At 40.4% G+C, this 144179-nt stretch overlaps 1 protein-coding gene across 2 annotated transcripts; it reads right to left on the bottom strand.

The window, feature by feature from the left end:
- Window positions 1-34760: 34760 nt before the first annotated feature.
- znf385a (zinc finger protein 385A) lies at window positions 34761-142635 on the bottom strand. Of its 2 annotated transcripts, XM_047381800.1 has the most exons (8): window positions 141999-142635; window positions 85883-86031; window positions 72200-72310; window positions 62744-62918; window positions 50437-50790; window positions 37833-38017; window positions 37355-37447; window positions 34761-36190 (listed from the first exon to the last, which is right to left on the bottom strand). In XM_047381800.1, exons 1-8 carry the CDS (start codon window positions 142006-142008, stop codon window positions 35939-35941), a joined length of 1329 nt encoding a protein of 442 aa, XP_047237756.1. In that variant the 5' UTR covers window positions 142009-142635; the 3' UTR covers window positions 34761-35938. The 2 variants fall into 2 exon arrangements, with proteins under 2 accessions (XP_047237756.1, XP_047237844.1); XM_047381888.1 differs by lacking the exons at window positions 85883-86031; window positions 141999-142635 and adding an exon at window positions 76224-76672.
- Between the last annotated feature and the right edge of the window lie 1544 nt (window positions 142636-144179).

Raw genomic sequence — 144179 nt, 5'->3', positions numbered from 1 at the left:
ACAGTGTAACTATTATATTTTACAAAAAAACTGCTTTCTGATAACTGATAGTTTTAATTGTGACACAAAACTATGCATGTTAGTGGGCAATCCATGACGTTTCTTGGTCTAACATTGATTTTATGTGCTTTCAGTTTAGATTTATAGTGCTTTGTAAATCCATACAAACACCTCTAACTTTTGAATTTTTTTTTCATGCTAGACAAGATTTTACAGTATTTAATGGTATTTTATGTGGTAGATAATCAAAACTGGCATTGTGAGGTGAAAGGAAAGCATTGTTTTTAATTTTAGTTCTAAATTTGTGGCCTGCATTTGTACTCAGCCCCTTTTACTTTGATATTCTTAAGTAAAATTCTGTGTAACCAGTTACAGGTCCTTGCAAACACAACCATGAAAACAGACATTCAAGGTTTTGTGTCACTCTTCATTTGATGTTTAAGAGCAGCAGACAAAGCCTGCAGTACCACCACATTGTGGTTCCTCTCCTGTCTTTTAGATTAAGCTGCTAGTCATCCATTTGTGCAGACTTTTAATGGCATAAGAGTAAAAAGATAAAGTAACTTTCACTCTGGACTTCCAAGAGAAGAATGATGCAAAAGCCCCTATATGGGAAGGATGTTAAGAAGAGACTGAGCAAACCAACAGAGCAAGAAGCATGTGTGAATGTGAGAAGACACAGTAAAGATGTGAAAAATCACAGAGTCCAGATTTAGCTATATTCATATACAATATGGTGCTCAGTACAAAGTGCAGAATCTCTGGCCAATAACTCCAAAGGATATCTTGAAAGTGTGAACGCCGTCACAGAAAAACAGTTTGTCACACTCTTCCAAGTCATCCTGCTTTTTTTAGCCTTCATGTTGCTCGTGGCGACATGAGAATAAAAAAAAAAAGGTCTCCATTCAAAGCCTCTCCATGGTAGATCATAAGAAACACCTGACATTAATTGACTTAATAGGCACTAATCAAGTGGGGGAGGTTTATATGAGAGACCACTTTTTACCCCTCCTAGGGGGCATGCAAAATGACTTTGAAGGATGCAGTTTTCTATGCACCATCTCCTCTGGGATCTTTGACTTGTAAGGTCCTGAAGTGTCACTTCCATCTAAATGTTAATTTGAAGGCTGCTTTTTTAAAGCTGCCATGGAGGTTGATATTTCTTGAAAGCCGTTTTACATGAGACAATATTTTGCATAAAAACCTATGATTGATTTTTTTCAGTTTTTTAGGTTCATAATGGGAACAAAATCTTTTGTTCTAGTCCAACAATAGCTGACAACAATAGAAAATAGTATGTTTTTAAACCTTTTGAGACCTTTGAATCTCTATTTAGATAAATGACCTTTTTTGGTCTGTCTCAAAACTGTATTGCCAATTTTTCAGCTGTTGAGCACACTCTAGAAGACACATTAGCCTCTTGGTTATCACAGACACAATCAGCGTGTCTGATACTGTCTCCCCAGCTGCTGTTTGCACTTCAGTAAGTAAAATGGTCGCAATCAGGATGATTCATATAAGAAATTGTTTTCAAGCTAGAAAGTGTCATTTTTATCTAGAGAAAGCACAATTCCAACAAACCTTGGGCATCATGGGTTTGGCTGTAAACCAGTAGTGCTTTTCCCCACAAATAACACACCAGAAATCCCACCGACAGCCTTTTACATGTGAGGGGACATTGGGTACCTCTGCATCATCATAACATTCATCAGTGAGCTGAAAACAGAATTTTAAAGTATTTGTTTAAAATTGCTTTCTGCGTCATTGAACTAAACTAAACAAACCAACTGGATCAGTGGTAAAAGCCATAGAATGGCCAGTTGTGAGATTGGCTTTTCTGTGGCTTTTCAGTGTCTTCTGGTTTAAGGCAAGGCAAGGTAACTTTATTTATAACAGCAAGACAATTCAAAGTGATTTACATGCTGAGAAAAAGTACATTGCATTGACAGAAAACATTAAAATGGTACTTTGCAGTAGCATGATAAAGGAAAGTAAAGACAAGTAAAGAAAAGTTGGACTATAGACTGAAATTGATGAATGCACTTAATGCTTTTAGGCCCACATTTTCATAACATATAATTTCAAACGTTTCTCCCTGGTGAGGAGGCAACTCCTTAGAACTGTTCTGACCCATTATGAGTTTTGATAATGGGGGAATATTCCTTTAAAAACTGGTCTATGTCTGGACCAATTGTCAGAGAGTTCCTGGTGCTCTGTACCTTCCTCCTAGCCTTCTTTTAGGAGAGCCTGGCTCAACCAGGATCTTTCGGGAAGGGGTATTTTACAGTGAACTGCTTCTCACTGTGGACATTGAGGTTCTGGTGGAAAATCCTGATTAACCTTTATCCCCAGTAGAAACATTTACCAATATATTTTAATTAATAGTTTGAAGAGAAAAATCTAATTCAACTCTAAACAAATTGGGTTTTAACCCTGATTTATAAGAACACAAGGATTTTGCATTTCTGCAGTTTTCCAGAAATTTGTTCCAGATTAGTGGAGTTTGCGAACTGAATGCTGCTTCTCCATGTTTGGTTCTGATTCTGGGGATGCAGAGTAGACTTGAACCAAAAGACCTGAGTGGTCTGAAAGGTTAATACAATGGCAACAAATTTTTACAGTATTTTTGTACTAAGCAATTCAGTGATTTAAAAACTAACAGAAGTCCTTTGTCTGAGATACTGAAAGCCAGTGTAGAAACTTTAAAACTGGGATGATGTGCTCTACTTTCTTAGTTTTAGTGAAACATGAGCAGCAGTGTTCTGGTTCAGCTGCAGCTGTCTGATGGACCTTTTAGGCAGATCTGTGAAGACACTGTTGCAGTAATCAATTTGACTAAAGATAAAAACATAGATGACTTTTTTGAGATCCTGTTGGGACATTAGTCCTTTAATCCTGGAAACGTTCTTCAGGAGATAGAAGGATGACTTAGTGATTGTCTTTATATGTCTCTGAAGGTTCAGGTCTGAGTCCATCTCTACACCCAAATGTTGGGCCTAATCTGTGCTTTCTAGCTGATAATAAGTGAAGCTGTGTGCTGACTCTTGCTCCTCCTTTGGTCCAAAATTAATTAATTCAGTTTTGTTTCTATTTAACTGAAGAAAATTCTGGCACATGCACACATTGATTTGTTCTATGCATCTATCTAACACTTGAATAGGTTAATAGTCACCTGGTGACATTGTAATGTAGAGCTGTGTGTCATCTGCATAGTTATGGAACCCCTGCATGTGATATTTGTCAACTCTGATGTAAAGTTGCCTATTGACACAAAAAGTCCCTGTCCTTCAATTAAGATTCAAACCAGCCAAGTACTGTACCAGAAAGCCTGACCCAGTTCTCCAGTTGCCCCAGTAATATACCGTGATCAGCAGTGTTGAATGCGGTGCTGAGGTCCAATAATACCAGCACTGTTGTTCTTCCACAATCTGCATTTATATGGATGTCTCTGAACACCTTGAAAAGGGCAGTCTCTGTGTTGTGGTCAGTACAGAAACCTGACTGGAACACTCAAAGCAGCTGGTAATTGTTAGGAAGGTATTTAACTGTTGAAACACAGCTTTTTTAATAACCTCACTGATAATTGAGACATTTGAGATGGGCCTATAATTCTGCAATAGCAACTTGTCCAGATTATTCTTTTTTAACAGTGGTTTGATAATAGGTGTTTTTAAGGACTGTGGGAAAACACCTGACAAAACAGATACATTTATTATTTGAATCAAATCAGACACTATGACAGGCAAAACTTTCATAAAGAAAGCTGTTGGTAAAACGTGGAGACAGCAGGAAGAGGAATTTAATTGATGTATAATTTCTTCAGTTGATTTTGTAGAATTGTGTCATTTTGTCAAAATTTGTTTTGGTTGGACACAGCATTGGTGCTGGCCTTGATATTGATGTACCGACTGCTTCTCTAATCTTCTGAATTTCCTCAGTCAAGATGTTAGAAAATTAATTGCAGGCCCTGGTAGAGTGGAGTTCAGGTGCTACAGACACAGGAGGGTTTGTCAACTTGTCGACCATAGCAAGCAAGGCACGAGCATTAGTAATGTTTTTGTAAAGATTTCAGAAAAGAAACATCCCTTTGTATTTTTCAGTTGTGAGTTATATCTGTTGAGTCTCTCTTTATAAACGTCACAGTGAACCTGGAGTCCGGTGTTTTACCACCTCTGTTCGACTTTTCGACACTCCCTTTTTTCACTTGTTACTGGTAGAGCAGTTCTCTGTGGGGATTTCTTCTCACCATAGACAACCTTCACTTGAATGGGAGCAATGAAGTCAATGATGTGTGAAGTTTTAAAATGGAAGTTATCTACCAGCTCATTTCCTGACAAAGTGGAAACGGAAGAGTAAACTTGGTTAAAGGTTTCAGTTGCACTGTCTTTAGAAAATGTTTTTTTTGTAATATATCTTTGGCTAATTGAGTCAAAGCAGACAAACAGATCCAGTCCAAGATGAAAGAAAAGTTGTCAGATAGGGCAACATCAGTTACAAAAAGAAACATTCAGACCCTTACCCTTATTGAGTGTATCACATAGATCTTTTGCCCCTTTGTCTTGAGGGTTGTTATTATGGATGTTGAAGTCTCCCACAATGATTTAAACAGTCGTAATCAACACATATTACAGACAGAAGGTCATTGAAATCATTGAAAAAGTTTGCTTGGAGTTTGGGGGCTGGGAACCATTAATAAATATAGCCTGAACTGGGTCCTTTGCCTGGACAGCCAGATATTCAAAAAAGTCAAATTTGCCCAGGAACATCTCTTTACACTTTAGTGAATCATGAAACAAAGTGGCCACCCCTCCACCTCTCCTATACTCCTTGGATTCAATTAGAAAATTGTAATTGGGAGGCACTGACTCTATCAGTGTAGGTGTCTCACTGTTTTCATCTAACCATGCTTCTGTTAAAAACATAACATCAAGATTATGCTCATTAATGAGGTCATTGATTGAAAATTATTTTCCTGACAAGGATCTAGTGTTTAATAGAGACAGTTTAAGTCACTGGCAAGTAATATTTCTGTTGCAAGTTGCGAATGACAAGGAATAGATTTTAAGTTTAATTTCTGTATGTTTCTTATCTTAGTAGCTTTCTTTTTCCTGTTACACATTAGCACAGAGGCAGAAATCCATCCTTCTCATCCCATCTACCATCACTTATGAAAGAGACACTGAGATATTTAATCTGCTCCACTCGAGTCAGATGCTCTCACCTCCCTTAAAAAAGCTCATCACCTTTTATCAGCTTCAGACTTAAACTTTTATCCCAGCCACTTTACATGTGGCTATGAACCGTTCAAAGGTTGCTGAAGGTCATCACTTGAAGACACCAAACTAAATAATCTGCAAAGATCCAGCCCCTGAAGGTCCCAAATCACATACCCTCCTCCCCACATTACACTTTGAGATCCTGCCAATTAACACCAAAAACAGGAAACAGATAAAAAAAAAACTGAAAAGTGAATAAAAAATATGAAATATATGTAATGTGACCATGACGACTCGTTTAGAAGGATTTCTTCAGTGGGGACACATGATTTTTTTGTAGATGTTTTACCTGGCAAGAATAACTTTGTAGCTCCTCCTAGATGGAAGATGAATGAAGCAGTGAAGGGAATTTGAATGGTCTGCTATGATCTGGGTAGCTTTCCTGACCACACAGACATGGTGAAACACAAACAGTGAGCTTTGCTGGCCTCATTGATAATGGAGTAACCTTTTGATCTTTGTTTAACTGTAATGAAACTTTACTGGGAGATGTTATATATGAGGAAGGATTTAATTAGTGAGCTATACACTAGTTTCAAAACAGTCTTATGGACTTAAAACAGATTTAGTTTCCTTAGCAGGTTAAGACGTTAATGTAGTTTACATGTTGTGAAAAAGGGCAGTTACACTCACTAACGGAGCCTTTGAGGGTGTTGTCACTTATGAAATTCCTCCTAAAATTGTAGCATGTGAGTTGCTTTGGTCATCTGTTCATAGTTGTATTGTTGTAAAGCTACAATGATCCAAACAATGGACACAATGGAGGGTTAGTAGAAACTTCGGCTCCTAGTAGGATCTCCCATGAAGAAAATGGCCTCAAGACCACAAAAAAAAAAAATAGCTTTTGGGATTTCAAATAAATCAATGAGAAGTTTTACTTTTGTGGCACTGAACTTTGCACTGTCATAGTTATCTGTTTGGTTTATGTGTGGACTCACAGAAAAAGGATTGTAGGGAATGGTAAAACTCATAACCCTGAGTATAAAGATTTCAAAACAATAGTGTTTTTTTTTTTTCATCATGCTGTGACATTATCAAAGTACTTGTTACTGAACCTGACCTCTTTCTGCTTCGTATTTCATTTGCCCTGTCTGCTCATAAAACTGTGTCAAAGGCAATTATGTAGTCATAATGAGCGACCGAGACAGAAACTATGACGAGGTCAAGGTTACATAACTCACCCTTTAATTCAAACTGAACATTTTATTATTTGGATTAGATGATGTGCGGTTGGGGAGTGGTGGCCTAGTGGTTAGAACAGGAGGTTTGCGTTCCAGAGGGAACGTTAGGTTTGTATCCCACAGATTGCCACTCTGGGTCCCTGAGCAAGACCCTTAGCCCCACAATGCTCCCCGGGCACCGCACAATGGCAGCCCACTGCTCCCTATAAGGGATGGCTTAAATGCAGAGGACAGATTTCGTTGTTATGTACATGTGCAATGACCAATAAAGATGATTATTATGTGCCCGACATTTTATTTAAATGCAGTTTGACTAGCAGCAACAAGTCTGTATGGAAAATATCTAGACACTTCTAACCTTACTACTGTAATCTACCCTGTTTTTTTATAGCAGGTAGAAGAGGTCCTACATAAATGGTCTGAAATAGGTTGTTTTTGTTTTTGGATATAAAACAGTTTAATTGGTATAATATTAGAAGTGACCCCTTTGTGTTGCACTTTGTCTTATTTTCACAGGACACCAAGTCAAGTGAATGAAACATATTATTCATGGAGAATTCACCTAGAAACAGCTGTTATTGCTTTCATAATGAATGAAGGGTCAGCAATTGATCAATACTGACATTTTAACACTTCAGCACTTACCCTAAAAGCAAAGCTGCAACAGTTGTTGAGGAGCCCTGATCAGATTAGTCAATAGTACTGATTTGACAAACTCATTTTTCACTTATGAACAGGCTACACACAAAGTTATGAATGGCTGTAAATTATGTACGGTCAATATTTCTGTATTAAGCATGGATCAAATGACTAATGTGTCTCATTAGAGACAAACTCATAAAACAATAACCAGCAACAAAAATATATTACCTGTTTTGGTACTGTTATTTTTACTACTTGAGTCCATAATAATCTAAAAGGTAGATAGATGACTGAAAGACTATCGAAACCAAAATTAAAAAGGCAAAACAGCTTAATATGTCTTGAAAAGAGATAAGGTGTGCTATATTTAAGCCAAGTATATTTTGATTTGATTACAGCTTCTCAGTATAGCACAATGCAAACTGAAATGAGCATTGAAAAGAAATCTCTCTATTTTACTGGATGAAAACAAGTTGTGTATGTGCGGATTTAAAACTTTTATGAATTATCATGTAATGCGCTCTGGTTTAATTTATCTCTACATCTTAATTAACTCTATCACAGATGAGGTAAACACACAGTAGGCATAAAAAATGTGACACGCAACTGTAAAAAGTCTTACAGTGAACCACTTTCCAAGCAACATTTTAGACGTTATATTGCAGGCTTTAAAACCAAAAACTGTTTCAGTGCTGAAATCAAACCAAACAAACTGAAGTAAAAAATAAACATAGGAGGAAAACAAAATGGAAGGCTAAAGTAAATGGTGAAGAAAACTTTAGGCCTTTAGTAAAGAGTTGATGTGCATATATAACTAAGAGTGTGTCAAGAGTTTATTTCTAAAGGTTTATGTTAACCTTGTCTTACCAAAAAAACTAGCAAACAGCACTTTGTTTCACATCACAATATTTTGCTCCTTTGCAACAAAAGGCTGACAAACTGTTCTACGGCTATTTATTATAGTACAAATTACTCTACTGAGATCCAGCTTGTTGTGCCATGTTATAATGAGCCATTATATGTTTTTATAAATACCATAATGATGTTTTTGCTCATTAAGCAATAATGAAGCTCATACGGACTATCTAAAAACACTCTATTTTTTTCTGGTTATTTACCCAATGCTTACCTTGGAAGAATCTGATATAGAATTGCAGGATAGAAACTGGAAAACAAAAGTGACTGAGCTTACTTTACTTCATGATCTGTTTTTCAAATGAATTTAAGGCAATCTAGGCTATTTTATTGGGTGTGGCGTTTCTTCTTTTCACTGTTCCTTTGCCCAAATGATCATTTGCAATCTTTCAGGTTGAGCAGAATACACATAGCATATAACACTGAACCTTGGTCAGGTAAAATATATCGGTTTATTGAGTTGACAAGAACTAGAAAAAAACTGACATTAACATGACGTAAAAAAGACAGAACCTGTCTCCTTTCTGAATGGTATGATCACTGGACCTTTATGCTTGCGTTTAAACTGCTTCCAGAAAAAGGCTGCAGAGCAAAGTTTAAATCACGATTAGTTTCTCAAGCAATATTCCAAGCTTTGAACATCTTACACAATGCTTTTTAATCAAAAATAGAAAGAGTATACATCTGCAGACCAGGCAATACAGCAGAACATGGCCTACGAAGGAACCAAACTGGAAAATTTTGGCATGCATGCAAAATACTCTCAGTGGCCCGAAAACCAACATTTCTGGTCAGCTTGAATACACCATCCCCTGGTGAAATATGACAGAGGCAGCATCACAATTTAATAGGTAGGCTTTTTTTCAACAGGGAAAAGGAAGTTGTTCAAATTTAAGGATTTATGATTATTGATTATAAATATTTATCAAAATTAGAATTAAAATAATAGTTTAGAAGTAAATACCTTCTAACCAAAAATCATTTCTTACAAACAATGATCAGAGATACACTCTGGTAGTTTGATTATTGGGCTCAAAGCACTTAATAGTTACAATTAGTTAATTATCATTAATAATTGATAATTATTAAACAAAACCACACTAAATGTCACTGTTATCAACCGTTTACCGAATGGTGTGAAACACTAATCTTATTTTGACAGATAATCACTCTTACACAAAAACCCCCACAAATACTGTCTCTTTATCTATGTGAAAATTTATTAAACCAATAGTTCCTGTTACAGCCATGTTATTCATGTTCAACAACTTTTCACCTGATTAAGCATGCACTATTCTACGAAAGGGGTATATTGATAACCAAAAATAAGGAGGCATACTGAGGGTAGATGAAGATCAAACCAGCAGTTTATGGACAGAAATGGGAACAACAACACTTTGGATTAACCTGGAAAATAGGAAAAACTTAATAAATGGTAAAGCCTTCTTTGGTCCGTTGATGTGTCTCGATAGCGGCTGATGTGGTAAACCACCTAGCAGCCGGCCCCTTAGACACTAACAGCTGATAACGAACTGGTCTCGAAACAAAGGGCCATAAAACTCTGAGGAGGGGGGACCCAGTTGAAAAACACAAAGGCCATAAATGGTGAAACAATGAAAATTGTGGCCTCAGTCTTCTTTAAAGTTTACTTTTTAACGTTGCTTCAGAGTTCAGCAATATTCAAAGAGTAATCAAACATCTTGGCATAAACAATTCAATTAATATAGATGTTGTAACACTCTATGCTGATGACAAACAACCTGTATCACCCCATACAGCCACTGAGATGTGTGTTAATAACATCAATGAGTGGATGGGTCAGAAGTTCCCTGAGCATAACTTAAAAAAACACATAAATTATTAGTTTTGTTCTAAACTATTGCAAAAATTATGGGTAATACTTTAAGAAGAGCAAGACACAGAAATGTGTATTTTCAGTAGGTAGTAGATCTTTTTGACGGTGACTATACAGGCCTCTGTAAAAAAATCAATTAGGCAGCTGCAGTTCATCCAAATGCTGCAGCGAGAGACCTGATCAGAAGCAGGAAAAAGGATTATATAATACCAGTCTTTAAATTAGTAAATTAGTTAATAGTTTGATAGTTATCAATTGTCCGTAAATCTGAACAAACCAAAAAATATTGTTATTTGAAAACAGCAGACCAAACAAGGACCTCAAAATGTTGAAATGGCACCTGAAAACACATTTCTTGGTTTAGTTATTTATAAAAAACAAAACTGGAAACCTCATATCAAATATGATCAAAAAGCATCTCTGTATTGCACAAAACCAAACTTGTTTTAGATTATAAAGCACTTCCCATTCTTCACTGTTCCTTAGTTTACACTATTTCAGTAACTGCAGAGATTTTCAGAAACAATTAAAAAACTGACATAGAGTAATTAATCACACTTCAAAAAAGAGCAATAACAATAATTAACAATGTTGAGTATGTAGAACACACTAATCCACTATTTATACAATCAAAATTATTTTAAATTCAATGATATAGTTGAACTACAAACAGCACTAACTATGCTCAAAGCCCAAAATAACCAGCTACCAGAAATCAGTCAAAAACGTTTGAAAAGGAGGAAGCTAATGAGTTAAGAGGTTTAAATCAATATCAAACACCCATCAGAACAACAAAGAAAAGTTTCTGCATTCCTGTGTTTGGGGTGAGGCTTTGGAACAATCTGAATGTGGAGCTCAAGAAATATCCAAACATTAAACAGTTAAATCACAGTTTTAAAAAAGGATTATACATGGATATCATACTTAAAACATTATTATTATAATTAGTTGTTGTATTGTTGCTTATATATAAATAAAATGTATCATATATTAACTGTAAATATGTAAATAATATTGAAAGGAAATACTTAAGTTGCAGCACATTATTAAGTTTTCTTCCTGTAGCTGGGAACAGATCAGTGTGAAAGTGTGTCTGGTAAAACGGAAGGTCACTATAAGTTCATACTTCTCCCCACCCATTGAATATGTACACTAGTTTTGTATAACAGCTCACCATTTTTCTTTTCTTGTTCTTTTTTTCTTGTCTTCATCTTTTTTAAACATTCTGTAAATGCTATTATACTTTTAAATAAAAATCAGTGCACTGGGATATCATTTAAAATCATGTTAATAATCTGTAAGGCAGTAAATGGTCTTTGCTTAACTTCATTACAGAGTTACTGGTCAGTTATGAACCAAGTATATAACACAGGACAGAGATCCTGGTGTGAGATGTGCTTATTCTGATTTTTATTTATAAAAACGTTTTGTATTTTAAAAATTACCTTCACAAATATGCAATACTATATTGTTGATATATCACATAAAATCCCAATAAAGTACATTTATTTTCTTGTGGTAGTAGTGCGACAGAATGTGGAAAAGTTAATGGAATATAATTCATTTTGCAATTTACTCTAGAAGTCATGAGGCGATGCTGCTGTATGTAAAAAGGCAGACATTGTATGATAATATTCTTGCTTTGTGAAGTGATTTGACTTGTTTATTCATTTCCAAGTAAAACAAGTGACATTAAAAATTATGAATTAAATTATTTAATTTGGCCTAAAATCATTTTTCCGCAGACAGTCATATCTAATCACAATCTTTTTTGTCTTACTTTTTTGTCAGTTAATTCCAAAATTCGTACGATTTTTCTTTTGCAGCTTTTATCCCTCACTCTGTTTCGATGAAGGCACACACAGATAGAAGATTTACGAACCCCACCCCTATAACACCTAAACGCACACATCCACATACACACATGCAAACATGCACACACTCACTCATGAGTGATGGCCTTGGGTCCTCCTCTGTATATGACAAGTGCCATCCATAACAGGCAGGCAGGGCTTGGTAAAGAGATTAAGTTCATAATACAAGATGTCCTGGTAAATACAACTGGCACCACGTCTGTAAACACGAAGGCAAATTGCTCTATCCATATCGGATTGTTGATTATGTTTTAGGTTTCTGTTGAGAGGGGGGGTGTCCTTCACACGCCAGATGGGCTTCACCTTTATTCCACCTCACTTACTGGAGAAACCGAGTGTCTAAGCATAAGGATGTAAGAGAGGGCTAACTGTGATAAAAACTGATAAGATGCCAGGAGGAGGAGACTTACAGTCTATTGTGAGCATTGGAAGGACATAATAAACTCATTATACATGACTATCTGATAATCACATGCATTATAATTCATTATGAATCTGGCACAACTGGATAATGATGGTTTTATCTGTCAGGGCCATCTCTTGATTATAACAATCATACTGTGATTTGCTTATGATAATAAAGCATCCAGAAATAGACACACAACTGTACAGAGCAGCGCCGTTTTCAGCTGCTCAATCATTTTACCTTATTAGAAGTTATGTCGCTGTTGATAGGAAGACAACATCACTTCAAGCAAAGTACTGATCAGCACATCTTTAAAAGCATCTCTGATAAACCAGTGAGCGATGGCTGACTAAGGCGGTCTGTTCAAAAGATGAAAAGCAAAAGGCAAGTTCAAAACCTTTTCATATCTAACTTGAACAGAATTTACAGTGTTTGGTGTCTTACTGTTAAAGGTTCTTCTTCAAACATTTCACACCTTGTGCAAAACCCTTTGACAAGCTTTCAAACTGTGATCTGTTGACTTGCTGTCACTGTAGATTATAATTCCTTCACCAAGGTGAGAGGCGTGGTGGAGGTTGGCAGTGGGTGCTGTTTATTCCTCTGCCTGTGTGTCCGTTTCTTTGTTTGCCAGAAAGATCAGAAAAATAAAATGTTATTTTTGTCAAAAACTTGATGGATAGATTAAGCGAAGGTGGCGGACAAAATCAAGAACATGCTCGTTACTTTAACATAACCATCCCCACGACGTAGATGTGTTTAGAATCGAAGACTAAAAATATTGTGTTTTGTTTAATATTTGCAGTTCCTTCTCTATTGTAATTGTTGTCTGTACAGGGCCTTGCAAATGTCCACACTGAATATCCTTTAATTTACATTTTGTCACATTATAATCACACACATAAATGTATTTTATTGGAATTTTACATAAGAGACCAATATAAATGTAGTTTAGAAAGTGGAAGGATAAACATTTATTCTAACAGCTGAATATGGTCAGATCTAAACCATCACACTGTGGCTCTTGCTGTATGTTTGGGTCATTATCTTGCTCAAAGGTAAATGTCCTGTCCAGTCTCAATTCGTTTCTTGCCTCCAACAGATTTCTTTCCATTTTTTTTCCTGTAGTTAGCTTCATCCACTGTATTTTCACATCAAATCTAAACAGCTTGCCTGTCCCTGATAAAGTAAACGGTGGGGGTCTCATGTTCTTGACTATTAGCAGTCCTGCCACCTAAGCTGTGAATCTCTGTAGCTCATCCAGAGTTCCCATGGGCCTCTTGGCTGCTTATCTAATTAGAGTTGCCAAGGTCCAATCTATTTAAAAATTAGGTGACTATAAAGGCAGTTAGTTGTACAAGATTTTGCTTAAGGGTATCAGAGGGCTCTGTGCGCATGCCATTTAGAGGTTTATTTGATTTTAGGTGGTCTATCAGGTAAAATCTCTATAAAAACATGGTAACAATGTAAAATCTGAGAAGGTTAAGGGGTGTGAATATCTTTGCAAGGCATAATTACTCAGAGTTTGTGTTATTATGAGTTGATGGTAAATTTCATATTATATTGCTCTCATTTAAGTTAAAGAAAGACAACTGTGGCATAGGAATGACAAATACTGAGTGTCTGTCAGATCAGGATACTGCTGAATGACAACATTATTTGTTTCCTTCAGTCAGCAAGCCATCTTCTAATTAACTGTGGCACCATATCTTTCACTTCATATCCAGTGTCTGACCGTCAAGCCTCGGTGTCACTATTTCTCCCATCTCCCACTCGCCCCATGATCATTTTCATCACCCTCATTTCCTAAGATGCTGGAAGGGTTTACACTCAAGTATTATGAGAGATTTAAATAGATCAGTCATGGGAGGACATCTGTGACTCGCTGGGACTTTTGGGCAATCACAACATTAAGGAATTACAATATGGCCGGTAGATATGCTGTGGAGCTTGACAATAAAAAGACTACAGTGAAAGTGGTAATTTAGTCTTTTGCTAAATGTAAATTTTAAAACTAAAGCTAGAGACTTAGATGGATGTTTAAAGTTGCATCTTTTGGCTCAGTTTACTCTTTAATCAGTGTTCTTTGAACCTTCTCATATTCCATGCTGATGCTCATCAGAAACATCACCAAAACATCTGCACTGTCATGCATTTTTCATTTTTGCATAAGTATGAACAGCATTAAACAGTCTTGCCCAGGAGAGTCATCATGGCTGCTTCGCTGCTGCAGACCTCAGGTCTCCTCCTGACAGGCATTTTTACAAGGTGACATTTTGATGTTTTGATTTTTAAACTTCCATTAAGCTTCATTTTGTTTTGGCTCCATGCACCTGCATTAGAGACTAAACCCCAGCTTTTCAGCAAGATTACTTTGGTCTTGTTCTTAATTGGGTTCTGAATTCCAAAGAGAGGAACCATCAAGAGGTTCAGACTGTACCACAGAACCAACAGCCTCCCAGTCACAGAATGACCTCCCCTGGCAGGCAGAGTAGCAGGTGATCATGGGGATTGATCGAGTTGCTTCTCATTTGTTCTCTCAGACATTGTTCCCTCATATCACAAGCTCTGATTCCTCCTGCTTATCAGCATTCTCTCATCTTCATCCTACCGTAAATACCATCCTTCCTTTCTCTCTGTCCTCTCCCGTCAGGTCCCTGGACCTTTCATATTTCTAAACTTTAGTGCTCTGGGTTTTACTAGATCAAATTGTTTGCTTCTGACTAACCACCGCTAATTCCTTCCGCATTTGGGTTTAACTAGCTCGCTACACATCAACATGTATCCCAGTATCAGTGAGTTCAGTCTCATCACTAACAAATAGTAGGCACCATCTTGCCTTGTTCTATGATTAAGTCTGTTTTCTGGTGTTGGAACCTGCCGGACCTCTGTTTGAATTCTCTTCATTTCCGCTGTCAAACCTTTCCTCAGGTTCAACCAAGGTATTTAAAATGTCAACAAATGCTCAAAACCTGATATTTACATTTTAGTGAAAAAAAGACAGAGAAAAGTATTTTTTTTCTTTATTTAGGCGTTTACTTAGCAAAGCACTCTTTAGACGTATTTGTCAAACATTTTTCAATATCAACATAAGAAAGTAGAAGACAAGAATCTATAATTACATTATTACATCCCCGGAGCATTGAAAAGTTCTAAAATGATGAAGGGTCCATTTTCATCCAGCAGTTGATTATTGGACTGTTTACCTTTAGTGACAGTCTTCCAATATCCATCTCAACGAGAAATCATCAGTCTTCAAATATCTACTGCAGTTCATTGTCAACGGTGAGGTCACCCGTATGTCAGTTCAGCAAGCATGGAGCAGACCTTTAGGAGCACACACAGCTTCCATTTGGATACTGATGTCCTCAGGATCATGGTAGAGTTTTCTTCTTTAGTGCATCAAAGTCTGGTCTTCTGCCACATCTTGTACTTATAGAGGACTCATCTGTTTACTCAGCAAGAGACAGCTTTAAGCACATGATAGTAATCTCTCATCTTATGTTTATCCTCTTTCAGAGGTTTTTTTTAAAGAAGGTCTGATTCTAAAGCCTCACCGAAGGATTTTGCAAAGCATAAGACCTCCAAATGTTGAGAATGTACTCCTTCTGTTTTATTGTTGTAGTTAATCAATAACTTTGATTATATTTTTAAATATAGAACACAATACAAACGTCCTCCTCTATGGATTTATTATTTTTCTATAACCTGCAGTATTTTGTCCACAGATGCAACTTTAGTTCCTATTGTTTTGAGCAAATTAAGCAAATTATTTTTTTAAACTTTAATAAATCTTGCATTAGCTTAAAGAAAAAGATATTTGTGTTTACACACGTTGAATACTTTTTATTTAGAGCACATTTTATTCAAGGGTCCTCATTTATTTTATGAAAACCATGAATTCAAATGTTTCCTACCATGGCCTGAGCTAAAGGCCAGTCTGACCTGACCGCCTACGGTAATGAAGCAGTGCACACTATTCTTCAACAACGAAGCTTTTGTCTCGAGATGATGCAATACCACAGCAGCTGACAGCTCAGCCTTAAACTTTGGTTTATTTGACAGAGTCCTCATTCAGAGTTGTTGCTGACAGCAAGTGATTCAATGCCTTTTTGCAGTTTTGGCTGTACATTAGTCAAAGACATACATTTCTGGAGGCTCTTTACGCCATTTATCTCTGTCACCCGAAAATCTGCCATCAGACAGGTCAACAAGCTCCCGTTCTTCTCACCTTAAAATGTTGCAAAAGGTGATCACCATAATTTTTGCAAAATCATGTTCATTTTTTAAAATTATTTTACCATGTATGTATGCTCTTACTGAGGGCTTCTTTTTGTGTCATTTTGTGTACCTTTTCAACATTTTTAATTCTTAAATACTAATAAGGAATATCATACAAAGTTCAGGACACTTTACTCTTCTTTAAAAATACACCCACAAATCAACTTCCCTTTTTGAAACTAAATGTTAATTTCTTAATCAGTAGACCTTCTCAAAAGTTCCACCAAGGCAACATTTACTATGTGAACTTCATATAGAAAGTATTATATACCTATAAAATATGAAGATATTAATTTCAATGCTGAGATAACTCCATTATAAGTGACTTTAACAGTGGCATGGTTGTTGGTGATGGTTGTTGGTGCGCAGTATTTCCGAAACTGTTGAGCTTATGATCTTCTGAGAAAGAGACAATATCCATTAAGCAGCAGTTGTTCAAAATAAAGTGCCTTGTTGATGTCACAGGTCGGAGAAGAATGGCAGAGTGGCTTAGGCTGACAGAAAAGCAAAAGTAGCTCAAATAACCACAACCAAGGTATAAGGAATACCATCGCTGAAGGCACAACATGTTGGACCTTGAAGTAGATGGGCTACAGCAGCAGAAGGCAACATCGGGTGCCATTCCTGTTAGCTAGTGGGGCTGCAGTTCACATAGGCTCATCAAAATTGAAAAATAACATACTGGAAGTTGCAATATTTTGATGGTAGGGTTACAATTTGACATAAACAACATGAAATTATGGATCCCTCCCACCTTGTATCATCGGTTCTGCATGGTGGTGGTGTATTGATGCTGAGGATATTTCCTTGGTAGACTTTTGGACCTTTAGAAATAACTGAATATGATGTAAATACAACTGCCTATCTGAAGATATTTGATGACCATCTCCATCTTTTGCCCATTGCCTGATGGCTAGCTCCAGCAGGAAAATGCATCAATTCACAAAGCTAAATCTATCTCCTACTGGTTTCTTGAACATGACAATGCCTGCAGCAACTGTGTGATGTTATCATTTACCTATGAATTCAAATCTCTAAGGATTGTTTCAGACATGTTCTTACCTAGTATGATCAAGGTTTATCTAAGTCCACAGTGAGTGTATATCTGTCACAGAAGGCAGATTCCTTGGGTCTCCTCACACCAGGCGCACAGAGATGGAGTGTTAGTATCTCCACATGCTATTTTATGTCAGGGTTTGGAACCTTCCTGATCTCTCCACACTCTGTTTTGCTACACTATTTTTGAGTTAGCTGTTGTTCTATAGTTTATACTTTAGTCCAATGGGTGCTGTCATTATGCTGGATTGTCAACTGCTTGCTAAAAATGTTAGATGAAGGTAAGTAGTTTGAGAAACTCAACAGGTATTTCATGTAAAGCTTGTTTCTTTTAGTATATGGGAAATAAACTATAGTGGGTAGCAGCAATAAACAATAAAGTATTGCTGCATATTGCTTCTTTACAAAATTGGAGCTTGGATAAGAAAATAATGTTACAGCCAACTCATCTGCCTTCCAGATTGGGGTGGGATTTACAACTTTTTGAGCTCTGTACACTGACAAATGACACATCCCATTTACCTCAGGTATTACGAACTTAGATATGGAAATGAGGTCACATCAAACTTAACCATGTTCCATCAGAACTATTTAATCAGATTTAATTCCCTTATGTATCTAGCACCAATTCACAACCAATTTAATCTCAAGACACTTTTAACACATATCAGTTCCAGTTTATGTACAGTAATACACTACCGGTCAAATATTTTGGGTACACTATCTCACTTAATGGGTCTATTTATGTTCATTACTATTTAAATTGTAGATTCTCACCAAATCAACTCAGAATTTCCATCTTGTTTCATTTAATTTCAGGATTTATACATTTTTGGAAGCACTTCTTCTCAGTTCTCAATTATTTCTCAGTTATGTGTTTGGCACAACCTTTTATTTGGGAGTTTGATTGTTGATGGACCGTTTCTGTCAAGCACAGATGGCAACATTCTTGTAATGGAGAGGTCACGGTCGACCGCGGGGTGAAGCAGCCAGATTTGGGCTTTACTCTCTGAAGCCCACAGAGATTCTCCACTTTTTGTCTGGGATGAGTGATGGAAAAAAAACAGATCATGCTTCTGAAATGGTATGATGTAATGTAAATTGTTTTAGAGAACGTGAGTTTCTATTGTTGTTGCATAGCTATATATCATTTGCTCAATAAAAAAAAAAAAAAATCAGCAGAATTTGTGCCTTTTTTTACTTGAAAGTTAAATTTATCAGTGTCATCAGCTGCAGGAAATGCCAGGCTGTGGCAAATAAAATAATCATTTGCTTGACAACTGCCAATCAAATGTATAAATGACAAAGGTGACCTTTATATCTTTCTTTCTTTCTTTCTTTCTTTCTTTCTTGTCTATGATCCTATAACAATTTGATTATTTTGTGTAGTCTGCTGTTTAGAATCGACTAAATTTCCCTAAAGAGAGCATGATATTAGTCGGTGGATTCATCCCCCTATCTTTATGTCTGCAGTGCGTCTGGAGGTTTCCGCAGTGACAAATGTGGCAGGATATTGCCTGAAGTGGTACCAAACAACAGAAGACATGAATGAAACTCACATAGCTGTTATTCACTATAAAACAGAAAAGTGAAGCTTTAAATGCTGATGAGAAGCACCTGTTTTCCTCTGAGCTGACATATCATTGTTTTTTTTTTTTTACTTTAGAGAAGCACACAGGTATAAAAAAAAACAAGCAGTGGCACAAACATTTATCAGACTAAACATTACAAACAGACAACAAGCTTAGCTGAATAAACTGAGAGCTGCATTCGGTTTCAAAACAATTTTATGCACTTAAGGAAAAGAAATAACAGGCACATTTGCTCCACTGTGTTTTCTCTATCTTTCCCAGACTAATTATCTCCTCTGTGATGCACCTGAACCTACCATCTCCTGTTTGTGGAGTCACAGAGAACAGCACACAGTTAGATTAGCCTCCGCCTTGACGCTCAGACATCTGCTTTCATGCAAAGGGGATGGTGCTGTGCTGACTCTATCTAATGTGTTCTCATCTGCTTTTGACAATCTGCATTTTTATCACATGATTAGGCTTGCTCACTGTGTTTGAAACATATGATCTCCTGTACCTGCTAATACATCTCCCTCAAAACTTATTTGCACCCCTGGCAAAAATGTTTAAAAAGCCACAAAACAAGTTGATTTTTCATTCAGTAGTATAATCTCTGAATGAAAAATATTAGCAAGGCCAATTTTGATTTGGCTACATCCATACAATAAGAGTGAAAAAAAAGAAGAAATATTTGCTGGTTCAACACTTATTGACACCCTGACAATTCTCTATAAATGAAAGAAGAAAGAATCAAACAGTTTTTTTATTTATACTTTACTTTTTACCCCTCCTTGAACCGCCACCTTAACGTGGTGGAGGGGTTTGAGTGCTTAAATGATCCTAGAGGCTATGTTTTCTGGGGCTTAAATGCCCCTGGTAGGGACTCCCATGGCAAACAGGCTCTGTGTGACGGGTGAGACAATGAGCGGTTCAAGACACCTTCATGTGGATCACACAATCGAGGCACGTGACGTTGCCTGGTACGGCGGAGCCAGGGTCCCACCCTGGAGCCAGGCCTTGCGGCCAGGTTGCTCCTTGCGGGACCCAGCATGAGGGACCAGTGCAAAGAGGATCGGGCAGCAGATGAAGGTGGAGATCTCGGCAGCCCGATCTCCAGATACCTAGGCTGGCTCTAGGGATGTAGAATGTCACCTCGCTGTACGGGAAGGAGCCTGAGCTATTGCAGGAGGTCGAGAGATATCGACTAGAAATAGTTGTGCTCAGGAGATAACACTCCGGAGAACAAACAGAAAGTTTAAAAGTTTTATTTGCACGGGTATGATATTGGTCTAGGATCCTGGACCGGTAACTGCCAACTGCACAAAGATGGAAGATAAGATGAGACCAGAGGAATAAGCAGTATTATCTAACCAGCTGAATGTTATGGTTACTGGGGAAGGAAGTTGAACCGCCAGAAGGATGAGACATGCGGGGTCTGAGAACGCAACACAGGATCTGTTCCGAGGAGGTAGGTCTTTTTCCGGGGATAGTCACTTGAAGGTAGATCCGTAGGAGCTCTGATCCAGGGTTGTGTGATGAGTGTGGAATGATGGTGTGGAGCACAGGTTGAAGCTACTTGCGTGACAGCTTGTTGGAGGGTGGACAGGGTTTACTTATGACTTGATCCGGAAGGTCGAAGAGCCAGGAAGCTGCCAGGATGAGCTTGGTCCGGAGGAGAAAACTGGAGACTTGGATCCTTATCCAGAAGCCAGAGAACACTCTTTAAGAAGAGTGTGGAAACACACTTGAACCAGCCAGGTCTGGAATTCACCACTGGTGGTTAATACTCAGGCGTCAAAGTGCTGGCAGCTTCCATCCTAAACACACCTCCAGGCAATTAGTTAAATGAAAACACCTATCCCATCTGCACCTGTGAGCTCCCACACCATGTAGTGACCAAGCAGAGTAAATAGCAGGCAAACACAAACAGCAAAACTCACACACCCCGACAGTGTTAGGGTCTTACCCCAGTGGATGAGAAGGTCGCATCCCTGCACCTTTGGGTTGGGGACAGGTCTCTGACTGTCGTTTAGGCCTACGGACCAAGAGGTTGTACACAGGCTTCTTGGCATCCCTGTCGGGGTCGCTGCATAGTGCCCCTCCATTATTCCATTATTCCATTACTCCATTATTCTGCTAGGGGACTTCAGCGCTCACGTTGGAAATGACAGTGACACCTGGAGAGGCGTGATTGGGAGGAATGGCCCCCGCGATCTGAATTCGAGTTGTGTTTCATTATTGGACTTCAGTGCTAGTCACGGATTGTCCATTATGAACACCATGTTCAAGCATAAGGGTGTTCATCAGTGCACTTGGCACCAGGACATCCTAGGCAGGAGGTTGATGATCAACTTTGTTGTCGTGTCTTCAGACCTTCAGCTGCATGTTTTGGACACTCGGCTGAAGAGAAGGGCTGAGCTGTCCACTGATCATGACCTGGTGGTGATTTGGATCCATTGGAAGAGGAGAACGCTGGACAGACTTGGCAGGCCCAAGCGCATAGTGAGAGTCTGCTAAGAACAGCTGGCGGAGCCCTCGGCCAGGGATGTATTCAACTCCCACCTCCAGGAGAGCTTTTACCAGATTCTGGGGGCAGTTGGTGACAGAGTTCAAGTGGACCATGTTTTCCACATCTATTGTCGATGCTGCTGCCCGTAGTTGTGGCCGTAAGGTCTGCAGTGCCTGTCGCGGCGGTAATCTCCAAACCTGGTGCTGGACACTGGCAGTAAGGGATGCTGTCAAGCTGAAGAAGGAGTCCTATCGGCTGTGGGTAGCTTGTGGGACTCCTGAAGCGGCTGACGGGTACCGTCAGGCCAAGCGTGCCACGCCTCAGGCTGTTGCAGAGACAAAAACTCCGGCCTGGGAGAAGTTCAGTGAGGCCATGGAGAATGACTACCGGTTGGCCTCAAAGCGATTCTGGCAAGCCGTCCACCGCCTCAGGAGGGTGGAGCAGTGCTTCGTCAACACAGATTACAGTGCTGGTGGGCAGCTGCTGACCCCAACTGGGGACATTATTGGGCAGCGGAAGGAGTACTTCGAGGATCTCCTGGAGGGTGTGTTCCAACTACAAGGGGATCACACTCCTCAGGCTTCTCAGCCTACTGAGGCTTATGCCAGGGTATTGGAGAGAAGAGTCTGGCAAGATAGTCGAACCTTGGCTTCAGGAGGAGCAGTGTGGTTTTCGTCCCGGCCGTGGAATACTGGACCAGCTCTACAGCCTTTTCAGGGTACTCAAGGGTTCATGGGAGTTTGCCCAACCGGTCCACATGTGTTTTGTGGACCTGAAGAAGGTATTCGACTGTGTCCCTCGTGGAGGCTGCTCCAGGAGTACTGAGTATGGGCCCTTTATTAGAGGCCATCCGGTCTCTGTACAAGCGGAGCAGGAGTTTGGTCCGCATTGCCGGCACTAAGTTGGACTTGTTCCCGGTGCGTGTTGGACTCTGGCATGGGTGCACTTTGAAGTGTGAAGTGGCTGGGATGAAGATCAGCTCCTCCAAATCCGAGGCCATTTTTCTCGACCGGAAAGGGTGGCTTGTTCTCTTCAGGTTGGAGGGGAGTTCCTGCCTCAAGTGCAGTAATTCAAGGTTCTTGTTTATTTTAACTAATAATAAAATAAAACCCAAACAAAATCCATCAGGTGTGAAAGTCGTTATAGTAATGCAAATGCTCATGTATGGATGTGTTAACAATAGGCTGAGGCAAGTGTTGCATGCACCAGCCAAACAACAGTTGTACTTTTATGGCCTGGAAACACTGGACCCAGCTGTCATTATCTGCCAAAGTCTGCTCATGAAACTGTAGGGAATACCTAGAACAAACAGATGTTTAGTGTAGAAGCTGTCTGTCACATTTGGGACTTTCAGTAGAATAATGATCTAGCACATATCACCAATTCAACACAGAAATTGCTCACTACACACAAGCTCAATCTTCTTCTATGGCCATCTCAGTCCAGAGGTCTAAATGCTCTAGAAAATCTGTGGTTCTAAAGAAGATTGTACATAATGAATGATGCAAGACTCCAGATTATCTAAAGAGATTGAGCAAAGAGGAATAGTCAAATATCTCTTGATCTGCAGGCTGTAGACTAGGTGGTATCCTGTTGGCAAAAGTGGGTACAAAGTATTAACAGCATTAGTTCTAAGAGAAGCATCTGCAATTTAGCCAAAAACAATTTTTTTCTTTAGGTTCTTATGTTTCCTGTGTGAGAAAAAAAGAAACATTTTTAAGACTATTTACCCATCTTCACTAGGGCTGCTAGTAAGTGTTGAGGCTGTCTACCATTAAAATAAATTCGGCCAACCCTGCCAAGCAGCGTTTAAAAATTAAATCTATAAACAAAATGACAAATTCAAAGTAAAAATTTCTCAACATAGAATTGCACAATATTATGTTTCATAATAAATTATAATAGCATGCAGTTTTGGAATCCAGTCACTGCACCACCACAGTCAGACTTTTAGTGCAAACAATATGTGCAGTAGAAAGAAAGACTTATGCAAACACGATGCAAACAATTAACTGTCTTCTTAGGCTTCAACGAGACTTTAAGATGGACTTATCTCTGTCATGATCCTTAGGTGTTAGAGTTTTGGATTTCTGTAGATGTTTGTCTCTTTCCTTGTTGTTTATATTCTATTAGTGTTACTGTTTTAGTTCACCCCATTTGTCTCACCTGCTACTCATTCCCACCTAGTTGCCTTCACCTGCTATCCAAGCCTTTTCTCCACTCTTGCCCCAGTACATATACTCTCTGGTTCTCTTAGCCCCTTACTGATTTCTTCCATTCCACTGCTTCCTCCCTGTTACATGTCCTGTTTATACGTTTGCTATTATTAAATCTCTCTTCTCTACATGGGGCTCCCAAGTTCCTATATGCACTTTGGTCCAGCTAATCCACAAATCCTGGAAACCTTTATGTGATCTTCTCACTCATAGTTTAAAACTTCTTTTTTGGAGTTGTAGTTTCTAGATAGAATAGTTTTCATCTGATTTCTTTTCAAGGCACAGATTTTTAGCCAGCATCAGCAGTTGAGATTTTTGATATGTGCCAGATGGGCAGTTGCCCAGGGCGGCATTAATGAGGGCAGTGTAAAAACATCAGATAATAAAAATATAACTTATCTGTCAGTTGTGTCCTGAAGTTTTCTGTTGCCTTTATGCATGTGCATTCAGTAGGGATTTGGCATCACCATGTGCTGGCTAGGTGTTCCCAGCTTATTGCTAAGAATAGGGGGTTTAAGTGATGTTCCTTCTGCAGGACTTCACTGCATTTTTTCAAACCTCAGAATCTCTAGCATTTTAATTGATTGGGAGGGTCTCGCCCATGTTACCATCCATGCATGAAATGCCACTAAGAATCAGTAATAGTGTTTGGTTACTTTTGTCTACTTCTCTAAAGGAAACAAAATATATATACTTGATAGCAATGTGTACAAAAACATTACAAAAAACACAGAAACAATAGGATTAAAATGTAAAACTTTATGCACCATATGCTTACATTTCTGGGGAATTGTGGTGTGGTACAGCCCTTTCTGTCACCCATGTCATGTATCTGTAGACTATAATGTATCAAAAGATAAAAGAAAAAGTGAAGACATGTTCAGATTAACTGAATAAATTAAACAGAGTGAATAACTGTGAATAAGACATTTGAAAAGCTGAATAAAAGCTGAGGAGATTGCTCCCAGAGATAATTTTTGGGACTTACAAAACATTTGATGAAGGCGCACAGAATAAAATAGACAGCTCTTGTCATTATTTGAAAACCTATTTAAATTTTGACTCAAAAGCAGTGTTTAGGAAAATCAGTACATGGACCATTGAAGTGGTCTTTTTGCTTTGCTGCTAGCTTTGAAATAGATTTAATCATTTCCACTATTAATTTTATATTAAAAAAGTGTCTTTAGTGTTTTTTAGTTTTTAGTTTTATAATACAGAATTATTTCAGAACTTTGACATTTGATATGGAACATACTTGCTTTCACTTAGGCTGTAAAGATTAGTCTTAGTTACTCCTACAAATTGATGGAAAACTCTATAGAAGCTCATAGCACGTTCCCCGCTCATCTAAGCTGCAGCCTTTTGCTTAGAGGAAAGCTCTGCCAAACATCTCTTCCTCTTCAGTTTCCATTTGAGCACTCATGTTTGACGATGATCTCATGGCATTATTGCCACATCTCAATGCATCGAGACCCTAAGAGCTGCAGGTTCTCTTTATAGTGCAAAACAAGTCTTGCTGTTATAGTTTGGAGTTAAAAAACAGGGTTTTAAAACATGAAGTAGAAAGAAAAGATGTGATTAGGCTGTCATCTGTTTTTGATGTTTTAAAAGTAAAATAATTCACATTCTAATTGTTAAGCAATAATAACTGAAGTCAATAACTGCATATGATGATGTAATTGTTAAAGATCATCTGTAGAATTAAAAATGATCATTACTTGAATGCAACATTAAGTAACTATAAATAAATAGATAAGCTCAAACCTTTATTTCTGTGTGTTTTTATTTACTGCTTTCACAACATTTGTTGATGAGAACTTTAATGTTGGAGGCTGAGCGTGAGGGCATCTATATGAGAAAATAAAGACTTTGTGAGAGAGAACCATTTATAATCATCTTTTACTGGTGACATTTTAGTATTATTTTACCTTAAAGGGTTGCAGATTGTATGCATCATTTAGTTTTACAATACCTTTGATGGCTCAGCAACCATCTGGCCACTTTATTCAGGGTTCATTTTTATCAAACAGCTCAGAGATTTGCTAGTGGTGCTGCTTGCAAGGCCTGACATACATTCAGTACTGCTCTTCTGTGTGCTGTTCATATTAGTCTGTATGGCGTTGGATGGTTAGTCTTCATTATAAGGTCTGCCTTGTTACACAGCTCACAGCAAACATCCTTCTTTGTTTTATATCCACCGGCCTCCCAGTCATCACAGCAGAGCCATCTAGTGGTTGCATTTTTATATTGTTAAAAGGTGGGAGTGACCTGCTGAGTGACCTGAAGCCTTAGGAAATGCTTGAAAAAGCACCAGAGTGTACAGTTTCTTATTAGAAGTCAGTTACCTCATCCCATTAAATATGTAGGCTGCTCAAAACTCAGTCCAAATGAACAGAAATGGTTGCAGATAATTTATTAAACTATGTAAAACAAAACAAAAATAGTTGTTTTTTAGCTGTAAAAAAAGCAGATAGACAGCGAGAAACAATTTGGAATAAATGCTGCCACAACATCAACGGCTCTGATAGTGTTGTGTGTGTGTGAAAGAGGTGTTAATTACATATTTTATCACCCGTGTCACAGAGCTGGAGTACATGTGAAAGAGTAGCAATGACAACATCAATAAGGCCTCAAGGAGTGGGAATCACTGGAAACATAGATTGTATTCTACCTCTTTCTTTGTATGTGCACAGTAAATTGTGCTACTTCTAAAACTGGTTTATCATCAGGTCTTCTTTAAACACCTGATGTGGGAAAAACTAAAATAAACATACAGAAATAATACCCAATAAATAAATAAATAAAAGGAAACCATAGTATTCTTCTCCAGGTGCAACAAATTCTCTGCTTATGTTTTATATGTCTTTTATACAAACGGAAAACCTGAATTTGTGTTTAAAAAAACAATTTAAAGATATTATCCAGTAATGTATTTTTTAACTAAAATGACATATTGATAGCAAAAACACAGCTGGGTAGCGAAGTATGGATTTCCAGTGCAGTATTTCAAAAAATAGAAGGCTTTTAAAAATGCACACTAAAGAAAAATAAAATACTGAAGAAACACAAGAATCAAGTTGATCAACTGGCATTAGTAAACAGTTAGATGGACAAACAAATTTTAACAGACTTCACCATAGATTTTAAAGCATTACAGTGTAATTTGGAGTGCTTCAGAGACTCGAGTTTTACATCATTAACCTCCAAATCATGACAGATTTTGGTGTGGATGGCAACGTTGAAGAAAACAGCAATGATCATCTTCAATCCTTTAACTGGTAAAAGTCAGTTTATGTTCCTGCTTGAACTTTTGCATCTGGTTGGAATCTGAGCATATTCACAACTACTACAATGTCTTATAATCTTCTGTTTCTTCTTTCGGGTATTGATTGAAATGCTGGGAAAGGCAGAGGCTGCAGTGCACATGCATGCATGAAAGGGCAAAATGGTTGATTATATCTGTCTGTCTAGTGATAATTTTTGGTAGAAGTAGCAGGTGATGCAGGCGATCAAGCTCCTCTCCTGTGGAACCAGCTCCCGGTTTTGGTCCGTGAGGCAGACACCCTGTTTACTTTTAGGGTTAGGCTTAAAACTTTCCTTTTTGATAAAGCTTATAGTTAGAGTGGCTTAGGTTATCCTGAGCTATCTTCCTTCCTCCCTCCCTGTTGGTTGGAGTAAGGGGAGTCAGATTTAGCCTAAACCGGCTCAGTTATGGTTGAGGTGCAAACACACCCTCCATTTCTGCTACCTGTATGACCCCTTTTCTTTTCCAATGGTTATAATCAGTCTGACAGAGAGAGGTATCCCAATGGTTGTGGCTTTTAGTATAACAATGGCCATCAGTAGGCTCTAGATGGACAAACTTTACCAGTTTATTATCTTACTCAGTGCCCAGACACGTGGCCCGTTCTGGGGTGGCTGGGCTCTGGCACTCGGTGGTTTGGTCTGGCCTCCCTGGCGGCCCCGCTCCGCTCCGGACCCTTTGTAGGGTGCCTTCAGACGACATTGTTGTAAATAAGCGCTATATAAATAAATAAACTGAAACTATCTATGTAGTTATGCTGTTTTAGGCTTAGTCTGCTGGAGGAAATAATGACCACTTTCTCTCTCTTCGCTACATTCTCACACTACTCTCCAATTTTGCATTATTTGCTATTATTTCAGCTTTTAACTTTATGTTCTCCCTCTTTTCTCTTCCTAGAAGCTACACCTGGCCTGACTCTGTGTCTATCTGTGACACCTTTCTGGACAGGGGCATCGTCCAAGCTTCTGCTGGCAACAACTTAATGCTCACCCTCTACCGATGATCCACTTGGCCCTGTCTTTCAGTGTTTAACCCTTTCTCTCTCCTAGACATGGCAATTGACTGAGCTTTTAATGTAACTAATTATATGTGCTCTCTTTCAGACTCTAACCTTGAAAACTGGCTCAGAGTTTATCTGTTCTTTCTTTCTAGGTGAAACAACTAAAAGAGCTACATCAATTAACATTTACTTTTCCTTCCCATAGAAAGGACTCCTGGATCAGTGCTTCTTTGTTCTCTTTGTGTCTCTGCTCTGTTCTCTCAGACCCCTAGTCGGTCGTGGCAGATGGCCGCTCACACTGAGCCTGGTTCTGCTGGAGGTTTCTTCCTGTTAAAAGGGAGTTTTTCCTCTTCACTATCGCTACATGCATGCTCAGTATGAGGGATTGCTGCAAAGTCGACACCAGTGACTGTCCAATGTCTCTACTCCAAAATCTCTGACTTGATGCAATCTGCTGGGTTTCCTAAGACAGAAAAACTATTTATCCAGTTTGAATAAATAACTAACTCTGACTGCACTGTTCAATTGTTAGGATTAATTGGAATGTACAGGGGTTGGACAATGAAACTGAAACACCTGGTATTAGACCACAATAATTTATTAGTATGGTGTAGGGCCTCCTTTTGCGGCCAATACAGCGTCAATTCGTCTTGAGAATGACATATACAAGTCCTGCACAGTGGTCAGAGGGATTTTAAGCCATTCTTCTTGCAGGATAGTGGCCAGGTCAATACGTGATACTGGTGGAGAAAAACGTTTCCTGACTCGCTCCTCCAAAACACCCCAAAGTGGCTCAATAATATTTAGATCTGGTGACTGTGCAGGCCATGGGAGATGTTCAACTTCACTTTCATGTTCATCAAACCAATCTTTCACCAGTCTTGTTGTGTGTATTGGTGCATTGTCATCCTGATGCACGGCACCACCTTCAGGATACAATGTTTGAACCATTGGATGCACATGGTCCTCAAGAATGGTTTGGTAGTCCTTGGCAGTGACACGCCCATCTAGCACAAGTATTGGGCCAAGGGGATGCCATGATATGGCAGCCCAAACCATCACTGATCCACCACTATGCTTCACTCTGGGCATGCAACAGTCTGGGTGGTACGCTTCTTTGGGGCTTCTCCACACTGTAACTCTCCCGGATGTGAGGAAAACAGTAAAGGTGGACTCATCAGAGAACAATACATGTTTCACATTGTCCACAGCCCAAGATTTGCGCTCCTTGCACCATTGAAACCGACGTTTGGCATTGGCATGAGTGACCAAAGGTTTGGCTATAGCAGCCCAGCCGTGTATATTGACCCTGTGGAGCTCCTGACGGACAGTTCTGGTGGAAACAGGAGAGTTGAGGTGCACATTTAATTCTGCCGTGATTTGGGCAGCCGTGGTTTTATGTTTTTTGGATACAATCCGGGTTAGCACCCGAACATCCCTTTCAGACAGCTTCCTCTCGCGTCCACAGTTAATCCTGTTGGATGTGGTTCGTCCTTCTTGGTGGTATGCTGACATTACCCTGGATACCGTGGCTCTTGATACATCACAAAGACTTGCTGTCTTGGTCACAGATGCACCAGCAAGACGTGCACCAACAATTTGTCCTCTTTTGAACACTTGTATGTCAACCATAATGTTGTGTGCATTTCAATATTTTGAGCAAAACTGTGCTCTTACCCTGCTAATTGAACCTTCACACTCTGCTCTTACTGGTGCAATGTGCAATCAATGAAGACTGGCTACCAGGCTGGTCCAATTTATCCATAAAACCTCCTACACTAAAATGACAGGTGTTTCAGTTTCATTGTCCAACCCCTGTATGTACCTGACTTTTGTGAAGTGCCTTGAGACAACATGTGTTGTGAATTGGTGCTATATAAATAAAACTGAATTGAATTGAATCTTCAGAATACATTGTTGGGACCAAAAAATGGATCGCTGAAATTAGATCATATAACAGCTTGTCCCATGCAAACAAAATCTACCTCCTCAAAAATTATATCAACTTCAGCATCATTAACCAGCACAACCATGTTTTCTGATAGGGTTTACATTGGGCACAGCATAGAGGCCCCGAGTCCCAACTGACCGGATAAGCAATTAAAAATCCATTGAGGTTGCCTCGATATAACATGGCACATTACACATGTGCTTGCCGTGGGCAAAGGAACATATCCAAAACCGGCCTGGTTACCAGCCAGCTGTGTACATACAGATTATTTGAGGTGTGTGTTTAAAACCAACTAATGAAACAGAGATGTGTCTAAAATCTGGCTAATTCTGAGTCAAGGCTACAATTTATTTGATAAGTGTGTTTATTGTTATTATGAATATTTGGTATTGAACAAAAAGGCACCATGACAACAATGAGTGATTTATAAAAGCTCTGCAGACAACTTCATTTCATGATTTATTGACATTTACTTTTTTCACAATGGTTTTGCTTGATATCAATATTTTCCATAAAGTTTCTTTTTTTTTTTAAATTACATTTAGTTTTTACTCACATACACATTTATTGTTTCATTTTCTTATTGCAATAAACAAGAGTAGCCAGAATGAGTCAGGTATTGCTACAGTTTTCCATACAAACACTTTATCCCTCTGATAATGAAGTTCAAAAATAATTTTATTGGCAAGAGAAAATTACACCAAAGCCTCTCGGTCACTCTCCTTCTCTGTTTTTGCCCAGAGAGAGACTGAGGGCAGAATAAGGCTAAGGCTAGGAGCCTACAAACAGCTAACATGAAGTCCAGAAAATGGGATTCTGATATTTATTTCCCCGATGTGAATAATGAGAATGACATAATGGCTGTTTCCCCTTTGCGAACTTATCTAGGACAATTTAAACATTTCAGTCATGCTACTAGATTGACTGACCTAGCAGGGATGCTCACACTAACACTTTGATAAGGCTGAGTTTTTGATCAGCTCAATGATAGAATAATTTCTGATTCAACAATCTTCTCAAACCAAACAGGATATTTGTCTCAATTACTAACTCAGGCCACTTTTCAGATCCAGGTTGCCTCCGCCTGCTACCAGTGGAGGGTAAGGAGTGAGTAGATCCAATCACACACTAGAATATACATGGTACACACACCAACAGGAAGGCAAGCACAAATCCTGGAACAGCATCTCACTCACAATGAACGCGAAGATTACTTTCCACAACAAAAAGAGCACGATGGTAGAAGCTGACACTGAGCCAGTTTCTTCTTTAAGTAATGGCATCGAAAACGTTCCTCTGCATTTACACTTGGATACGCTACTCACAAACAGAAATTAAAAAAAAAATGCAACTCAGGGAATCCAAATAAAAAACACAGCCTGTTTAAAAGATCATCAAGCCATAATCCTTTGATACCTGGTGTTATACCGTGTTCCCCAAACAGAGATTCCCATTGTTTAAAGGCCCTTTAATATGAAGGGTCGGTCCCTGTGCCAAACTATGCATCTGCCTTTTGCTACACCTCTCTCATTAACCTGGAGGGCCCAAACTCCTCATGGAAGAAAAGGAAAAGTCCATCATCTGGCATGCTCCTACTTTAAACGACTCCAGACAAGAATGTCACAATGATAACAAGTTACTTTGATAAAAATTGCTCATTGCATTGCAACATTCAGACAAAGGTAAGACATTACAGCTCATTGTTTCTCAATGATAGGGCACAGTATACATCTTGTTTGATAAAGGGGTTTTAGATTCAAGCTGTCGAGTAAAAGAGGCCTGGTGTTGCTCAGCTCTATTTGGCTCCTCATCAGGTCTGTTTTTAATTCTGCATACCAGTTGTCTCGGAAGTCAGAGCTCTGATCTGAGAATGATGTAATACTCGAGCTGTGCATACTGCAAGTCAAAAATCTAGCGGGATGTGCTGATAGATCAATATACTCATCCCCGAACTTACAGCTTGCAGCACTATTTCTGATTTATGCAATATTGTTGGAAATGCAATCCCTCCAGCAGAGCACAACAGTTGATCAACTCTGTTATTTCTTTAATTCTAATAAAACCAAAAACCGGACAAAATCATTGCAATGTCAGGAGACATTCTAATGTCAGGAGCAATCTAACCTGCTGCAACTGAACGATACAGACTAGTTATAACTTTATGGCATTGAGGATATTCCTTATTGGAGCTCTCTAAATGGTATGCATATATCTGTAGACCATAGCTAAAACTCTCCAAACACTAAATGTCCATGGACGTTTTTATATGTTTTTTGTTTTTACATATTGAAAATGTGATGTTTTAGGGGCTAAAGATCCCGTTCAATTTTACCCTAAACAAATATGTTGAAAGTCAGGCTTAATTAGCTAATTGAATTAACCTGAACCACATTTAGACATCAAAATAGGTCTTTATGTGGACATTTTTCATTTTTACTTTTCATCCACATCTCCTGTTTATATGAATAGCAACATCATTTTTAATGTTTGTACTTCTTTTAAAGTTGCTAAGGGCAAACTCATTTCTTCAGGTTCTACAAATGAATTATATACACCTCCAACTTTCACAAAGTTATATTAGCGTGACAGCTACAGTACATTGGATGTTAAACTTGGGGCTGGGCCATCTTTCCTAAATAGAAAGTGGACTACAGAAAACTTTCCAGATGCATTTCTATTGAAGCCCGATTAAAAAAAAACCAGGAATGTTGTCCATGATTATGAAACACTATCTCATAATTACAGCTAATTCAAAATGATAAGTTGTCAGTCAGATATTCCAACTTCCGAGTACAAACAGAATGCCCAAGAGTGTGAGTCTTGTTTATAAAATCCACCAAAAAAATGCAACCCCTTTCTTCAGTTCCTTTCATTGATGAATTGATCAACATTTCCTACCTACAAAAATATTCTATATATATATATTTTTTTATCTGCTCATTGTTTATGTGTGGTATAAACACAAAGCAACAGTCCAAACCGAGATTAAACAAAGTGCTCACCAGTCTTTGTAAAAGGAAACAAATCATGGTGCATGTCATGGCTTTCAGTTGTAAGACAGGAAGTATCAATAGTTGCCTCAAGCAGGACGTCTCGGCTTCGGCTTCTGGGCGCCTTCTCTTGGCTTCTGGCTCGGCTATCACTCCAGCTCAAGATCATTTTAAACTAAGAATGCATGCTATTCATTCGGTTCCCTTTCAGGTTCCTGGTCTGCCAGTTGACAGACATAGCTTTTTTTTTTATTGACCCAAACAAACAAACAAACAAACAAAAAAACAAACCTTTGGATATCAGCCAGGTGAGAAGGAGGTGGAGGAGGACTTTGAAGGAATGAAAGGGTTCAACCCTGTGATGCTAATGCTTGTCCCTGAAGAGCCTTTTTGTAAGGACACATGCAGGAACAACATAAATACATCAGAACACAGGGTCAGGTTTAAATCATACCTGCCCACCTACACAGAAATTCAGCCTGAGAGGAAGGAGCATGGCGATGTGAGGATTTCAACTTTCCTGATGATGTAAACAGAAAAGAGAACTTACCAAATATAACCTATGCTCTTTTCAGTGTCATATACAACAGGGGTTGGACAATGAAACTGAAACACCTGTCCTTTTAGTGTGGGAGGTTTCATGGCTAAATTAGACCAGCCTGGTAGCCAGTCTTCATTGATTGCACATTGCACCAGTAAGAGCAGAGTGTGAAGGTTCAATTAGCAGGGTAAGAGCACAGTTTTGCTCAAAATATTGAAATGCACACAACATCATGGGTGACATACCAGAGTTCAAAAGAGGACAATTTTTTGGTGCACGTCTTGCTGGCGCATCTGTAACCAAGACAGCAAGTCTTTGTGATGTATCAAGAGCCACGGTATCCAGGGTAATGTCAGCATACCACCAAGAAGGACGAACCACATCCAACAGGATTAACTGTGGACGCAAGAGGAAGCTGTCTGAAAGGGATGTTCGGGTGCTAACCCGGATTGTATCCAAAAAACATAAAACCACGGCTGCCCAAATCATGGCAGAATTAAATGTGCACCTCAACTCTCCTGTTTCCACCAGAACTGTCCGTCGGGAGCTCCACAGGGTCAATATACACGGCCGGGCTGCTATAGCCAAACCTTTGGTCACTCATGCCAATGCCAAACGTCGGATTCAATGGTGCAAGGAGCGCAAATCTTGGGCTGTGGACAATATGAAACATGTATTGTTCTCTGATGAGTCCACCTTTACTGTTTTCCCCACATCCGAGAGAGTTACGGTGTGGAGAAGCCCCAAAGAAGCGTACCACCCAGACTGTTGCATGCCCAGAGTGAAGCATGGGGGTGGATCAGTGATGGTTTGGGCTGCCATATCATGGCATTCCCTTGGCCCAATACTTGTGCTAGATGGGCGTGTCACTGCCAAGGACTACCGAACCATTCTTGAGGACCATTTGCATCCAATGGTTCAAATATTGTATCCTGAAGGTGGTGCCGTGCATCAGGATGACAATGCACCAATACACACAGCAAGACTGGTGAAAGATTGGTTTGATGAACATGAAAGGGAAGTTGAACATCTCCCATGGCCTGCACAGTCACCAGATCTAAATATTATTGAGCCACTTTGGGGTGTTTTGGAGGAGCGAGTCAGGAAACGTTTTTCTCCACCAGTATCACGTAGTGATCTGGCCACTATCCTGCAAGAAGAATGGCTTAAAATCCCTCTGACCACTGTGCAGGACTTGTATATGTCATTCCCAAGACGAATTGACGCTGTATTGGCCGCAAAAGGAGGCCCTACACCATACTAATAAATTATTGTGGTCTAAAACCAGGTGTTTCAGTTTCATTGTCCAACCCCTGTATAACACATACTTTACTTGAACGCATTATGAGATGTATAGGACTGTCATGTGTTTAATACAGCAGTACAGTATGTTCATAAGCTTGACTCCTGCAGTTGCCACCCTCCCCTTTCGCCTTCTTTGAGGTCCTTCTCTGACTGTTATCAAAGCTGGCAGACGTGCCCTGTAGCAATGTTAGTTGGTGCTATCTATTTTAAAACGCAGTTTTGTTCTGGACTATATGTATGTGTGTGTGTTTGCATGCTTCCTGTGGTCAATCTATCCACTGACCTGCACCAATCCTCCTCTCACCTCACCTTCCCAGGCACAGGGGGTTAGAGTGTGATCCCCTACAGTTCCCCAAACCTTCTTCGTCCGATGTGTTCGGGTGCGAGTACCACCTGCCTGTCAGACAAAGTCATGTTGCATCTAGTGAGGACCTAGTGTCACAAATGGAAGAGCTGCTTTCTGCAGAGCAGGTGTTGTACAGTATTGTGGAGAGCACCACAGCTACGTGTGGTGGATACAGCAAAGACCGAAGGAAGCAGCTACCCTACTGATGTAACATTATTGTCCTGGTTTTTGAGGTGCATAGGATGACAAGAAGAAGTTGAGCTGTGATAACAGGAGAAACATCCCCCTGTCCCAGAATAACAATTTAACACTATGCATGGTTTGACATTTTTAGAAAGGTCTGCGCAGTCTGTGTAGTTTTTTTCTATATTGACATGGTTGTATTTTGGCCACAGTGCAAGGGAAGGACAAGGGGAAATGGGAAATGTACAAGATAGTATGATGCATAATGAATTCTCTCCTTCACCCATTCATTTTACAGAGCCATCAGAAGTCCTTTGAAAAAGAGGATGAGTGAGTGGAGAGTTTCACGTAAAGGGAAAAAGAGACACATAATACTTGTACTCCCTCCCACTGTTCCTTTCCCTCGCTATTCTATCAGATATTTAAACTACTGGATGTTTCCCCCCTTATCAGTTGCTGTTTGTTGTTGTTTCTTTCTAGCTTCACAGTGTGCTTTTGGAGAGGATGTTTCTGACTGGATGAAGTCACAGGATGATGTGTCAGTATGGAGAGAAGAGGATGGGCCCATGGGTGGTGCGAATGGGCCCAGGGGCAGGTCTCAAGATGGCATGGCTGAGAGGCGGGCCTTGCAAGAGGTGGTGGGGATGCGGGTGAGGGCCGGGGGCAGCCGCGCGGAGAGCCAGTGGGTTCGAGGAAGCAGCTGCGGCCATAGCTGCGGCAACGGCCAGCGGGTTGGGCAACAGCCCTGCACCCAAAGCTTTGGTGAGATCCTTGGAGAAGGTCAAAGAAGACTAAAAATAGAGAGCAGAGGGGGAGGACAAGTAGGAGAAGAATTATGTGATCAGTTCAAATACATCAGTACATGCAAAGGAAACATATGAAGAGTTTTTAATGGCTCATATAGTCTGTCTTAGTCATTTATTAGTCATTTATTGGCATACCAATAAAGGGGACAATAAAAAAGTATTTATGAATTCATCACAGTCACAGTAAACACAAATACCACTCTAAAAATAACTATATTTGTCTTCTGTAAACCATTTACACTATTGCAGCCATGCCTCATGGAATAAATGCATTAATTAATATTTTTTTTGTGATGCTCTTAGTGAACCAACTATGGAAAAATGTTAAAAAAGAAACAATAACAATCCATAAATTATTGACAGTTTTGGGTTTTGCAGGCATTATCAAATAGACTTTATGGTTCAGACAATAAATTCAATTTTGTTTTTCACAATAATCTTTTATTTCCCTTTAATTATAAACAATATGATAATATAAAATATCATCCATAAATAGCAGGGACATTCATAATAGACTTGTTATTTTCTGTTTTCTCAGCTGGATGATATAGGAGCGATTATGTTTAAAATGGGGGAGACCCCCCTTTTTCCCCTTTACCCCTTTTTTATTTTGAACGAATGATCAATTTTTGTTTAAAATTTGTACATTCTTTTTACTGGTTTTTGCTGTCTTGGCTACATCTGGATTTATTAAAACAGTTTTAAGAGTTTTGCACAAATTCTTTAGAGCTTTATTTCAACAGACACAGACTGCATGTATCTGCTCGCATGTCTCTGCTACGCACCGGTAGTACTGAGCAGCCAGTGTCATGGAAAGTTTTTTTTCTGTATGAGTTTTTTACAGTTTGAGTTAGCTTAAATTGGTAAAATCTCACTAGCTGACTAGCTGTTTCAACATTAAGGAGTTCTTCTGTTTTCTGCAAACTCCTTGCAATATGAGTTATAGCGGTAATAGTTATTTTCCCTGAGAAAGGCAGCTGTCTTCTACAAGGATAGGAACCACATTATAACCTGCTGTTATTACCAATAATTTCACAGCACCTTCTTTTAAAAAGAAACAAACTAGCAATTTTTAGTTTCAACATTTGTCTGATCAGACATACTCGGGTTTGATAAATGTGTAAATGGAGACAGAAATTAAAGAGTTACCGTCAGATCTGCTCCCCTGTGCTTCTTATGTCGACTGAGGAGGGGGTTAGGCTTTCCTGCCATGCCGTCTCGGTGCCGCCGGCTTGATATGTGCTAAAAAGAAAAAGAACACAGAAGCCCAATTATTTTAAATTTCACCAGGCTTGTGGTTTGGACACTTTTCTTGCTGATGTACTGACTCATGGTGGTGGATGTAAAAAAGGTTTAATCAATGCTAAATTAGACAAAAAATATATTACAATTGTGCAGTTTGAAAACCATAGTTCAAAGTTGATTTATTTACTATTACAGTGCTTTTACCCTGCTCACTGAAAGATAGGTATATAATACTAATAAAGGTGAAGCTGTGGTAGATTAAAACCTTGGTACATTAAAATGGGGTTACTGTTGTTTTTCCATATGTGAAAGTGAATTTTATATAAATTGTTCTGGGCATAAGAAAACAGCCATTTTCTAATAATAAAGATCTTCTGCTTACCTGTTTGAGTTGCAGTTCAGAGTTCACTCGGACATTGCAGATCTCACAGTGGAAGGTTCGTTCCTGAGTGTTGGGGTCCACGGGACCCCCTCCCTGCTCTCCACTAGGCTTTGGGCCCAGGCGAGGATATGCCTTGATAGGACCAAGCCCGCTTCGCGCCTCCAAGATAGTTTTGTGTTTAGTACCTGCAGGCAGACACACACAAGCAAACAAAAAGACAAAAAAACCAAAACAAATCTGAATATAAGTGTGATGTAGCTAGAAACACCTTGGGTTAATAAATAATGCAGATTTGGTAAATCTCCATTAATGACAAATGCATCTCCCTCTACTTCCTCTATAGAGTGAAATAAAATATCATGCATTACTGTTTATCCCAGATTAGTGCTGCGGAAACATTGAAATGGAAAAATCATTAATTATGACAGAAAGTGTAACCCGCTGAGTGGATTCATTAATAAGCAAATAACAAGTAAAGTGGGACAGAAATCAGAAAACTGTAGGTTTGTAAAGCTGTACGAATAGATCTTCTCCACAAGATGGCAGTACGTAGACACTAAAAGTATCCTCGTATTTGATGGTATAGTAACTCTTTAAAATATCGCATGGGGAAAATTTAAACAATGAGAGCTGCAGTATATTATTTACCATATGTGTCAGTAAAATAAGCACAGACTTAGATTTGAAGAAACATGTAAACGTCTGTATATTTAAATTATCAATAGAAACAAGAAAATGAAAATCTTTGTCACTAAGAAATTTTGAAAAGGGTAATATTTTTTTCTTAAATATTTCCATCATAAAAGTGCATGAATATACAAGCTGATAAGAGCTTTTTGTCAAAGTAAAGGAGAAATAATGGGAGTGGGGTGGATTGTGGAGAACATGGAGCTGTCCCTGAGGGGGAAAGGAACTGCACTGATAAGTTTTACTTGCAGCCAAAAATGTGCTTTCTGTTCTATTTTGGTCTGAAAATCGGCCCTGTAGATCCATCCGTCTTTGTAAATTTGACTCACTTTATAAACTAACACACATAATGACTTTCACTTTGAAAACACAAAAACAGGCAATGTTTCAAAAGAAAGCAAAGTGTTGAAATTGATGAAAAAGTGATGATTACTTGGCAATCTTTTTCTGACTATTTTTTGGCATACATGCAACACAGTTTGTTCAAGTAACTGTGTCTGCGTGACATATGCCTTTATTTTTAAACTGTAAAAACGTAAGAGTTTTTTATTTTTATTTTAAGAATGACTGATGGTAATTGTTTCCAGATTGTTTTCCTCCAACCTTCAGCTGGTTTAACTTATAGTTTTCCAGGGCCTGAACTCTAGAAATAGCCAGCAGGCTGAGACCCAGCACTGTGCATAGAAGGTAATATCTTAGTACTGTATGATATTTTACTTTAATGTTACAAGGGCATTTTGATGGGAAACAGTGCTATAACCTGGCACTTGTGGAGATATGCAACACAAATTGGCCTGCGGGTGAATGAAAGTGGAATCAGTCGAAAAAGGGTGAAGTGTTGAAAAATAAATCAAGGTAAATGGTGCTATAATGGTGGTAGTGATAGACTTGCTATTGCTTATCTAACATTAAGATGGGCTTGCTGGCTGAGGAAGCTGGGGATAATCACCCTGGATGAGTAGGATGTAGTTACATCAGTAATCTGCCAGTCCGTTAAGGTACTTTGTCTCTTGCTGATATTCAGTGCTGAGTGTTCATGACAGCTTGAACCTTTTCACATTTAGTCATGTTGCAAGCACATAATTGTGAATTGAGAAAAGCATGGTTTTTCAAACCAAAATCTTCAAAATATGGTGTGCATTCAGCCCCCGTGACTCAATGCTTTGTAGAACCACATTTTGCTGCAACCAAAGCTGAAAGCCTTGTGGGGTATGTCTACTTATTTTTACCCCAGTCTTCTTTGCAAAATAGCTCGAGCCGAGTTAGAGTGAGCCTCTGTGAGGAGCAATATTCAAGTCTTGCCATAGATTCTCATTTGCATGTGGGTCTGGGCTTTGACTAGGTCATTCTAACACATGAATATGCTATGATCTAAACCATTCCATTGTAGCTCTGGCTGTATGTTTAGAGTTGCGCCGCTGGGAGGAGAAGCACAAGCAGGATATGCCAATTATAGTCTCCAACAGGCTTTCTTCTTTACAATTTATCTATCCATATAGCCATTGTCAATACTGGCTTAGTCATGCAGGGTCGTGTGGGAGCTGGTGCCTATCTCCAGAGGCCATTGTGCCAGAGGAGGGGTACACCCAGTAAAGGTCGCCAGTCCATCGCAGTGCAACACACTGGACAAACAGGACAAACAACCATGCACACACCCATTCACATCTAAGGGCAATTTAGAAAGACGAATTAACCTAACAGTCATGTTTTTGGAGTGTGGGAGGAAGCCGGAGTACTGACCATGCACACAGAGAACATGCAGACTCCATGCAGAAAGACCTCAGCCTGGGATTAAAATCCAGGACCATCTTGTTGCAAGGCAACAGTGCTACCAACCACGCCCCCGTGCAGCCTTCCCTGTATTTAGCTCTAATTGTCTTCCATTTATCTCTGACTAGTCTCCCCCTCCATGTTCAAGAAAAGTATCCCCACCACATGATGGTGCCACCACCATATTTTAAACTGGGGATTGTGTGTTCAACTGCACACAGTCCTTTGCATCTAGGCCATAAAGTTCGGTTTTGCTCTCATCTTACCAGAGGACATCATTCCACATCTATCCATTGCATGGCTGGTGGTGAACTCCAAACAAGACTTTTTATGGCTTTCTTTCTCCAGTTTATTTTTGTTGTCATTCTTTCATAAAATCAGATTCGCGGATTGCACAACTAATAGTTGCCCTGTCAGCAGTTTCTCCCACCTGAGCTGTGGATCTCTGCAGCTTCTTCAGAGTTAAAGTGATTATTGCCATCTTTATCTGATCTGGCAGCTTAGGTGGACGGCCATGTTTTCATAGGTTTATGGTTCTGCCATACTCGGTCTTCTGTGAGATGTTAAAAGGTTGGCTATCGTTTTATAACCTAACTGTGCTTTCAAATTCTTCACAACTTTATCCTTGACCTGCCTGCTGTCGTCCCTGTTCTTCAAGATCTCTAACAGACCTTCTTCATAGATCAGCTGGATTTATAGTGAGATTAAATTACACACACTTACAGGTAAGCTCACTGTAAATTGGTCTAGAAGGATTATAGTGGGTAGTTGGCATCTCAGGGATAATTGTAACACTGGGAAAGTGTCATCATGTTTCAGAGCTACAAGGTTTCCAGTGGTATTGTATATTCTCGCTTACATCCCTCTTGTCGAAGTAACACAACCCAGCTATCATCATGAAACATTTTTAGATGAAAAATTTTAGAGAAAGTATATATAAGATTCCTCATTAAAATTACAGAACACATCCTGATTCAGTTGTTTTGGGCAGTGTAAAACACTAAGGGCCTATACAAGAGAAGAAAGTGAGCTTTCTGGTGAATGTGCACACAAGGTTAGACGTTTTGACATTACTCTTGAAACCAAGAAAGCAGTTCTCTATTTCATCTAAAGATCCATATTGAAATCAGATTTGTTAACGCACCACGAATAAGTTCTACTATGTCACACTAACACCAAAGACACTGGTTGGCGTGGAGGTTGCAACTGAGGGAAGAAAATTAAAGACTAGCTAATTTAAGTATCAGAGAAGTGTTTAAAAATGAAGTCAGAGGACACACAGGCATCTAAGAAGCTCTTTAGAAGCCAACTTCATTTTCCACGGTAGATCATTCAGGCTACAAAAAAAGAGCACGTTTTCAGTAGAAAACAGGAAGGCCAAACGTTTTACAGCAAAACTCTGTTTCTCTGTTATGGAACATGCTACTTTTGAAAAAGTCAACTGTTTGGAAATGTCTGAGTTAAAGTAAGGAGCCCCATTCTCCAAGCGATACAGACAGAAACAGATTGCAGTAATGCTAGCTGCATGAATCATCGTAATTGCACTAATAACTAATAGGAGATGCTAAAGGCACTGTAGTGGTAAAACCCTCACAGGGATTGCTGTCTTACACCAGAAGTGTTCAGTATCAATAGTATAAACCTCCCACAGCAAGAAGGCTAGAAGAAATATTTTGAATGTTGTATGTCTGATTTATCACTATGCAGCTCCTTTTGAGGATTCCAAAATTATATTAATAATACATTTGCCTTTAGAAAGATTTGCATTTCATGGTAAGTTCTCTATGGTGATAAGAAACCAGAGAAGAAAATATTTTAGAAGAATACAAGAGACTTAAGGGCTGCACGGCAGCGCAGTTGGTAGCACTGTTGCCAGCACTGTTGCCATGCAGCAAGAAGGTCCTGGGTTCTGCATGGAGTTTGCATGTTCTTCCCGTGCATGCGTGGGTTCTCTCGGGGTACTCTGGCTTCCTCCCACATTTTCCCACATTAATAAAAATGGAGGAATACATTATTAATGAACCTCCTTGAACCGCCACCTTAACGTGGTGGAGGGGTTTGAGTGCTCGAATGATCCTAGAGGCTATGTTGTCTGGGGCTTAAACGCCCCTGGTAGGGTCTCCCATGGCAAACAGGCTCTAGGTGACGGGTCAGACAAAGAGCGGTTCGAGAATCCCTCATGACGACTACAGAATCGAGGCACGTGATGTCGCCCGGTACGGCGGAGCCAGGGTCCCACCCTGGAGCCAGGCCTGGGGTCGGGACTCGTCGGACAGCACCTGGTGGCCGGGTTGCTCCTCACGGGACCCGGCTGGGCCAAGCCCGAACGAGAGACGCGAGACCATCCCCCAGTGGGCCCACCACCTGCAGGGGGAACCGTGAGGGACCGGTGCAAAGAGGATTGGGCGGCGGACGAAGGTGGAGACCTCGGCGGCCCGATCCCCGGATGCTTAGGTTGGCTCTAGGGACGTGGAATGTCACCTCGCTGGGGGGGAAGGAACCTGAGTTGGTGTGGGAGGTCGAGAGATATCGACTAGAAATAGTCAGGCTCGCCTCCACGCACAGCGTGGGCTCTGGAACCCATCTCCTCGAGAGGGGCTGGACTCTCTTCTACTCTGGAGTGGCCCGCGGGGAGAGGCGGTGGGCTGGGGTGGGTTTGCTTGTTGCCCCCCAGCTCAGCCGTCTTGTGTTGGGGTTTACCCCAGTGGATGACAGGGTCGCATCCCTGCGCCTTCGGGTTGGGGAGAGGTCTCTGACTATTGTTTCGGCCTACGGGCCGAGTGGTAGTGCGGAGTACCCGGCCTTCTTGGCGTCCCTGTCGGGGGTGCTGGATAGTGCCCCTCCTGGGGACTCCATTATTCTGCTGGGGGACTTCAACGCCCACGTGGGGAATGACAGTGACACCTGGAGAGGCGTGATTGGGAGGAATGGCCTCCCCGATCTGAATCCAAGCGGTGTTTTGTTATTGGAATTCTGTGCCAGTCACGGATTGTCCATAATGAACACCATGTTCAAACATAAGGGTGTCCATCAGTGCACTTGGCACCAGGATACCCTAGGCAGGAGGTCAATGATCGACTTTGTTGTCGTATCATCAGACCTTCGGACGCATGTTTTGGACACTCGGGTGAAGAGAGGGGCTGAGCTGTCCACTGATCACCACCCGGTGGTGAGTTGGATCCGCTGGAGGAGGAGAAAGCAGGACAGACTTGGCGGGCCAAAGCGCATAGTGAGGGTCTGCTGGGAGCGTCTGGCGGACCCCTTGGCCAGGGATGTATTCAACTCTCACCTCCGGGAGAGCTTTGACCAGATTCCGAGGGATGTTGGAGACATAGAGTCCAAATGGACCATGTTCTCCACATCTATTGTCGATGCTGCTGCCCGTAGCTGCGGCCGTAAGGTCTGCGGTGCCTGTCGCGGCGGCAATCCCCGAACCCGGTGGTGGACACCGGCAGTAAGGGACGCTGTCAAGCTGAAGAAGGAGTCCTATCGGCTGTGGTTGGCTTGTGGGACTCCTGAGGCGGCTGACGGGTACCGTGGGGCCAAGCGTGCCACGGCCCAGGCGGTGGCAGAGGCAAAAACACGGACCTGGGAGGAGTTCGGTGAGGCCATGGAGAAGGACTACCGGTTGTCCCCGAAGCGATTCTGGCAAACCGTCCGGCGCCTCAGGAGGGGGAAGCAGTGCTTCGCCGACACTGTTTACAGTGGGGGTGGGAGACTGCTGACCTCGACTGGGGACATTATCGGCCGGTGGAAGGAGTACTTCGAGGATCTCCTCAATCCTGCCATCACGCATTCCCTGGTGGAAACAGAGGCTGGGGACTCGGGGTTGGAGTCTTTCATCACCCAGGCTGAAGTCACCGAGGTGGTTAAAAAGCTCTGCGATGGCAAGGCTTCGGGGTTGGATGAGATCCGCCCTGAGTACCTCAAGTCTTTGGATGTTGTGGGGCTGTCATGGTTGACACGCCTCTTCAACATTGCGTGGCGGACGGGGACAGTGCCTTTGGATTGGCAGACTGGGGTGGTGGTCCCCCTACATAAGAAGGGTGACCGGAGGGTGTGTTCCAACTACAGGGGGATCACACTCCTCAGCCTCCCTGGTAAGGCCTATGCCAGGGTATTGGAGAGGAGAGTCCGGCCGATAGTCGAACCCTGGCTTCAGGAGGAGCAGTGTGGTTTTCGTCCCGGCCGTGGGACACTGGACCAGCTCTATACCCTCTACAGGGTACTCGAGGGTTCATGGGAGTTTGCCCAACCGGTCCACATGTGTTTTGTGGACCTGGAGAAAGCATTCGACCGTGTCCCTCGTGATGCCCTGTGGGGGGTGCTCCAGGAGTATGGAATCTGTGGCTCTTTACTAGGGGCCATCCGATTTCTGTACAAGCGGAGCAGGAGTTTGGTTCGCATTGTCGGCACTAAGTCGGACCTGTTCCCGGTGCATGTTGGACTCCGGCAGGGCTGCCCTTTGTCACCGGTCCTGTTCATAACTTTTATGGACAGGATTTCTAGGCGCAGCCAAGGGCCGGAGGGGGTCTGGTTCGGGGACCAGAGGATTTTGTCTCTTCTTTTTGCAGAGGACGTGGTCCTGCTGGCCCCCTCTAGCCAAGACCTACAGCATGCACTGGGGCGGTTCGCAGCCGAGTGTGAAACGGCTGGGATGAAGATCAGCTCCTCCAAGTCCGAGGCCATGGTTCTCAACCGGAAAAGGGTGGCTTGTCCTCTTCAGGTTGGAGGGGAGTTCCTGCCTCAAGTGGAGGAGTTTAAGTATCTCGGGGTCTTGTTCACGAGTGAGGGAAGAATGGAGCGGGAGATCGACAGACGGATCGGTGCGGCTGCCACAGTAATGGGGGCGCTGTGCCGATCCGTTGTGGTGAAGAGAGAGCTGAGCCGAAAAGCAAAGCTCTTGATTTACCGGTCGGTCTACATTCCTACCCTCACCTATGGCCATGAACTTTGGGTCATGACCGAAAGAACGAGATCCAAACGGCTGAAATGAGCTTCCTCCGTAGGGTGGCCGGGCACTCCCTTAGAGATAGGGCGAGGAGCTCGGCCATCCGGGAGGGGCTCGGAGTAGAGCCGCTGCTCCTCCACATCGAGAGGAGCCAGTTGAGGTGGCTTAGGCATATATACCGGATGCCTCTTGGACGCCTTCCTCAGGAGGTGTTCCAGGCACGTCCCACCGAGAGGAGGCCCAGGGGACGGCCCAGGACACGCTGGAGGGACTATGTCTCTCGGCTGGCCTGGGAACGCCTCGGGCTCCCCCCGGAGGAGCTGGAAGAGGTGTCTGGGGAGAGGGACGTCTGCTGAGTCTGCTGCCTCCGCGACCCGGTCCCGGATAAAGCGGAAGACGACGAGTACGACATTATTAATGATGAATACAAGTATTTAGTAGCTTTTAAAGCTATTTTACAAAGTAACTATACAAGTGTCTGTTTCCTACAACGGAGTATCAGGGCTATTATAGATCAAAGAAAAAAATATGTAACCACGGAGAAGTGTATTTCTACCCAAAAGTTCTAGATTAATTTCCCATACACCCACTGGCCACTATTACTTATTAGGTACACCTGTCCAACTGCTCTTTAACGCAAATTTCTAATCAGCCAATCACAACAACTCAATGGATTTAGGCATGTAGATATGGTTAAGACGATCTGCTGCAAGTCAAACCGAGCATCAGAATGAGGAAGAAAGGTGATTTAAGTGACTTTGAATGTGGCATGGTTATTGGTGTGTTGTGACCCAGCCATGGATTTCAACATTAAACTACGTTACAAACTCTTCTGGAACTTTTCAAAATAAAGTGCATTAACCTTCTTCTGGCACAGCCAGGAAACGGGATAGCAGCAGACTTCCCATGATGCCACTGTCTGAATAAGAGCAACCCCTCTCCAACAAGCCGACCTCTTCCACTGTTCCTCTTTGCGGGACCAGGATCGGAGAGGCAGCGCGCTGATGTCTCTTTGCTGGCAAAAAAAGACATAACTCTTCAACTGGATCCAAGAGTGTCATAAGATCACGTGATCATATGCACAAGTTAAGTATGAGTGAATAACTGTTTGTGTACCCAGCATTCATTCATAAAAACGGGAAATAAGGTACACGCCTGGCTTGACTTTCTCTCTGAGGCCTGCAGAAGCAAACGGTGTCCCAGAGAAGTCCCTGCAGAAACACTGTCTCTACAAGCTGAGTGAAGTGGTTTTCCTTGCCTGAGAGGAGGACAAACGAGTAGCCGCATTACGGCAGTTAACGCGCAGTGTGGTCAGCGGACAGAACGAGCCGTCTTCCAGCCACAGCTACGGAGGTTAGCTGGAAGCTAACCCTTTGTTCACAAAGCTCTCTTCAAACTTCATCGTCGCCCGGACAGCTTTTCCTCAGCACAGTTCATACGAGGTTAGGTTTGGGCAGAGCAGAGAAATAGAAGGATTTAGATTGAAATGATCTAAACGTTTTTCATTTTATGAAGTTTGGTTTTGTGTGTGTTGAACTCAGCCATCTTGGTGCTAGCAGAATATCTGCAGCACACATGTTCAGTTTTGTGTTCTTTGTCTGTGTGTTTTTAAAGTTAAGACAAACTTTATTTAAAGGGTGATTTTAAACAAAGAAGATCGGCCATAACGCTTATACATTTTAACCCTTTTATTGACGGTATTTTTTCTGGTTCTAAGCTATCAGCTTCTTTGTTAGCTTCAACTGCTAACAGGTAAGGACAGTGCTTGCTGCCAAATAATATTTACCCAGAAAGGTTTAGTTTTCAATCCAGTAAATAATGTGTCCCTAACATCATTTTACTAAATCTGATAACTAAGTAAACACCATTAAGCCAAGGATAAGGGCAGGCTGCAGCGTGTCATTCGGTCTGCTGAGAAGGTGATTGGCTGCAGTCTACTTTTGCTCCAGGAACTTTACACCTCCAGGACCCTGAAGCGGGCAGGGAAGATTCTGGCTGATCCCTCCCACCCCGATCACAGACTCTTTGAGACTCTCCCCTCCGGCAGGAGGCTGCGGTCCATCCGGACCAAAACCTCACGCCACAAGAACAGTTTTTTCCCATCTGCCACCAGCCTGGTTAACAAAGCCCGGAAACCACCCTGACACTCTCCCTTTCCCCCACACCCCCCCTGTTTTTGCTGACAGGACACCCGTAACTTGTAACTCTATGCGTTACATTAACGTTCAGCATGGACTCCTGCTTTACTTGCACTGCCATACTTGCACAATGATCACCTGCACTGTTGTATTGCTCTTGCATCTTATACTGCTCTATACTTACTCTCACTCACTTAAAACTGTGCACATATATTTATATTATATTGTAGATATGTTTATACTGTTTAATTTGTATTGTATTGCACCGACTACGCCAAAACAAATTCCTTGTATGTCCAAAAACGTACTTGGCAATAAAGCTTTTCTGATTCTGATTCTGATTCTGATTAAGCCCCATTTCTCCAGAAAGATTTGGCTCTTTTCCAAAATACATCCCCAAATGTTTTACCATTCCCTTAATAATATTTCTTTAAATATTATTTTAATAAATAAAGGCAGCCAATGAGACACTGTTGAGAAATAGTCATCCAGAAGGTTGGTTTTATTCAGCAGATAATTATTTAAAACATTATTTTATTAAAATAATATTTTATCTGATCTTGCATTGTGAATGGTTGTCTAAACGTTTGCTGATTATTGCCTAAGTTGGTTCCAAGACTAACGTAACTTCATTTCCAGATTCTTCAAGATAATCCTTGGTTCTCAAACATAAACATTGCATGGTAATGTTGCATCACTCCTTCAGTCATGATTTTCAATCATCTTTAATCAACTTGTTTATATTGTACATAACTCATTAGTCTTCCCTATTCTTTAATTCTGCTTGGTAGTTTAGTTGGATTGTTTTAGCATAGTAAAGAGTTTGTTGATTGAAATATGTTTTACTTTGAGTTGACTTATTTTTGTTAATAAATTCTTGTATTTTAAGAAATTGTGAATTCATTCCATATATGTGCAGAGTTTCGCTGTTCAATAATGTCAGAACTCATGTCACACCTTTCTATTTTGTCCTAATACCATCGCCTTACTGGGCTGGTATTCACAGGACAACAGACAACAGAATATTAAAATATTAATATTAAATATTAAATAATATTCTCAGATTCATAATCCCAACAGGTGCCAGACGAGCTGGTCTGAGTATTTCAGAAACTGCTGATCTACTGGGATTTTCACGCACTACCATCTCTAGGGTTTACAGAGAAGGGTCCGAAAAACAGAAAATATCCAGTGAGCAGCAGTTCTGTGGGCGCAAATGCCTTGTTGATGCCAGAGGTCAGAGAAGAATGGCCAGACAGGTTTGAGCTGATAGAAAGACAACAGTAACTCAAATAACCACTCGTCACAACCAAGGCATGCAGAAGAGCATCTATGAACGCACAACACGTTGAACCTTTAGGCAGATGGGCTACAACAGCAGAAGACCACACTGGGTGCCACTCCTGTCAGCTAAGAACAGGAAACTGAAGCTACAATTCGCACAGGCTCACCAAAATTGGACAATAGAAGATTGCAAAAACATTGCCTGGTCTGATGAGCCTCGAGTTTTGCTGCGACATTCGGATAGTAGGGTCAGAATTTGGCGTCAACAACATGAAAGCATGGATCCATCCTGCCTTGTATCAACGGTTCAGGCTGGTGGTGGTGGTGTAATAGTGTGGGGGATATTTGCTTGGCACATTTTGGGCCCCTTAGTACCAATTGAGCATTGTGTCATTGCCACAGCCTACCTGAGTATTGTTGCTGACCATGTCCATCCCTTTATGACCACAAAGTACCCCATTTCTGATGGTTACTTCCAGCAGGATAACACGCCATGTCATAAAGCACGAATCATCTCAGACTGGTTTCTTGAACATGACAATGAGTTCACTGTACTCAAATGGCATCCACAGTCACCAGATCTCAATCCAATAGAGCACCTTTGGGTTGTGGTGGAACGGGAGATTTGCATAATGGATGTGCAGTCGACAAATCTGCAGCATCTGTATGATGCTATCATGTCAATATGGACCAAACTCTCTGAGGAATGTTTCCAGTACCTTGTTGAATCTATGGCATGAAGGATTAAGGCAGTTCTGCAGGCAAAAGTGGGTCCAACCCGGTACTAGCAAGGTGTACCTAATAAAGTGGCCGGTGAGTGTATTTACAACAAATAACTTGGCTATTGTCTGATGTCGAAAAGATGTAAAATGCAAGAAGAAAAGGGAAATTTCCATGATTAAAGGTTTAAATTCACAATATTAAAACTAAGATATTCACTGACAATTTAAAGTTAGAAATTAGCATAAAAAAACTAAGAAGTTTACTAAGATTATAAAGTCAGAGATTTGCAGCACAACACAGCCAGAAGTTGTTTATGATTGAAGTGGTAAATATAGGAGATGTCCATCAGAACGACATCTCCTGGGTGCAGACTCACCACGAAGGTGTATATCGGTCTGAAGAATATGTGCCTCAAACTGTGAACAACATAGCTGCATCGAGTCTGCAACCAAGTTCTGATTAGGGCAAAGAGCCTGGATCTACCACCTACGCTTACTTTACTTTAATATCATCGAGACTGTTAGTCTCATTTACAAGAGAGACCTGTAGAACAGACATAAACATCAGTCATATAAAACAACCCATTACTGACTTCACAATGTCAGAGAATATCATAGTTTTATTATTGTAAATCCATGCCTTTAATCATAGAACATTATAATTGTTTTCTTGCTAATTGAAACGTCAAACAATACCAAGTTTTGTCTTGTAAATATGTGAAATTAACATAAAGATTTCTGAGATTTAGGACAGAAATTTACTTCCCCATGGCCAAGTATTTTTTTTTTCTTTTATCTACAATAGCTCTAAACTCCTGGGTGCAGGAGACAGACAGAAAAAACACAATGTTCCTTGTAAAATGCACAGACTGGGTGAAATATATATTTCAAATTTCAATCTTTACAGTGTGGCTTGAGTTAACAAAGTCAAATTCAATAAATTGAAGTCAAATTCTTAAACAGAAGACCCGAAGGTAAGAATGATCTCATATTTGTTTAAACATCCTGAACACCCAACAACCACAGCAAATCATTGTTCAGCTATTACTCACCTTTGTTGTGGGCCTCCAGCTGTGAGAGTGAATTGACAGCCACCTTGCACAATGAGCAGTAGAGCAGCTTTTTGGCCTTATCCTCCTCCGTCTCCGGGTTGGATGGGCTGCTGGAGGCTGGAGGGGCTGCAGCTCCGGAAGCTGGTGGTCCAGATCCCTGCTGGTCTGAACTAGCGCTGCTGCAGCCGGGGGAGGAGGAGGTAGGGGGAATTAGGGGAGGGGTTTGGTTTGGAAGAAGTCGGCATACTGATGGCAGAGGGGAGTCCATGGGTGGAATGGGTGGGGTGGTTAGTGAAGGAAGGGGCCCCTGAGCCAAAAGGGGCTCGCTTATCTGCGACAGAGGTCGTGTTTCATCTGGGAAAATTACAAAAGAAGAAAAAAAGAAAACAATGTGTCAAAAACCAGATTTTATAGAGCAAACAGTATAGCTGAAATAGTTAACAATTGAAGCTAAGGACCCCTGGAAATATAACTTTATTAAGTGTAACCACACTGGTAACCACTCCCTGTTGAATATGGCAGATGCTGTCAGCTCCGTAGATCAGAAAAACCAACAAAACGCATTTTGCCGTCAGCAGTGCTTTTTAGTTACTATGCTGTAATTCATAATGCGTTTGAAAAAGACCTTTTAATTAAAGTGCTACAGCGAAGAAAAATACCAGACTCCTGTGTGTAAAGAGAGAAACGTGTGTAAAACATGTCTGAGGACTTCATCTTTCCTTGATGTGGTCTCATTGTGTTATATTTTCCAAACAGAGAAATAGGAAGTAGACACCACAGTGTGTTTTTACTCCTGCCAAAATAAATGTTATTTTTTAGCTTTGGTTAAAACAGTCATGATCCAATTCATGAAGTCCAAAAACATTTCATTTTATCATGAACATGTGCTGCTTTTTTTTAGCAGCACATGTTCTCAAGTTTCTTTATCTTTGCCTTTTTGTGCAGTGGCAGTTCTTGCAGAAATGGTGCTCTGGGTAACCACTTCCTTATGCACAGTCCTGGTTTGACCAGTCTATATATTGCAGCTGGTGTGCAGTCCAGTAATTATAAAGTAGCCTGAATGCTAAAAATACCCTAAATTGTCCGCCCTGGCATCTCTGGGGATATTTAGCCGTGATCTGTGCTTTTACTACACTAAAGACAGTCAGAGCTTTGGGGTTGGGGTGGGGACACTCTGCTGTCAGCAAACAGTTGGATCTCCCACACCCCAGCCACACACATTTATATGCACATCTGTTTCACAACATTTCACATTACCAGGGGGTAATGGGGGCTACGGGGGGCTTGCTCCCCTTGGTCTGCTGTTGTTTGTGTGGGCGCCTGGGCCACGTCCCAAAGCGGTTGGCAACCGTTGGGTAGCCTATGGCTCCCGGGGATGTGTTGGGCCGGTCATGGGCCACAGGGATTTCACTATACTCTTGATCTCCCGGGGGGGTAGTTCACGATGTGGGAGGGTAATGTGCCCTCCTTGGTCCTTAGAAGTTCCGGCTGTCGTGGGGGGCTGAAGCCTGGTGTTGGGGGCTCTGAGGGGTATCTCCACTGTTTGCCTCTCCCCCTCCCTCTCCCGGCAGGACTTGGTCCCAGGCTTGGCCTGCGTAGATGCGGATGGCGGTGTGGCTGGGTCAGGGCCTGTGCCTGTTTGGCCTGGGGGTTGCTCCTCCTGTGCTTCACTGACGACCTACCTCTGTGGAGCGTATGGCTGCTCTGGGGTGATACCTTTTGTCTGTCTGCCTGGGGCTGCTGCAGCCTTCTGGTGCTCAGTGTCCTTTGCTGCTCTTGGGTGCTATGTGTTGCAGGCCTTCTTCTCACAATTCTAACAACTGTGCACCTCCAGATGACAGACTTGCTTACATACACCCACTCAACATAAACATACCTTTTTCGACACATATGCTCCCCACCCCCCCAAACACACACAAACACACCACTCACTGACACAAACAATTCAAAGTTTACAGTCAGGCAAACACAGGTTACAATTACATCTGTGTGGCATTTCTACTTTGATACTGGTTACAGTCTTGATCTAATACAGTCAATCATGCAATTAGTTTACCATCTTGAGACATCCTTCGTTGAACAAATCTGCCCTAGCACATGTAGGCAACCAGATCCTATTTATGGTATGACTGAAATGCCGTTACAAGACATCTTGCCAAACCAATATAGAAATGGTTCACCTGATGTAAACTCAATCTTCTCCCAGACCTAAATTCTAAGAAAACCTGTGGGGTAAGCTAAAGAAAAGAGAAAACCACAAAGATCCAGGACTCTTCAGATTAAGCAAAGAGGAATTGTCAAATATTCTTCTCTCTGTATGCTCCAACTTGGTGCAATATTATAAATGACTAATGGCTGTGTGGCATCGCAGATTTTTAAACATTTTGATTTCTTAACACAATTTTTTCTGCAGTGAATAATACACTCAAATTAAAGATTGTTTTACTTAACATATCAATTTGAGATTATAGGACAGGAAAAGAAGATTAATCTATTTTAAGGCATTTTGTACATCTTTACCAGGGACACCAATAAGTAGAGAGATGTATACATTTGCACACATGTGTTTCTGGTCAGTCATGCCCACACTCAAGACCATCGGTATTCACTAAATAGAGAGTACAGAAAAATAACCCCCTTTCATGTGGGTGGGGTATTCATACTCCCCCAACAGCAAAGACTGTGGGGCCCATTTCCAAACTACAGAATGCAGTACCAATGACAGGCACTAGGAAGCCTCCTTCGCATATAATACTAATGTGATGTCGTGAAGTGTTTCTGAAAGGTAAGCATAGTAGACTTCAAATGCCTGATTTACATCTGTGTTTTCTCCTATGCATTGCTCTTTGTCAGAGAAATGTCACAATGATAATTTATTTCACTTAAAAGCTTATATGATTATATACTATTTGGAGTTCTTTGGTAATTGTTCTGCTTTGCATCATACTTGATCAAGTTCTTTCCATTCAACTACTTTCCAAAATCAAAATTCTTTTGTTGCAAACTGGTTTCCAGGTGTAGAGCTGCAATGAGCATTTGTTTAACAGATGTGAATTCAGAAAGAATTGAAAAAAATTCTATCTCCTTCTTTTACTCATTGTGACACTGAGAAGTCCAGTATTAAAGATCTGTTTGACAGAACATAAAAACGCTGCAGAGCAAATGGTTTATGTTCAAAATCAGTCAGGAAAAAACAAGAATAGTTTGCCAAATACTAATGAATAAATTCATAATCCAAGTCTGAGAATGCAGACAAACATCTACACTTTCAGTTTCACATCATGCAATGATTAAATGCACCCTTAAGCACTTGTATCAACTTTTGACTATAAAACAACTTCACTTTGATGATTTACAACAGTGAGGGCACAATCATTCTGCTACATTCAAAGCAAAATACAAATGTCAAAATCATAAATATCATATCTTCATATATTATGTAAAGTTAAACCATTTTGCATGGTATATTAATATTAAACTGTTCCCTCTGAGACAAGAATGTGTTGGTTTTATTTATTCTGTTTTACACAATTTTTATGCCTCCTCCTTGAACTGCCACCTTAATGTGGTTAGGGATTTGAGTGCTGAAATGATCCTAGAGGCTATGTTGTCTGGGGCTTAAATGCCCCTGGTAGTATCTCCCATGGCAAAGAGGCTCTGGGTGACAGGTCAGACAAAGAGTGGTTCAAGACGCCTTCGTGAGGACTACTAAATCAAGGCATGTATGATCGCCTGGTACAGCGGAGCAGGGGTCCCACCCTGGAGCCAGGCCTGGGGTCAGGACTCGTCAGAGAGCACCTGAAGGCTGGGTTGCTCCTCGTGGGACCTGGCCAGGCCAAGCCCGAATGAGGGACTGGCCATCCCCCAGTGGGCCCACCACCTGCAGGGGGGACCATAAGGGACCGGTGCAAAGAGGAGTGGGCAGCGGACGAAGGTGGAGACCTCTAACGACCCGATCTCCGGATGCTTAGGCTGGCTCTAGGGATGTGGAATATCACCTAACGTGGGGGAAGAAGCCTGATCTTGTGTGGGAGGTCGAGAGATATCGACTACAAATAGCCAGGCTCACCTCCACGCACAGTGTGGGCTCTGCAACCCATTTCCCGGAGAGATGTTGGAATCCTTTCTATTTTGGAGTGGCCCACAAGGAGAGGCGGCGGATTGGGGTGGATTTGCTTGTTGCCCCCCAGCTCAGCCATCTCGTGTTGGGGTTTACGGAGTTGGGCTTCTTTTGTTAGGGGCCATCCGGTCTCTGTGCAAGTGGACCAGGAGTTTGATCCACATTGCCAGCACTAAGTTGGATCTGTTCCCGGTGCATGTTGGACTCCGGCAGGGCTGCCCTTTGTCACCGGTCCTGTTCATAACTTTTATGGACAGGATTTCTAGGCACAGCCAAGGGCCGGAGGGGGTCTGGTTTGGGGACCAGGGGATTTTGTCTCTTCTTTTTGCGGATGACGTGGTGCTGCTGGCCCCCTCTAGCCAAGACCTACAGCATGCACTGGGGCGGTTCGCAGCCGAATGTGAAGCGGCAATGATGAAGATCAGACCCTCCATGGCCTAGGCCTTGGTTCTCGACCGGAAAATAGTAGCTTGTCCTTTTCAGGTTGGAAGGGAGTTCCTGCCTCAAGTGGAGGAGTTCATGTGTCCTGGGGTCTTGTTCATGAGTGAATGGAGCGGGAGATAGGCAGACGGATTGGTGCGGCTGCTGCAGTAATGGCGGCGCTGTGCCGGTCTGTTGTGGTGAAGAGAGAGCTGAGCCGAAAAAATGAAGCTCTACCGGTCGGTCTACATTCCTACCCTCACCTATGGCCATGAACTTTGGGTCATGACCAAAAGAACGAGATCCCGGATACAAGCGGCTGAAATGAGCTTCCTCCGTAGGGTGGCCGGGCACTCCCTTAGAGATAGGGTGAGGAGCTCGGCCATCCGGAAGGAGCTCGAAGTAGAGCCGCTCCTTCTCAACATCGAGAGGAGCCAGTCGAAGTGGCTTGGGTATCTATACCGGATGCCTCCTGGACGCCTCTCTCAGGAGGTGTTCCAGGCATGTCCCACTGGGGGAAGGCTCAGGGGACGGCCCCAGACACGCTGGAGGGACTTTGTCTCTTGGCTGGCCTGGGAACGCCTTGGGCTCCCCCTGGAGGAGCTGGAGGAGGTGTCTGGGGTGAGCGAAGTCTGGGTGTCTCTACTGAGTCTGCTGCCCCCGTGACCCGGTCTCGGATGAAGCGGAAGACGACAAGTACGAGTACAGTCTTTATGCCAGACTTATGTCGGACTCTCCTACAACTCTGGATATCCTGCAAATCTACTTAATCATTTACAAAGCAGCTCCCCCATGGCCAAACACAGGAAGTTACTATTGATGGGGACAGGTCAAGAGGATGAGATAACTCAATTCAGATGCTTTTTCTATTACCTTGATGAGCTTATGCTGGCCTTAATCCATTTCGGAAAATGAAAGGAACATATTGCATGGGCTCAGGAGGAAAAGGGTTTGTTGACTAAAGCATCCAGACAAATTCCCGCAACAATTTGTTTGTGTCAACAGAAGAAAGTGAGCATAGGGCTGTATATAAATAGACTGCATTCAGTTCAATTCAGAGTACTTGCAAAAATCTATATGAAATATCAAGGATAACATCTCTATTGTTATAAATTTTGGCAATAACAAAATTGTATAAATAGTCATATTCAATAAATTAGAGGATGTTTTTTTAGATTAAGAGTATTTCTTGAAAATAACAACCTTTAAGCATTTATAAACCATATCTTTCAGAAAGCCCACATTTCTGTATTAAAAAAATGTTTTTTTTATGGGTCTGATGTAATATTCTAATCTTAAATGCTGTGTTTTCAAAAGATGTACGCAGAAAATCCTCATAATTAACAGAATCAAAGACATGAAAACATCAGTTTGTGTGCAGTTAATATACACTGCTCAAAAAAATAAAGTGAACACTTAAACAACTGTCAAAATAAGGTGAGATCTTTCCATGTAATCCATGCAACATTTAGTAACTGCTCACAGTTAACGCCATAAAAGTTACAATAAATATTCTTATATCCTTATGTGTAATCCATGCAATAATTATTAAAACACACAGTTGAAGCAGTGAGGAGTGAAACAAGCATGTTCTCATATTCTGGAGCTGAGAGACTGGAGAGGCCTGTGTGGAGCCACATATTATCTTCCACATGTTATCTGTCTTATCTTTTGCAAAAATATGAACAAGTATATCCAAAGAAATGATGTATGATGATTTTATATTCTTTCACATGTATTGAATAAAATTAGTAGTCATTGATTAACAAGTTAAAAGATGTATGATTGAAATGTGGTTAAGAACTGAGAATTAGAGGAAAAAACATTAAGGTTTGACATTCTCAATCAGCTATATATGAAAGAAATATAACATTAATCATTTGTAAAGCATGAATAAAAAGAATGAAGTGATGGTTTTGCAACGGTGTTTTAAAGTGAATGCTGAAAGCTGAAGAATGAAATGTGTAATACTGTGTAAAGTTTAAAACTGAGCAGATTAGGGAAAGAACTGGAGGATGACAAGGAGGGACGAGAGCCAGCTGCATGCTAACGGGAGGAAGGGCGGATACGACTACAGACCAGCGTTGCTATTTTTGGTATCTCCAAGGCTGAGAAGCAGAATCAGTAGGTCACAATGACCATGACTAAAGTATTGAGCAATAATCAAGGAGCTGAGCTGAAAAGGTTGCGCAATAACTAAGAAGCCTAATAAGGGCCTGACCGGTGAAGGCATCAAGCGCTATAAAAACAATGCTGAGAGCAGAAACGGGGTTGTTTCCTCGCAGAAGACCAGCGAAGAAGTTCGGACGGAGAAAATAAGCTTTGATGGAAAAGGAACAGAGACACAGCCCCACTGATCGACTACATTAAAAAGAGGATCAACCCGTGAGCCCAGAAAGGACTGTGCCTCAAAATTAAGAATCTGATTTCATCTAAAGCCTTTTTATCCAGACAACAGAAATGAACTTGATTGGTGAACAGCTGATTGCTCTAAGTTTCAGGCTTCTGGAAGTCCTGAATCAACTTCATTGATGTCCCCGGGTTTCCTTCAACTCTTCAGCCTCTGGAAACTACTGTCTTCGGAGACATGTAAAAACAAAGATCCTGTTTAACCATCGAAGCCTGGAGCATCAGTGCCTGCCACTTAAAGGAAGAAAACTGAAGATTAAGTCGTATTCACTTCAAGAAACCACTCGTTGTTACCAGAAGAATTTTTCTCCATCAGATGCATGGATGAGCCTCCGTCTTCAAAGCCTCTTCAAACCCACTAGTTTCAGCATCAGGGAAAGACAGGTTGAGTTGATTGATTCATTTCTATTATTGAAATTATTTTGTTGTGTTGCCGAATTTAAGCTGTTACTGACACCTGCAAAAGCGTTACTAATTAAAGAAAGCATATAAAATTCTAGTTAAATCGTGGACATTCAATTATTTGAGTCACCGTATTGTTGGTTTTTGATTGGTGGTAAAAAGTCTTGTTGCCTGGTTCTAAGATATTTTAGGAGGTTTTTATAGGTTGCCTTAGTCAAGTTGTTAAAACAGCGCCCTTGGGGCTCATGCTGAGCTACTAAAATTAACCTAGCCCATATACCAAGATTCAGTTGTAAATTAGGGAATGATTAGCGATTAGCAAGACACACTCAATAAAGGAGTGGTTCTGCAGGTAGGGACCACAGACCACTTCTCAGTCCCTATGCTTTCTGGCTGATGTTTTGGTCACTTTTGAATGTTGGTGGTGCTTTCCCACTCGTGGTAGCATGAGACGGACTCTACAACCCACACAAGTGGCTCAGGTAGTGCAGCTCATCCAGGATGGCACATCAATGCGAGCTGTGGCAAGAAGGTTTGCTGTGTCTTTTAGCGTAGTGTCCAGAGCCTGGAGGCGCTACCAGGAGACAGGCCAGTACACCAGGAGACGTGGAGGAGGCCGTAGAAGGGGAACAACCCAGCAGCAGGACCGCTACCTCCACCTTTGTGTAAGGAGGAACAGGAGGAGCACTGCCAGAGCCCTGCAAAATGACCTCCAGCAGGCCACAAATGTGCATGTGTCTGCAAAAACAGTTAGAAACTGACTCCATGAGGATGGTATAAGGGCCCGACATCCTCAAATGGGGGTTGTGCTCACAGCCCAACACCGTGCAGGACGCTTGGCATTTGCCAGAGAACACCAGGATTGGCAAATTCACCACTGGCGCCCTGTGCTCTTCACAGATGAAAGCAGGTTCACACTGAGCACATGTGACAGACGTGACAGTCTGGAGACACTGTGGAGAGCGATCTGCTGCCTGCAACATCCTTCAGCATGACCGGTTTGGCAGTGGGTCAGTAATGGTGTGGGATGTCATTTCTTTGGAGGGCCACACGGCCCTCCAGGTGCTCGCCTGAGGTAGCCTGACTGCCATTAGGTACCGAGATGAGATCCTCAGACCCCTTGTGAGACCATATGCTGGTGCGGTTGGCCCTGGGTTCCTCCTAATGCAGGACAATGCTAGACCTCATGTGGCTCGAGTGTGTCAGCAGTTCCTGCAAGATGAAGACATTGAAGCGATGGACTGGCCCGCCCGTTCCCCAGACCTGAATCCGATTGAGCACATCTGTGACATCATGTCTCGCTCCATCCACCAACATAACGTTGCACCACAGACTGTCCAGGAGTTGGGGGGATGCTTTAGTCCAGGTCTGGGAGGAGATCCCTCAGGAGACCATCCGCCATCTCATCAGGAGCATACCCAGGTGTTGTAGGGAGGTCATACAGACACGTGGAGGCCACACACAATACTGAGCCTCATTTTGACTTGTTTTAAGGACATTACATCAAAATTGGATCAGCCTGTAGTTTGTTTTTCCACTTTAATTTTGTGTGTGACTCCAAAACCAGGCCTCCATTGGTTAATAAATTTGATTTCCATTGATGATTTTTGTGGGATCTTGTTGTCAGCACATTCAACTTTGTACAGAACAAAGTATTCAATGAGAATATTTCATTCATTCAGATCTAGGATGTGTTATTTGAGTGTTCCCTTTATTTTTTTGAGCAGTGTATTTGTGTTTCACTTAGTGAGTTACTGAAATAAATAAACGTTTCACCAATATTCTAGTTCATTGAACAGGTCTGTACGGATTCGAGGCAAATGTACCGGTCTTGAATGTGAGACCAGATTCTGCAACTATTATTAATTATTAAAGATCAACGAAACTCAATGCAGGACTTTCATCCATAATGCATCTGGGTGCATTTTCCCAGTTTGCTCTGAATTTGAACCCTGAGTAATGCACAGAGATAATTTAGTTATTCATCTAACGTGCATCTTGTTTTCTACGCTGCAACTGTTTTAGGTAGATTTGACCCAATAAACCCTTACAGAAACAAAAACACAATAAAGTCCATTAAGCCTTTCAAGCTGTCAGCAAAAAAAGCATGAAAGATGATCAGCTCTGTGTTACCCAATACTACCATCAGGTCCCCGCAACCCAAGCTGTCACATGAAAGTCATCTGTTTAATTGACCTTTGGTGTGTGATTGTTTGTGTGCTGTAATATAAGGGCGGTTTTAACATGGCCCTTCATTAAAGTGGGAGTGTCAGACAGCACAATGATAAAGAGGAAAGGCGAAGGAGAGGAAGGGGGAGAGAGCAGAGTTTCTCTCCAGTATAACTGCTGCCTCTCCATCAACTTCAGGCCTCGCCAAAACCTCTTTCTCACCAGTACAAATCCCTCAAAGCCAAGGGCCTCCTCGTTAGGGATAACTTCAACCACAAAGCCTATGAGGGCTGTAAAACCACTTCTGTGAACTATACAGTTGAGGAGGCAACAGCATTCAGATCATACCCTCTCACAGCTTTAGCACTCAGCAAGGTCTCCATATGTCATGTTCTTGGTCGTTCACTTCTGACTGCATTTGATGTATTAATGAAAAACGATGGAGCACATAAAATAAAGGTCGGTGTACACATAGCAGGCCAGGCTGCTACTGTTTTATATCTGTTTCTCTCAGACGACAAATAGATATCTACAAAAAGATAATTTACAGGAAATAAAAAATCAGGGTCAAACACAAAGGCTGCACAACAATGTTCCTCTGTGGGAACTTTAGTCGTCCATCTGAATGTTTTGCCTGGACCTGACCATACTGTTTATTTATGTTTACATAAGTTTATGCCTATAACCTCCTGTGTCTGTCCCCGAGGGGGCTCCACATCCCACACCACAGTGTCTGTCCCCTGACAATGCTTTGCCGGTTAAGGAAGTGCACAGCTGCATGCTCCCAGAGAGAGGTCTCGCCACCACTGTGCTGAGGATCAAAATAAAGACACACACACACAAGCCACCATGCATGCTGCAAAATCAGGAAGAGCCAAGGTTTCAGGGTCACGAGAAAAAGGCTGGATGGAAAAAGACATTCTTTCACATGTTTCTACTTTCGGATCTCCATCATTCCTGGCTTTGTGTTGGCCTGTCGTGCATTTGGAGTTTGTCTCAGAAAATCTCAGTAATGGAGACAGATTTAGGGGTTGATCCCATGAGCCCCCTGAGAGGAAAAAGACTAAAAAGGACAGGTGTTCCTACTTGTCTGGGACCAGCTAGAAAAAAAGTGCCCAGGCAAAGGCAGAGAAATCCTAAGGTGTTTGCTCTGGTGGTCTTCATCAAACACAAGTTTAATTTTTTTTTACTTCAAATGTTTGCACTCAGGTCCCACATCAATACTGTGAAAATGTCTTGTAAACAGTCAGCTACAGAAACCTTTGCAAATGTCACTATAACATGGCAGGTCTACTCACTGCCTGCCTTTTGATCCAAATGCAGCAACAATGCAGAGAGAATGGAAAACTAAGAGAGACAAAAGGCCTGAAACCAGACAGCACTCAGAATTAAAGCTTGAAAAAATAAGATGAGCCAAGCAAGGAGGGCTCAAGTAAGGCTAAGACAACAGGGACAAAGCCAGAGATGTTCTGCTAAAGAATGAGCATGCAATGTCCCTTCTAACCATTATTCACCTTGCCAACAGTAAATAAAGTCCCATTAAAGTCAGATCAGCTGCTGTCGCCGTCCTTTCTGACTCTTCGTCTTCTGCTGTCCATATTTAATATTGTAGTCTCATCTTTATTATTTATAACCAAACAGTCTTAGCAGCTATTACCACCATGTTTAAACTACTACAACATGTTCTATTCTGATTCAGCTGGAAATTGTATGGTACCTCCCAGAAGGTCATTCAACAGACTTCAGAAAGTAATCATGCCTTTTTTAATCTGTCTACATATTGCCATGTAATGCCCACAAACTTCGGGATTTTTCATTGGTATTTTATATAAACGTAGTCCATCATTGTGCAGTGGAAGGAAAATGATACGAAAGTGTAGCATGCATTGGAATTTGCCTTTCGCCGCAATCATAACTCCAAGTCTTTTGGGGCATGTCTACTAGCTTTGCACATCTAGACACGGAAACGTCTGCCATTCAGGGCCTCAACTCAGTCAGACTGAGTGAAGAGCATCTGTAAAAATAAATTTAAGCAACTGATATAATTTCTTAATTGGATTTAGGTGAATACATTGTACCATACTAACTCAAACCTTTAAGGCCTTTCCAGAACCGTTGGATTTATGCTGAAATTAAATGCACACCCAGGTGGACTCTGTTTGTTAATTAGCTGAGCTTTGTAGGCAATTGATTGCACTGGATTTAATTCAGTAAGAAGGGTAAATATAAATGAATGCCTCAATTTTAAACCTTTTGTTTGTAAAACAATAATTTCCTGCCACTATAGTCATTAACAACTTTGTGTTTGTCAATCACATAAAAAGTCTGAGAAGTTTGTGATTTTATTGTAATAAAATATAAAATAAATTCCAAATTGTATGAATTTAAGCTGCTGTAGATTTGAAATAACCTGCTAGTTTTACTCTGAAGCTCAGTTTGATTTTCTGAAACTGTGGTTAGCCTTAAATCAGGAAAATGTTTTCACCCTCATAACATTCTGTTATCAGCAGGTTCTGTGAGACGGTGTTTCTGAAGCCAAATCAAACCACACAGAGAGAAGTTTTCTTAGAGCACGTTTCTCACAGAATCAACTACACACTGCAAAGCCACTGTGATTAGAAGCCTTTTTGAAGATTTAGAAGATCTTTACATATTTCCATGATATATTCCAGCGAAATGTTAAGCCCTGAACATCCTGCGTAGATGGAGATGATTATGTTGCACAATTAGAGGATCACACAGGCACTTTTTTGTTTCTATGACTGGTAGCATTTTCTCCTGTCTCACCTGCTTTGCCAGGCTCACAGTCCTGGGCAGTGCCAGGGGCTCCAGGTGGGGACGGGTGCGAGGTCTGGGGTAGGACATGAGGCTTGTCCCCCTCCTGAGGGCGACTCTTGGACGTCTCAATGCCTTTAACTCTCCTGGCGTGGCGGTTCCCCTTGTAGTGGGCCTCTGCCTGGCTCTATGGAACAACAAGGAAAACATTTTATGTTGAAAAAAGACACCAACAATGACAGGTAGAGAACAGGTGGGATTGGATTTTCTGTCAGGTCTGCATGTGAACCTATTACCTTATGCTTTCATGCTATTTAATCTACGTAGATGTCAAGGCAGGAGGAAAGGAGGCTTTCAGAGGAGATGGAGAACAAGGAGGATCAGAAAAGAATATACAATGATGCTTTGATGGCTTAAAAAAGACAGACTAGTTAGACCAGTTTTTGCTCTAACCAGTTGTTCATAAATATTAACTTTTTTATAGATGACATATTTTTATGTGACCATTACTTCTGTCTGTAAATGACATAAAGCCTATTACTTCTCATAAATAAAAATCTATGTGTACTTTACTCCTGTTAAAGATGCCAAAAAAGCTTTAAAAAACAGCCAGAAGGGTAGGTTGGAATAAGATACGCTCTGGTACGTGCTGATGACAACTCAAGTGTGATATTTGTCTGCATTTGAAGAGCTGGAAAGTTATAGTTGTTGCTACTTCTGCCAGGATTACATCAGACAACGGCACTGAGTTCACGGGAACAATCTTTCTGTCACTGCTTTCCAGGAACGCCAAAGACATGACACATTAGCACCTTTTTGCACCTATCAGAAACAAACAGAACTTTGAAATAGCAAGGTGTGTGTTGGTAGACGATGATTTTCCCAAAGAGCTGTCGACATACTGTGTAAAGTCCGCCGAAGTAATTTATAGCAGGTGTTCTAACACACATGTTGAACAGCCCTTCTGTACTAAAGCAGACCTGATATTTCAAAGATGAAAGGATATTGATCAATGTTGTGTGCAGACAGACGGGCCAAGAGAAAGCTTGACCCAACATGTGATGAGAGGAACTGTGCTGGTCATGATTAAACAGCCCGTCATGTCGGGTTTAGTGTTGTAAGCACAGGCTAGTGAGTTCATAGCAAAAGCTTTTGTTGAATGCTAGATTCTGACCCATTCAGAGATGACTGGTAATGATTCCAACAAGAAGAGATGCGTGAAAGGCAGGTCAGAGCCACAGAGTGTTGAAAAGAGGAAGTAGGGTTCACTAAGTGACAAAAACAACTGATTCAGAGAAGGGGTTATGAAGGAGGAATGCAAACTCACAACAGCAAGCTTTAGTTTTACCAGTATGTGAAGCAGAATAGCCATCCACCAACAACTATGCAGGAGGGTTTGTATTTTGCACAGTTGTTGAAAGAACTGAAATAAGGAACACTTAATTCTCGGAGTTCAGTATACGGTCTAAAATGTAAACATGTCGACGGTACGTATTATTTAATTTCTTCTGGCCGTTTTCTTTGGCAAGAAACCCACTGAGTGATGTCAATCAGCAGACATAGTGGCAGCAGTTTTTATTAAACCTGCCACATAGTTTAAGACATATTTGGAATGCAAATGTTGCCCGTTAGCTAGAAGTCCTATATTTGACATCAGCTACATCTGGTCCTTCTTCAATAAGATGACTTTATGAATTGTTACAACTTGAGAAAAACATGCACTCTAAAGTAAAAACCATCATAAGAGAGGTTAATTACATAAATCTTGAAGCTCAGGAAGAACAAGAGTAACAATAAAACCTAAAGGAAAACAAAATGAACAGTAAGAAAAAGGTGTGTTTATGTCTATATCATCATCACAATATTCGGCAATAATTTTTAATGTCTCTGATGGACCGGCGACCTGTCCAGGGTGAACCCCACCTTTCGCACATAAACCGATGGAGATAGGCACCAGCTCCGCCGTGACCCTGCACGGAAGAAGTGGGTATAGAAAATGGGTGGATGGATATTTTAATGTCGTGTTATCCTAATATGCAGCCCTAAATTCAAGCCTGGAAAAATGGCACAGAGATTATTTCCAAAAGCTCGTAAAGATGATCTCTTGATGACAGACTAGCTACTAGCTAATGTGTTTGTTCAGAAAGTCAATTGTCAGGAGGTTGTGTGGACATTAAGACAGTCTGTCTATAGCTGCAGTGTTACTATGCAGAGGTATCTGAGTCAGGGACAACATGGTGGGTGAGATGAGGTTTTTATGCAGAGCTGTCCCCTAAAGTCTTAATATAAGGTGATCGTACACAAACAGACATCGCTTCACAGGCACACAACACATACTCTAATGCACAAGTCAAATTTGTTTAAACATGTTTGTCGTGTGTTAATCCATATTTATCTTCTTCAATAAAAAGAGCAAACAGGCTCCTCGCTGATATCTTTGGTACTTACTATGTCATTTCTGCATTTGATATCACGAGTACATTAAGAGAGAAAATTTGTCATGAAGGATGCTCTTTCAACCAGTTAACTTTCCCTGAGAGCCCAGCAATGTCTTTATTGATTCAGGAGGCTGGATTACTTATAGTTGCCAGGGAGAGATTTCGTCTGGATGAGCAGCTGACAGCTGCGATGAGCGCTGAAAGGCTTGGACACTGAGGACATCACACTGATCACAGGCTCAAGTGTGGAGATCGTCTGGCTTGGCGAAGCAGGCAGGGGGTGATGAGTAATGTTACCAAGTCTGATTGTTTATGTTAGCTACATGTGGGTGTGTTTTAGCATCTCAGAGGACAGCTGTCACGATGAATCATAAAGAGAAAGGTTATGTTAAGCAGGTACTATCTTACCTGCATTAGATACCTCTGCAGGCGTGCTCATTTTGGACAGATTAGTTGATTCCAGCTGATGGTAATGGATAGTCCTTGATGAGCCAAGAACAAAGTTGACTTCCACCATCTTAACTTTCCTGTAGTGTTAGCTTTCTGTTACTATTCACGGTGTTTGGGGGTTGGTTTAGACCCCAGTCTTAAAATCAACAAAACAATTACTCAAAATGCCTTTTATTGCCTAATTCGTTTTATAACTCTTGGTTACTTTATTAGGCTTCCTTATCCATCAAAAAATTGCTTTACTATTTTCACAGTGGCATCCTATGAGTGTTTCTTCAGGTTTCATCACATTTTCTATAAAACAAAGTTAAATGAGAATGTCAGAAATAAATAATTGGTTATTATGTTTTCTGACTGTTACTAAGGGGTATTATAACAAATCTATTGAATAAATTAATTGTATTTATTGATTTTTTAAATATTTAACTAGATTAACATCTTTAGTGTTGGAGTTGGAATTGACCCTTATGTCAAATCAAGTTCAGTCATATGAAGGACTATGCGTTTTCCTAAGTTTTTATCCAGAAAGCCACTCACAGATTTGCCTATGTAAATCTGAAGATTCAGAAGGGGCATTTTCCATGAAAGGGGACACAACGTTCATCAACTGTCACCTCTGGCCCTGGGTTGAACATCACTGGAAGAAGTTTCACCCATCTCTCCCAAACATCCTGGATGGAAGCAAGTTTGTCAGATTTCATTCGAGTGTCTCTGTTGTCAAATCTGAGGGTTCTTGAGATCATTCGAAAGGAAGTGACATTGTTGCTGTGATAGTACACTGCTCAAAAAAATAAAGGGAACACTGAACTAACATATCCTAGATCCGAATGAATGAAATATTCTCATTGAATACTTTGTTCTGTACAAAGTTGAATGTGCTGACAACAAAATCACACAAAAATCATCAATGGAAATCAAATGTATTAACCAATGGAGGCCTGGATTTGGAGTCACACACAAAATTAAAGTGGAAAAACACACTACAGGCTGATCCAAATGTGATGTAATGTCCTTAAAACAAGTCAAAATGAGGCTCAGTATTGTGTGTGACCTCCACGTGTCTGTATGACCTCCCTGCAACGCCTGGTCATGCTCCTGATGAGACGGCGGATGGTCTCCTGAGGGATCTCCTCCCAGACCTGGACTAAAGCATCCGCCAACTCCTGGACAGTCTGTGGTGCAACGTTATGTTGGTGGATGGAGCGAGACATGATGCCCCAGATGTGCTCAATCGGATTCAGGTCTGGGGAACGGGCGGGCCAGTCCATAGCTTCAATGTCTTCATCTTGCAGGAACTGCTGACACACTCCAGCCACATGAGGTCTAGCATTGTCCTGCATTAGGAGGAACCCAGGGCCAACCGCACCAGCATATGGTCTCACAAGGGGTCTGACGATCTCATCTCGGTACCTAATGGCAGTCAGGCTACCTCTGGCGAGCACCTGGAGGGCCGTGTGGCCCTCCAAAGAAATGACATCCCACACCATTACTGACCCACTGCCAAACCGGTCATGCTGAAGGATGTTGCAGGCAACAGATTGCTCTCCACGGTGTCTCCAGACTCTGTCACGTCTGTCACATGTGCTCAGTGTGAACCTGCTTTAATCTGAAGAGCACAGGGCGCCAGTGGCGAATTTGCCAATCCTGGTTTTCTCTGGCAAATGCCAAACGTCCTGCATGGAGTTGGGCTGTGAGCACAACCCCCATTTGTGGACGTCGGGCCCTCATACCATATTCATGGAGTCGGTTTCTAACCGTTTGTGCAGACACATGCACATTTGTGGCCTGCTGGAGGTCATTTTGCAGGGCTCTGGCAGTGCTCCTCCTGTTCCTCCTTGCACAAAGGTGGAGGTAGCGGTCCTGCTGCTGGGTTGTTCCCCTTCTACGGCCTCCTCCACGTCTCCTGGTGTACTGGCCTGTCTCCTGGTAGCGCCTCCAGGCTCTGGACACTACGCTAAAAGACACAGCAAACCTTCTTGCCACAGCTCGCATTGATGTGCCATCCTGGATGAGCTGCACTACCTGAGCCACTTGTGTGGGTTGTAGAGTCCGTCTCATGCTACCACGGGTGTGAAAGCACCACCAACATTCAAAAGTGACCAAAACATCAGCCAGAAAGCATAGGGACTGAGAAGTGGTCTGTGGTCCCTACCTGCAGAACCACTCCTTTATTGAGTGTGTCTTGCTAATCGCCAAAGATTTCCCCCTGTTGTCCATTTCATTTGCACAACAGCTGTGAAATTGATTGTCAAACAGTGTTGCTTCCTAAGTGGACAGTTTGATTTCACAGAGGTTTGATTTACTTGAAGTTATATTGTGTTGTTTAAGTGTTCCCTTTATTTTTTAAGCAGTGTATTTCTGCCAGATGATGCATCTCAGAGGCCTTTATTGGCCTCCTTGCTGGATCTGTGCACGCAAGCAAAAAAGAAGAATACCAATATAGGAAACCAGAAGAGTTGGCTGTCAGTGGGCTGATGACTAACAGTGTTAGTGAGGTAAAATTGTTTCGGTGTGGGCAAAAGTTCTAATTTTTTTAATCATTTATAATAACGGGCTCAGACCTCAACACAACAAAGGTCATAATTTTTACCAAAGTCTTTTAAAATTATTTGAAGTTAAATGTTTTGGCTTTATTTTGATAATACAAAGGTTCCTGACAAAGTCAAAAACCTTGATGCAATGGACAACATTTATGTGGTACTTTATGTATTCCAAACTGAAAGGGGTCAGTGGTGACCCCAACACCAAAGGAAGGTTAAAACAATTCCAATGTAAAAAAAATGTCAAACAATTCTTGCAAATGTTGTTTTATAAGCCTAAAAATGTCATACTGTTTGCACTGGACCTTTCGTTACAACGACGAAAAAAATGGAGATAGGAGGCAAATAGGAAACTTAAAGCATTTCCTGTTATGGTTCTGTTTTGACAGTTTTGTTTGACGTTTTGTCTCATTTTGGCTTTACTTCACTCAGTGGCAGATTCACTTTTTTAGTTGATTTGGACAGGGTACATGTGACATTACAGGTGGAAAAGGTTTTTCATGGTCTCATTTATTGTGTCACAAACGCCTGACACATTAACGGGTAAAATACTTAATGCTTCTAACGTTTTAGCAGAATCTCACTCCAAAAATCCGGAAATGTTCCTTTAAAACTCTGCAGCACTTTTTAAAGAGCGCATGTTTCCTGTAAATTCGGATCTTAACTGTTCCCTGTCAAAAGGAACTTATTGAAGTGCTCCAGCAAAGCCTGCAGATTAGGGTGGAAAAAGTTACATAGCCTGCTAAGAAAGAAGTGATAACTCAGATGATAAATATAATGTAGAGAAATAGGCAAGTACATAAACACCATGTTATTCTCTCCTATCAAGCCAGTTGGATCAGCAGCCAAAGATGTAATTAATCTAATATTATTAAAACAGTGTGTATAGTCAACTATAACTGCTGCACAGAGCTGCACAAAAAAGGAAAATCAAATAATGGAGAAAAGCACCCTAAATATGTGAATACTGCTATTCCTTATGATAAAGTTTTAATCTAAACTTTCATAATTATAATTATAAGAAGAAACCAGAGATGTAGTATGGCTACTGACCTTCGCACAAGACAAAGAGGAGAAAAAAGATGGTATACATTGAACAAGTGAGGTGAAGGAAGGAGAAGAGCAGTGAAGAGACAATGACACATATAAGAGATGTGTATCAGCCTCTTTCTGCTGCAGCAGCTGTGACGTCAGCCAGTGCAGCTCCACAGAAACTGTGATGTCACTATTGCAGCATGCCACAAGGGTTATTTTGCATCACCCAGCGTTTAGCACCTCACACCACCACACAGCGTTTAGACAACAGGGCATGAACCCTCCCTCCAATCTTCTGGTCCTGTCCTTCTCCTTCAAGTCCCCTCTCTGCCAGTTACCCAAGATGCACCGCTGCTGTCGGAGCTAGACGTTAATCCATACCCTTGACGAATGCATCTTATAATAAGTAGTGGCAGCCAATTTTAAGCATTTCCACAATGTAAATAATGCAGCGTCAGAGAGGGAGGAAAATAGAAAGATGGGGGGAAGGAAACTACAAAGGAACATTGGATAATAGAGCAAAAAGGAGGAGGGGCAGATTGAGGCGAGCTGGATTTTGTTTTAGAACAAATGAAGAGCTTTTACCTTAGCAACCGATTTAACCAATAAATGTGTCCACACATTCAACTGTGTCCAAGTATGAAAAAATGGATGCAACCAAAATAATTTTTTTAAATTAATAATAAGGCTTTTTATGACATTTTAATTTTCATGAAAAAAAAAACAATATGGGTAGAGAGCTAATCTTTGGCAATAAGGATTGTTTTCCTCTAGCATGGAGACAAAGGAGAACACAAACAAAGCACCAGTGCAAGTTTGACAATGCTCATATACCTCAGTTTGTCCTTTCACTCTTGATCACACTTGAAATGATCATGAGAGTGGGAATGAGTCAGTATAGTCCTGCAAAACATGCTCTGAATAATTAGCAAAACTGAAACCAAAAATAAACAAATGCTCATAAATAATCAACATTTGTGTTATAGAGTCATATTCAATAAACTAGAATATGTGTTCTAAAGAGGCTTGTTCATCAGATTAAGAGCATTTTTTGAAAATAACAACCTTTAAGCAGGTATAACACACAACGTTTAAAAAGCCCACGTTTCTGTAATACATTTTTTTTACCCTTCAAACAAACCTACCTCACAGAAGTTCCAGTAGGTGTTAGTCTTTAGAACTACTAATGAACTCAAGGTACGACCATTAGAGGTATTTATTCTCTTTTTTATTTTACATACGTTCTACAGTGAGGTTTACTTGTATTCTTTATGGCTACAGAAAACCCCCCTGAGCCATGTGTTAAGACCCCTGCTAGGTTTCCAGATAATCCAGCAATAAAAATGCATGGAAGTGGGTCATGGGAGTGACTTTTAAGAACCAATCATACAGAACATCATGCAGGTATATTTCATTGTGGTTTCTAGTATTATGTAAAGGTCTCTCCATCATTGGATTGCATTAAATTTAAAAGTAAAATAAGACAATGTACCTTAAGAGAATATGTTTTTTCCATTTTTCCTGTATAACTTAATGCTGCTTGAAACATAAGTTGTCTTAAACCTACTAAAAAGTTTTCAAATGGGTGAGTTTTCCAGCTTCATAAGTGTCTCTTTTCTTCTTAGCTTTCATCATTAACGGACCAAGCAATGTAAAGTCCTAAAATTCTTTACCGATTTATATTCATAACAACATCTATCATGACTTCTAAACTAAAGGGGCCAAGTGCATGATCTCTAGCAGTGGGTCTCAAAGTATTTCATATACGTAAACATGTCTGACTGCTTCCTGTTGCCTGCGAGGACACTGGAGAAGTCTACAAAGAGAAGATTACAGCCCTGCTGCTCCCTGACCACATGGAAACCATGATTGTAGATGTGCAGTGTATATATAGCAGCGGTCTACTCCTTAATGTTGTGTATTATGCGTGGCTGCACAACAGGGCCCTCAGTTCTGCACCACAGAATCTGTAGAATCACACCTAAATTATACAGTCTGCGCATATTTTGCACTGATGTTGTCATGTGCCCATCCTAATTATCCGCACAGAACAAAGAAAACACAGAGCTCTGGGTTTGGAATTACTATTCATGCTACACTTCCAGTTTTGGCTTCATTCATCAGTCGTATATCCAGGTTGGTGATGGGGGTGTAAGGTTTATTATGTTTATCAGAAGTGTTCCTAACATGTTTTAGGTCTCAGTCAAACTTCCTACTGTTTATGCTGCAGTGCTTTTTGCTGCAGTGATTGTTGCTTCTGCTAACTCCACGCTGTCTTGCAATAAATTCCAGAGGGGTCAAATGAGCCAAGACATGGACCAGAGAAATGCACAACATTCTCTGCACCAATATCTGCTATTTGGGGAGGCATCATGAGCATATTCCAAGTGGAGAAAATGTGGAGAAAACAATATATGATAGCCACAGTAAAACGTGCAAATTAATTCCCAAAGCAACATGAGACATATCACAGCGTATCAGAACTGATTTCACAAAAACTAAGTTTCATTTAGTAGCTTGTAGAACCATCTTAAGCAACACTATCTCTAATTCCTCAAGTTCTTTGTAAATGATTTAGTTGGGTACTTTGTCTCACTTCTTTGTGCTGTACTAAATTATGAACTGTTTAGTGAGGATAGTGAGCATTTACTCCTGCCCGGGTTAATTCAGACCTCTCTGCAGAATTTCACTATGATTTAAAAAATGTCACGTTTTTGTCATGACCAAAATGATCAGATCCTGGATACAAGTGGCAAGAATATGCTTCCTCCAGAGGGTGGCTGGACTCAGCTTTATAGATTAGGTGGGGAGTTTTGTTATTGAGGGGGAGCTCAAAGTATAGTTGCTGCTTCTCCTGCAGAAAGGTGTCAGTAAATGTGGTTCGGGCTTCTGATCAGGTTCACATCTCACCAGCAGGAAACCCCAGTGGGACAGGCGCCCATGGGACAACATTGGACAGAAGGGTGAAGATGCTTTGTATGCTTTGTTATCTTATGTTCCTCTACCTCTGAGTTGAAGCGGATCTGGCAGACATTGCAGGAGATGACCGGCCGCTTGGTCTTGACCAGAGGCGCTCCGAAGGTGTGGTTTATCACAGCCTTCTGGACTGGGTCCATCTGAGAGAGGAAAAGACAAAAGAAAGGAAAAAAAATATGTTAGATGTAATTTATTTTCCAGGTGTGAACACCAAAAGTTCGAGAGCCATGAGTCAATAGGTCAGCTTTCCATAATTATGTGAAAGATAAATGTGACCTGGGACCTCTGTCTTTAATAGTTGAAGTAAGCATGGAGAAACAAAACTAGGATTAAACTTTAAACCTATGTGTTACATGTCTGCTGGACTGTGTGTTTTTCCTTGTGTTAGACCAACACGAAGTAGTACATAATTATGTAGTAAAAATTTTCTGTTGTTGTTATTGTTTTATTACCTAATTGGTCATCATGGTAATGCTACTTTAATAATGTTCTCTGACAAAGCTCTGATGCCTCCACAGAAGGAGCTAAATATGTAGTGAGACTGAATTACACAAAGGTCTATTTGCCAATTAGGTGAGTTCAAAGGGCTGTTGGATGTCTTTTTCTTTTTGGGCATATCAGAGTAAAGGGGGCTGAATACAAATGTGTGCCCCACTTTTCAGATTTTAATTTAGAAAAACACACAATTTTCTTATTTCAGTTATCTGCCACTTTGTGGTGGTTTATCACTTGAATAAGACACATTAAAGTTTGTGGTTATAACTTGGGTTAATGTAAAATAAAATAAAAAAACTGCTTTAAAGGTATAAACACTTTTGCTAGGCAGTGTATACAGCCAGAGATGATAACACACACAGACACACAGGACTGTTTACAATATTTTTCCTGTGTTTTATCAAGCACGTTGCTACAACCCAGACCCATGCATCTTGATCAACATGTGGCAACACATTGTCTCTGCAGTGAATATTTCAGCTATTACATTTAACTAACCAGCTTAGCAGAACCTTCAATGTGTCAGCTTTTAAGCCGTCCTAAATAAAAATCTGTCCCCGACACATTGATCTAAAAGGGCTCCATTCCAATTGTTTATCTGTGTTTGAAGCTGAATTTATTCAGCAATCACTGTTAGTTGACCTTAGCATTAGTGTGGATTTCCACCTCAGACAACTGTCTGGAGCAAGCCTGAAGCTAAACCGAGTAATATTTATGAAAATAGGTGTCTGGGTTTATGAAAGCAACAAAAATAAACTAAACTTTTTGGCGTTAAGAACTGAACTGCTTTGATGTTTGATGTTTTATTGAGTATTAGGTCATAATATAAAGAATGTTCTATTAGTTTCTTCAAGTATGATGGAAGACTGTTTTTTTGGGAAACTCTGACAAACACCAAATAGATCAATTTCATTTGAATTGTTCCCAAAAATATCTTGCAGCACAGTCTTAATTATGTAGAAATGGTTCAATAATTTGGGAAGTCACGTGGATCAATTTAACTAAAACCAATATTCAATATTAAGAGTCAAACAGAAACAAAAATTTCCTTGGAGCTTTTTACTCCTGACTCCTTTAAATGAGTAATCATGAAAACGAGCCTTAGACATTTAGTTGGGTAGGAGTAAACACAGAAATGCTCCATCTGGAGGAGATAATGAGTGATAGAGAGGAAGAATAATTGGAACAGATTGAAAAAATAAACTGAAGGAAAACTGGGAATGAGTCCAGCAACACAAAGATACAAAGAGTTAGAAAGAGGCCCGGTCCGGACATCCTCACATCACGCATTCTTATCTCATTTGGTTCTCTTTCTCATAGTTCACGTTCCATGACTCTCTCTTGTTCTCTCCACAGAAACAGTCTAAAGCTGGCTGACTGCTGTAAATTCAGATACTGATGCAGTTGCTTGTTCAAGTATTCAGACTTCCTGAACTCTTTCACATTTTTTCACATTACAACCACAGGCTGTGTGTTTTGTTGCTGTGTATCTGTGTATTTTGTTAAGGTTTTTTTATGCAAGGCCAAAACATAGCAGTGCCTAATTATTAAGTTGAAGGAAAAAGATACAGATGTTTCACACATTTTTGCACTTACAAATCTGTAGGTGTGATGTGAATTTGTATTTAACCTCTGCGAGTCTAGAGAAGAAGAGGTTTAGACAATTAAATCTTTGCTCATTTTCATTTTCAAAGCAGCTCCAACTGGACGGAGAGCATTTGTGAACAGCAATGTTCAGCGGATGTTCAGTTGGATTTATGTCTGAACTGTGACTGGGCCATTCAATCAAATGAATATTATTTGATCTAAACTATTCCATTGTAGCGTTGGCTGTATGTTTAAGCTTGTTGATCTGCAGGAAGGAGAACCCCCACCTCAGCCTCAAGATCTTTGCAGACTCTGTTGGGTTCTTGTCTCTGACTAGCTTCTCTTTCTCTGCTAAACAAAAACATCCCTACAGCATGTTGCTGCCGCAACCATGTTTGACCATGGGGGTGGCATGTTAAAAATGATGTGCAGTGTTGCACATACTTATGCGGAAAAGCTTAAATTAGCTTTAATCTTACCAGAACCCCGTTTTCCATGATTAATGTGTCCCCTACATGGCCTGTGACTGCAAGCAGGACTTCTCATTGGCTCTTTTTCAACAACGGTTTTCTTCTTGTCACTCTGTACCTGTACAACCAAAACTTATCATATCCACAGCTTCTTCCACCTGAGCTGTGGATATCTGCAGCTCCTTCAGAGTTACCATGGGCTTCTCGGCTGCTTCTCTGAGTAATGCTCGCCTTGCCTGTCCTGTCAGTTTGGCTGCAAACCTACCAAGGCATGGTATGTTTGCAGTTGTGCCATCATCTGTCTGTTTGCACTGATAGATTGAATATATTTATATTTTGTTTCACAACCTCACCCTACTTTAAATGTCTCCACAACTTTCTTCCTGATCTGTCTGCTGTAATCATTCATGGCAATGATCTTCATAATTTTAATATTTAGGTGACTTCTGAAGACAACTGGGTTCACAAGCAGGAGGTAGAGGTATCAGAGCAAAGATTGTAAAGCAAACATTGCATTTTCTTTCCACTCCACATGAATACTGTTACAAGGCCACTACACCTAGAGTTGGTTAAGTGTAGAGGAGACTTTCAACTGTGTGAACATCCCTAGAAAAACAGTGTCACCTTATTACACAATGCATTCATAAGCCACACACCAATATTAGTAGTCTGTCAAATGCAGCCTAAACTTCGCATCCTGGAAGTCATGATCTAACCCTTTCTTTCCGTGCCTGAGCAGAGTTAAACATGAGGCCGAGCAGGCGCGGTCCCTGTCTCACATGAATCATCGGGTTTCTCCCCAGCTCAGCCAGCCCAGCTCTCTGGGTGTGGGTCACCTCTGATCCATCAGCTCCATTCAGCTGTTAAAAACACAGCTGTCAGCACGCCTGTTTGGAAGGCCACTCCCCTCGTTTCTCACCCAAAACACTTTCTAAAAAGATGTTCTCATGAAATAGGAGTAGAACACGATGAAGCAACCGCAGAAGGATTTTCCAAAACACACTCACACACAATAATGAGAAATTTGGGAAGTAGTATTTCTGGAATCTGCTAGAAGTTGATAAATTAGACATGTCTTTGTCCATTTCATGAAAGCTCTGCCAGATGTGGCTAAACCACAAAAAACACAAGTTTTAAGACATCAACAACCCCACACAACTTTAAGAATCAACCAGCCTTAAAACATTAAACCATTTCCTAGCATTGCACAAAAACACAAACTTATTAACCTCATACATAATGGAGTGAATTTTGCTGTCATCTTCTCAAAGTTTGTTGCACATTTGATCAACTCACTAAAACAAAACCATGGAGGAACTGATTTCCTGCAGTAAAGAATGTAGTACAGTATTTACTATCACAAGACCCATTCTGCCAGCAAGGGAAACATTCCAGATAAAAGCAGCTTTTGAAGTATTAGTTCTGACACACTTTTGCATTGGTCCAAAAGATTAGAACACGTTTGGGTGGAAGTTTGAAAGAAATTATATTTCTTACTCACCCTCTTCTCCTCTGTGTCTTTGGAGACTTGAAGCTGCATTGCTTCTCCCGTGTTTGCGCTGCTCTCTGAGGTGAGTGTTTGGGTCTCAGCATGTGTGAGACTAAAGGTGTGCGGTGCATCTTTCTCACTCATTCAGCCTGTTGATACTGTGTCAATGCCCAGTGCAGACAAACTTTCAGAACACAAGGCTTAGATACATTGCCAATGCTGACTTTTCCTCTTTTCAGAACATCTCTGCCTTTCTTCAAGGTGTTACACCAGAAATCCCTCTCTTCTTTTCAGCACATGTCCTATCAAGTGCCTGGATTTGTTGTTCAGCCTCCTCCTCCTGTACTACTCAACTCCTTCTCTCAGACTCACGCTTCAGTGTATTTTCCTCTCTCTGCTTCCCAGTTTTCTCCTCCCCTTCTCTCTCTGGATCTCTGACTTGCTCTCCTTCCCTTTATGCATTCTTCATCCAACCAAATGCTGCTCGGATTAAGTTTCTAACTGTCCCTCTCCACCTTAGGTCTTCTTTACCTAGTCCCTTAATTCTGACTGTTACATAATGAATGAATAAAGCTCTTGTTACTTGTGATGGGTGTAGGTTTTTTATTATTATTTTGAAAACAACAATCTTACTCATCATAGAATATGTCAGATACTGTAAATGTTTTAGCAATGGTTTTTAATGTCTTTAATCTACAAATGAGAACTCATGACAAGACAGAATTTACTGAGACGAACTCAAACATTTGAAACACTAGGAGGTATTCATGTTTCGGGGTGTTTCACATTTAAACTTAGACATTTTGCTTGTTAATTTGAAAACTGGTCCAATGGGGAAAATGGTGACTTCACAACATACTGTATAGACCAGTGAGTTCAATTCAATTCAATTCAATTCAGTTTTATTTATATAGCGCCAATTCACAACACATGTTGTCTCAAGGCCCTTCACAACAGTCAGGTACATACATTCCAATTAATCCTAACAATTGAACAGTGCGGTCGGAGTTAGCTTTTTATTCAAATTGGATAAAAAGTTTTTCTATCTAAGGAAACCCAGCAGATTGCATCCAGTCAGTGACTTGCAGCATTCCCTCCTCCCAGATGAGCTGGCAGCAATCCCTCATACTGAACATGCATGTAGCGACAGTGGAGAGGAAAAACTCCCTTTTAACAGGAAGAAACCTCCAGCAGAACCAGGCTCAGTGTGAGCGGCCATCTGCCACGACCGACTGGGGTTGTAGTTTTGTCTGTGGTGAGCTTTTGTGTTAAATATGTTTCTCAAAATGAAGGGCCTCTCCATAAGGTTTTGTAAGAGGTTGTCAGATGAGGCCTACTAAAAGTGTCATTTCATTTTGTTATGTTGGAGTTGTGGAGCTTAAAATTTAAGTGTGGCTGAAAAAAGGGTAAAAAAAAGATCAATTAGATATAACCTATAGTCTGTAAGCTGATATTTTTAAGGAGTTATATACTAAAAATCAGGGGATTTGATTAAAGGTTTTTTCTTTTACAGTGTATGACTTTTTTAACCAAAATGGTAATAGTTGTATGATGACAGGCATTCAAAAAGGGGCACTAAAGAAGGAAAACATACTAATTTAAATAAATACATGAATAAATAAAAGAACAAATGTTGCAACTTATCAAAGCATGTTCTTTTCTCTCTTAAATTCATGCAAATAAAAACTTATTTGCATACGAGATCATCTGGCTGCATATTTTATTGGTGTGGCCTCAAACCTCCCGCCCCTCTTGGTTGCACCACTGTCCAAATGATTTCAAAAAATGGATATGTTTAAATACCTGTAATTTCTACAATCATTAAAATGCATGATCTGCAAATAATACCAAAATTTGCAATATATACAAATTTAAGTTGGATTTTTCCTCAGCCAGTTATTGTCATGATCATTGGGACTCTGGTGTTGTGTTAATTTTGTGATTTTGTTTTACATTTTAGATCTTTGAGGTGTTTTTAGACGTGTGGACAGTTTGTCCTTAAAGAGCCTAGTTGCTGTGTTATTTTGACAATCCGACTTTTTTCATTTGTTGTGGCCCATATAGTACCTGCTTTTCCTGTTACACCTGTTAAGGAGTCTTTAGTCACTTCTGGTCTTGTAATCTCATGCTTGGTTTACATATTGTTTCTCATCAAACACTAGATGCAATATTTAAATCCCTCCCAGTTTTGTTAGTACTTTGCCAGATTCATCTGTTTTTCATGTCTGTGACGCAGGTTTAATCAAAAAAGTGTGACCTATTATTTTATTAAAGATCCCTTTCAACATGCCTCTGTCTAATTTCTGCGTGCATATGGGTCCTAAACAATAACTCATAACAAATCCATTGAAGAAATGCATGATTTTAAGAGACCTTAGTTAAACCACCAGGAAGGAAAACACCTTTATGAATCTTTTGGATGTGTCTAAAAAAGGCTTTACACAGCAACACTGAAACATAGATATTTTTTTTTCCAAAAGGGCAAAGCAACTTTGAATATATGCCTCCAACACAAACATGTTTTGAGACCTTACATTTTGTAAGTTTGTGTAGATTCTCAATCATCCGGAACATGACAATACTAAATGCTTAAATAGAAGGCAACTGGATTCCTTCTCTTGTTCCTTGGAGGTGCTCAACCTCTCATCCAAAAATCTTCTTCAGCTCTGAACATGAGAGCACACGCTTTTTAAGTTGTAGTCTGAACAGTCACATTAACAGGACCATTAAAGTCCCTGTTTGGGTTGTTAAAGTCACACAAGTTACTGACCCAACCCTCCATCTAGTTCAACAATTTACATTTTATGGCTTTTTTATTTAAATGCTTAAATATTACTGTTTTAATTACCCTTTGTGTTCATTTACGCACATCATTCAAGGCTCAATATATTTTTTGTTGAAAAAAAATACATTAAAAGACTAATTAGAAAAGGGCACAAATTCATGCCAGAAAAGTACCAGTGAGGAAAAAATTTTGTTTAACCAAATATTTTAACCTTGACAAAAATTGTAATATTATGTTACAGTTCCAGTATTTTATAGCTCTGCTTTAGGAGCATGTGTGGAAGCTGGCCCTAAAATGCAAGGACGTGGGGCCACAACAGGACAACCTGGAGCAGAAATAAAAATCAACCTCATCACTGTCTACAGGCACATTGAGTGAGACAAGCAGCTAGAGGACAAATCCCATTAGAGGACAATTAAAGCTGTATTTGGCTTTAGGAGATGCCATATCTCTGCTATGGGACTAATAACCATCAGTGTGGAGGGGAGTCTCATTATAGCTGCACAAACACAGTACAGATCAAATATTTTTTTAAAAAGACTGACAGAGGTACCCACTGTCAGATGAACAGAACAATTCATTCAGCTGAGCTTCATCCTCTTCACTGAAACAATCTGTTTTTAAATGTGTATGTGTGTTGCTACAGAGAGGCATATAGAAAGCCTGCAGACACTCTCATTTGCTAATCTTCCTGTAGAATTTTACTAATCTGTAGAATACTCAAACATACAGTACAAACCAAAAGTTTGGACACACCTTCTCATTCAAAGTGTTGTCTTTATTGTCATGACTATGAATATTGTAGCTTCACACTGAAGGCATCAAAACTATGAATTAACACATGTGTATTTATATACTGAACAAAAAAGTGTGAAACAACTGAAAATATGTCTTATATTCTAGGTTCTTCAAAGTAGCCACCTTTTGCTTTGATTACTGCTCCTCACACTCTTGACATTCTGTTGATGAGCTTCAAGAGGTAGTCACCTGAAATGGTTTTCACTTCACAGGTGTGACCTGTCAGGTTTAATAAGTGGGATTTCAAGCCTTATACAGGTCCTTCTCAAAATATTAGCATATTGTGATAAAGTTCATTATTTTCCATAATGTAATGATGAAAATTTAACATTCATATATTTTAGATTCATTGCACACTAACTGAAATATTTCAGGTCTTTTATTGTCTTAATACGGATGATTTTGGCATACAGCTCATGAAAACCCAAAATTCCTATCTCACAAAATTAGCATATAATTAAAAGGGTCTCTAAACGAGCTATGAACCTAATCATCTGAATCAACGAGTTAACTCTAAACACCTGCAAAAGATTCCTGAGGCCTTTAAAACTCCCAGCCTGGATCATCACTCAAAACCCCAATCATGGGTAAGACTGCCGACCTGACTGCTGTCCAGAAGGCCACTATTGACACCCTCAAGCAAGAGGGTAAGACACAGAAAGAAATTTCTGAACGAATAGGCTGTTCCCAGAGTGCTGTATCAAGGCACCTCAGTGGGAAGTCTCTGGGAAGGAAAAAGTGTGGCAGAAAACGCTGCACAACGAGAAGAGGTGACCGGACCCTGAGGAAGATTGTGGAGAAGGGCCGATTCCAGACCTTGGGGGACCTGCGGAAGCAGTGGACTGAGTCTGGAGTAGAAACATCCAGAGCCACTGTGCACAGGCGTGTGCAGGAAATGGGCTACAGGTGCCGCATTCCCCAGGTCAAGCCACTTTTGAACCAGAAACAGCGGCAGAAGCGCCTGACCTGGGCTACAGAGAAGCAGCACTGGACTGTTGCTCAGTGGTCCAAAGTACTTTTTTCGGATGAAAGCAAATTCTGCATGTCATTCGGAAATCAAGGTGCCACAGTCTGGAGGAAGACTGGGGAGAAAGAAATGCCAAAATGCCAGAAGTCCAGTGTCAAGTACCCACAGTCAGTGATGGTCTGGGGTGCCGTGTCAGCTGCTGGTGTTGGTCCACTGTGTTTTATCAACGGCAGGGTCAATGCAGCTAGCTATCAGGAGATTTTGGAGCACTTCATGCTTCCATCTGCTGAAAAGCTTTATGGAGATGAAGATTTCATTTTTCAGCATGACCTGGCACCTGCTCACAGTGCCAAAACCACTGGTAAATGGTTTACCGACCATGGTATCACTGTGCTCAATTGGCCTGCCAACTCTCCTGACCTGAACCCCATAGAGAATCTGTGGGATATTGTGAAGAGAACGTTGAGAGACTCAAGACCCAACACTCTGGATGAGCTAAAGGCTGCTATCGAAGCATCCTGAGCCTCCATAAGACCTCAGCAGTGCCACAGGCTGATTGCCTCCATGCCACGCCGCATTGAAGCAGTCATTTCTGCAAAAGGATTTCCGACCAAGTATTGAGTGCATAACTGTACATGATTATTTGAAGGTTGACGTTTTTTGTATTAAAAACACTTTTCTTTTATTGGTCGGATGAAATATGCTAATTTTGTGAGATAGGAATTTTGGGTTTTCATGAGCTGTATGCCAAAATCATCCGAATTAAGACAATAAAAGACCTGAAATATTTCAGTTAGTGTGCAATGAATCTAAAATATATGAATGTTAAATTTTCATCATGACATTATGGAAAATAATGAACTTTATCACAACCCTGTAAATAGGGTTGGGACCATCAGTTGCGTTGTGCAGGAGGTGGATACAGTACACAGCTGATAGTCCTACTGAATAGACTGTTAGAATTTGTATTATGGCAAGAAAAAAGCAGCTAAGTAAAGAAAAACGAGTGGTCATCATTACTTTAAGAAATTAAGGTCAGTCAGTCCGAACAATTGGGAAAACTTTGAAAGTGTCCCCAAGTGCAGTTGCAAAAACCATCAAGCGCTACAAAGAAACTGGCTCACATGAGGACCACCCCAGGAAAGGAAGACCAAGAGTCACCTCTGCTGTGGACGATAAGTTCATCCGAGTCACCAGCCTCAGAAATCGCAGGTTAACAGCAGCTCAGATTAGAGAACAGGTCAATGCCACACAGAGTTCTAGCAGCAGACACATCTCTAGAACAACTGTTAAGAGGAGACCGTGTGAATCAGGCCTTCACGGTAAAATAGCTGCTAGGAAACCACTGCTGAGGACAGGCAACAAGCAGAAGAGACTTGTTTGGGCTAAAGAACACAAGGAATGGACATTAGACCATTGGAAATCTGTGCTTTGGTCTGATGAGTCCAAGTTTGAGATCTTTGGTTCCAACCACTGTGTCTTTGTGCGGCGCAGAAGAGGTGAACGGATGGACTCTACATGCCTGGTTCCCACCGTGAAGCATGGAGGAGGAGGTGTGATGGTGTGGGGGTGCTTTGCTGGTGACACTGTTGGGGATTTATTCAAAATTGAAGGCATACTGAACCAGCATGGCTACCACAGCATCTTGCAGCTGCGTGCTATTCCATCCGGTTTGCGTTTAATTGGACCATCATTTATTTTTCAACAGGACAATGACCCCAAACACACCTCCAGGCTGTGTAAGGGCTATTTGACCAAGAAGGAGAGTGATGGGGTGCTGCGCCAGATGACCTGGCCTCCACAGTCACAGGACCTGAACCCAATCAAGATGGTTTGGGGTGAGCTGGACCGCAGAGTGAAGGCTAAAGGGCCAACAAGTGCTAAACATCTCTGGGAACTCCTTCAAGACTCTTGGAAAACCATTTCAGGTGACTTCCTCTTGAAGCTCATCAACAGAATGCCAAGTGTGTGTGGAGCAGTAATCAAAGCAAAAGGTGGCTACTTTGAAGAACCTAGAATATAAGACATAATTTCAGTTGTTTCACACTTTTTTGTTCAGTATATAATTCCACATGTGTTAATTCATAGTTTTGATGCCTTCAGTGTGAAGCTACAATATTCATAGTCATGACAATAAAGAAAACTCTTTGAATGAGAAGGTGTGTCCAAACTTTTGGTCTGTACTGTATAACATGTCAAGAGAATACTGAGGGCTACAACCTTCTCCGCAGTGTTGGACCATTTGTTTGCTGAATATTGGACCATTTTCACGTTGCTGGACGCCACTATGCCCTTTTCAACGTCATCGGCCATTTTGTACCGCAGGATAGCCTGTTCCTACAAATCCCGGCGGGCACCGTGGCTGATATGACGGGGCGTCCAAAGTCTGACGTCACAAGACACTATATAGGAAGGCGCCCATTTTGAAAACTCTCCTTCAGCTGGAGACCGTGACACGGTTACCAACATCTGACGCATCATCTGGAGAAGAAGACGTCCCACGTGGTGTCTTCACTTATTCTCCAACAAAAAATTCATAACTGAGGTTTCTGGAATAAGAAGGCCAGAGATTTCACTTTGCCGATCGAAGACGTAAGTTTAACATGTAACCAAAACCACAGAGTTTCAAGGAGACGCAACCTTCCCTCCTTGCTTGGTTCTAGTCGACTGACGACGGTCAGATAATTTTTTTTTCCTTTTTGCCAAGGAGGCCAAAGGATGAAGATTGACTGCTTTCTTGGAGTTTAACTGCAGACGTGCAGCAACGCTTCACTCCCCTTTTTTTCTCTCTCACTCGCTGCCCCAGAAGGAAAACTTCAGCAAGTAAAACCCATCCTTTATTTTAATTTGTTTTTTTATTTCTTTATTAGGAATAGCCGGGCAGGGTAGAGGAGATTTTTGGTGCGATTAGAGTCGCCATTTAGAGTCTAATGTGTTCTGAATTGTATGTGCATGCCATTGTTGGTACTTTCGGAGACCGCGTGTCTCGCAAGTGTGTCTTTACCGTGCAAACACCTGTGCGCAGGTGCGCTGTGAAACTGAACTGTTATAATAACCTCATGGTGAAATTCACCATTTTCTTTGTCTTCAACTTTACTGCCCACTAGCATGCTGCCAAAAGTTTTATAACGCTTTGTTTGCTCACCCTCGCTTAGAGTTGGGGGATGTTTTATGACTGAGTTGCAGTTTGAGCTCCGCTCCCAACCTCCACTCACCACCACATCCCTTTGTCATATTATCATTTTGCCATAACTGCTGGTTTGATCTCATACACACCCACTGCTGTTTTGTTTTATTTTGATTAGTTACATATTTTGTCCTTTTGTGTAGAACTTTGCATGTTTGAGTAGGTGAAGATTATTAAATTGGAAGAGCAGATTGTATCAGGGCTGTGATTTAATAAATATTCACATAGATAAACAGAAGGCGTTTTGTGTTTATTTTGTGCAAGAGTGAATCGTCAGTCAAAATAAGGTTGAAGTTCCACACGTTTCGGCAGAAACGGTCGATTAAACAGTGACATCTCTGGTAATAGTTATTAATTATTTATTACTGAGTATTTAAGGGTTGTAATTATCAAAGGCGTTGAGCCAGAATTACAACACCAGAAGACATCTCTGGTCTCGATTCATAAATGAGGATTTTGGTTAAGAAATTAATTTTGTCAAATTATGATTTTTTTATTATAATTATTGATAAAGATTAATTAATCAATAATCATAATTCCAACAGCAGAAAAACATCAGTATTCGTTAGTAACTATAGTTTCCTTTGTTTTGCGGCTTTCCCTATTACAGAGTACTCTACAAATGCAAAAATCACTGCAAGATCAACTTCAGGTAATTCATTTTTTTCTTCAAAACATTTAAACCAGTCAGTCAGTCAGTCATTTTCTACCGCTCTAACCAAGCATGCTTAAGTCAAAAATCTGCTATAATTTTATAAATAATATACAAGTCACTCAATCCTCTATTGTTTTCTATGCAAATAGGGGTTAAGGTCTTGTGTGTGTTTGCAAGCCTGTCCGCCTGAGGTCAGTGTCCTCCAATCCTTTCCTATGGCTCCCTCTCCTGGCCAGAGACCTGAAAAACATCACTCACTTACTGAAGCTGTCTCTCAGCTACAACAGCTTTTAACATCTGCTGAATCCCTGTGGACCTTCAGACGTACTTAGCTCTCTGAAGATGAGGACGGGGAACAGAAAAATGTGACCAAAAGCCCACAAAAGAGTGAGACACACAAAGAGAGAGGGCTCTGCTAAAAGGAGCGAAAGGGAAGACGGAATACCTCCATAATTCCAGTGTCTCCATGAATCCACATTTGCTGCTTCACACTTCACATGCTGCCATGTGACTTAGTTCAGTTTGGCTGTGAACATGCTTCCTTTTCTTTTATTACGCACCAAGGGCTATTAAAATGACTTTATTATTAAAGCATGTTAAATTATGTATAGAATGCATCCCTGCATTGACAGGAATGTTTAAAGTGCATGGTAATATTCTGTTCCCCTTTTGCAGTCTGCAGCCAAATATCCCAGATGACACATGGGGACATGGCCCAGGAATGATTTTACACATTGCTGACAAGAAAGCTGTTGACATTGTTCATTGGAGCCTAAAGGAGCAGACAGTCCACATTATGCTGAGCTGGTGAGATGCTGAATGTCTCTACAGTCTTCTCAGAATGATGCTAGTTAGAGCCAGAGGGAAGAGGGAGTAGGAAGATCCCTCTCTGTTCGCTCAAAGTACACAACACTTCAAACAAACTGCTGGGTTTGAAGTGTGCAGCTATAAGGATGGCCTCAGAACTCCTCTTTAATTATTGCTCTTTGATTTTAGGAGGAAGGCGCAGTGTTTGCATATAAAATATTAGTGTTTTGGGAATGCCCTGCTTCGTTAATATACAAGCCTGTTCGGCTCTGTATGCAGTTTCAGACATGTCATAATAAAATTTAACTATTGAAAGACATATTTCTAATGCTAACACAGGCATCTGTATGTATGGTGCAGACAGTCATTAATCCCATGAAATTGTGGAGAAACTGGTGTGTGTTGTGCCTTCAGTGGACAGTTTAAAAGACTGCAGCGTGTTGTGTTTGCACATGTCTGTGTCAGTTCTTACGGTGTTGAAGTTGTGGAAGAGACTCATGCTGTGCGGAGGTGGGCTTTCCATAGAAAACTGTAGGAAGGGCTTCATGTCCAGGTGGGGCTGGATCATCGTGGGGGTCCGCAGGAATGTCGGCACTGCTGCCCCGGCCCGATTAATGCCTCCTGAACATAAAAAAGACAAGCACTCAAAAAGACATAATCATATGTTCTATCCTGTGTGAATGAAACACTTATAAAGCTACTTTATTACTTTCTAACATTTTGTAAAATAACTAGGCATGTATGAAAATAAAAGTGAGAGACCGAAGAGACGGTTATTATTCAGATAGGCTTATTAAGCTATATTTGGTCAGCTTACTGATATACAGTTCAAACCATTTATTTACATACACTGTATAAAAATACATGTTTTGGTGTTTGGTTATTATTGCGAAACATTTCATATGCATTTTAATCAGATCACAGGACATGTCTACAAAACAAAAATCTTTGACCCTGTCTCCATTTATACAAACTGTATTAACAAACTAGTAATGGCTTCTTCCTTACTGGGTGGCCTTTCAGGCCCTGTCAGTACAGGATTCATTTCATTGTGGCTAATGAACCTCCCTTACCAGTTTCAGCCACCATCTTCACAATGTGTTTTTGCTTTTGTTCTGGGGTTGATACACACATTTTGCACCAAGAAATCTTTGGGATAACTAGACCTATTCTGGCTTATGAGCACCCAGAATAGGTTGGCGCTTTTACACTGTCATGATAGACCCAAATGGCTGCTGTTCATTTGACTGTAATGAAAGACTTACAAAAGAATATGAAAAACTGGATTTGGAAATCTAAAACTAAAGATAAGAGTCTGCAATTTTTTGTGAAAAAAACAAACTGATATAGTAGACATACTAACTATCGCTAATACATTACAAGATACTAAAGGCAGATTACAATGTCATCGCCAAATTATTTTGTCTTTGTTAAAACTCAGTAAAAAAAACTGAGATTGTAAATGTGCCTCAAATCTCTGATCCATCTATCTATCTATCTATCCATCCATCCATCCATCCATCCATCCATCCATCCATCCATCCATCCATCCATCCATCCACTAAAACAGCTTAGTAGGTAACAGGCAAGTAGGTAAGGTACATCCTGGAAAGGTCACCAGTCCATCACAGAGACACACAGGATAGAGAACCATGCATCTATACACACATACCAAAGGGGCAATTTAGACAAATTAAATGACCTAACAGTGATGTTTTTGGATTGTGGAAGGAAGCCGGAGTACCTGGAGAGGACCCATGAATGCACAGGGAGAACATGCAAACTCCATGCAGGAAGACCCCAGGCTGAGGTTCGAATCCAGGACGGTCTAGCTGCAAGGCAACAGTGCTACCACTGGTTACTGGTACATATCTCGTGCAATGCAAAGTTATTTGTGCATCTGATGCATTTTTCGATGTAAAAACACATAAACCAAAACTAGATAATCAAGTAGAATAAAGTAATGACATAGAGGATGTGTGAATTCCTGTCATCCAACTTCCTGCCAGGTTGTTTTCTTTTCTACTCTCTTCTTCTGGGAGATATCTGCTGCTTTATGGTAATGAGTTTCATCTCAGCACAAGCTGCTTTATGTCTGTGTAACTTCCGTGGTATAGTTGTGTCTAGTGGCTCTGATTTCTGCACTCATACTAGACAGAAGCTGTTTGCATTCAACTGTGTGTGGCTTTCCTGTGGCTGAACAATGTAACCATAAACACACAGAGAGAGAAAATTGACATATTGCATAATAAGCTGATGTCTAACACTTCTGTTAAAATACATACGAAGCTCTCTTAATGATACCCAGCTCCATTTTCTCATCAGTGTTCCTTCCTTCTTGTCCTTATCCCCTTCTCCTCTTCTCTAACCTCTATCAAGGATGAGAGTGATGGGGCCCACATAGCAAAACTCAGCCTCAGCAAGCTCTTAGATTAAGCCTCTTAATATCCGCAACTGGATTTCTGTGGCTTTTAAATTCCCTTGAGACTTAAAGCTTTGCTGCACTCCTTTTTGGGATTGCTCTAAGCTACTCATCTGCTCGGTTACTTGCTCTCCCCTCGCTGTATTTCTAACTGCGATTCATTTCACCACGCTGCCTTCCCAGTTTCCACAGGGTAATGTGAGCATTATTTGACACTTCTGCTTTTTTATAAAGTCAAACGTCAACCAAAATTATTCAGAAAGCATAATATGACTGCTGTATAGACAAATATGATGTTACCGAATGGAGACTCAAAAGTTTGGATTAGAGCGTGTGGGAGGGAAAGGATACAGAGATTGAATGTTTAAGCGAGGTGAAAATGCTGCCTCAGCTGAAGCTTGGCAGCCTTCTGCTGCACATCTGTAGGCCTGAAGATGTGGAGGACTGTGTCATTACCCCTAGTTAGGCATGAAAGAGTCCTTCACAAAACAAGCAATCAATTTTCACATGCAAACACTTGTATGAGTTCATAAAACTATGATCCCAAACACCAACAACTCAACATCTACTACTGACAGAGTCTGCTTTCAGCAAGGACCTTCAAAATACCCTTCACAGGACTCTTCGGTTTAGCCACAATAATCTCTATTACAATGTAGAAGTCATCCTAAACCTTTAAATATTATTGTTTTTATGACCCTGAAGTGTTATCCACAGAGAGGTTTGTCTGAATGTCTGTCAGTATTTTCAAATAACTCAAACAAATGATCTTATTTTGCTAATTCAGAAAGCTTGTAAAATAATGATTAGTCACTTTTCAGTAATAATTAATCTGAGTTTTAAATGTGAAGACAGATTGTTTTGAATCTGTCTCTCTTGTCTAATAAATCTGTAAGATGTGGCTAGTGTGAAGGAGACCCACATAGTCAGATGTCTGCTTCTGATTGACTGATAAATCTATGAATAAACCAATATAAACCCTTTTCATATGGTCAGGTGTAACACAAAGAGCTTTACAGAGGTTAAAAACAGAAGGGCAGACATAGAAGCAGCACAGACACATACAATACAACTTTGTTTATAAAGCACTTCAAAAACAACACTGTTGACCAAAGTTCTATGCATTGATAAAAGAGCAAAGTAAAACAAAAAATACAAACAATTAAAGTTCTAGCAAGCATAAAAACAACATACATGTATGTATCAAACATACATTGAAATGATCAAAATAAGTAAACAAACAGATAAAACAAATAGCGAATATGCATTGATAATGACGGGATAAACAATTAATGTGAGAGAAATCAATCAATCTCAGAGGATGATGAACGTTGGAAATGCAATAGTGTAACTTATTGTTTCCTTAGGTTACAACTCCTAACTCAGTTCTGAGTCTCACTGAAAGAAGCAGTATTAAAGAACCAACTGTAGCTTGTCCAACCAAGTCAAACACTAGCTTGATCTACTTACCAGGTTCAGTATTTAAAAACACTCTTTTTTGCATAAAACACTGTGTCACCTTGGTCTAATTGTCTAATGACATTCCTAAAATAAATGTCTTGTTTTTCGTCCACACTTCCAATGTGCTCAGCACCACTCAGCGACCTTCTTCAACCGTCTTTCTTCCTTTGTCCTGTGAATACAAAGCTAGGAACCACATAGGAAATCCAGCGAACTGGACCAGAACCAGCAACCAGCAGCTACATTGAACCAAAGTGGGTACTGTGAGCGAACCATTACGCTGATTCCCGATCAGAAAGTTGGCACTATCATTTCTGTTATTCTGTGGCAGTTCTGGTTTGAGAAGTATCAAAGGCATTTCTTTAACTTAAATACATCATTATAACATAAACTTTATTGTGTTCAATAATTCAGTAGATTCTTAATCCAATTCATTAATTTTATTTGAGTTTTTTCATCTAATTGTTGAGATGTTATTATTTGGATGATGCTAAAGAAATCCTACTGAGTATTTATGCTTCTGATAAAGATTTCAAACTGGGGGGAAAAGATTTTATCCCTTTGTCAGATGTATTGAAATTGATTGTTTATATATATTGATATAGTTTAATACAGCCTTTCCACAACTGCTACAAGAGAAACAAGTATTAAAACTTTTGCCTGTAGTCAACAATGAGCTGGATTCTTTTAGCCTTTCGTCATTATGATACAAAAGTGTAAGTGTTTACCCTTTGCTTATTCCACCTTTCAGTTTTATAAAAAGCATAAACATACAGTTTTGGGTCTTCAAAGCTTGTAAAATTTGCTGGGTTGATGAGAACAGATATGAGGTCCTCTCTCTGTTCTGTTGTCCTCCTCTATCTCTGTGAGTGGCGACTGCGGCTCATTCTCTGAGGTCACGGCACTAGAAACAGGACTAATATGGCGCTGCTTGAATAGATTAATCACGACACATTGCTGTGCCTTGACACATGGCCTGCAATGGGCTTTTGGCACAAGCTGGTTGTGGTGGTTTGTGCTTTGCTTGAAAGCAGCAACACTTTGTTCCCTGAATTTGCAGCAGTGATGTTTGCAGCTCCCCTGTGAGCCTGCACTTGAGTGCAGAGACTGTTGCTGGCAGTGGGTCAGGCAGAGACTGGCAGGCAGTCAGAGAGAAGGGCTGACTGGAGGACACATGTGTCTCTACAGCAGCAACGGGAGGAAGAGGAATCTGAGGAACTGACTGAGGCTGGGCGACCAGACATGAACGAGATGAGCAGACGTTCTCTGGGCATAGAGATTGTCCCATCAGGGACAAGTGTGCTTTGTGGATGTGTGTGTGTGTGTCAGTTAGATAAATCATACTTGGGCCACAGTGTATAATTACCCTATTAATTTAATCTCTCTTCAGGGATTTTCTTATGCTGTAAATCAAACAAATAGCTTTATAGAGCAGGAGATAGACTCCGGGGCGAGTGCGGAGTTTCTCCACATTATTTGTCCTGTACATAAGTACGTCTATCTACATAAAAGTGAGAAGTTCAATGGAGAACATTTATCACAGCTCCTTCGAAAACGGCAGCAGAAAACAGCCATATGATGCAATTAACCACAATGAGCATTTATTTGATGTTTCTTTGCTACACATTGTATGATTAGGCATGCGCTTAAAAATCTTAATAAGATAATAAGCTTTACTGATTGAGGTCTAAATGTAATAATCTTTTAAAAACTAATTACAGAGAACTACAGCTGTATGAAAATAAAAAAAATATTGGCTGTGGAAAGGTATAATGGTACTTTTAACTTTTTTCCCATTTTGAAAGGAAATGTGTAAATATACAGTGCCTTGCGAAAGTATTCGAAGTATTCGGCCCCCTAGAACTTTTCAACTTCTTGCCACATTTCAGACTTCAAACATAAAGATATAAAATTCTAATTTTTTGTGAAGAATCAACAACAAGTGGGACACAATCGTGAAGTGGAATGAAATTTATTGGATGTGTCAAACTTTTTTAACAAATAAAAATCTGAAAAGTGAGGCGTGCAATATTATTCGGCCCCCTTGCGTTAATACTTTGTAGCGCCACCCTTTGCTGCAATTACAGCTGCAAGTCACTTGGGGTATGTTTCTATCAGTTTTGCACATCGAGAGACTGAAATTCTTGCCCATTCTTCTTTGCAAAACAGCTGGAGCTCAGTGAGGTTGGATGGAGAGCGTTCATGAACAGCAGTCTTCAGCTCTTTCCACAGATTCTTGATTGGATTCAGGTCTGGACTTTGACTTGGCCATTCCAACACCTGGATACGTTTATTTGTGAACCATTCCAGTGTAGATTTGGCTTTATGTTTTGGATCATTGTCTTGTTGGAAGATAAATCTCCGTCCCAGTCTCAGGTCTCTTGCAGACTCCAACAGGTTTTCTTCCAGAATGGTCCTGTATTTGGCCCAATCCATCTTCCCATCAATTGTGACCATCTTCCCTGTCCCTGCTGACGAAAAGCAGGCCCAAACCATGATGCTGCCACCACCATGTTTGACAGTGGGGATGGTGTGTTCAGCATGATGAGCTGTGTTGGTTTTACGCCAAACATATCATTTTGCATTTTGGCCAAACAGTTCAATTTTGGTTTCATCTGACCAGAGCACCTTCTTCTACATGTTTGGTGTGTCTCCCAGGTGGCTTGTGGCAAACTTTAAACGAGACTTTTTATGGATATCTTTGAGAAATGGCTTTCTTCTTGCCACTCTTCCATAAAGGCCAGATTTGTGCAGTGTACGACTGATTGTTGTCCTATGGACAGACTCTCCCACCTCAGCTGTAGATCTCTGCAGTTCATCCAGAGTGATCATGGGCCTCTTGGCTGCATCTCTGATCAGTCTTCTCCTTGTTCGAGATGAAAGTTTAGAGGGACGGCCGGGTCTTGGTAGATGTGCAGTGGTCTGATACTTCTTCCATTTCAATATGATTGCTTGCACAGTGCTCCTTGGGATGTTTAAAGCTTGGGAAATCTTTTTGTATCCAAATCCGGCTTTAAACTTCTCCACAACAGTATCTCGGACCTGCCTGATGTGTTCCTTGGTCTTCATGATGCTCTCTGTACTTTGAAGAGAACCCTGAGACTATCACAGAGCAGGTGCATTTATACGGAGACTTGATTACACACAGGTGGATTCTATTTATCATCATCAGTCATTTGGGACAACATTGGATCATTCAGAGATCCTCACTGAACTTCTGGAGTGAGTTTGCTGCACTGAAAGTAAAGGGGCCGAATAGTATTGCACGCCCCACTTTTCAGTTTTTTATTTGTTAAAAAGGTTTGACACATCCAATAAATTTCATTCCACTTCACGATTGTGTCCCACTTGTTATTGATTCTTCACAAAAAAAATTTATTTTATATCTTTATGTTTGAAGCCTGAAATGTGGCAAAAGGTTGAAAAGTTCAAGGGGGCCGAGTACTTTCGCAAAGCACTGTATTAGTTTGGGCATTTTTAAGAGTAACTCATTTGAGTAACTTACAAAAAGAGTAAATGAGAACAGTTTTTTATGAATAAATAAAAGTTTATTTCATTCATTCAATTCACAAATTCAAACATATATATTATATTGATCTCTTACACACATAGTAAAGCATTTCAAGCATTTCTGATTATTATGGCTTAAGGCTAATGAAAATTAATAAATCTGTTTCAAAATAAATTTGAATATTACTTAGGACCAATAAAAAATGTATTTTCACTGCGGGAACATCTGCCTACTAGAAAGTATATCCCTGTACTTTACCGAATATACTTGCTGGCTGCTCCTTTTGCATGGGTTTAGGTCAGGCCAGTTTGCTGGCCAACAGAGTGCAGTGATACCATGGTCATTAAAACAGCTTTCGGTACTTTTGGCAGTGTGCTCAGATACCAAGTTTTGCTTGAAAATTAAATCAGCATTTCTATAAAGCTTGAAGTGCTGTAAAATTTTCTGGCAGTTAGTTGTGCTTCAAACATGGTGGCATGGCACCCCCAAATCATCAGCAATAGCTGCAGTCCATATCCTGGATTTTCTTGTGTGTGGAGGCTCTTGAAGCAATGACTCCAGCCACATTGCACACTTTGTAATTCTCCCCCAGAATCAAATGAGCTTTGCCTGTGAGACCTATCAAGGTTGCAGTCATCCCTCTTGTTTGTGTAGCTTTTCTACAACACTTTTCCCTTCCACTTAACTTTCCATTAATATGCCTCGATTCAGCACTTTGTGAACACCTAGCTTCTTTAGCAAATACCTTTTGTGGCTTACCCTCCTTTGTTAATGGCGCTTGTTAATGATCTTGGACAACTGTCAAGTCAGCAGTCTTTCTATGATTGTGTAGTGCATAACATAATGTTTGAGAATAAAGAAATCTATTTTTGTTGCTTTTATGTGATATTTAAATTTTCTTAGAAACAAAGTTGTGTTTTTTCATTTGCTGTAAGGTGTAAAATGAATTATAACTAAAGAAATAAATGCTTCACATACATAACTACTGGTACGATGAATTTATATATTAACATTTATATACTATATACTAAATGAGTTTGACTTTTTTAATTGAATAACTGAAAAAAACCTTTGAAGGATATTCTAATTTACTGAGATGCACCTGTATAACAATTGACCTATTTGATACAGTCTGATTCTTAAAATTGGCACCTAAAGACATCAGCAAACATTTTCTGTTTAAAGCATTCTGTTCTTTGTTTTGCACGGCCTGTTTGTGGCACTGTGACAAAAAAGCTTTTTGGTGACTTAAAGTGGCTTATGATGATAGAATGAGATTTCTACTGGAGCTGCTACAAGCTGTAGTTTAAGGTCCAGTGTTAACTTTAATGCACCCATCTGTTCAGCTGTAATACAAAAAAAAGTACATACAAACTCTTGTTTTTAATTGAATCTAAGTCGGAAAATAATTTCTCAAATATGATGAAGTCTTTGATTGAGTTTGTCCTTGTGTGAGTCTAGCACTTCTAGATTGATATTATTTGAAATCATTTGGATTTACATTTATTGTTTGACATTGAAAGTTTAGAAAGTGGACACAGGTGAAAAAAGACTCTCTTCTGCATGTGAAAGAAGATACCTCTTTGGTCTCCTATAAATCTGTTATTGACCACTTTCCTTCCTCATCTTGGGAAACATGTAAAAGCTCACATCCTCACAAAGTTGCCAGACTTTTCAATGAGACACAACTCATTTCTTTGATTTGTTTCTGTCTAAATATCTGGGTCATCAGCATCATCTTTCTAGGGAGACATGTCTGTCACAGTTGTTAGAGGCATAGATCCTGTCTTTGGAATTTTGAACCAAATTTTAAACAACACCAAAAGGTAATCTGGATAAGCTAGTAATTGTTTCTACGGCTTGTGCATGAAGTCAAAACAAAAAAAACAAAAAAACTTTTCTGGAACTTGTCACTAAATAAAAACTATTACACAGCTGAATCTTAAAACAACAGCATCAGGATCATCTTTGATTCCGATCAGGCTCTCTTCTTAGCTCTGCTTCTGTGTCTTTCTTAGTCTGACTTGACATTTTGAGCTTGATTGTTTTAAAGGGTGCAATGTTGCACTAGAAAAAATTCTAACATAATTTCAAACCCTTTTATTTATGCAGGGTTCCTGACAGTTCCAAAACAAGCAATATGATATACATCTATCTGGGAACAGAAGCTTAGTTCAATTTTTCAGAGGATACGGTCATATTTTAAGGGTGTATAAAACAAGAATACATTCATTACAAAGGTTTACTGAGTTCTAAACTTGTTGATATAGATTATTCCCTATGATACGAGTTATTTGACATTCATTCACAGGTATCTACAAACATGTTCATATCATAAACAGTGCATTTTATGATAGTTTTAAGAACACAGACTGAAGAAATAAGAACATATCAGCTTTATCCAATGTTATGATGAAGCTCTTCTGCCAAGGTCTTGTCGGAGGAGTGATATGTGTAAAAAGACCACAGAATGTTGATGGAAATTAGCTCTGAGAGCTGTAAGCTGGTATAAAGCATATTAAATGCTGTATACATGGTCCCTGTACAATTAACTAAATAAACCTAAATTTTGTCAGATTCATAACTAATTATCCATATGGATTACAAAAAGTCCTGTGTTCGAAGTTAGTATTTGTAAAAAATTAGCAAACAAAACTAATCAATGAGGCTGAGGAAATCAGTTACCAAGTATTACATAGGAACTGATGCCACTTTTTATATACCACAAAATGTGATTTATGTTTTAATGCTGTAAGTACAGTGTGCAGTTATAATGAATGCTATTGTTCGTCTCAGTGAATATACAGTGCTGTTGAAACGTTGCTAAGGGTACAGCCCTTTTTAAAAAAAGCACCAATGGGTGTTTTCCTTGTGGAGCTGCAAGACAAAAAAGCTGTTTACAGAATCTAGGCTAAGAGAACCTTTTCATGTCTTTAGATTATCTAACTGCCTGTGTGGGTTGCGCCAGAATCTGTTCAGGCTGTTTTTTCCCATGGGCACTTGGTGCATTCAGGAGAAAACAATGGGAGCAGGGTAGCTAGCACCAGCCATGCTGGGCTGCCACAGATGTGGCAGGGTTGTTGGCAGTGGGTACAGGGGAACAAGGTGACTCTGCCAACTTGTATTTCTGCAGGACTGCAGGCAGCTGTTCGCCACATATTCCATAAGATAAAAGACTCATCATTGGATGTTGATTTGTTTGATGCTGGCATATTACCAACAGATGTGCTGATAACATTTCAAACAGAATCATTGACTGGATTAGCCTAATGAAACTACTTCTAATAATTATAGCATTATACATCTCGAAAATTTGCAGCAGGTTGTAGCCTTGCTGATGTGGTATTCATAATTTATTTGATCGACTGAAGGTTTTTACCACACAGGGGTTTCAGAATAACTGCTGCCACTAAATCCTGAGAAAACCTGCCTTCTGTGTATGTATACATTATTGAGAGAACTCTGAGTCAGTGAAATGATTTAAAGAGGCCAAGAGGCAGCACAGGGAGAACCTCTCAGTATAATCCAGCCATTGCTTCTCATCAAACCCTCTTTTTTGCCATCACACGCACAGAGACTCATACATCACTGACATTTCCTCTCACATTTTAACAGTTTAGGATGTTTTCTGCCTGTATTAACCTGTAATAAGTGTTTAACACATGTAATTGTGTGCCGGGTTGAAAAAGAAGGTTTAATACAAAATGAGCATTGTCTTTTGAAGTATATTGACTATAAACGTAATCCCATCCCTTTCATTTTTTTTTAAAATCATGTTACAGTCACAAGCTTCACTGTATTTTATTGTTAATGTCTATGATTAAATAATTGTGGGAAGAAAATGGTGCATTGTTTTCATACATTATTTTCAGTTAATTTTAACAGATAAAATGTGGCATGGATATGTTTTCACCCCCTTCTGTCAATACTTTACACAACCACCTTTTGCAGTGATTACTGCTGTCTTTTAGGGAATGCCTCTACCAACTTCTTACATCATCAAGACAGAAATGTGGGGATTTTTGTTCAATGGAGAACATCTGTCAAACTGGAAGGAGAGCAAAAACAGTTTTCAAGTCTTTCCACAATTCCACAACCAAAGGGTTGCTGCTGAAAGCTGAACCTCCGTCCCAGTCCCAAGTCTTTTGCAGTACCAAACTCTACTTTAAACTTCTCCACAATGTTCTGTCTGATCTGTCTGCTGTGTTCCTTGGCCTTCATGGTGCTGTTTGTTCACTAATGTTCTCTAACAAACCTTTGAGGCCTTCACAGAACAGCTGGATTAATACTGAGAATAAATTACTTACAGGTGGAACGCATTTACTGATTAGGCTACCTCTGGCGGCAAATGTCTGCATTAGATTTTATTCAGGGGTATAAGAGGAAATGGGGCTGAAAACATATGCCTACCACACTTTTCAGGTTTCTTTTTTTTGTGTTGGTTTATCACATATGATCTCAATTAAAAGATTGTATGTGATAATGACATACAGTGTCTTGTGCAGGGAACTGCATGTCATTTCTTGTTTGTTATTTCTTATGGATTAAAGTACATTGGTTGTGTATATTCCGTTCTATCCATTTAATCTCTATCTGATTTCCTTCCTTGCCAATTCGTGATGAGCTCTGAGTGAATTTTGTGCTGTGCACACCTGTGTCCATGTCCAGAGGAAAAGCCAATTGCTTTCTGTCGTGCAGGTAGGATGATAAGTGTGGACAAAGAACAGGGACAGAGTGAAAACATCAGCCTTTTCCAATCAGGTTTCCTCCTTGGCTGGGGCCCTAAAGGACTCCCTCTAACCTAACCATAATAGCAATTAGCTGTTTTACAGGTTTGGCAGTTCCCTCTTTACAAATCCACATAGAAAATATTGCTCATTTACAAAAACTGGCTTATGTTTTAGTAACTCTGTTAACAAAAGGTAATTTTATGAGCTTCACAAGTCTCTCAGGTTTTATCATGAAGTTGGTGACTCTCTCTGGCTCTAATCAAACATTTTTCCAAACACACTTCTAAGCATATGGTGCACCATATTTTGCAGCACAAGTCAAACTGCAACAATAACCCACACCATTTGTCTTCTAGCTACATTCCACAACAAAAAAGTGCTGTGAAGGCAGCTCTATTCTAACAAACAGTTTTCCTGACCTCTTCGATAAATTAATAATGACAGAGTCAGGGTTTCCAGCTCACCCGAGGCAGTCGATGTTAACAAAAAAAGTACTGAATGCAACAAAGCACAAGCATATTTTCCCAAAACATTTAAAAACATAGCAAATTTGACTATATTTTTACAGCCACCAGAGTATGCTGCAGAGCCCTGAAAATGTAGTCCTAAAATTAAACTGAAAAGTTATATCAAGCTTTATCTCCCTTAAGTCTATCTTTAACCACTACATTCAAATTTAAGCTTCCTATAAATGTTAAAACATGCGCAAAAGGTAAATGGACGGAGATAAAATCAGTTTGATCTGCTGGCATAATTCTGGGCTTTAACAGCAGACTGCAGGGCAAAGCTAAAACTTGTTGAGGTGTATTCTGTGTTTGCATTTGAACATTTGAGGAATGTGCATCTCTCTGCCTCTAGAAATACATGAGTCTGAGTTTAAAGTCTGAAAGGAATATGAGAGTTCAGTTACTCTAGCAAAGCTAACTCTTTTTCATTGCAGTCGGGTTTGCGAAAAGAGATTTGCAATTGTTTTCATTATCCAAAAATTGGTACAGTGAAAAAGTATTGAAGAAATTAAGATTTTATTTCAGTACATATATTTATGATTAGCATATTGACATGAGATTCTCATCAGATGTTGCATCCACACATACATATTGATTAAAACAGAAATGTACATAAAGTAAATTAACTAAATTAGTGAAAAAATTCATGAACTCATGTGCAAAATGAGGTGCAATAAGCTATAGACAACAAAGACCAGCTGTCAGCATTTTGAAATATATCATGTCCCTCATTAGTGCAAGTCATTGTCAGCTGGTTTAGAGTTCACTGATGGTCTGTAAAGGTTTCTCATAACCAAGTTATTTCACATAAAACATTTAAAGTTTGGCAAAAACAAAGAGCTCTCTAAAGACCTTCAAGATCTTACCACTGCAAAACATACTGATGGCATTGATCTCACCATAAACCAACTTTGACCAAGTGTTCAAGATTTCTGACAGATCAATCACAACAATCATCAGAAGAGTTGTCCAAGAGCCAATGACTAGTTGCAGAGAGCATCAAAAAAACCTTGAATCAGCAGGTACAATTTTTCTATAACAACATTAAGTAATGCAATTGCAATGGCCTCCATGCACAGTAACTGCACAAGACTGCTGAAGAAAAAGCTCACTGCAGATCACTTGAAGTTTCCTACCAAACATTTGGACAAGCACAGGAAATAATGGGAGAACATAGTCTGCTCAGACAGGAGCAAAACTGAACTTCTTGATGTCGTTGCACACACCATGAAGGAAGAATGGCGCCGCACATCACCCCCCAAAATGATACCAACAGTGGTGTTTTGTAAGTGAAAAAAGGCTTGTCTATGTCATTTTAGTACATGTGTACATGATATTTCAGTGATGTGCATTCTTTTGTTTTTCTTTCCAGTTGTATTGTTGAACAGTAGGGAATTGATTAAAGCATAATTAAAAGCTTTTACATTACATGTTTTAGGTAAGGTCAAAATTTAAATATAAGCACTATTACATTATGTTCACATTGTAGATGGGTGGTACATCCATAAAACCATAAGTTACAATAGATAGTAAATACCTTCTGATAATGTGTACCAAAGGAAGTGTGGTTGTATTTGTTCGGTATCATGTGTTCTTAGTAAATTCCATGGTCAAACAGGTTGGAACACATTTTCCTGTGCCCACTGGAGTTCCTGTAATGTTACACCTACATTCAGTAGTAGACGATGATTTGATAATTTAGTGTATAGTGTGCTGGTGGCAAACACATTGTTAGTTGAACGTAACATAATCGAGCCTAGTGTTTAGTCTTAGGCATCTAGTGCAAGGAAGACATTTAATGTGAGTCTAAGATTTTTACATGTCAAAATACTTTGTGGCCTTGTTCTATTGATTTGGTCATCTTTTATTTTCCCATTTTCTTCCTGGATTATTTTTTCATTCCAACTTTTTAAACCTAGCCTAATGTCTGGTCTAATATTCTTTGTTTTTTATATATGTGTGGATTACTGTGGCTGTTAACATCATCTGCTTATATTTACAATGAAAAGTATTGACATATTTGATGCTTATTGTCCCCACTTTATTTAAAGCACAAGTTGCCTTTTTTTTATTGTACTGTAACCTAACTACAAGCCAAAACGTGTATGATATTATGGTCTGTGGTTAGAATAAATGCCTGCTACACAAGTTGAATCAAAAAGTATGCAGAAAGCCCATGGCTCATTTGCCTTGTTTACATTTTTTGGTGAAAGTGCAAACAAATCCCAGTCGATCACTGTCTTCCAAACACACAAGAACTCACCAAAAACACTGTCTAGTTTTGTTTGCACTCTGATCATAGATATTTATACTTGTTAATTTGTTTTTGGAAGTTGATATACTTCTAGACCACAAAACGTGCATTTTTTCCCAGAAACAACCACATTCGTTTTTGCATTAATCTGTTTTCCTATCAAGAAGATTAAATGTCTCCTTACCTCCCGAAGGAGAACATTTTGTCTAATGACAGCCTAGATGTGGCGGTAATGACACCCTAGTAAGATAATATGACAGTAGAAGGTCTTAAAAAGCCGCCCAAAAGAACTTACCTTGATCTCTCCTAAGTAGCTGCATCAAGGCTGGGGGAATTTAATTATCTGTCTGTTTCTTCACTAGACACACAGGCGATGACTGGGTTTTCCACAAAAGACTGAGAGAAGAAAGATTGGCCATAGGGGGAAGATGTAATGCAAAAATAATGGGATGCAATGTGCTAAGAAGATAGCCTGACTTCATTCCCCTAACTTCCTTTACTTGTCAGTCTGCAACCCAACCATTTAAACTGACCTAAATTGTTACAAATAAATACACACAAGGGCTAATGCCCTTGGTGGTGTTATGGAGGCAGATGAACATTTCTATAATCCTTCAAATAAATCTCCTACAGCTCCTAAATGACGAGTAAGTGAACATTTGCTTCTGCTGGGGTTTATATTGTCTCCTGGTGGCTTGGCACTCATTCACACCAATTTCTGAATAATTGGCACTCATTGCCCATTTTATTAATCACACCTTACCATGTTTGACACTTGTTTCCCTTCTGAACTGCCTTTATTATTCATAGCACAGATTCAACAAGGTGTTGAAAACCTTCCTATGAGAATTTTGGTCCATATTAACAGGTGTTTTTTTTTGCTGCATACTTCCGTTATAATCTTGGTTTAAACTGTGATCACAAAATGATGGACATGGTCAGCCACAATACTCCATCAAATGGTTTAAACAATGCTCAGTGGGTAATAAGGGACCTAGACTGTGCACCAGTCCACCAATTCATGTTGGTTTCACCAAATATAGACCCTACCACCTGAGATTGACCAGCAATGCTTTTGCAATTTTCCAGTTTTGGTGAGGCTGAACAAATTGCAGATTCAGTTTTCTGCTGTCAGTTGTAAGTAATGCAACCAGATGTGATCCGCTTTAGTTAATTGGTTTCAAGGTTTGACATGCTTGTCAGAGTACGCTAAAATCCTGGCTCGTTGCATACTTTTAAAGTTATGGGTGGTACAATTTGATCAAGAGAAAAAAATCTTTTGTGAAAATAGTTTGTTTTATAGAACTTCAATTGTAGAAACTGGAGATTTGGTTAGATTATTTTCAATTAATTAAGGATAATCAGGTATTACCAATGCCTGGATAAATTGTACAACAATAAAACCACCTGAAAATGGTAATTGTTATCATTTAGATTTTTATTAAGGCTGACCTGATATTTGAAAGTTAAAAAATGTTCAGAACACCAGGGAGTTGCTTTGATATACAGACAGTCCTGTGTAAAAATTGTATTCACCTTAAAAGTTCAGCTGTTGGGATATCCCCTCTTCTCAGAGGGAATCCTGCAGACATGTGTGCTGCTGTGCAGCATGTTAGGCTGGTTGAATGCTTCTAAAGGCAGCATTCTTCATCCAATGTCCCCTAAATAACAGACTTTATTGATAGCTGGAAGTCGACACTGTTTTGTTTTGGTGTCATGTTTTTTAAGGGTGTATTCACACCAGGAAAAGCGAACTTTTTATTTTTTTCATTTGGTCCGGTTTGTTTTCACATTGTACTTTTTCCAAGTGAACTATTACTTGTAAACAAAGCCACGAGGGTGACGATCATTGTTCCCATTGGACAGAAATGACGGGGCGGGACAGAGCACAGACCCGGAAATTTAGGAAAACAGCTGTAGACGTGCTGCATGCAGCACCTCTGTTCTGCATAATTGTGCCGTTATTACAGCTTCAATATTATTGTGAAAAGAGCAGCTCATTCAACACAGACTTTGAGACGTTCCATTTATAATGTTGGAACCCCGTCAGAGAATGCGTGCTGAACGCCGACGTTTTCTACGTGCCTTGTCCCACAACAAGCCAGTAGCGTTGCTAAGCAACACACAGCTTATCAGGTATGATTACCTTACAACACACACCTTTGCTACCGGCTACGGTGGCTTTTTATGTCCAAAGAGACGTACGCTTTTTGTAGTTGGTTCGGATCGGGGCCGGTTTGTATTCAGACCATAAGCGAACCGCACCAGAGTCCGTTTGGAAGCGGAAGGAGACCACCTCAAAAAGTGGGTCTCGGTTCGGTTGTTTGGTCCGGACCAGGGTTCGCTTGAGTGTATTCACACCTGCGCAAAAGGTCCGGACCAAGGGGGGAAACGAACTCTGGTCCGCTTAAAGCGGACCAGAAGTGGCAAGTGTGAATGTACCCTAAGTTGCGCAACTTACCTTAGCTTTGTGCACTTAGTTCTGCACATAATTCTGGATATGTTCAACCGATGCTATATTTGTCCGGTACACTTGCGTGCCAAACTGAATGGGCTGAACCGAAATTTTCCAGTATGGATTCATGTACCGTTACTGTTATATGTTTAATGGTCTCTTTTGGTTTTTGGGTCAATAATGTACATAGCCTAAAGCTTCTATCAATGTTGTCAAGTCAAATCCATCAACATTATTTACATATTTATACTGAACCTGTATAATTTACCTTCTACAATATTGATGTAGCATTGGTCAATGGTACTTCCTTAAATCAATTACACTACTGTGATCAAAGCGTAGTGGTGCACCTACACGCTAGGCTTTATGTTACAACTTGTAACAACCTATGGAAGATTATGAATATGTCTATATAATTAGAATTTTATTAGACATTTCATTTAAATTTTATAATTACTATTTTAACCTGGAAAGACTCAAAAGAGAAGACAGGGATGCAATTAGAAACGTTTATTAGTGAATGTTTATTTCTTTGGCGCTCGGGCCCCAGTGGAAGACGTGAATGCTGAGGATGACATTCGCTTGAATGAACATCTTAGGGTTAGATTTAGAAATGTCCTCCCTCCTGTGATCCGATCCTGGTCTTGGAGTGGAAGCCTGAGGAGATTTGGAAGGAGTTTGGAAGCCAAATGGTAGAGATGGGGTGGAGGAGGGTCAAAGTTCAGCTGTAGAACGGAGGGTTCCATGGATGAAGATCTTTTAAAGCGGAGCCTTGAAGGATTATTGGCTGGAGAGAAATGCAGACTTGACGCTGATTGGTGGAGCAGAGCCGTATGGAGGAGTAATTAGACAAAACTTGAGGTAACGGTGAGTCTTCCATGTTGAATTGTTGTTTAAACTCCATAAAATGTATTAATCCCTAAATTACCTAAAGTGATAAACTAACACTATGTCATTAATGCCAAACCATTTTGCTGTGAAAAGCTATGTACAGTAAGTGTCAAGCCTGTTTGACATTCTGTGTGCACACGCATGTGTGTTTTTGTGTGTTCTGTGGGGTGACAGTAAGTGTTTGCGCTGTTTTGAGGTCAATAATGACAGATAAATAGCTGCCAGGGTTAATGGTAGGGGACAGCCTGGGATGACAAGAACACAGAGAGAACAGGGCACTTCTCAACAAGGGCAGACACTGCAGACAAGACATGCAGTGCGGAGACTGCTACTACAAGGAGCATCACAATGACTGCATCAAACATATAAAATTACACAGAGTGCTCTCTATATTTGGTCTTCAACGATTACCTTGACCATCAGCGGTACATATAGTAAATTGTTTTATATATTTACATGATAGTTTATATAACCAGAGTATTTATGCGAGAATAATAGTATGCTGGCAGTAATAATGTATGCTGGCAAAAATAAAACATACAATCATGGTAAAAAGTAACTGCACTTGTGTAAACCCTTGGGCTTTAACATAGATATGATCTCGTTTTTACAAAGTTCCTAAAATTTTAGAATTTGAAGGGTGTCTACTTACTTTCCTGCATTTGTGGGTTAATTGTTTCTACGCAGCTGAACCCAAAATCTCAAATTATCCTATGCAAATCCCTGTGTGACCCTCCACAAGAGGCACAACAAAAAGAAGCCCACTGGCTTTATTGAAGTGTACCTTTTAAACAAAGTATCGATTGATATTAGAACATTTTTAGCACTTTTATTCAGAGATGTTTCAATACCACCGCAAGTACAGGACTGGTGTCCAGAACAAGACATTTGATTTTATTTCAGCTGCACAACAGCCAGCAAGATGTTTACCCTGTTTTGTACTCTCAATTAAAAAAAGATATCAGCACCTATTTTAAAATGTATGGCTTGCAAAAGTATTACAAGCAATACACAGTATTTTGTTCAGCAAACAAGTCAGGGTTTTCTCTTACTATCTAAATGTTTTTAACGTGACAATGACTGTGAAAGGGAGACTGTACTGGCTGTTGCAGTTTCCTGTCTTTGTCATGTGACCTGCTCTATGTGCCTGTCCCAGACCACTGTTGATGCAGGGAGGGAGCTGTATAGTATGTTAAGGACTAAATCATCAACAAGTCCTATCATAACAGGGAGCAAACATGCAGTTCAACATTTAGACTAAGGCAGCTGTTTGTGTCCAGTCAGATGTAACCTTAGACACGTAAAACTTTTAGTGCTTTATGTGTCATGCTGTTTGAACATCAAGGTAACTTTCTTAACTTGGTTAACTCCATGTTGGAGTAGCATATTAAAGCTGTCCTGCAGAAACTTTGACTGGGAGGAAATATCTGTTGTCCAGAAAAACTTTAGTCAAAGCAAACTTTTATTGATGCAAAACATGCAGTGTTTGTGACCTTGCTAGGTTGTTAGTATCCAAGGATTATCTAAAGTTTGACAGGATGATATGTGAGAGTATGTGTTAGGTAAGACTTAGCAAAGAGTTTCATTGAGATAAATAATGTTATTATATACTGGGACAAAATGCTTTACTTCAACTGTTGAATACATCCATTTGGTTTCAAACCCAAACTTGATTTACATGTGTCAGCACCTAAAAGGTAAGGTAGACTCTTGAGAGGCTGTCTTTCACAAGGCCAATCAACCTTGCCCAATTGCATTACTTTAATGTGAATTTATACCTGACAGTAAAGCTTATGTTCATGTTCTTGGAAAGTTAGGAAGTTCAATAAATCCCATGCATGTCAAGAGCATGCAAAACATGCACAGACATTCCTGCACAGCCAAAGTTCCACTCAAAGCTTTTTTCCTATGATGCAACAGTGCTAATCACTGCCTCACTGTACAGGACAGCATGAAAGCTAATGAGGTGTGATACCTTATTAGTTTTAATGTCCATATGTCAAATTAGGCTTTAGGTCAATAATTTCAATTCATGACCTATAGAAATTCTGTTTTCTGAACATTTATGAACCTTTAATTTCAGTCATTAAATTGTCTGAAATTGATAGTCCAAGACTTGCCCCACAAAAACTCGAGACCCGACTTTACTTGGAAAAATAACTTGCGAACATCTCTGCAAATGACACATAGGTGTTGAGTCAACTTTGACTGTGTAACTGTTAAGTAGTTTTGTTAACCACACCCTCACAGGAATGACAAAGACTGATATCCCAAGACAAGCACATTCACAGTGTTGTTTCTGAAACCCTGGTTTTGAATCTCTGCAATCTCAGGTTTCCTATGTTTTTATGTGTTTTTCTTTTGCAATGACTGTTGCTCCCTTGATTCATAGTATAGTAAGAAGATCATAGTTTTTAAGGCTGCTTTTAAGGCTTAGCCTTGAACAGAAAGAGGAAAAATACATTCACTGCACACTGATGTATTCAACAGGATCAGGGAAATGATGTGCTCTTCTTTTTTACTCTTGTCCAGGGATATCCATTGTTTCTATCCTTTCACCCTCTTCAGAATTACTCCCATTTGTTTCCTGCTTTCCTGTCCCCCACCTAAACTTTAGTTTTACCCCCACCTCCTTCTCATCTTCTCTTATTCAAGGAAATGATCACACACCCAGGAAGAACAATAAGTGGGGACTTTATTCCCTTGCACCTCCCACAGACCAGTGCCCCCAGGTATGGAATTCTATCACTCTGCAGAAAAATAGGTGGATCAACCCATTTACACTTTGTTGGAGCATAACAAAGGCACCAGATCCTTTCAGAGATAATATATCCAGCCTGGAGGAAAACCTTAGTAAGGGTTACATGCTTGTTTGAGGAATTTGGGGAGACAGAGGTTTTGGAGATAAAAAACAAAAACCCCTGTTTTTATTCCTTTCCCCATCATTTTTTTTTTTTTTTTACTTTGGTGCTCTTAAGAGAGTAAAGGGCATCATCCTATCAACCTAATTGGGAGTGGCACAACATTTCAGGCTTAAAGTATCTTTGCCATCAATCTGTGGTATGAAATGACAATGTCCTCCAGTTCCTCCATAGTTCAATCTTTTTAAGTGGTGGGACATCTCCTCTGTAAGGTTACTGGAGTGACCACAAATGGCAGCTTTCTTAAAAAAAAAAAAGTTACATTCAAGAATTGCAGGTGCTTGTTATGTGGATGCTAAAGGAACTGCAAGAAGTATTTTTTGACAGTGGAATTGCAAAATGTTCACGCATAGATGCTATTTTTCCTAGGGGAGCTTATTATAAAGATGGAAACCTCCATGAACTAAAACTGAGCACATTTGTCAAAGCAGGGACTGTTATATGTTGGTTGACTCAAACATGAAAGCTAAGTCCATCCTTATACCACTTCCCACACCTTTAAACCCAACTGAAGCAAACTCAGCATATTTTTCATTGATAAGTAATGTATTATTCAACTCACTCTAATTGATCTTGCCTGCTACGAACCTCTGCTATATAGACATATGAGCTATGTTTCTCACACAGTCATACACAATCCTGTCTTCTCCGGCATGATGCACGCTGAATAAAGAGCAACTGAGGGCCCATGAATCACACCTCCATAGAACGATCTTCAACAAAGCACTGCATGGATGAAAGGAACTCTCTTCTTTTGAAACACTCACCAAAGCAGCATGGTAATGAGAGTACTGAGGACATCAGACTCTAAACACGATGCAATATGCTTGTCAAATGTGACTGCTGAATTACATCAGAGCCAACCTCTGATGTAAATGATCTGGCCCTAGTTTCATCATATTGACATTTAAGGACACCTTAATGTTGGTGTGCTCACCTTTAATGTGTAATCATCACAGGAAACTGCTGACTGGCAACATTTATTGCAATGAAGTCCATGTCTGAACATTTTCTACACTTTTCTGCAGTTTTTTTTTTTTTATCTTTAGAAAACTACACATTTCTGCCTTGGAGAATGTGGAATTTTACATGTACGTTTTTATTAGAGACGGATGTGGTAGACAATGGAGTATATAAGACAGGAAGGTGTAGGGGGAGCAGGAATGTTTGCATCTATGAATAATGAGTTATTAGGTCCATTTGTAGTACCTTTCAAGAGTAATCAAAAACTTTTTTCATTTTGTTACAACTGCAAACCTTCATGTATTTTATTAGTATTTTATGTGGTAGACCAACAGAAAGTAGCACCTAATTGTAAAGTTAAAGGAAAATGTGTCATAATTATTGCTGTATGCTAAGAGTAATAAAACTGTCTTTTGCAGCCTCTATCAGGTTTTAATCCAAGATTTTCCATTAATTAACCATTGCTTGTCTATATCTGATGTAGTATTATAGAAAATAGTCATATTTGTGCATTTTAAATTTAAAGAAAACAATTCTAATAATGAAATAGGTACTATGTGTCAAATTCATTTCTCATTTGATTTGTAAACGTTAGTTACATAATATAATTTGGTCTGTGGAGCTACTTAATGAGTGGTGAATTGCGCCACTCAAGGTGGTAGCAGGTTGGAGTAGATCTGTTACTTTTCTTTCTGATTAATTCTTTTTAAGAACTTAAATTCCTCTTATTGTGGATAAAATAAATTTTTTTGGACGATTACCCTCTCTGGTATCGGATGCTGTGCAGCTGGAAGGAGTTTGGTTGATACTTTTTTAACTTTTGGACATTTGTTAGGATGCGTCACCATGGAAACAGGGTTGTTTTTTTTTTACAACATCTAATTAATATCTCAAAAGCTAAAATAATACTTCAACTACAACCCCAAATCCCTGATGAATTGAAAAAGAGCTGCTGTGAATGCAGGGCAGGAGCAAAGAGAAGAGAGTGAAGGAGGAAGTTCAAACCATCTCTTCCGTCGATTATGATGGGCAACGTGAGATAGTTGGGAAACAAGTTGGATGAACTTCAAGCCCTACGAAGGACCCAGCCAGAGTATCGGGAATGCAGTATTATGTGTTTCACTGAGATATGGCTGCAGGATCATATCCCAGACTCCAGCGTCTCTCTGTTAGGCTTTCTGACCATACAAGCAGACAGAGATTTAAAGAGGAGCGACAAACGCAAAGGAATTGGACTGACAGTACTTGTGAACAACAGATGGTGTAATCCAGGATATGTTACTGTGAAGTGTCATCTCTGCAGTCCAGATAATGAAGCAGTAAGTTTTTGTCCATATTATTTACCCAGAGAGTTCACCAGTGTTATTTTGGCAATAGTTTACGTTCCACCTTCTGCTGTTGCCAACACTGCATGTGATGCCATCAGCTCAGTTGTTGCTAAGCTACAGACAAAACACCCCAATGGGTTTGTGGCAATATCTGGTGATTTTTAACCATGCTTCACTTCTAACGTTTCAACAGTTTGTCAGCTGCTCTACCAGAGAAAACAAAATGTTGGATTTGTTTTATGCAAAGGTCAAGGACTCATACATCTCTACAGCAAGACCTCCTCTAGGCAAATCAGGTCACAATCTTGTTTTTCTCTGTTCGACATATAAGCCCCTTGTTCAGAGGCAACCTGTAATAAAGAGGACTGTGAGAAAATGGTCACAGGAAGCCGAAGAAGCCCTGCAAGGTTCCTTTGAGGCTACAGACTGGGATGCACTGTGCCAGCCACCTGGAGAGGACATCCATGCCATGACTATGTAACCGACTATATAAACTTCTGTGTAGATAACATCATCCCCACCAGAACCGTGAGATGCTTTCCCGATAACACACCCCGGATCACCAGTGACCTGAAGGACCTGCTTAACAAGACAAAAAGAGCCTTCAGAGAGGGAGACAGAGAATTATTGAGGAGTATACAGAAGCAACTTAAAGTCAAGATAAGAGACAGCTAGGAGGTGTACAGGAAGAAACTGGAGAGCGAGCTCCAGCAAAACAATATCAGAGATGTGTGGTCAGGGATGAAGAAGATCACAGGCTTCAAGCAGGGGGATTATCAGACCAATGGATGAATGGCCAGAGCCAATGAACTGAACACATTATTTAATGTGAACCCTCCGGCAAAGCGAAAGGTGGAGGAATCTGTTTCTACCTCAACAGTGGTTGGTGCAACGACGTGACAGTGATTCAGCAGCACTGTTCTCCAGACCTGGAAGCCTTCATCATAAACTGTAAGCCTTTCTATTCCCCCCGTGAGTTGGCTTCGTTCATCCTGGTCGGTGTTTACATCCCGCTGCAGGCTAACGTGCAGGTCGCACAGCGCATGCTCGTCGACCAGATACTGAGTGTGGAGCGGACCAACCCGGACTCCTTAGTTATTGTCGTTGGCGACTTTAACAAAGGTAATCTCACCCACGAACTCCCCAAATATAGACAGTTTATAAAATGTCCGACCACAGAGGACAACATTCTGGATCATTGTTACACCACCATCAGAGACGCTTATCACGCCGTCCCACGTGCTGCACTGGGCCAATCCGACCACATCATGGTCCACCTGATTCCTGCATACAGGCAGAAACTAAAGCTCTGCAAACCTGTTGTGAGGACGACAAGGAAGTGGAGCAGTGAGGCTGTGGAGAATCTCCAGGCGTGTTTAGGCTGTACAGACTGGGATGTGTTCAGGACTACTACCAACAGTCTGGACGAGTACACAGAGGCTGTGACTTCCCACATCAGCTTCTGTGAGGACAGCTGTGTACCATCATGCACCAAGGTGAGTTACAACAACGACAAACCCTGGTTCACAGCCAAACTCAGAATGTTAAGACTGGATAAGGAAGAGGCCTTCAGGAGTGGGGACAAAGACATATACAGAGAGGCGAAGTACAAGTTTGGCAAGGCAGTGAAAGAGGCCAAACGACTGTACTCTGAGAAGCTCTAAAACCAGTTGTCAGCCAACGACTCTGCATCTGTGTGGAAAGGGCTCAGGCAGATCACCAACAACAAGCCGAAAGCCCCCCACTCCATCAACGACCGACACCTCGCCAACGACCTGAACGAGTTCTACTGCCGCTTTGAAAGACAAAGAGACAGTCCTGCAACCATCCCCCACGACACCCCCCTACACCTGCAGCCACAATCCACCACCCCAACCTCCCCATCCTCAAGAGGGGCCTTGGCACCTTCAACCCCCACCCTGAAGTTCCCCCCCACCAGCCCCCTACCCACGCCGGGGACGGCTCTTTTCATCCAGGAGAGGGACGTCAACAAACTCTTCAGGAGACAGAACCCCCGGAAAGCTGCTGGATCGGATTCTGTCTAACCAGCCAGCCTGAAGCACTGCGCTGATCAGCTGTCTCCAGTCTTCACAGACATTTTTAACACCTCACTGGAGACATGTCATGTGCCAGTCTGCTTCAAGTCTTCCACCATCGTCCCTGTTCTCAAGAAGCCAAGGACCACAGGGCTTAATTACTTCAGACCTGTCGCCCTGACCTCTGTGGTGATGAAGTCCATTGAGCGCCTTGTGCTCTCACACCTAAAAGACATCACCAACCCCCTCCTGGACCCCCTGCAGTTTGCCTACAGAGCCAACAGGTCTGTAGATGATGCAGTCAACCTAGCCCTTCACTTCATCCTCCGGCACCTGGACTCCACAGGAACCTACGCCAGGATCCTGTTTGTGGATTTCAGCTCTGCCTTCAACACCATCGTCCCAGCTCTGCTCCAGGAGAAGCTCTCCCAGAGTGTGCCCGACTCCACCTACAGGTGGATCACTGACTTCCTGTCTGACAGGAAGCAGCACGTGAGGCTGGGGAAGCACGTCTCTGACTCCCTGACCATCAGCACCGGTTCCCCCCAAGGCTGTGTTCTCTCTCCTCTGCTCTTCTCCCTGTACACCAACAGCTGCACCTCCAGTCACCAGTCTGTCAAGCTTCTGAAGTTTGTGGATGACACCACCCTGATCGGACTCATCTCTGATGGTGACAAGTCCGCGTACAGATGGGAGGTGGACCATCTGTTGGACTGGTGCAGCCAGAACAACCTTGAGCTCAACGCTCTAAAGACAGTGGAGATGGTTGTGGACTTCAGGCAGAACCCAGCCCCACCTGCCCCCATCACCCTCTGTGACTCCACAATTGACACTGTGGAATCTTTCCGCTTCCTGGGAACCATCATCTCCCGGGACCTCAAGTGGGAGCCAAACATCAGCTCCCTCATCAAGAAAGCCCAGCAGAGGATGTTCTTCCTGCGGCAGCTGAAGAAATTCAACCAGCCAAAGACTATGATGGTGCACTTCTACACAGCCATCATTGAGTCCATCCTCACCTCCTCTACTGTTTAATTTGTATTGTATTTGACTACGCCAAAACGCCAAATAAATTCCTTGTATGTCCAAAAACGTGCTTGGCAATAAAGCTTTTCTGATTCTGATTCTGATCTGATTCTGATTCTAATAGGTTCATTTCAGAAACAAGCTCAGCATCCTCCTCTCCTGTTCACAGCCAAACAGACATCCCACCCTCCTTTGACCCACATGACCCACAGCTGTCCTGTAACACCTGAAATGTCATTTCTTCCATGTCAGTCATGGACCCTTCTGCTTCTACATGTTTGCCTTCAACCAAATCAGAAGACGCTGATGCTCCCTTTGCCTCCACCTTCCACCTGTGTCTTAAGAAGTCAGGTGAAGATGCAACTGGAGAGACTGAATCGGAATAAGGCTGCAGGTCCAGATCATGTCAGCCCTAGAGTCCTGAAGGCCTGTGCAGAGCAGCTCTGTGGGATTCTGCAGCACCTCTTCAACCTTAGCCTGGCCCAGAAGAAGGTTCCAGTGTTGTGGAAGACCTCCTGCCTTGTTCCGGTACCAAAGAAAACTCAGCCATCAGTCCTCAATGACTATAGACCTGTTGCCCTGACATCTCACATCATGAAGGTCCTAGAGAAACTCCTGTTGGCCCACCTGAGTAAGAAAACAATAAACCATCAGGACCCCCTTCAGTTTGCTTATCACTGTGGAGTTGGAGTTGAAGATGCCATCATACACCTGCTTCAACAAACCCACTGTCATCTGGACAAAGCCAGCAGCACTATGAGGATCATGTTCTTTGATTTCTCCAGGGCATTTAACACAATCCAACCTGATTTGCTTTGTTAGAAACTCCAGAAGACTCAGGTGGAGGCCTCAACAATCTCCTGGATCAAAGACTACCTGACAAACAGACCACAGTTTGAGACTGAAGTGTTGTGAGTCTAACCAGGTAGTCAGCAGCACAGGAGCACCACAGGGGACTGTACTCTCACCATTCCTCTTCACTCTGTACACCTTAGACTTCCAGAACAAGACAGACTCCTGTCATCTGCAGAAATACTCGGATGATTCTGCAGTTGTGGGGTGGATCAGAGATGGACAAGAAGCTGAGTACAGGAAGGTGGTGGACCGCTTTGTGGCATGGTGTGGAAACAATCATCTCATTTTGAACGTGACTAAAACAAAGGAGATGATTGTAGATTTTAAGAGAAACAGGAATAATTTTAAAACTATTTCCATCATGGGAGAAGAGGTGGAGGTGGTGGAGGAGTATAAATACCTTTGTGTTCACCTGGACAACAGACTAGAGTGGAGATGCAACTGTGAAGCCATCTACAAGAAGGGACAGAGCAGACTGTACTTCTTGAGGAAGTTTAGGTCCTTTGGTGTTTGCAGCAAGATGCTGCATATTTTCTATAAGTCTGCTGGGGAGAGTGTGATCTCTTCTGCCTTCATCTCCTGGGGTAGCAGCATCAGAGCCAGGGACCTAAAAAAGCTCAACAAGCTGATAAAGAAAGCTGGCTCTGGTCTGGGGACTCCTCTCGAACCTCTGGAGATCATTGTGCAAAGAAGGATTCTTCATAAAATGAAGAACATTATGGAGAACCCTGAGCATCCTCATTGTGAGACTGTTGTACAACAACAGTGTCTTCAGTCAGAGGCTTCTTCAGATCTGCTGTAAGATGGAGCGCTACAGGAGATCCTTCCTGCCCACAGCCATCAGCATCTACAACGGCTCTTTGAAGAAACCTGTATAATATGAGCTACAACATTTAATTTCCTTTTGGGATTTATGAAGTATTTTTGAATTTGAATTGAATTGAATCAAAGCGTTCATTTATTTTCCTCTCATCTTGACTTAATTTTTTTTTTCCTCCTCTCTTGACGTGTTTCCAAGCAAGTAGGAACACAAACAACCCATGTGTATATGAGGAAAGAAGGCTCAAAAAGGATGTAGTGCTGACTTTACATAATCTCTTTCTGTGTGCTTATTCAGAGAGCCTGCCTTCTTGCTCACATTTATCCGTACTAAAGCAACACCAACGCCGACTTGGCGCCTTGGTGAGTCTGAAGATCAAAGGGGAAACAAGTGACAGGTTGAGAACAGAGACGACAGAGTTTTCTTGAATAGCAGTGGGGAAAAGAGAATTTAATGCAGTGGCTGAGGTGCTGCTTACCCTTGCAGCTTGGGCTCGATTGATGTTATGATTCATTTTCTAATGAGCAGAGCTGCCCTCCCCTCTGCCACAGAATGCCCTGATTGAATCTGGCGGTCCATTAGCATGTTAAAGAGGCCCAGCGTCATCTATGAGTCTCTGACTGACACTGGATATCATCTCTCTAATTGCTGCATGTAGTGGACCTCGAACCTGCCAGGAAGATGCATAGGGAGTTAGAGAGATCTTTGTATATCTCAGTTTACAAGTTTTGGGAGCTGATGCAGAGAAATGGGAATATTTCCGTTTAAATAGTGTTTTTTTCAAAGCACAGCGACAACCCACAGCTCGGCCCAAATATCAGCATCGTTTCATAACAAAATCCCTGCATGTACTAAGTTGTTCCACAAGCCAATTATGTTGCACAGATTTTAAGTTGCTGCACGCTGTAAGGACGTGACATTGTACCTGACATATTTATGTGGCAGTTCTGTTCATATCTCGCCCTGTGTCCTTTGCTGTTTATGATCTCACTCACTCCAATTTTTTCACGTTAACTTCCTCATCCCCTGCATCACTGAGCACATCTCCTCCTCCTCCTCTTCCTCCTCCAACAGTCTTGCCTCTGCCTCCCTCTCTTTCTCTGCAGTAAATGGTAATTGAACAAATAGAAGGGTGGAGGAGAGCTACAGAAAAGATGGTTATCTTAACTTATCCTAAATTAACTGACTCACCTCCCTTTATTTCTCTATTGCTCTGCTGTGACATGAAGATGTGAATGCAGTCTTACAACATTAGCGGTTCTGTGGTTTAATATTAGAAGACTCCACAACTGTCCTCTGGTGAGCACATGTGCATGGTTTTCCAGCGAAGAAATATGAATGAAGACATAAGAACCACAGCATATTTTTTGTCTCAACAAAGCAAAGCAGCGAGAGATGCTCGTGCTTCAAGTGCAACAGATGTCCAAAATCTGTGCAACACGAACCAAACCTCCAACTGAATATTGTCAATATGAAACTTCTAATTTAGGATTCATCTGGATCCAGTTTAACATGAGACAGATGGGAAATGCATTATGTCATAATGTCAGTTTAAAATAGGCTGTATAGATTTACTGGTTACATAATTAATGTGGCAGGTTAATGCTTTCAGGTTACACTGTCAAGCAAGCAAGCTTAATCCATCGCTACTGGCTGTGTCGATCTTCAATTATGCAAACAAAGGCAGGAAGTATGTTCAAACCACTGCAAGTTTTTGCAGATGCTGCTTTTATTATTACAAGTAAAACATTTTTTTGATCATATTTGTATGTTTACATTTACCAAACCCTGGTATGAGTGTAGTTTTCTGAATTTTTTTTCTTGCATACCAAAAGCTCTGATGTTATTTTTCTGCCTCCTTGTATGTTAAAAAAAGTTGTCAAAAAAATCTTAGAAAATTTTCAGAGCATCCTGTTCAAGCTTCTTTTAAGTATAAAAAGTAGTTGTGTTGATTAAATGCATTCAGTCAAACATATTCCTATTTTTCTCAGAGAGCGTTTAGTGCATTGAGCTATGAAAGGTATTTGCCGCCATGCAGTTTTCTTTTGCTTTTGCTCTTTTGTTAAACTTGAGTGTTTCGGATCATCAAATTAATTTTATTTAGATACAAAGAAAATCTGAATAAATAAATAAAGCAGTTTTCAAATCATGATTTCATTTATTAAAGGAAAAAATATGTATGCTGCATATTATAAACAACCAAGTGCTATGTGAAAACATAACTGCACCAATTGTTAATTCATGAATTTTGTGATTAAAATTTTTTGGTCCAGTTTCACTAAGAATCGAGATGTCAGTTTAGAATCGAGATGTCAGTACAACAGAACCTGTCTGACAACATGAAGTATGGTAAAACAATCTCATGAAGCAACAGTTCATGCTCTGGTTTACAGAAATTCAAAAAGAGATGATAAACAAACTAATTTATCAGTGTGGAAAAAGGTATTTCTAAAGAGTTGTGTCTTCAGCAAAGCACAAGAGCCACTTATCCACAAATGGAGAAAACATGGAACAGTGTTGAACCTGCCCAGGAGTTGCTGGCCGACCAAATCTGCTGACCAAAAACAACCCATGTCACATGTCCCCAGTAGCATCTTGATGAACCCCATGAATGTCGACCCTTTTTGTCCACATTTGTGCGTATGGTATGTGTCCTGTAACATCGAACCTTAAACTAACAGCAATTCAGAAAAACTTCATACGTCAGGACCTGGATGACTTGCTTTAAGTGATGGAATGATGAATCCCTGTCTCTAGCAGAAAATCCTGAAGGAGAATATCCAGTCCTTCAGTTTGTGACTTTAAACTTAAGTGCACTTAAATTATGCAGCATGGCAATGATCAAAAGCACACAAGCCAAGCAATTCTACCTCTGAGTAGTGCAAAATAAACTAAATAAAGGTTCTGAAGATGTCTAGTCAGCAAATGGACTTGTTTCTGGTTGAGATGATGTAGCATGACCTCAAACAGGCCGATTATCCTTAAAAACCCTCCAGTGTGGCTGATCTTAAAAAATCTACATAAAAGAGTGGGTCAAAATTCCTTCACAGATATGTAAAAAAAGCTTTTCATTAGTTATTACACTTAATGGTAATTTTAGCTGCTAAGGGTGGCAAGTTAGGAGACAATTACTTTTTCACAAAGGTCCAGGTTGGTTTGGATAGCTTTGTTCCCTTAATAAATGAAAATTATCACTTGGTAACTGCATTTTTTATTTGTTTAGGTTACCTTTGTCTGATATTAAAATTAGTTTGATATGAAGCATTTAAGAATTTGTTTTCCACTTCTGGCAGCTGCTGTTGGGATTTATGTGTGATGAGAGTCCTCAATGTGGGCTCCTATAATGTGTGCTAGCATCAGGTACACCAGAAAAAGAGAACAGCTATAATCAAGTAACAGGATGTGGTTGATGGGTTCTTTCTTTGACAAACATTTTGTCTCTAGCCTACTTCTCTATATGGTTCAAACTGGCCTCATGCACTGAACTACTCTGCACTACACTGCATGGACTACATACAGGTTTTAGGGGGGATTGCTGTGGATCTAAAGATAAGCTTGTTCTTTAACTCATTTTTCAGTTTTTTAAGAGCAGCTGACAACAATAAAACACAGAACAACAACAAAAGGACCAACATAACAAGGTAGTTAAAAAAGCCATCAAGAAAGAAGGAAAACATTACACACGTTTTCTGGTTAGATGTAGTACATAGATTTCTTCACAGTTCTAGGGTGATTTCTTATTAAGAAAACATTTCCAGTTTTTCCAATGCTGTTCACATTTTTCTGAGGACTGTCTGAGGGGAAAAGGTAGTATTATGTCCATTTATTCTGATCAAAGATGAGCTTTGATAAAGTAAGGAAGATAATAGATGATTGTTTTATAGGAGAAGCTGCACAGACAACTACTGAGGAGCCCAGGTGACTCAGTGGGGATACAGGAATACAGTGGAGACTGGCTGGGCAGCAGACCCGAGCTGACCAACAAGAAACAACCAGAGCATCAGTTTCTCCTGCTATGGGGTTTTCCCTGGATAACATTATGGGGCATTTACGGCTGCAAATACACATGCAGCACATACACCAGTAAAACATTGCTGTGTTTTTATATTTGACCATCTCTACAGCAATATATCTGAATTCATCTGGACGTACTTGCACTGCCGGCAGCTTACATTTTTACATCCAGACGACCAAACAAAGGGTCTGCTTAATACCTATATCCTGATCCTGTGGTGAATATTTGAGGTAAAATACGCTGCGGAGGTGGTCCACCACCTATTGGTCAATATAGAAGTTGGTTACTATGGAGAGTTTAGATGCAGGCTGGTGAAGTAACACTGCTGAACATGGAGTCACAGCAATATCCACTTCATGGATATCCTCCTGACAAGAAAAAGATAACGTTTCATTGCATTTATTTTGATATATGTAAAATGACAATAAATATCTAATTGTATTGCTTAGCTGTGTTGCTCTAACTAGTCCAATTAGAGTGAAGGTTCCACTGAACCATCATCAGTGATCTCATCCTATGTTAACATGTTGATGCTGTACACTGCTTATAGTTTGATTTGGTTATTTGGCGTGTCTCATATTAGATGGAATCGGATCAGTCAATGAGCTATTTTGTTAATATGTCTCTAAATCTATTAAGTGGTCCATTAAAACCATAAAGTCAAGTCAGAAAGAGTAATGCTACAGATGAATCCTCTTGCACCTAACAAACCAGTTCCAATGTCAAAATTAAAATATCACTTGATTAGCAGTAATCCTTACTGCAAAACCTGATATGTTTTTCAGTGATTAATATTATTTTATTTGATGCAGCAAATTCAAAGTGACTACACCACTGGCACAAAGTTTCTTCTTTCATTTTCTCAAAATCTATGAAATGCAACATCTATGACATCAGTCCACCAAATACAAAACATCTAAAATCCTGTATGTTGCACCCTGTACATATATTTACAAATATAACCCCTATTACCCCTATTCCCCCTAAAGCTATAACTGTATACTAACATATCATAAAATCTCACAACACATTTTAAAAGCAGTCAGTCAGTCAGTCATCTTCTTCCATAGTGGGTCGCAGAAACCCAGGACCTTCTTCCTGCAAGGCAATAGTGCTACCAACTGCGCCACTGTGCAGCCCTACTCATATCATTGTATTCAAAGTCCAGAGTGCTCACCTTTACACTTTACACCTTTACATTTTCAAAGGATTTCAGCTGAAATGCAAGAAAATTAGTCTGAATAACATCTGCAGCTGCTACATTTATTACTAACTGAATAGTACAAGAACAAAACTGAAGTTTCAGCACAAACTTACAATGTCCTGAGTCTCACAAACAAAGAAAAAATAAAACATACGTGTATTTGAAAATCAAACATGATTTTCAGATTGTAATGATCTCTCATCCGCTCTCTTGTGTTTCCCTTAAATTAGCATGACAGAGCATGTTGACACACGCTGTTAATCAGATTGATGAGTTTGTTTGAGCCATGCAGGACACCGCTTTGTACGGTGACTGACTACATTAGCTGCTTGCTACTAATCCGAGAGTTAATGACTTTTCCCTGTAATGATTCAATGCAAAATGTTTTATTCAAGTGCCTGCTGGATCTGATTGCGACTGTTTAAATTTACCACTCTTACTTTTCCCTTACTCAAACACTCTAGCCCAATCAATGTAGCCAGATTTGAAGAGATAGTATATCACCACCAATTAACCTCACAGTACTACAGCCTCTCTGAAGTGTCATGAACCAAGCAAATCAGACAAATAAACTTCTCAGTATCAATAAATATTTACATCGCTCTTTACATGTCAGAGTCTGTGTGTGTGTGTGTGTGTGTGTGTGTGTGTGTGTGTGCGCGCGCGCGTGTGTGTGTTTTAGTGTACTTGTCTACATAACCATTCAGTGTTACAGTTGGTGCTGGAGCTCTCAGGTGCGCGGGATGACAGGTGTCTCCTATCTGCTGATTGCTTAGAGGAGTACATAAGCGGGAGGCCGCCAGCACTTCGATGCCAGAGTGTTTGCCTTAGTGGTAACAAGCTCAGCCTCTACAGATCTTTTGCTTCGTTTTTGAACTTCATGTAACTTTGTATTTTGTTCCCACGCAGGTTTTTACCTGAGGCTTTGTTTACCTTGCTGAGTACCGACTTCGTTCCAGAGTTTCTTTGAGCATCTGGATTATCAACTACTGAGTTAAGGATCTATCTTCCTGTGGATTTCTCTCACTACCGTCTGTACCTTTCGGGCACGGACCAAGCTGGCGGCTTCCCGTTTCCTCCAACTCCAGGACCCAGGCATCAGCATACCCTGTCCCTTCCTCCATCTCGAACATCAGCACCTGAGCTCCATTTCGCTGGCACCAAGATCACAACAAAGAAGACAACTAAACAATCTTCCTTCGCAAGTTAAGACTCTGAATCTCTCTACCCCTGGTGGTTCAAGCTACAACAATTTAGTAAGCCATTTCTCAGATCTAAGTACTTCATCAGTTTCTCAGATCAGTTACTTCATATCATTCGTTTGTTCACCAGTTCATTCTTCTTCCTTCCCATACAGTTGGTGTTTCCAGTCCTCATCCCAGATTACTTTGCTGACAATAAAATCCGTAAAACTTTCTTCTGAGTGATTTCTGTATGTGGGTCAGATCTATACCGAAAATGACATTACAGCCAAGAAGAGGAAAGCAAACTAAAAGCAGATGCTTTCACACAGGTTTCACACTTTTTAAACATATTAATTTGTCATAATGAACATGACCCAGATCATTTGGATTTTGTGAAAGGATCTAAGTGACTTCAAAGTTTCAATCCAATTGTTCCTGTAGAATCCACCAAATATATTTACTTGTATGCGCCTGCACCAAAAATATTGAACAATATCTACAAAACACTGCTGATTTCATGAATGTCTGGCAAGAATTAAACTGAATGAAGCCGTCTACGAAGAAGACCACGGGAGACTGAAACTGATCTTAAATTATTTAGAATCTATATCAAATTTAGATCTGAACATCACAACTTCAATTAAATTAAACTGAAATGAACAAACTGTGTACTGAATTCAATTAATATCAACTTGAACCAACTTAACTTTTAATTGAATTTAACTGAACTGCTTTTTAAAAAGGGAGGATTGTGATGTATCCAGTTGGACAGTGATTCATAGATATATGTTTTTGTTTGAAGCAAATCTTTAAAAAGAGCTCAATGCAGAACTGTTTTGTCTTGGACAGAACTAATTTTTAAAGAAGACAAGCATAGCAGAAATAACATTACATTATTGCCCTATAAGCCTTATGCCGATTGCATACTTGCATGTCTGAATTGAGTGTGGAGCTAATCACATGTGTTGTTGACAGGGTGTGCTGGCATACCAGATGGAGCTTTAAATACAGACAGATGTGACGCTACATTGACGACGACAATAAACCGTTACATAGCCTTTGCTGCTAGTGCCCTGAATGCTGCACACGTCGTATGCCCAACCCCTTCACAGCCTGGCATCATAACCTCAGACTGCGGCAGCAAAAGGCATTGAGACGGAAAATACAGTGAATTTTTTCTGACCCTTATTGAAAGGGACGCTTTTAAAGAGAGATGAAGAAAAGACTCAAAGGATGGCAGAGCAAAGGAAAAGATAGGCAGAGATGGACATGCAGACACGATGGAGAGTGGACAGTGTTACAGCCCCACTGAGAACATCTGATTTGTGAACGTCTTAGAAAACGCGTAGGGTTGAAGAAGAAAAAATGTGGGAGAGGGAGAGAATGCTTGATTGTACCATAAAGAGTCTCACCTTGTTCTGCACCATGCACACACACCCCAGCTGTCATGCAGCCTCTCTGTCTTTCTCCATCAGGCCGGCTGGGAAAAATGCATCATTCATGAGCAGAAACTTTACTTATTTAGCTGCGTCATCTTCTCTAAGCTGTCAATAACTTTTTCTTTACTGTGACTCTGGCAGCAGAATGACTGAATGCACAGCACACATTTATCCAAAAGACAGCAAACTCCTGGGTGATAAGTCCAATTTACATCAGGACGTCCTCCAACAACTGAGCCGCTTTAGAACCACTGAAACAAACTATCCGTTAATGAAAGAAAAGATAGCTATATTCTTTAAAATATATTAGAATATCACAAAATCACAGATATGGTTTCAAAACATTAGAAACAAATAAGTACTTATTCTTATTTAAAAATGAGAATATCCTTAATATATACGCCTTAAGAGGGCAACTACAGGTAGATTGTGTAGTATAAAGTTGTAATTATCTGGAAACCACCATGTGCTGCTCCAACAACCTTTTTGTCCAGCCTGTCCTCTTCCCTGATAGCATGCAGCCTCGCTGCCTGCTGTGAAGGTCACCCTCCCTGCAGCTATGGATTACAGGCGCAGAGTAAGGCAGAATATGACACTACCCTCAAGGAGAGGTCTGAAGCTGGAGGTGACAGAGAAGAGCCCTCGTGGACCATCCAGGACCGGAAGGTTCTGATGTTGTAAATATACCTTTCACTCAGTATCAAAATACTAAGACTAAAGCTTCTTTATTGCAGCCCATGTACCACAAACGATGTAAGACTGGAAAAATTAAACCTGAATAAAGCTGAAAGAAATCTAATACAATTATCCTGGACATCCTGTATAACTTTGTGTGGGTTCAAAGTTGATGGTCTTTTAAACTGAAAACTATGTCCCTTTTGTTCACAACCTTTGAATAGCTGCAATAGCATTGCTGAAGGACCTCAATATAGCTCATAAGTCTGTGCCAAGCTATAAAATCCTTTAAGAGTAATTATAAAATAACATACATTCTAAAAAAGCCAGGAGCTCTCCACTGAGCCTCAGCACACCTCTAAATGTAATCATCAGAAAGGCTAAGTTGGACCACCTGGACAGCAAGAACAGCAGGAGATGTGGCAGAGGATCGAGCAGCTCACTAAGTACAAGAGCAACCTCAGACTGGTGCCTAACTCTAATGGTCAGTAGGTGAGAGGAAGGGACAGGTTGCCACTCGGGTTATACAACAATATAGAAATACTCTACTACTACTACTGCTACTACTACTACTGCTACCACCAGTACTACTACTACTACTACTATCAGTAGTACAACAACAACAAAATCCACAATAATAATAACAATAATGAAGCCTGTGTCTGATAGAGGAATTCCACAGGGAACGATTTTAGGGTCCACCTTTTTCCACCGTTTGTATATTAGTGGTCTTCCTGATGTATTTGCTGATACTGGTCTTCACATGTACACAGTTGGTGATGTTGTAGATGATGTAGCAGAAAAGCTAAATTCATGTTTAAAGAACATGTCAGCATAGCTAGGTTCCTTATGTTTAAGGTTAAAGACTGAGAAAACTCAAAAGAAATAGGAAAGAAACTCTTTTTCCAACAGTTTAACAACTTGGTCTCAAACCAGCCTGTCAACAATCAAATCTGTGCAGCGTGTTTATGATGGAGCATTAAAAGGTCACTCCCACATCAAGAATACATTCCCTGCTCTTTTGACATGCGTGCAACAAATTTACATATCTAGTTTGAGTTTTTTTGTTTGGTTTTGTTTTGTTGTGTATGTTTATAATTTATTTTATCCATGATTTTTTTCATCTTCTGTTACTAAATATATTGTTTTTCATTTTTTATTTTATTTTTTACTTTATATTTTATCTGTAACCTTTTTATTATTCAGTTATGTTATCATCCTTGAAGTATATTTTACTGTCCTTCCTTTTTAATGGAGAAGTCCAACCAGGGACTGAGTCTGCAAATTAGCCGGTGGCAAGATCGCACATATGAAGGGTAACACTGACAAGTATGAAAACATAATTAAGATAAGAGAAATTCAATTCTATATCTTTCAAAAACGTTTTTCATTGATTACATTTGCAAATTAAGGGCTAGTTTTAAATTACCTAAATTAAAGAAAAACTACAAAGCAGCTAATAGATTTTGATGCAGTCACAGGCACAAGAGGGACTCCATTTGTTCCATTTGTTCTATTGTTTTATTTAGTTTAGTCAGTTCTCTCAAAAAAAAAACATGTTGCTTTTTCTTAAATTAAAAGCTGTCTGAAGGTTTATTTTTTTCTTCAAAATGCAGCATTAAAGGTAAACGTTGTTTTGCATTTTTTTAGTGAGACAGATGTTGTTCTGGTATTCTGTCATTGTTCAGAGGTCAAAGAGATGAAAAACATGACAAAAACGAACAGTATTTGTCAGATCTTGTTATTTTCTGCCGTGGGTCTCCCTGCTGTGATTTTAATTTGTTCTGTCTTCAGTACGAGTCCACTGGATGTCTGATGCACTTTATGAGCACCCCTGGTAGGGGGATAGAAATTATCTTTTTTTCAAAACTGCATCAAATTAATAATGCCTCAGCTTTTCATTTTGATCTAAAAGGAACCTCCCCCCCCACACACACACACCCAACATGCCACCTCACAATAGTAAAGACTGGTGCAACCTGATTCTAATGGAACTTGCACTGAATTTGATTCTTTATAATATAATATGATTTGGACTTGTGTGTCTTCTAAAGTGCCATTAGTGCCACAACAGTGAACTGGTGGTGAATGAATAAACTCAACTGAAATATAGTATTTTGCACGTGGTAAAAAAAATTGTGGGCATATGCGTGTTTATGAATTCTTGTTTTGTAGAAATTTCTATCATCTGACGGGAGCACCTTCTTCTATCTGCTTGCTGTGGCTCCTACATGGGTTTTGGCAAACTGAGAACAGGGCTTCTCATTGCTTTCTTTTAACAACAGCTTTCTTCTTGCAACTCTTCCATAAAGGCCAGATTTGTGGAGTACACAACTAGTAGTTGTTCTTTTAATATGGTATTCTACCCTACTTGTAGATCTTTGCAGCTCCTCCAGAGTTACCATGGGCCTTTTACTTGCTTCCCTGAGCAATACTACATTTGCTGGGCCTTTCACATTAGTTAGGCTTTCATGCCTAACTAATGCCTTGGTAGGTCATGCCTTGGTAGGTTTGCACAGTATTCCCATTTTTAGATAACGGTTGTAATATTGCTCTGTGAAATGTTCACAGCTTAGGATATTGTTTGGACTTCTCCTCAACTTTCTCCCTGACTTGTCTGATGTGCTCCTTGGTCATCTGATGCTTTTTGTTGTCTGGCAAACTTCACAAAACAGCTGAATTCTTGCTGAGATTAAATAACACTTAGATACATTATTTATTAATTTGATGTCTTCTGAAACCAGCTGGTTACACTAGATTTAACATTGGAGTAATGAGGTGTGAATATTTGCAAAGTACTATTTTGATATTTGATTTTAACCAGTGATTTTATATACTAACTCAACAATTACACCCATCTTCTAGCTTCACTGTCTATCTCGACGAGCTTTTATTGTTGTTTTTTTCTTTTTTTATATATAATTTTGTAGAATTATTGAATGTTTAGTCATGGCTATGCACTAAAAAGTAATTACTTCAAAAGTATGAAACATTTTGAATGGTAAATCTAGTAAAACAGTGCTCATCTGCTTCCTTGGTAAAGTTCACGAAATACAGGTCCTTCTCAAAATATTAGCATATTGTGATAAAGTTCATTATTTTCCATAATGTCATGATGAAAATTTAACATTCATATATTTTAGATTTTTTGCACACTAACTTAAATATTTCAGGTATTTTATTGTCTTAATACAGATGATTGTGGCATACAGCTCATGAAAACCCAAAATTCCTATCTCACAAAATTAGCATATTTCATCTGACCAATAAACTTGGTCGGGAATCCTTTTGCAGAAATGACTGCTTCAATGTGGCGTGGCATGGAGGCAATCAGCCTGTGGCACTGCTGAGGTCTTATGGAGGCCCAGGATGCTTCGATAGCGGCCTTTAGCTCATCCAGAGTGTTGGGTCTTCTGGCATTTTGGCATTTCCTTCTCCCCAGCTCTGAATGTTTCTACTCCAGACTCAATCCACTGCTTCCGCAGGTCCCCCAAGGTCTGGAATCGGCCCTTCTCCACAATCTTCCTCAGGGTCCGGTCACCTCTTCTCGTTGTGCAGCGTTTTCTGCCACACTTTTTCCTTCCCACAGACTTCCCACTGAGGTGCCTTGATACAGCACTCTGGGAACAGCCTATTTGTTCAGAAATTTCTTTCTGTGTCTTACCCTCTTGCTTGAGGGTGTCAATAGTGGCCTTCTGGACAGCAGTCAGGTCGGCAGTCTTACCCATGATTGGGGTTTTGAGTGATGAACCAGGCTGGGAGTTTTAAAGGCCTCAGGAATCTTTTGCAGGTGTTTAGAGTTAACTCGTTGATTCAGATGATTAGGTTCTAGAGGCTGACATTTTTTCGGGAGTCCCACGGGTCACTGGATTCCCACGGGAATCCCGCGGGACGGGAGACAGCATCAGTAAAGATCACGTGATTGGGACGGTACAGGATAAAAAAATGAACGGGAGCAGACGGGAGCGGGAGTTAACCAATAGGAGGGAAAATAAACTAGGATCAATTGTCCTTGGAAATGTAAAACTGAGACTTTGTTATAAACTTTAAGAAAAAAAACTTGGATCGACGCCGCCATTGTGTAGTTTTTTTCCAAGAAGCCTATACTATAATGTGAGTCAAACCAACTACACGACCCACAAGCCAACAGTGCTTCTGCTCGATGCGTTTGCTCCCTCTATCCTGAACGCAGGTGGAGAACTGGACGTGGTAAAATTGGATTTGTAACGTAAAGTCAGAAGTAAGGTCTTATCTATTAAACTCATAGAGCTGACAGGAAAGTCGCAAATATTACCGAACTTCAGGAGAGTTGAATGCAGCGGTGTTAACACGCAGTCTGCTGCTTGTAAAACGTGTTTAGTCATAATCAAATTCACCAGTGATTAAGGGACACTTGTAAGACAGATTCTGGATTAAATCAACCCTGCATCTCTTCATTCATCAAACCAAAAGTATCATCATGTATCAAGTCTCATCTGACCAACAAAATTGCTGCATGTGCACTAAAGATTTAAGAGGTAAGGTACGGAAGCCCGTGAGGGGACATGGGGAAATTTATTTATTTTGCGTTCCCACGTAATACTTTTGCGTTCAGCATTTTGGAACAACAGCACAGATGACAAACTGCTCATAAAACAAACACTGATATGTGATTGATATGGTTTATTTGTCATATGCAGGTTAACACGCAGTAAACAATGCGATTAAATGCTTAGGATATGAACAACCGTTCAAATCACGATAAAAACAAAAACGCTAAAGGCGTACAAAAAAAAGTACACATCATGCAGCAGTAATAAGCAAACAAAGTGTCACAGATGTGGTTTCGTGCAGTATTATTGTTCAGTAGTTTGTTTGACAGCTTGTGAATAAAAACTGTCTTTTAGTCTGATTTGAAGATAATTTTATTTAAGGATGATTTCAAAATAAAACTCAATAAATCTCAAAACGGGTGTAGTGTTTGTTTCATTTTTGCAGTTATCTGGTTTGAAAACTATCCCACAGAGTATTGCGAAATAACGCAAAGACTATTGCGTGGGGACACAAAAAAGAAAAAAATCCCCCCTTGTCCCCTCGCGGACTCCGTATAGAAAGGCTTCATCAAGGGAAGATATTAAATAAATATGTTGTGAAATAGAAAAAAATTGAATGTAACATTAAATGTACAATTTATTTAATACATCATTAAATATTAAGTGTACCACTAATTACGTCATGTCGTCTTTAAAATTATACTTAATTATTCAGTGGCACATTTAATTGCATAATAGTCCATTTCATGATATAATGGTACATTTATTGTTTCTAATGATGTATTAAATAAATAAATGGTACCTTTAATTTAATGGCACATTTAATGTTACATTTCTTTCATGTTACATTTACTTCACTTATGGGACATTCACAACATTTATTTATTTAATGATGATTTTATTGTATTAATTTTGTCCAGTTTGACCCTCCATTCTTGAAGCCTGTATAGGAGGTCATGTCAGAATTTGAATCAGGTGTTCTGGAGCAGACACACGTCTAAAACCTGCAGGGAAGGGGTCCCTGAGGACCAGGGCTGTGAACCATTGAGGTACATTTTCTAAATTATGAAGGTAATCCCTTTTTGCACTTTTGTTCACCAAGTACAGTTCTCTTACTAGGTGACTTTTTCTTTCGTTTCAGCAACTTGAAACATAAAAGTAATGTCATTGTTCAAAGGAAACAATTACTTAATAAATAAGTAAAATACAACTAGGTACATTTTGTTTAGTCAGCTAAGATAGGCATGGTCTGTTTCCTTGTTTGATATTTTATTATTTCTTCATTATTATTCTTTTTACTTTAACTGGCCTTTACTACAACTAAAAACAGGGACCTAACTGGTCTTTCAAACAAAGAAATTGCCAAAAGACCAAATGAAGAAAACAAAAATGGGAGAGGCTCAGGAGTGGGAGTCGTTCTGAATGGGAGCGGGACGGGAGTGGGAGTCAATTTACCAGGAGTGGGACGGGACAGGATTTTTTTTGTTATGCTGGCCTGGGATGGGGATGGGACAAGACATTTTTCTGTGGGAGCGGGATGGGGCAGGAGAGAAAATCCACTCCCGTGTCACCCTCTATTAGGTTCATAGCTCGTTTAGAGACCCTTTTAATGATATGCTAATTTTGTGAGATAGGAATTTTGGGTTTTCCTGAGCTGTATGCCAAAATCATCCGTATTAAGACAATAATAGACCTGAAATATTTCAGTTAGTGTGCAATGAATCTAAAATATATGAATGTTAAATTTTCATCATGACATTATGGAAAATAATTAACTTTATCACAATATGCTAATATTTTGAGAAGGACCTGTATGTCTGATACATATTTACATTTTCCCCTGAAAAGTATTAAATTTATCTTGTCAGTTTTCACAAATGTCCATCTGCACCAGACAGTATACTTTTGTTGCATCAACAGTTTGCATTTTGCTGTCTTAAGGATCAAAAAAGCAGTTGGATGAAGGTTTAAAGAGTAATATTGTGTTTAAAATTTTAAATGTACAAACCCATCTGGTTTTCTGCAATACATGTTTCTAACAAAGCCTGTAAATCAATTGAAACACGTCTCAAACCACTTTTCATCTAAAAATGTTTCGCTTTTCGACGGTGGCTACAGTGGTAGGGGTTCGTCCTGTAACCGGTGGGTTGCCAGTTCCAATCCCCTCTCTGTTTGTTTCAGTCGCTTTGTCCTTGGGCAAGACACTTCACCCGCCTTAGCTGCTGATGGACGTCAGAAGGCTCGGTGGTGCCTCTGCATTGCAGCCTCATTTCTGTCTGTTTGCCCCAGGGCAGCTGTGGCTACAATGTAGATCACCACTGTCAGTGTATGAATGGGTGGATGACTGATTGTAGTGTAAAGCGCTTTGGGGTCTCTGTGGACTTGATAGAGCGCTATACAAGTGCAGGTCATTTACCTTTTTTTTTTTTGGCCTTAATATTGCACAAAAAGAAAATTTAATCGACGGGGACCCAATTGAACAATCACTGGAAATTAGATGTTTAACAGGGGTGCCCAAACCTTTGCATCCCACAGATTGCATGCCTGTTGGTGCATTTGTGTGCATGTGAGCCTCAGGTAAGTATATAAGATAAGGTAGGAGGACCTGGGTCTGTAAGTAGAGGACACGGGGACACCAAGGAAAGCAAAAGAACACAAGCTGTCTCCCAGCAGGCTAATCCCGTAATGAAGATTTGTGGCAGTGCTGGCTGGTGATTATTGGCCCAGCACAGGCATAAAAACCATCTTCAGAGCAACAGTAAATAAACAAGCTCTCACATTTATACAAGCCATCACAGCAGAAATGAGAACATTCTGGATATGAGGCAAAAAAACATTGCCATTTTCCAATTTGGGACGGAGAATGCAGCAATACCCCTGATTCTATAAATAAACAAAATGCAAAACAAGACCAAACATTAACAACCATTATTCAAATGTGAAGTCAACGTGAAGTCTGTCATGTCTCTGCTGTTATCCCTGTTTCACAGGCCAACTTCTCCATCCTAACTATGATAATTTTATGGAAATAGTTTGTTTTCAACCTTCTCCTCCTACTCCTGTTTGTTACATTCCATCATCCTTTAAACTGCATGAAAGAACGTCGACTGAACTTAGGAGATGGCTAATAGTCGGGTCATGCAAACATCTAATATGTTTATATTCTATAAAAGCGGGTTTATTAGATAGATAGAAGGATATATGGATACACATAAAAAACAGATTTATCCATTAATCTATGAAACTGTCTATCAGAGGTAATAAAGCGGAGCTTGGGGAAGTGTAGATGAAAAAAAACAGAAGGATAAATGAATGACCTCAGGTACCTCATCACCCCTGTGTCCCTTGCAGCCTTCTAATCCACACCTATGGCACTTCAACCTCCAAACCCCCATCCCCCTCCTCCCTCCTCTTCCCCTCCCTTCAGGCAGTGGCCGGGGAGGTGTGATGCAAGTCCTGGCAGAGCTCCTTCGACCCCCCCAACTCCTCCCTTGTTCCTGCTTACTGAGGGGTAGGGCCTCTTATTCAGGGGAGGACTTGTTTTGGAGACAGGTGTGCATACCAGACGCCTGTGTTAAGCCCTATGCCACACAGATCCTATAACTACCAGCAAGCAAAAGGCTTTCTCGGCTCTCATCCAACACTGAACAAAGAGATTCCTTCAGCTGAAGCTGAAGGTACTGTGGTTACTATCACTGGGCAAAACGTCACAGAGGACCAGTCACCTTCACATCAGCAGACTTCTACTGCATCCCATCAGCCGTTATGCGCTTTATTAAACTGCATGTGAGAATTTTGTTGGACAAGATTGAGTGACGGGGTGGAGATCTGAGCTATTTTGAGTTGTTCATGTAACATCAAGGATTAAAGACAAGCTTAAGGCTTCTTGGAAGGAAAACCTTGAACTATTTAGTCAGTTTGTTGAGTCTGGCAATAAAACTGCAGTAAAGGAGAGCTGCTGTGACAGAGGAGGTCACAGAGTCGAGATATGTCCTTGTGGCCACAAGTTAAGACATTGTGATAGGATGGCATTCCTAGCAGTGTTTCAGATATGCAGTTCAGATTTCCGTTTTGCGTGAGTCAGATGATGCAAAGAAGCCACAGTTTAAAGTATGCTGTCAGACAACATTATCGGTTATAGCCTATAGCCTTACTGTGACCAAAATATTACCACCCAAACTCATTTTACCTTTTTTTCCCTCCTTTGAGCCTCTATCCATCAACACAATTCTCTCTGGCTTCATTCCATCACTGCTTCATAAACTTACCCCCTCCTTCCATTAATGTTCTTCTATGCTAGCGTTGCCCCCCTGAATTGTCCTTGCAGCAACTCAAGGAGAATTGATTTTTCTTTCGGCCTTTGTGTGAAACCCTATCTCAACAGCAGTCAAACGAATTTCCTCCTTCAGTCCCCTGAGCTGGATGGAGCTAGTTTTCTTTCATGATGACACTGTGCACTTCATTTTACCCCTCTGCCTTTCTTCCTGTCCCTTGTACCCCCTCCTCTGCTCATCTCCACCTCCATCATGAACCCAAACAAACAGGGCAGGGATGTTAAATGTGGGAACTATCACTGCAAAGCGTTAGCTCTGCTCAGCCTTTTTGCATTCAAATCCTGTTTGGGATAAAATCAGTCAAGTACCTTCTCCTAATCTTACTATATTATCACTTTAATAATGTTTTTTCTTTTGATAAGCACCAAAAAACACATTGGTGACTATGTTAATAGTATTTATATTGTGGGCTAAAAGTGAACATTGAGAAATCTGATACATCATTGTTTAAGCTTAAAACCAGATATTTACATACACGGTATAAATTAAGCATCATTTTTAAACACTTCACTGATACTGAAAAAGTTCGAGTTGTTCTATTACAACTTCCACCCTGAAGAGTGTTGACATTACTGCTTCCTCTTGGGTCTAAGGTATGGTGCATGTACTGACTGCAAAAAGATTAGATTTGTTTAGTTTCCGACTGGTTGGTCCTCGGTCAGAGCAGGTTCAGTTGAAAATCAGTTGTGGCCACCAGATGTTGCTCGGTGCATCTCTGTGTTTCATGTTTCTTGTTAATGGTTTCTGGTATCAGTGGCTCTTTTTTATTATTTTATAAAAAAATTTGATCAAAATCCTTTAGGTAATCACAATGTCCTGCTGTGTTTGACAAAAGAATACAGCTGAAAACCCTTTTTTCACTGTCTGACATAAAATTAGACTAAACCATTCTTGTTTTAGGTCAATTAAAGTTACCAACATTGTTTCAAATTGTTAAATGCTACAACTCCTTATTATTATTTACACTAAGATTACTATGCCTTTAAACCAGTTTGGGAAGGCTTAGATGAGGACTTCATGGTTTGTAAAATTTCAGGTATTAATTCCTAACATGTGAGTTAATTGTTGATGTTAAGGAAAAAACCTGAAACACACTGATTCCTTGTTTGAACTCATAGGAAATTTAAAGAAACTGTCCAAGATGTCAGGTAGGGAACTGTCTTATTCATTTATGGGTACATTTTTCAAATGCCTGAAGGTACCGTTTTGATCCATCCATTGTCTTATTCCATGTATCGGTGCAGGTTTTCTGGGTGCATGGTACCCATGTCCTATGGTCATTGAGCAATAGGGGGGGGGGGGGGGGGGGTACACCCTGGAGTTTATAGCAAGAAGACAACAAAATCAATGTTAAGCAGTGGTAATCCAAAATCCCTGATCTCAAACCCATAGAACTGAAAAGGTGTGTATGGGCAATGTGACCTACACACTTGACCCAGTTACATCAGTTCTGTCAGAAGGGGAACTGTTGTGAGACAAACAAACAAATGTGTCATTTCTCATTCTAACTCTAACGTCAGTCAGTGAGGGGGAAAAAAATGCATATTTTTTTTTACAGTATATTTCAATATCTGGTTTAAACTATTCACGCAGTTTCAATGATTACAATGTAAACGAAAAAAAACAATCAGCACATGACAGTATATGAATCAATTTATTAAATCAAACCAGCTGAATGTGTATATCACTATACTTGAACAAATGACATCAGCCCTTGTACGAACATTCTTAAATAAATTCTCTCTAGTGATTTTCATTCAGATTGTTTTATTTGTAAACAATGATATGTTGTACCTGAAATTGTGTACGGTTTCTCATCAAGCAGTGAAAAAAAGCTTTGTTCTCTTGCCCATACAAACTAATAATTAATCATTGACTGCAACTTTCATTCAGTTATCTAATGTCTGTACTTGTTCTTGCCAACTCTTGTTTTATTTCTTTAGTTTGATGCATTAGTTGACTTTAGAAGCTGCTGAAGCCACGATGCATCCTTGTTGACGCTACACAGCTGGATAATCTGATCTGACTGTTTTTAACTGAACTACAGACATTTAGAGGTCAGACTTTTGCCTAATGTCACTGCTTAGCCTCACAGCATGTTGGACAAATTCCTCACCAATCAAAATGGGATTTGCTGGATGCTCAGCAGTTTCTTGTTCAAATAGCTTGTCCATGCTGTTTTATATGATAATGCAAGAAATATGAAAAAAAAAAAGAAAGCAATGATACCAGGATTCTAGGCATGGGCTATCTTAAGCAACTACAGCAGAACTGCTGAAGTGCTGGTCGTACACGTCATGTTAATTTGAATCCATTGTACTCATCGTATGTAATGTGCTGTAAGTCCGTGCTGTAAAAACTGTAGTTATCGCATGGAGACGATCTCAGCAAAAGCCTATTCTTAAATGACTTGGATTGGACTGATTTATTTCTTGATTTGGGGTTCCACCTATCTTAAAATCTCATTGTTCGGCTTCTTCTTGCACAACCAGGCTGGTAAAAGGAGTGAAGGCTGAAATCTAACAATGTTTGTTGAAACACCTTGGGCTTCAGAAGCTTTATATATTTGTCTGTTTGTCTGAACTGACAGCTGTTTGCTGGGGCTATGTTTTCAGTCATTTTCAGCAGCACTAAACATTATGCAGCTTCTCCATTGTAGTTGCATATGACATTGTATATTTAGACTTTTGCATGTAAGCATAGATAGAATCATGAGTGACTACAAATCCATATTCACATTATTGGGCGAGGTCAAATTTATCTTGAATTGAACTGAATTTTATTTGTTGGCAAATAGATAGTGCTTGCTTGGTGTTTTTGTTGATGTTAATATTTTTTGTTCTGTTTAACTGTTTCTCAAAATAAAACATGTAAAACAGAACTGCACATTTTCAACAAAGTTGTAAGGACATAAGATATGTAATAATATGGCATGTATTTAACATTAAAATAAAGACTATATAAAACAAAAAGGAACTGCAGTTTCAACAAAATGTTGACTTTGCTTTCTACTTTGTAGTCAGACACACCATTAAAACATGCATAATCTTTTGCAGACTTTGTTGCCCAGGTGTCTTGTAGCCTTAAGGATTCCCAGTAGGTAACTTGTGAATGCATTAATGTGACACTATAATCACACTCAGCTGGATCTCTGTGCCTTAAGCAACAGCAGTAGAAGCTTCTGGTGGTGGTAGATCCAGAACCTGGAGGGTGTTGCGTAAACAGGATGTTTTATTCAAGGTTTTGCAGGTGCCAAAAGAACCCTGCAATGTTTGGTGTTTTAAGAAACCATCTTCTCTAGTGTTCCCTTGGCTTTGCCTTTAGTAAGTGGTCTTTGACAGAAGACACTGCAGAGAGGGTGATGGAGCTGTTGGAGCCAGAGGAGCTTCCACCTCCCTCTTCTCTGCAGTGCTGCACACAACGAGGGGCCACACACACGCACAGATGCTCTTAGACACACAATGGGTTGCCTTTCCACTAGTCCAATAACAGACCTATTCATTAAAGTCCCTTACAGACAGTATTGACAGCCTGCTGACACATAGTCACTCCAGCATAAACAAATGGAGCAATAGTGAGGAGCAAAGGCGGGAAGGGAGGAGGGGGAAAGACCTGTTATAACGGCTTTTTGAGTGAGGAAAAGATCTCCATGAACAAGGAGTGAGGCAGCACCACAGAAACACCAGAAGGAAAATGGGCCCTGCTAGTTTTTCAAGTACACAAACATGTATTATTGCTCTCCCTCAGGTTAAGTAGTATCATCCATTAGTTGATTAACATGTTAATCTGTCATGTTAGATCACACTTAAGATGTGTGATTTATTTCAACAATTATGGGAACTAAAGTTTTCATTCAGGGCCTTACACATAGTTGTCCAACCAAATGTGCAATTGCACAGAGGAACTGGTTGATTTTCAGCTTGATCAGCCAGACAGTAAGTCAAAAATCCCTTCTTTTTTTGGTTGTTGAATGCACCATCCTTACCTATTAAAGCCTAATTGTCACTTTCTAGTCTACTTTCTAGTACTTTCAAGTTTTGCAACAACATCCTTGAGGAGAAAAAGAGAAACCACAACAGGCTTGTTTTGAAGAAATAGAGTAAGGAGAGACCTGCTGTTTTCTCAGTTTTATTGTTTATCTCCCAGGATACATAAACTGCCTTGATATTCTAGTAAAAAAATCCCTTTTTAATTGTCTTTCCTTCTTCTATTCCTCTTCAGAGTAGACGATGTATAAACCAGCACTTTCTCACCACCTAGAGGCTGTTGTGAAAACTGTGCATCTCTGAGTATAATGGCTTTTCTGCTGAAATAAAATAGTATCAATAGTAGTGTGTGCTTGTCTGTGTGGTCAAATACCCGTACACGGACACAGAGAGGGCTATCAGGCTCTTTTCAGGTCACGTCTACACCAACGCATGAGCGTGGAAGCTTCTACTAAAGGAAGAACACTCAAAGTTTGCTATTTTAAATATGAGCATTTAAAAACATCAGATGAAGCACAAATGGTGGCAGATGTTATTTCAAAGGACACTATCTTCTGTGAACACATGTCGTTTTCATCTAAGCTGCAACAATAGATGCCAGTAAGGCTAAATGTAGGTACAGTACAGACCAAAAGTTTGGACACACCTTCTCATTCAAAGAGTTTTCTTTATTTTCATGGCTATGAATATTGTAGCTTCACACTGAAGGCATCAAAACTATGAATTAACACATGTGGAATTATATACTGAACAAAAAAGTGTGAAACAACTGAAAATATGTCTTATATTCTAGGTTCTTCAAGGTAGCCACCTTTTGCTTTGATTACTGCTCCTCACACTCTTGGCATTCTGTTGATGAGCTTCAAGAGGTAGTCACCTGAAATGGTTTTCACTTCACAGGTGTGTCCTGTCAGGTTTAATAAGTGGGATTTCAAGCCTTATAAATGGGGTTGGGACCATCAGTTGTGTTTTGCAGGAGATGGATACAGTACACAGCTGATAGTCCTACTGAATAGACTGTTAGAATTTGTATTATGGCAAAAAAAAAGCAGCTAAGTAGAGTAAAACGAGTGGCCATCATTACTTTAAGAAATGTAGGTCAGTCAGTCCGAACAATTGGGAAAACTTTGAAAGTGTCCCCAAGTGCAGTCGCAAAAACCATTAAGCGCTACAAAGAAACTCGCTCACATGAGGACCGCCCCAGGAAAGGAAGACCAAGAGACGATAAGTTCATCCGAGTCACCAGCCTCAGAAATGGCAGGTTAACAGCAGCTCAGATTAGAGAACAGGTCAATGCCACACAGAGTTCTAGCAGCAGACACATCTCTAGAACAACTGTTAAGAGGAGACTGTGTGAATCAGGCCTTCATGGTAAAATAGCTGCTAGGAAACCAATGCTGAGGACAGGCAACAAGCAGAAGAGACGTGTTTGGGCTAAAGAACACAAGGAATGGACATTAGACCAGTGGAAATCTGTGCTTTGGTCTGATGAGTCTAAGTTTGAGATCTTTGGTTTCAACCACCGTGTCTTTGTGCGGCGCAGAAGAGGTGAACGAATGGACTCTACATGCCTGGTTCCCACTGTGAAGCATGGAGGAGGAGGTGTGATGGTGTGAGGGTGCTTTGCTGGTGACACTGTTGGGGATTTATTCAAAATTGAAGGCATACTGAACCAGCATGGCTACCACAGCATCTTGCAGCGGCATGCTATTCCATCCGGTTTGTATTTAGTTAGACCATCATTTATTTTTCAACAGGACAATGACCCCAAACACTCCTCCAGGCTGTGTAAGGGCCATTTGACCAAGAAGGAGAGTGATGGGGTGCTGCACCAGATGACCTGGCCTCCACAGTCACCGGACCTGAACCCAATCAAGATGGTTTGGAGTGAGCTGAACCGCAGAGTGAAGGCAAAAGGGCCAACAAGTGCTAAACATCTCTGGGAACTCCTTCAAGACTGTTGGAAAACCATTTCAGGTGACTACCTCTTGAAGCTCATCAACAGAATGCCAAGAGTGTGCGGAGCAGTAATCAAAGCAAAAGGTGGCTACTTTGAAGAACCTAGAATATAAGATATTTTCAGTTGTTTCACACTTTTTTGTTCAGTATATAATTCCACGTGTTAATTCATAGTTTTGATGCCTTCAGTGTGAAGCTACAATATTCATAGTCATGAAAATAAAGACAACTCTTTGAATGAGAAGGTGTGTCCAAACTTTTGGTCTGTACTGTATGTTTTCACTTTTTTTGTAGGTCAACTAAAAAATTAATCAAAAGAAAATTAAAAGAACTTTCAAACAATACAAAGATTGTGTTTAGATTAAAATTCAAGACAGTTACGGTGTTAAGCTGAAATTATTGGGTAATTTCCTAAATTTTAAGTTACTAGATTTACATTGATCACACAAATGAATTATAAAATTAAAAATTTAAAAATAGATGTTGCCAGGAAACATTCAAACATTCAACTCTGATAAATGAGCTACCTTCCCTATTGGTTAGCATAAATCTCAATTAAATGATTTAATATATTGCTTTCATTCAGTTTTTTATACTGGCGAATCTATTTTCACCAAAACAAATAAGGGATTCTGCTATTTTTTAAGGAAAATCAACCTTGTTTTTTTCAGAGTAAAACTTAAATACATTTTACTGGCAATGTTGCTAACAGGAGAAAAAATAAAAAAAATGTGCTAGTCTGCTTATGTTTATGTTATGAAACATTGTTTTCAAAACTCAGCCAACAACATGTATATTTTTTTATTTTACTAATGTGTGTTTTCTGACTGGAAGTAATATTAATTTTCTAAAGTGGCACAATCAAAGCCTTGGCCTGAGTCTGACAGAGAATCTGTGGGTGGAGCTAAAGATTAGGCTGATGGAAAGGAGGCCTTGCAGCCTTTAACACCTGGAGCTCATCGTCAAGGATAAATGGTCACAGCAGTTATAAGATCAGTGTGATTGCTGTAAAACCAGTAAAGGTTTTTTTCATTGATCATTGAAAGGGGTTTAAAAAAAATTTTGACATGCCATTTTTTTAAATGTAATGGGTATTTTTTTCAAACTTTGTAGCCCTTTTATGTTGTTTACTGTCTTTTGAGAGATACTAGACTCAATTTCTATCAAAAACCAACCTTTTAGGTGAATGAAAATAACTTTAAACCTATATCCGTAGGTGGGGCATGAATAATGAATAATTTTCTTTTTTTTGTAATGCTGAAACAAACAAAGTGACAGCTGTTTTCTGCACCTTCAACAAACCTCTCCAAAGCTAAGTTCCTGGGTGAGTATTCTGATCACTTTTATCTTTTTATTTCAGTTTTAAAATTTATAACATAGTTTAAGCATTGTTGTGTGACTTTAAGTATGCAAATTATAAATAAATAATAATTACATGACAAATTGTGCATAATAACAGTCTAAGCATAATTACTCTGTCCATTCAACTCAAATAAGGTTAGCATGTTGTGGCAAAAGGTGAAGAAAAATTTTGACTTTCTAAAAGACGTTTCTTCAATTTGACCTCTGTGATGAGGTGAGTGGGGAAGGGGGTGGAGAAAAATAGGTGAATTGCAGAAACAACTGCTATGCATACAGGTCAGCATAGTGGTAGGCTTCATGAAGATAAATTAGGCCTGTGTGGGCACACAGACACAAAGACAAAGAGTCAGATAGACTGGAAACCCTGAACTCAAAATCTGATTTAAACAGACAAGACAGATGAGACAGGGAAAAACATTCAAACATGAACTGATCTCGACGTGGTGGAGGTGTCTCCTCTCCTCGCTCCCAAAACACACAAAAAATGTGGCTTTTAAATTTAATTTGTAAGGGAAAATGTTGTTAGACATCTTCCTGTTAGCAAATCTGGAGTCAGTGGAATGACTTACCAGAGAGATATCTTATCCAAAGTTTCATACCTGAGCTCGCTTGAGGAATCTTTTCTGTTTTCTAAGACGGTATGTCAGCTCATCCGTTTTCTCCAAACATTGTAATACAAAACTCCACAGCAGAAGCTGCACAACTTGCTGCTGAACTTGCTGCAGAGGTAGCTTCAACAAGATAACTAAGCTCACCAAATATCCACTGTTATCTGCATCGGCACTGTCGTCACTATCAGAGCTGCCAGAATCCTCTGCCAGGTCCCAAGAACTACTGCAGTGCTCGTCAACCATTGACTCGCAATCACAACATGAAGGCAGAACCGCAATGGTGATGTTTTTCTGCTCAAGGTCAGAGAAAACAGAGGACAACAAAGGCTGATGGCCAGAGTTGCTGAAGCGTGCAGTTTACACAGGCACCGTCTGGGCATCACACACAAATTTCTGAGCCCTGATTTTCTTTTTTCAAATAGTCTTTGTGCCATTTATCTTGGAAAATGTTACCACAACCTACAAGGTTGATATCAATGAGCTTAATCAGGAAATTTGCTGATTGTAACTCTAGATCACCCTTGGAGCAGAAATGTAAAGGTCATGGCAATGACATTAACCTTTATGAGAAGAAAATAACACTGAATATCTCAGCACAGTGCTGTGAGAAAGCCCGTCCCCTCGGCTGATGTCTTCTGTTTTTGTTCATTCGTAGCAGTAGTGTTTCACATTATCAAAACCATGTTGTGTCAAACAAAGATAATCTGAGTAAATACAAGACAATTTTCAAATGGGGAAAAAAACCTATCCAAATCAACCTGGTCCCGCCAAAGTATATCAATCGGATCAAGGTCCAGACTTTGACTAGGCCTCTCCAGAACCTTTTTTTTAGCCGTTTGAAGGTGGATTGCTGGTGTGTTTTGGGTCATTGTTCTGCTGCACTTCAGTTTAAGATGATTTAACTGATGACCTGATATTCTCCTTCAGGATTTTCATGTAGAGACCGGAATTTGTGTTTCTATCAATTATAGCAAGTTGTCAAAGCAACAAAGCAGCTCTGACCATCACAAAAGCACCAACATGTTTGTCGGTATGACGTTCTTTTTCTGAAATGCTGTTAATTTTACACCAGATGTAACATAACATGCCTTCCAAAAAGCTTTACCTTTATCTTGTCAGTCCATGCAATATATTGCCAAAATCCTTGGGAATCATAAAGATATTGTTTTGGAAATTTAAGACAGGTGTTTTTCGTTCGTTATGGTTTTGGTGTTGGACCACTGAAGTTTATGCCCAGTCTTACTTCTTCTTACTGTTAAACACTGACCTGAACTGATGCAGGTGAGGCCTGCGGTGCTTCAGATGTTGTTTTTGGTACTTTTGTGACCTCCTGGATGCAGCCTCTGACTGCCATTGGAGTCATTTTGATAGGCTGGGTACTCCCGGTAAGGTTCACCACTGTTCAGTGTTTTCTCCATTTGTGGACAACGCTCGTCTTTCTGTTTTGCTAGAGCCCAAAGTTCCTAGAAATTACTTTTCAACCCTTTCTAGACCATTACATGTCAAAGAGATTTTTATCGGTTCTTCACATTTTGTAAATTAAGGAATGATTTTGTTGTGTTGCTTTTTGAGATATTTTAGCCTACTTTATGTTTTCAGAGAGGTTCTATTAAAATTATGTCTTGTGTAAATTGCTTTGTAACGTAGGCCCATATTAGTTTGGAAAGTCTTCTTTCCATTAATAAATGAAATTCCAATTTGAAAAACTGCATTTTGCATTTACTCTTGTTAGCTTTGAAAAACAGAATCTTACTAAAGCTTTGAGCTATTCCTTAAAACCAGAAGCATTGGTTAGCTATTAGATGTGAAGGTAGGGTTTTGCAGTAAGTTACAGTATTATAATTTAAATTAGGTTCATATGCTGTAAAGAATCTGCTGTAAAAGCAACATAGCCTGAGTGTGTTTCTGCAAAGGCCCTCATTGAAAAGATAAATTCCAGGTTTTATTACTTTTGCCTGGACACGTTAACAGCTAAAACTGACAGTGTAGTAACTATCTTAAGCCAAAACCATTAAGGTGGTAGCTGTGCTGCTGTTAACACAGGTCGGATATCATTTAGGCAGCTGTTACCACCTGCAACCTGATCAAGACAGTACATGTCTAACTGCTAACTTCAAATATTCACTTTTGACCAGGTGCAAAACCTGACAAAAGAGGGTTTCCTGGTGCAATTCAGCAAAACCCAACTTTTATTTTACTTTAGCAGGCATTAACTCTACACACACGATGTTCGACATGTATATCTCTCCAAGCTCTCACAGCCGAGAGAATACTCGACTCCCTATAATCATTAAAGATGTCTGCATGAAAAACATGCCTGCCGGGTGGGCAGAGAAGCGGAGCTGTGCCTGAATCAGCCCAGGCATGCGTTAAAACAAAGTGGCCTCTCCTTCAGAGCACATAGCAACACAACCAAACACACACACACACGTTTGCAATGCTGAAACGCCACACACAAATTAGAAGACTCTAGAACACGTATTTCTGTCTTGTTGAAACAGTCACTGGACTCATCCTCTGTATGCATTCACACAGAACTCCCTCTTTCAAGCGTGGTCAGTATGAGAGGAGCATACTAAAGAAGAAACTGCTGGCTGGCTGACTCAGAGCAGTGCAACAATGTAAGATTAACTGGAAACTCCAACGTCCTGCATGCTGGAGACTGGTTCATTCCCTATAAATACTTGTATTGTTTGTTGTCTGGCTAATTATTATTATGTTATCTCAAATGATGTAAGAAAAGGTTAGCAAATTATCCCATGTGGTCCAGTATATTTGTATAAATTTGCATCGCTTATCAGTAAGTTTGAACGAAAGCATCTCTGTCAGCTCTGCTCCTCTGGCAGAACATAGGAATGGTTGAGTCTAGTCATGTGACCAAACAGCTCCAAAACACTTTGACCTTCACTGTTATCACTCACACCTGCCTCAGTAATGGCACACCACCATCGTAATTACGCACAACGATCATGACTTAAAGGTTTATCCAGGCGCAGCAGACGAGCAGACATTGGCATTAATCAGGAGCTGCTGGTGGCCAAGTTTAAGTAGGGATTAGTGACTGACCTCACCAAAAATCCCACGCATCAAAAAAAGACAGAGACAACTCACCTAGAATCATGCTGTGTGTGTTTGTGTTGCCTTTGGTGTCCCCTGGGGTTGGCAGGTGTTCCCCCACAGCCCGAGTCTCTCCTGCTTTCGCTGAGAGACAACAATGGCTCCAAAAAATTCAGAGTTGCCCCCCCCCCCTTCCACTCTCCAGAAAGACACAACTCAGAGAGGCAGAGCTGGATGTGAGGACAGACTGCTGCTGCTGCTACTGCTGCTGCTGCACATGTCGTCCCTTGCGCCTGCCCTCTCCAGGTGATAAACTGTGTGTGTGGAAGAGAGAGAGCGTGGGTGTGCGTGTGGATACGTTTGTGCACGAAGGAGGAGGAGGGGGTCCAGTGTTTCTGCAGCGGTGCCTCAGGTATGCCTGAGGACAGTGTGGGGAGCAGAGGACAGTGAAGGGGAGAAAGAGAGAGGAAAGCAGGGGGGGTTGAGCCTAAAGTGTGACGGCCAATCACAAGGGGGAGGGCTACAGAGCCATAATCTTACACTCCACACCAGCCAGGAGGAAATGCAGTGGTCCCCAGAAAACAGCTGACAAGCACTTTCCTTACATCTCTACCATTTCACTGGAGGCTTCAAAAGACGAAAAAACTGGGGAACGTCCTGGTGCTGTGTAAAGTCAGCATCTCCTTTGGTGTCTTGCTGAAAAACACTCACTCTCTTTTCCTAGTCTCATTCTCTCTCTGCATCTTGTTTTTGGGGTTGGGTATAACCTAAAGGCACCTTACATGCCTTTGCTCTGATTGGTGGTAGATGTGGCCAATGGGAGCGGCGGCAGACACTTGTCATCATGCAGAGTGGAATTCATGAAGGAGAGACAGAGCTTAACTGAAAATGCCATCTCCCTCTCATTTTTCACATCCACCCCCACAAGAGCCTGGTTTCCCACATCTGTTTACTGCACTTGTTGTTTACCACCCCTTCCCTCTCCTGTCCCCCCGCTTCTCTGTCCTTTGACTCAACACTGTGAACTTGTTAAATGATTTACCTTTTATTTCCATCCGTCTTGTGACCCTTTCAAGCAAAGTTAGATGTTTTATGAACATGAGCTTTTGTCAGAGGGATTGAAATTCAGACTGGGAGAGCAATGGGGAAGGGGAAAAAAAGAGAAAGAGATGAAAATGGGAAGCGACAGAGCGGAGGAAGCAGAAAAGGAGGGGTAGAGATTAAACAAAACACAAACTGACAGAGGGATGAAGAGACATGGAGTGACAAGGAGAGACGAACAGAAGGAAATGCAGGCAAAGAGAAAGAAAAGCTGTCAGACCTAACAGAGAATTAAACAGGACCTCAGCAATGCAGTCACTAATTGAAAAGGAGATTCACAGACAGTTTTTCATGGTCCATATCCACCACACCAAGAAGACACTCAGAAAAATGTCCGCTGTCATGTTCCTGTTCTCCACTCTCCTTCCAGTTTCCCTTTATGAAGGAGAAATTATAGGACAGCTTGGGAGAGACGTTTTCTAAAATCACACAGCCCTGACATTATTGAGAAGCTCAGCGCTTTAGAGAAGGCATAACCAAACTGTCAAAAAAACGAATCCCCATGGGCAGGCCTGCTTGCAAACAAAACAGATATAACCACATGAGCCTGGGGCAACAACAGAAAGCTGTCTGATGTTCATGGAGTCTCCCCTTGTCTTGCTTTCTCTTTATGCTTTTTATTTTCTAACTGTACTCTGCCACTTACATCCTGACTCTATCAGGCTGAGGCTGTGAGTCAAAGGACGTTGGAGCGAATACTAAGGAGGTAGGCTAACACATCCATTACCTCTCTGTGAAGAAGCTCTGCTCCAAGCCTATATGGTGCCTTGCAAGGTGTTCATGCCCCTTGAACTTTTTCAGATTTGGACACGTTACAACCGCAAATATTAGTGTATTTTATTTAGATTTTATGGGATGGAACAACACAAAGTAGGTCATCGATGTAAAGTGGAAGGAATGCCATATATGATTTTCAAAATGTTTTCAAATAAAAATCTGAAAATGTGGTATTAAGTGTATTCAGCATTCTTTAGATACCTCTAAATGAATTCAGTGAAATCAATTCCGTTAAGAAGTCACCTCATCACCCATTTAGTAAAGAGTCAGCCTGTGTGTAATTTAATTTCAGTATCAATCCAGCTGTTCTGTGAGGGCCTCGCAGGTTTGTTACAGAAAAAATCTGCGAGGCTTTGT

This window comes from Girardinichthys multiradiatus, chromosome 1 (genome assembly GCF_021462225.1).
Source record: "Girardinichthys multiradiatus isolate DD_20200921_A chromosome 1, DD_fGirMul_XY1, whole genome shotgun sequence".
In the NCBI taxonomy this organism is placed as follows: Eukaryota; Metazoa; Chordata; class Actinopteri; order Cyprinodontiformes; family Goodeidae; genus Girardinichthys; species Girardinichthys multiradiatus.
The sequence above is the reverse complement of the archived record's forward strand: the minus strand, read 5'-3'. Positions and strand labels throughout refer to the sequence as shown.

Excerpts from the sequence above, each read along its gene's own strand:
- znf385a (XM_047381800.1), bottom strand. Across the intron at positions 72,311-85,882 it reads TCTTCCACAACTTCAACACC|ATGGACCCAGTCCAGAAGGC; the intron begins GTAAGAACTGAC and ends TTCCTCTCTCAG. Across the intron at positions 50,791-62,743 it reads CTGTGAGCCTGGCAAAGCAG|ATGAAACACGACCTCTGTCG; the intron begins GTGAGACAGGAG and ends TAATTTTCCCAG.